The 144,179-nt window shown below is 43.7% G+C and overlaps 1 protein-coding gene across 2 annotated transcripts; it reads right to left on the reverse strand.

Annotated features, from left to right (window-relative positions):
* Positions 1–12,735: 12,735 nt before the first annotated feature.
* LOC147430774 (long chain acyl-CoA synthetase 9, chloroplastic-like) lies at positions 12,736–87,530 on the reverse strand. Of its 2 annotated transcripts, XM_086493336.1 has the most exons (13): positions 87,335–87,530; positions 86,891–87,158; positions 57,073–57,629; positions 56,910–56,990; positions 56,549–56,818; positions 56,348–56,479; positions 56,097–56,270; positions 55,765–55,988; positions 55,569–55,686; positions 14,628–14,759; positions 14,398–14,532; positions 13,976–14,182; positions 12,736–13,139 (listed from the first exon to the last, which is right to left on the reverse strand). In XM_086493336.1, exons 3-13 carry the CDS (start codon positions 57,475–57,477, stop codon positions 12,975–12,977), a joined length of 2,043 nt encoding a protein of 680 aa, XP_086349462.1. In that variant the 5' UTR covers positions 57,478–57,629; positions 86,891–87,158; positions 87,335–87,530; the 3' UTR covers positions 12,736–12,974. The 2 variants fall into 2 exon arrangements, with proteins under 2 accessions (XP_086349462.1, XP_086349461.1); XM_086493335.1 differs by lacking the exon at positions 86,891–87,158.
* Between the last annotated feature and the right edge of the window lie 56,649 nt (positions 87,531–144,179).

The raw sequence follows: 144,179 nt of genomic DNA on the forward strand, positions 1-144,179 counted from the left end.
CAGCCCCAACTCTTTCATCTTGAAAGTAGCGTTCAAATCAGCCTTAAATTCAGCAATATGTCTCTCATTTGGTCCAGTGATCAGCAAATCATCAACATAAAGAACCACAATGAGAAGTACATCACCTTCACGCTTTACATACAATGTGCTTTCTGTTGGACTGTTACGAAAGCCTCGTTTAACCAAATGAGTGTCAGCCTTCTCATACCAAGCACGAGGAGATTGCTTCAACCCATACAAAGCCTTCTTACATCTGCACACTTTGTCCTCTTGTCCTTCTATGACAAAACCGCGAGGCTGCGTTACATAAACTTTCTTAAATATGTCACCAAACAAGGAAGCAGTAACAGTGTCTGATTGATGTACATCCCAACCAAAATGAGCTGCCAATGCACATAGAAAACACACAGTAGTCATACGACAAGTGGGAGAAAAAGTCTCTTCATAATCTATGCCTTTTTGCTGTGCATAACCCTTTGCAACAAGTCGAGCCTTATGGCGATCAATCTCACCATCCGGCTTGCATTTCAACTTGTAAACCCACTTCGTACCAATGGCCTTTTTGCCAGGAGGCAAATCACATAAAGTCCATGTGTCATTTTCTATGAGTGCATTATATTCTGATTGCATGGCAGCCATCCAATTTTCTGAATTGTGTGCTTCATCAAAAGACAGAGGCTCCTCAGCATCATGTAAGCTAGACATAGCCAAAGCATAACAATCTGATGCATAAGATGCATGGTGAGAGCCTGAATGAGTACGCCTAGACAAAGGTGCATCCAATTTACTGTCACGCAAAGTGTGCGCCAGCCATTTTGGCATACCTCTAGCCTGCTCATTTTCAGCCCTTTCCTCATCAAGTACATCATGTACATCTGCATCAGTAATAGGCTGATCTAAAACATTTTCAAAAACCCCCATAGGCTGTACATTTTCCTCATTGGAACTTACATTCATATTTTCACCACTGAAAAGAGGCAACAAAGTGTCATAAATGTCCTGTGAGCTTACATTACTGTCTCTAGTACATGACAACAAGGGCTGAACAAAATCTTCCACAAACACTACATCCCGTGAAACCAGAATACATTTTGTCTGCGGATGATACAACCTGTAACCTTTGCTTTCAGCACTATAACCAACAAAAAATAATTTGACAGGCTTATCATCCAATTTTCTGTGCTGCACTTGTGGCACCAAAGCATATGCCAAACAGCCAAAAACATGCATGTGCTCAATAGAAGGCTTTCTATCATGCCATGCTTCATATGGAGTAATAGACTGCAAAGCTTTCATAGGACACCTGTTTAGTACATAAGTGGCACACATGATGGCCTCAAGCCAAAAAGAATGCGGTAAAGCTTGACTTTTGACCATGCATCGTGCCATTTCCGTCAGTGACCTATTTTTCCTCTCAGTGACACCATTTTGGTGAGGTGTATAAGGCACTGTACATTGGTGTTTTATCCCACGACTAGCCAGAAATGCATTAAATTCATGAGACATATACTCCCCCCTCCGATCGGAACGGAGGGTGCCCATAGTACATTTCGAGACATTTTCAGCCATAGCCAGAAATTGTTTGAAGCACATAAAAACTTCGAACTTCGCTTTAAGCGGAAATACCCATGCATGCCTAGAGTAATCATCAATGAAAGTCACAAAGTACAAGTAATTGCCCAAGGACGGAGTTTGCATGGGCCCACAAACATCACTATGCACAACCTGCAACCTGCATGTGTCCCTAACTGAACCATCCTTTGGAAACTTAGAACGCTGCATTTTACCCAGAATACAGCCTTCACAAACATGTTTGACAGGTGCTTCAAGAGGCGGCAAAGAAGCAACCATATCAGATTTCTGCAAACGCAGCCTGCAAACGCAGCAAACTGACAAAATTCAGATGACCAAAATGTGCATGCCAAAGTTTTGCATCTGAAATAGCCCTTGAATCTGCAATAGCATTTGCAAAATTTTGTCCACACTTGTCATACAAAGTGAGCTTATACAAACCACGTCACAAAAGCCCAGATGCAATAATTTCATCACCAAAACTGAGATCATGAATTGTACATCTGCCATCCACAAATTTGACTACAAGTCCAAGTCTAGCAAGTGCGGGTACAGACAAGAGATTCTTCTTGATCCCAGGTACATAAAGTGCATCAACAAGTGTGAAAGAACTACCATTAGCAGCAGTAAGCACAATCTTTCCAACTCCCTGAACTGGATAAGAGGCTTTGTTGGCACAAGTGACTGAATTCACATGAGGGACAGACTCGAGAGAGGTAAACAATTCACGATGTGAGGTAATGTGCTTTGTAGCACAACTGTCGAAATACCACACACGTGAATCTGCAGCAACTAACAAGCATGCATCATGGACAGCAGGATTGTAAGTGCACTTTGCACTAAAAGCCCATTCTGCATCAACATCAGCAGGAAGACTCAACAATGGCTGCATTTGTAGTGGAACCATCATTTGCAGTGGAACCACCCTCTTTCTTCTTAGCCTCTTTGGCCTTCAACTTAGGAAACGACTTGATCAAGTGATCATTAGCTTTACAATAGTGGAAACGCATCTTGTTTTTGCCCTTATCACCAGAATTGCCAGACGAAGTGCTGCCAGCAGAAGCATTAGGAACAGAAGTTTTGCCACTCGCAACAGAACCATAAGAAGTGGCTGCATTGCTGTTACCACCCTTTCTTTGAGAAGCAATAAAAGCCTGTTCAACTGCACATTGTCTAGTCCTGTTTTTTCTGGAAAGTGACTCTTGCAAGAGCAATGTGCATAATGAATCAAACTTGACAACTTCTGGATTTCCTTGGGTCATAAGTCTCCAAGTACTAGCAAAAGTCTAGTAAGAATCTGGTAAGGCATCAAGAACAATTTGCACAAGTGAACTGTCTGAAATGAATTCACCTGCAGAAATAAGCTGCTCATTGATATCCTTGACACTAGCAAGGAAAGTGTCCATATCATCTTCCTCATGTATAATCTTCGACTCCAGCTCTTTACGCAGCAAAGCAATTTTGGCCTCAATGCGACTTGCATAAAGACCAGCCAAAATATCCCAAGCCTGTTTTGCTGATTTTGCTGAACGAATGTGAGGAACGATGGTGCGCTTCACAGACAACGCAATTAATGCATGAGCCTGCGCATCCTTAACATCCCAACGAGTTTTTTCTGCTGTAGGCAAAACAACTCTAACAGCAGCAATCCTTGCAGCAAGACCTGCAACATCCTCAACATCGCCTACATCTTCAGAACTAGGACGTACATCAATGCCCTGCACAATGTTCCAGACGCCCTTTGACACAAGAACATGTTGCATCATATAAGCCCACATAGGGTAGTTGTCCCCATCCAACCTGTCCTCAGCAACAAACATCTTGAACACATCTGTGTTGTTGTTGTCAGCCATGGTAAATGCTGCACCTGATGTGAAAACTGCCCAAAAATAGGAGAAATGGAGCGGGAACAACACGTGCTATATAGCACAAACCGTAGAAGACTATAAGGCACATATTATGCAGAAAATGGAACTGATAGAAATTCTGCACAAAATGACAAAATTGCCTATGCAGACCTGCATGTAGTGGAAATGGAGGCCGAAATGAGCCCAAAGTATTTGTCGACTTGCGAACGCTTGCCAAAGCTCACTGAAATCGGAGAAAGTGAGCAGGCGTGTGCTGGAGCAACTGGCGACTAAGCCCGGGAGGACGCAACCTGCTTTGATACCAATTGTTGGAATTAGGGTTGCAGAGAAACACACACAGATTGGAGAAGACAAAGGAAGCTCAAGGCACACAATAGAGAGTGTATTACTTAGTGTGCAATGGAAAGATAGATAGCCCTAGAGTGATGGCTGTATATACAATACTCGGGGGAAAAAACCTCCTAAAGAGGGAAAAAATGCCCCGGCGGTCCTAGTGTGTTCACACACATCACTACCACATGTATATGGTAAAAAATGTGAGTTTCTAATAGGGGATGTCATTAGAATCATCATTGTCACTATTATCCTGAGCAGGATGAATTCTGGCACTTTTCCTTGGTGATTTGGCTGATTGTGGAAAGTTGCTATATGTTTGCTCTTGGATTACTGTTTCTGGAATGACTTTTCTAAACAATTTATTACCGCATTGTTAGCTCGTTGACATGGATCTATTCTTCTTGGTTGAGTCTTTTCTTCCTTTATAGGAGCCACGTATGAGGATGCTTGTTGCAGGTGCGTCAACATCGTGATATTGGAATCCACTTCTGATACACTTTATTCTTGTAGAGATGATTCCTGGGTCTTTGATCTCGTCTAGAAATTCTGGTGATAAGGGCAAAAAGAAGATGTGTTGCCATTATTGTAAAGCTAATGATCACTTGATCAAACAGTGTCCTAAGTTGAAGGCCAAAGAGACAAAGAAGAAAGAGGGTGGTTCCATTGCAAATGTTGGTTCCACGACAAATGCAACTATTGTTGAGTCTTCTGTGAAAGGATACTGTGATGCTGATGTTGATGCATAATGGGCTTTTAGTGCAGAGTGTACCTATAATCCTACTGTCCATGATGCATGCATGTTAATTGCTGCAGATTCACATCTGTGGTACTTTGACAGTGGTGCTACAAAGCGCATTACCTCACATCGTGATTTGTTCACCTCTCTCGATGTCCCTCATGGGAATTCAGTCACTTGCGCAAACAATGCCTCTTATCCGGTTCAGGGAGTTGGAAAGATTGTGCTTACTGCTCCAAATGGCAGTTCACACTTGTTGATGCACTTTATGTACCTGGGATCAAGAAGAATATTTTGTCTATATCTGCACTTGCTAGACTTGGACTTGTAGTCAAATTTGTGGATGACAGATGTACAGTTTATGATCTCAGTTTTGGTGATGAAATTGTTGCATCTGGCCTTTTGTGTCGTGGGATGTATAAGCTGACTTTGTATGAAAAGTGTGGATAGAATTTTGCAAATGCAGTTGCTGATTCAAGGGTTGTTTCGGATTCAAAACTGTGGCATGCACGTTTTGAGCATCTGAATTTTTCCACGTTGCTGTGTTTGCAAAAATCTAACATGGCTTCTTCTTTGGCGTCTCTTCAAGCACCTGTCAAACATGTTTGTGAAGGCTCTATTTTGGGTAAAATGCAGCGTGCTAAGTTTTCAAAGGATGGGTCAGTTCGTGCTACATACAAATTGCAACTTGTGCATAGTGATGTTTGTGGGCCTATGCAAACTCCGTCCTTGGGAAATTACTTGTACTTCGTGACTTTCATTTATGACTACTCCAGACATGCATGGGTATATCCTGTGAAAGCTAAGTCCGAAGTGTTCATGTGCTGCAAGAAATTTCTTGCTATGGCTGAAATTGTCTCAAAATGTACTATGAACACCCTCCGTTCCGATCGAGGGGGAGAGTATATGTCTCATGAATTTAATGCATTTCTGGCTGGTCGTGGGATAAAACACCAATGTATAGTGCCGTATACGCCTCAACAAAATGGTGTTGCTGAGAGGAAAAATAGGTCTCTTACAAAAATGGCAAGATGTATGGTCAAGAGTCAAGCTTTACCACATTCGTTTTGGCTCGAGGCTGTCATGTGTTCCACTTATGTACTCAACAGGTTTCCTATGAATGCGCTGCAGTCTATGACTCCATATGAAGCATGGCATGATAGAAAGCCATCTATTGAGCACATGCGTGTTTTTGGTTGTTTGGCCTATGGTTTTTCCACAAGCGCAACACAAAAAATTGGATGATAAAGCTGCCAAATGTATTTTTGTTGGTTATACTGCTGAAAGCAAAGGTTACATGTTGTACCATCCGCAAACAAAGCGTATTTTGGTCTCACGTAATGTGTTTGTGGAAGATTTTGTTCAGCCTTTGCTGTCATATACTAGAGAAAGTAATGTAAGCTCACATGACATTTAGGACACTTTGTTGCCTTTTTTCAGTGGTGGAAGTATGAATGTAAATTCCAATGAGGCAAACGTACAGCCTATGGGGTTTTTTGAAAATGTTACAGATTAATTACTGATGTAGTTGCATACTTGATGAGGAAAGGGCTGAAAATGAGCAGGCTAGAGGTATGCCAAAATGGTTGGTGCACACTTTGCGTGACAGTAAATTCGATGCACCTTTGTCTAGTCGTACTCATTCAGGTTCTCGCCATGCCTCTTATGCATCAGATTGTTATGCTTTGGTTGTGTCTAGCTTACATGATGTTGAGGAACCTTTGTCTTTCGATGAAGCACATAATTCAAAAAATTGGATGGCTGCCATGCAATCAGAATATGATGCAATTATAGAAAATGACACATGGACTTTATGTGATTTGCCTCCTGGCAAAAAGGCCATTGGTACAAAGTGGGTTTACAAGTTGAAACGCAAGCCAGATGGTGAGGTTGATCTCCATAAGGCTCGACTTGTTGCAAAAGGCTATACGTAGCAAAAAGGCATAGATTATGAAGAAACTTTTGCTCTCACTTGTCGTATGACTACTGTTCATTTTCTATGTGCATTGGCAGCTCATTTTGGTTGGGATGTACATCAATCAGACATTGTTACTGCTTTCTTGAATGGTGACATATTTGAAGAAGTTTATGTAACGCAGCCTCGCGATTTGGTCAAGAAAGGACAAGAGAACAAAGTGTGCAGATGTAAGAAGACTTTGTATGGGTTGAAGCAATCTCCTTGTGCTTGGTATGAGAAAGCTGACATTCAATTGGTCAAACGAGGCTTTCGTAACAATCCAACAAAAAGCACATTGTATGTCAAGCGTGAGGGTAATGTACTTCTGGTTGTTGTTCTTTATGTGGATGATTTGCTGATCACTGGTCCCAATGAGACACATATTGTTGAATTTTTAAGTCTGATTTTGAATGCTACTTTCAAGATGAAAGATTTGGGTCTGTTGCATCATTACTTGGGCATACAGTTTAAGCAGTGTGATGGTGATATTGCCTTGTGCTAGAAAAGTTACATAGAGACATTGCTATGTAAGTTTGGACTTGAGGATTGCAAACCTATTGTCACTCCCATGGAAACAGGTTTGAAATTTAGTCTACATGATGCTAGTGATCCTGTTGATGTCACTCTTTACCAATCTGTTATTGGTTACCTCATTTATGTATGCAACACGAGGCCGTATATTCAGTTTGTAGTCTCATAGGTCAGCAGATTTATGCATAGCCCGGGGCCTAAGCATTGACAGGCTGTCAAGAGGATTTTTCGCGACTTGAGTGGCACTTTACATCTTGGCTTGTTTTATCCCAAGGGGAGATCATTGCCGCTAGACTTATATGCTTTTTCAAACTCAGATTGGATGGTTGTTTTGACACGCGAGTGTCTACAAGTGGTTTTTGTTTCATGCTTCGCAGCTCATGTATATCATGGTTGAGCAAGAAGTAGCCTATTGTGACTACTTTGAGTTGTGAAGCTGAGTACACGGCAATCTTCACAGCTACGGTTGAGTGTGTATGTCTCAGACGCCTTATGGTTGATTTGGGTGTTGGACAGGACACTGCCAACACTATCTACATTGACAATTAGAGCGCATTGGCAGTTGCGAGGAACCCAATTTTTCATGCTCGCACAAAGCACATTGAGGTGCATTACTACTATGTCAATGAGAGGCGCTCAGCAGGAGAGATCAACTTGGGTTATGTGCCAACACAGGACAACCTTACATATCTTTTCACAAAGGCATTATCTCATGAGAAGTTCGAAGCTTTCCACAAAGCTTTCGGCTTACTCCCCTTCGTGGATTAATCATGTTCTTAGGGTATGGTACCTCCCTTTACTCATGTGCCAACTTTCGTTCACCACATCACTCCAAGGGGGATTTGTTACTATATACATGTGGTAGTGATGTGTGTGAACACACTTAGGACCTCCGAGGCATTTTTCCCTCTTTAGGAGGTTTTTTTCCACGTGTATCGTATATACGCCCATCACTCTAGGGCTATCTATCTTTCCATTGCACACTAAGTAATACACTCTCTATTGTGTACCTTGAGCTTCCTTCGTCTTCTGCTGTGTGTGTTTTCCTACAACCCTTATTCCAACAGCTCTTACTGACCAAGACATCAATGCATACATTACTTTCAAGTCGTGAAGTTTGTGCCATCAAACTTCTTGATATAATACTCTTCTTTCTCAGTAGGACCAACCATAATTGACAGGAGCAAATACAAGAGAGTGAGATCATAATTTTAAGGAAAAATTTCTGCCAAAATTTTGACACTCCTCTATTTAAAGATCAAAATCTCAACCAAAACTCAACATAAAATCAATATATAAATTAAAAAAGAGTGCTGACAGGACATCAAATGGTATATACTGCTCAAAAACACTGTAAAAAATTGCCAACTCGACGTCAAAGCACCTATATTCTTCAGTACATATCCTATGTTAAAGCCACGAGTAGGGATCACAAGCAACCTAATCTAGCTTGCACTCTGTAATCTAGTCCTCAATGTTCGGCTTCACAAAATATCATGCAATAACCCTCACAAAAGACTATGCACACACGACTAGCTCTTCTAGATCGAGTCTCAAAAACGGCTGAAATTGCCAAAACAAATCAAAATTAGCTCCATAATGGTACACAATGGTAGTATCCACAACAGTATACAATGACTCCCCAACGATGTACGATGACAGTTTCCACAACACAACATATATGGGTTGTAACAAACACTGCTACATGTAGGGTACAAGCTCAAACATGCACCAATAAATGTGCAAACAAAAAATCACAGACTCAGCTCCCTACAAGAAGTAAACGCTCTCAACAAAGCTCACAACACAAAATTCGTGCCAACATATGCATAATCCATACGCTTAAACTCCTGTTGGAACCAAAATACCTAAAATTCCTAAAGATTTTGCATGTCAAAAGAACCTGTAATTGTCCTTTTGCATGTAAATATGTATTTGAGAGTTGTCTCTAAGAACGGCTATGCATTGGCAATACCATAGAGAATATATATCACGGCCAAACACGCATATGGCAATCCAAATATGCTCTCAAAAACGCATAAAATTGTTAGTGGCAATCTGTAACCTGCCTTCCACTATCAAAAAATTGTTCTCTTGTCTCACTCTCTACAATGCCAAAGAGAATCTGAACTCGATATCGCCAAAGTCGATGTAGATGCCGATGCTGGATGTCACTCCTTCATGAAAGAGATACCTCACCCTAACACATCGATGCCGTAAGAGAAGCCTCTCGAAGTCGATGTCAACTTCCACCAATGAGCGAAAGTGCCTCGCCGATGCAAGAAGATGCCTGAGTCGCCGAAGCTGAAAATTGGAGAGTGTGTGTATCCGATGTCAAGGAGAGACCTCGTCGACGTTGAAGGAAATCGCTGCCGTGTGTATGTATATCGAAAACACACCTCTTGGATGGCTGAAAACACTGCCTTGCCGTCTCTCTCGCGGAGTGTGTGTGTGTGTGCGCGCGCACAACCCTTGCCAAGCTCTTGTCTTCTCCTGTTGCGCTGCAGAGCTCCAAATATGACTACGCCACCCTTTAAGCATGACATGGGCTTATCCCCAAATAAGCCTAGATATCAAGCGGTCAGCAAATTCCAGACAAAAGAAAAAGTTTTGCCAGAGCACATGCATTGGGACTGAAAGACTGGACCACTTGTGCTCTAATATCACTTGTGAGACGGTGTGCCTCGTTCTAGTGCACGTGCGGAGAAGGGAAAGAAGCAGGATGACATTGAGATGAGGTGGGAAATCTCCCTCACCCCCATTGTTTGGGGCCGGGATAGGTGAGGGGAAGGCCGGGCCTGTTCCGTGTCTCGGAACAGTGGGGGTGAGGGAGATTCCCATCCGTCATGCCCAATCGTAAGGCTACACGTGTCCATGATGGTTTATTTGTCCTTTGTATTTGATACAATGGGTTATTGTCATGCCATATTTACAGTGGGCTAATTTGTGCTTAGTATTTATAGTGGGTTATTTGATACAATGTGTGGTTGCTTAGAACCATGTAGGTGTTGTAATATTTTCCTAATCTTGCATTTGATTGGCTAGAATGTTGTTTGTGTGATATGATTGGTTGGAATTTTTTCTATGTGAATTCCATTGGTGCAATTATGTTGACTGCATTGTTCTCGTCTTGTTCACTGTAAGAATGTTAATGTAATGGATGGTTGAGATTGCTTGGTGTGTCGGAATACATAGGCCCAAGGCATGACGGCTGGAGCTCAGTGAGGATAAGAATGCCTCACTGCTTCTTACTCAGTCGTGTATCAATGAATAATGTTAGATGGGTTAGTAATGGATATGGATGTCTGGCCAATTGGTCTAAACTCAACACACATTAAAAACATCATAACATAATACATAACAATTTGATATGCTATATATTTCAAGGGAGTTGGAGGAAATTCATTTGTACGATCATACTTCAATGAATGAGAAAGGGACGGATCACTGAAAATTGTTTCTATGCATGTATTGAAAATTGTTAATCTTTACAGAGTGTAATCAATGTTATGATTTGTTGAAAACACAATGGCGATAATGTGATTGACTATACGCTCCCCTCTGAAGCCATCTTGTATCGCTTACAGAGTTGTGTGTTTGGCCCATGCAGCTTGGAATCAAGCCATTGCGCCTTATGTATTGAGCTTACATGTGAAGAAACAACTAAGCATTAAAATGTCAACGAAAGTGAAGAAAAGTTCTCTTTGTAAGGATTTTAAGCGATCACCGATGTATATTGAAATGGTTGAACAAAAGTTATGGATGAAAAAGCTTGGAACGTGATGTAACATTGGCGACTAGATGGAAAGTTCTCGAGAAATTTATTTGATCATCTTCCGAACAATAGTTTTCTATAAAGTATGTCAAAGATGTCAACAAAGGTAAATCATGCAACACATGGTTTGATAAAGAGTGTCAAGATGTTCAAAAGTCCTTGATAAAGCTAGATGCAACTAAGAACAAAGATAATTATCTAGCGTCATTTGTATGTATTCAAGGGTCAAGGCACTAATGGGAAGTTGATTGGCAATTTTTTCTGGTTCAAAAGAAGGCACGTGCATGTGAAAGATTTTACGAATCTAAAGAGCAAGTGGATTGAAAGTTTTCGTAACTTCAATTTTATAGATACGTACACGTATTGTAGGATATATGAGCAAACCAAATGCCAAAAAGATGCCATGTTATAGTTCACTTGCATGTATCTCATCTTTTCTTAAAAATATTGGATAAAGTTGATCACTTACAAAGCGGAAGATCTTCTAAGTATCAATCGCATATGATAAATGGATGGAAAAGACCACATCATTGTATGTGTGATATATTTAAACTTGCACTTCAACATGTTATGCCTTGCATGATTGAATTACATAAAAGATGGGATGTAAAGAATCTAAATAACAATTGAACTTGTCCAAGTTAAGATTTAAACACCATATATGCTCATAGTACTTGAATCTGGATTTCTTTCAATTGAGGTTACGATACAGAAAGGATTTTTGAGTACATGATAAAGATGCAAACCCCTCACATCGACTTTCTACAATTGCATGATGAAAAGCAAGCAAAAAAGTCATTGTATATACTCATAGTACTTGAATCTGGATTTCTTTCAATTGAGGTTACGATACAAAAAGGATTGTCGAGTTCATGATAAAGATGCAAACCCCTCACATCGACTTTCTACAATTGCATGATGAAAAGCAAGCAAAAAAGTGCAAAAGATACATAAAAGCAAGACCATGGTTATGGAAGGATGCAAGACACAAAGAAGAGATTTGGAAGATGGAATGCATTAACTTCTTCTAGAGAGTATCCATCAGGTGTATATTTTCAAAAGCCACCACAAACAAGTATCTGATGATTTTTTCTCATCAACTTACACTCCTTCAAAGTTAAGACTCCATCTCTTGGCAACTACAATAGGAGAAATAGATGGAAGAGAAACTACAAGAACAATAAGTATCTCCTCTCTTACCTTTTGTAGGAGGAGGTAGGAGTACCAACTTCCTTGAGGAAGTAATAGGAAGGACAAGCAAGGAATTTGAATTGCTTTCCAAGATGAACAGCACGAGGTTGATTGTATATTCTTTTCTTACTCAATATAAGATCTCCACTCACGATTGTGAATTTAAAAAAAAAGGGTTACCATAGATTACCATGGTTATCTTCACATTTTTGCCTGCATCAATGGTGGGCTACATAAGTAACCAAAGAAAATCCACCTAGACCGTGGCTAGCATGTAGGATGTCCGTCATGAATCGATTCTTGTCGACAGAAGAAAGAGCCGATTGGGAGAAGTAAAGTCATCTAAAGCGGTGAAAAGAAAAGATCCATTGATGACTTGAACAAAAGAAGAATTCTATTGCTCGTATGAAAAAGTATATCCAATCAATATTAAAAATGATAAAATTTCAAATATATGTTTGAACTCTCTTCTTTTCTAAAGCTTCTTTTAGAATATCAAAAAGCACTATCTCTTCTCTCCATCATGCAAAACTATTCAAGCCCACCAAGACGTTAAAGTTTTTATAACACACCGTTCAAAAATCCTATTTGCAATCCGAAGCAAAATTGCAAGATTGTTTGAAACAAGGTGAAGATTCGCGTTAGCATTCTAAAACCCTAACAAGAAAAGTAGGTCAAATCGCGTAAAGCTATGAAATGAAATAAAGGGATCCATTGAAAGAGACAAAATAAAAGAAGATTTCAATGTCTCACATGCAAAAGCGCGTCATTTATGTTGTGTTTTAATATAAAATTGTATTTTCTATTACACACATAACCACAAATGCCTTAAATGTTTCAAAGGGCCTCACTTAAACAACAAGGTGAAAGGCACACAATGGTATTTTAAAATGAAATAAGATTATGGATATGTAATGGTTCTTATAGTATAGAACTAATACTTCTTAGGGGCCAGTTCAGCTAGCAATTGCTTCACAAAATGTACATGGATATAAATGCCAGTTTTTCTTAAGAATACAGCTTTTTAAGGTCATCTGCAAAAGCTTTCCGCAAATTCTCTCGTTTCAGCTTCATTGCAGCGGTCATAAAGCCTTTTTCTGGTGTCCATGGCTCTGATAGAAGCTTGACTTTTGCAGGAATTTCAAATCTCTCCAACTTGGCAGATTTCCCAACCTACGGCAAGTGGTCCAAGAAGAGGTGATCCATTAAAAAGAACAAAAGTGAAAAGCACAACATTATTGTGACAACAGGTTTGTTACTCATTCCAGACAGAAGAATAGTGGTGAAGGATTGAAGAGGGGGAAGAAAGAAAGGTTTATTAAGGTCACTTAAGGTCTCTTAGTGCCGAGCCTCGGGAGGTCACCTATAACATATGCACTATCATGTGGGTTCAACAGGATTCAAAATTCATTAAAAAAAAAACAGATTAAATCAGAAAAAGGTGTCTTATAATCATGGGAAATTCACAGATAAGGGATTTTAGTATTACCTCTTCTACACAAACACCCCGCACCCAAGACACTCACATACACATATATACCTAGATGGATAAATCGCAGATTTACATTGGAATGGGAGTGCAAGTTATGACTCGTGTTAGTCAGGATCAACAGATACTTCTACACAAACACCCCACACACAAGACACTCACATACGCATATATATCTAGATGGATCAGGGAAGATCACAGATTCACCTTGGAAGGGGAGTGCAAGTTATGACTCATGTTAGTCCGGCAGACAACAGTACAACCATCAGTGCCATGAATACTAAACCTACTAGGCGTATGAACTAACATCGATGTCAGGAGTGAATGTACGACTAGGTATCAATATACAACATGCCAGACACATTGAAACATGTACGACTAGGTATCAATATAAGCTCTCACAACATGCCAGACACATTGAAACATGTACTAAATTTCTCTAATGGCTCTGGAGATGCAGGGCAGACTCACACATACTTTCATACTAAAAGCGAGTAATATTTAACAAACTTCAACCAACCTTTTGGAGTGATTTGATAATCTCCTTTGCAGTCTGCTCCTTCTCACACAAACTTGGAAAGTCCTCAAACTCAATGCCCTCTTTTCTAGCCCAATTTTCTACCGCTGCCTGTGATGCAACTATCAAAGCAACACAATGGCTTTGGGCTGGATCCACATGGAGCATGATACTATCTACGTAAGGACTTGCAATTAAAGCAGCTTCAACCTGCAAGTATGCCAAGGGCACATATCAACCTTCATAACTAAAAAGAGGTCTGAAATTATGAACTATAAGAAGGGCAGAAACACTAGAGAGACACATTCCTATAATCAAAAGAAGATGTGAGATTGAATAAAGTAAAAGTCCAATCTGACTTTTATATATCTTAAGAGTTGGCCTGAATAAAAACCACATTCAGAGAAAAGGACTTAGGGTCTTGCCTTCCCAAGGGAGACATACTCCCCATGCTGAAGCTTCACAATATCTTTCTTCCTGTCAATTATTTCGAGACATCCATCTGGATGGAATTGGCCGATATCTCCAGTGTAAAACCATCGCATTCCTGTCTCATCAACCTTTGGAAAGACATAAAACTCTCAAAATGAAGCCGTCGTGTGTTTTTCAAAACATCAGAAATGTTCAAACTCTAATGAAAAAACGCAACACTTGCCTTGTAAACTTCATCAGTTTTTGCCTGGTTCTTGAAATAACCAGGTGTCACAGATGGCCCGCCAATAACAATTTCACCCCTGGGCATGGGTTCATCAGTTATTCTGTACCCTCCCTCATTCCAATCAATTAACTGCCAGTGACAGAAATATCAACATAAGCATTTTTGGCTACAATCTCGATCAGAAACAAAAATTGTTACATTGTGCTAACATTTCACATCATAGTGTCACAGATACCTAGTAAGGGGGACAACCTTGATTTTCTGAATGACTGTTAGAAGAAAATCAAAAGGCCCAGATATAAGAACCACTCAACTACAATGGCTCATTTAAGCTCAAGAACAAAGCATAAACACAGTGATTAACAAAAATGGCATGCCATCTATTGTGTTGCTTCCTCTTGTGGCCGTGTTACTGTACCCTCTGCTGTCCGTGCCGCATTGCCACTGCAGCCCTTGCCCTCACCCACGTACTCACATCCCCTTCTCTCCCCCCCCCCCCTTCCCACTTTCCCGTGTATATACAGCCCCTGCTTGAGGTTGCTACATAAATATCCACCCTGGGCTGCTGCTGATTGCATAGAGGGTGTTCTATTCTTTGCTGTGAGAGTTTCAAGCATAGGAAGGCTACTAATTGTATTCTCACTGCATAGGAAGCCTTTGGCCATTTGGTACCTCACCACCACACATGATGATGTTATCACGTTGTTCCGCAGTAAACCGTTGGTCCCATAATGATATTGTCTAAGGAAAGATGGTTACATCACACATGCTCTCTCAATCTATGGCCTCTAAGAGGCCGTGAGTCTAGGTGCCCAAGGGGCTGCTGCATACATCATACCAGGAGTGAGTGAAGTGATCTACGGAGGTAATACATATTGCTGACAAGTTCACACCCTTTTCTAGACAATTTGCTTCATCCAGCGATTACACTTACCAGAAGATAGTGTCACAAAGTGATGACGTGGCACTAAAAAGGACCTGTTTTAAAGCACCCAAAGTGGCCAGACATTGAGGACATCACTAAACCCTAAAATTATGCTGATGTGGCAGCTGTACGGACGCCTTGGATTCTGTGTCACAAATTGCGGAAGTTTCTTTTGGGGGACTGGGACTTTAAATATGTTGGGGGCCCTTTCTGGCATTTTAGTGTGCAGAAGCAAAGGCGGAGCTCCCTGGCTGTTGTACCTTTGTTTGAGCAATATAAAAGAAATACCGAACGGGCTGCCAGGGTTTGGGGCCACGGTTTGGGCCCAGTTCTCCTGGGGGTGGAACTTCGCCACTCTATGTCTACCATCCAAGAGCTCATGGACCATGCTGCAGTTGGCTACAAATTAATGAAAGGCAGACTCAAATTTACAGCTGAGGCAACTACACAGAAACCTCAATCACAATGCACAAATTCTTAAGATTTTCATGACACTTCGACTCCACCTGCACAACCTCGCTTGACAACCCGCCAACAAGATACTCTTCAACAAGAAGGCACGTGCTTTGAATGCTTCAAGACAAGACACAATTCTTATGTCTGTCCCACAATGGTGATAAACCTCCAAAGAAACCTCCCTCCAAGAATGCGAGAACCACACTGGGACTTTGTTCCAGATATTTATGCAATTTCTCTACCTCCCAAGGAATTATGCAAAGCCTATGGAAAGATTCGAGGCCACAAAGCAATTAACTTCTTTGATCTATGAGCCATCAAAAAATTCATTCACCTAGGGTTCCTCAAGGATATGGACTTTGCTTATGACCAGTTTGTTGGAGGCATTGAGGCAGAGCTGGCTATAGGAGAAACAAGCGTAGTTGTCCCACTTATTGGTGCCCTACTGTAGCTGGGCTACAGTGTCACTTTGCATGGAAAGACAGTTACAGTGGTTGTGGGTTCACAGTGGGTGGACTTGACACATGGCAGGAGTGGCAGTCTAGAGGACACCGTGGCCAGTTCTTCCCCGCCATGTTTGGAGATAGGCGCAGCTGGACTGTCAGGGATATTTGAGTTATCCGTTGGCTGCCCTTTTTGTACATATGCTCATATTTGCTTTCATCTTGGTATGCTGTTCTAGATTGTTTTATGAGTCTTGAGTCCAACGTCGTGTGTTCGTTCTAGCACCACACATCTACACTCTCCTTGTACCCGTGAGTCCTGGACTTGGAACTGAGTGTGCTGCCAGCCAGAGTCTATGTTGATCAAATGAGTTCGAGTCCATGTTGTTCAGAGTCTACTGTTGAGTCACTTGAGTTTGCTCTGTTGTTCCATTGTTTACAGTGTTTTCATTCTGTTGGACCTCACGCACATAGCATTGAGGAGCACCCACAATAGAGAGCACGACACACTATTCCTACTACAAGTGCTCTCATTTTTGGCACCCCTGATGGGACCTCAACTAAAAGCTTGCAACCTTAAGATACTTGGTACATGGTCCTGGTCGAGGGTCTAACTGGTTAATTAGTTGGCCTCTTCATGATTTGTACACCCTCGCCCTCGTCCAACTTGGTCTCGCTGGTCCTCCCCACCTGGTTTTGGTCTAGTCTCTAGCCTTTGGTTTGTACACCCTCGCCCTCGTCCAGCTTGTTCTAGCTGGTCCTTGCCTTTGTCTAGCTGGTCTAACTGTTTCAGCTGGTCTACTCGCCCTGGTCTAGTCAGCAAGTCTAACTGATCGAGTACAGCCGGCCTTCATCTTCCCTAGACTCGCCTGGTCTAGTGTGTGTCGAGTTCAGCTGGTCAGGTCGAGTCTTGCCCAATGGAATGAGTTCATGGGTCTTCCTGCCTAAGAGGTTGGGCAGGTTTGTTGCTACTGCATGACACATACAAGGCAGTCTAAAGATAAAAAAAGCCCACTACCGAGCCCTTTGAAGTACTACCACAAAAAGCGCCAACCTTTCGTGCCAAGTAGAAGTCCACCAGCCTCGCTACCCCTATACCCTCCCAAGCATCTACCTCCACTCCCTCAACCAATTCTCACCTCCCAGTCACTTTCCCCAATACACTTTCCACCAACTATGTTACAATAGGCTCTAGAGCAACAGGCTCCTGAGAAGGCAGCCATGGAGGAGCTGATAAGTGTTCTAAGGTGAGCATCATTTTCGACATTCAAAAGACTCTCCACCAAAAATGCAAACGACCACGCTAGGTGTAACTAAGTCAGACTTTGTAAATAATTAATTTATTTACGAGAAAAGAATTATCTAATTAGTTGTGTGCACACCAGAATAGACCTAGCAGTTCTATAGCCTCAGGTGAGCCTAAATGCGGGCCACAACACCTCAAAGGGACCTTAGCAGAAATTACCCTGAAGCCCTAGTGATTGGGAAATCGGGTCTTCAAAAAGGGGTAAGCAGTAGCCTCAGATTTTAGGCTCAGGAAAAATACGTGCGTCAGTACAAGCACATGAATGAGATGGGATCCTTAGAACAGTGACCCTAAGGCTAATAAAGCTAATAAAGCCTTAGGGTAAGTTTCGTTAAATTAAATTTAACGGTCCGTGCTCGGGCGGGCGGCCGGACAAGTGTGAACAGGTAAAGGCGGTGCAGTGCCCGTGCGGCATTGCGCCAGCAAACCTTTGGTGTTCTCATAAAAGAATCATTGGTAGCAGTTGTTAGTTAGTTGCACATTTTTTTAATTAATGAGCTAGAAGTTTTTAAAGTCAAAAGTTGAATGGTTTTTAAGTTTTTAAAGTGTGCCAAGTGGCACACTTACCAATGCAAACTAACTCTCTCTCACTCTCACTCTCACCCTCTCTCTCTTCCTAGCGCCCCCTCTCCCTGATGGCTATTTAGGAGCCCCCCCTCCCCCATTTTCAGGGCTGGCAGTGCACCTACCCCCCCTAATGTGAGCGTGCTCTACGTAGTGGAGCCCTCCATTGAAGCTTGAGAGCAGCCCCTTGCGACATATGTGGTAGCCTTGTGCTCCCATTGTCAAGAACAAGGGATTTCACAGTCATAGACACCTTCTGGTGAACTTTCATCGCGAGAAGCTGCCGTAGACGCTCTCTTAGCAGAGTGCGGCTGCTGTAATTCTCTGTTTTCAGCCCCTAATCACCTCGATTAGGGCTGTTTTCAGCAGATCAGCCATAGAAATTCTCTTCTCTCTCCTTATCCTAAGTCTACATCAAGTTTGGCGCGATTCCATCGCGAAGAAGACCTCTGTTTCGGCATAGGGGTGTGCACAGGTAAGAATTTCAGGTTATGTGCAGAAAATTATAGCAAGCATATGCGTGTGCATTTTGCTTGTTTCTCTTTTGTGTTCGATGCATGAATGAATGAGCATGAAGGCAACACATAACGGAAGATGGACTCTCCTCTGTGAGAGCTTCCGATGAGCTGTTTCGGAAGATACTCTCTCTTTTCGAGAGCTTCCAACCAGTCTCGCAGAAGAGGGGAAATTCCCTAAGCAGTAAGAAAGTGGAAACACTTTCTCAGTCAGTAGTCAGAACAGAACAGAACAGAAGAAAGAATAGAGGACGGGCGTATGCCTCGTTCCTGTGCTTGTAAAGATTCTCCCTTAGTAATAAAGATATTCTCTTTATGGGGGGGGGACCAGCCCATCTTTTGGTCCCCAATGAAGTGTCAAGTTTTCTCGCTCCCTCTAATTCTCTTGAGTATTTGAAGTGCAATTAAACGTCAGTTTACGCTTCCGTATTTTTGTGACAGTGGTATCAGAGCAAGGTCCTCTCTCTCTTCCTGAAGGGATTGACGACTCTTGGCAGACTGCAGAAATGGGAGGACGCGAGATAGAGTTCTCTCTCCTTCAACAGCAGGTGGAAGAGTTGCAGAAAGCTCTCTCCCATCCAGAAGTCCAAAAGATTCTCCATACTCTTGAAAAAGGGAAGGAGAAAATGCCGATGGGGTCGGGAGAAATCCCGCAGAACCCAAAGGCGCCACAACCAAGAAAAGATCCTTTGATTGGAACTTCCCGCATGCACGAGAGGCAGAAGAAATCTCCAGAACGTCATGTGCGGTTTAATCCAAAAGTTCAAGAGCAGGATCCCCCTGATTCCCCTCAGTTCTCTTTCATGAAGGATCTGGAAGACATAGTTTCTCTGGAAGACATGTTTCTCGACGATCCGTCGCAGCAAGAAGTACATTCAAGGGAAAGGACTCCTGTCCACAAGGAGTCTAAGCATAGAAAGGAGCACCATAAGAAGAAACACCATAGGCAGAAAACATTCAAGTCGAAGAGACTGAGGAAATTCTTCAACCTGAACAGATAATACACCACTCGGAGAGACAACTCAAGTCGGGGAGTCTACATCAAAAGTATTTAGTCAAGTTCAAGAATTACACTCCTTTAGATGCAAAGTGGATGACTGAGTCCGATCTTAAGGACTACCCTGACATCTTGCACAGTTATGTTGACGCTCTACAATTGAGGTCAACTGTTTAGAACCAAGAGGGATGTAACTAAGTCAGACTTTGTAAATAATTAATTTATTTACGAGAAAAGAATTATCTAATTAGTTGTGTGCACACCAGAATAGACCTAGCAGTTCTAAGGCCTCAGGTGAGCCTAAGTGCAGGCCACAACACCTCAGAGAGACCTTAGCAGAAATTACCCTGAAGCCCTAGTGATTGGGAAATCGGGTCTTCAGAAAGGGGTAAGCAGTAGTCTCAGATTTTAGGCTCAGGAAAAATACGCGCGTCAGTACAAGCACATGAATGAGATGGGGTCTTTAGAACAGTGACTCTAAGGCTAATAAAGCTAATAAAGCCTTAGGGTAAGTTTCGTTAAATTAAATTTAACGTGAACAGGTAAAGGCGGTGCAGTGCCCGTGCGGCATTGCGCCGGCAGACCTTTGGTGTTCTCATAAAAGAATCATTGGTAGCAGTTGTTAGTTAGTTGCACATTTTTTTAATTAATGAGCTAGAAGTTTTTAAAGTCAAAAGTTGAATGGTTTTTAAGTTTTTAAAGTAAGTGTGCCAAGTGGCACACTTACCAATGCAAACTAACTCTCTCTCACTCTCACTCTCACCCTCTCTCTCTTCCTAGCGCCCCCTCTCCCTGATGGCTATTTAGGAGCCCCCCCTCCCCCATTTTCAGGGCTGGCAGTGCACCTACCCCCCCTAATGTGAGCGTGCTCTACGCAGTGGAGCCCTCCATTGAAGCTTGAGAGCAGCCCCTTGCGACATATGTGGTAGCCTTGTGCTCCCATTGTCAAGAACAAGGGATCTCACAGTCATAGACACCTTCTGGTGAAGTTTCATCGCGAGAAGCTGCCGTAGACGCTCTCTTAGCAGAGTGCGGTTGCTGTAATTCTCTGTTTTCAGCCCCTAATCACCTCGATTAGGGCTGTTTTCAGCAGATCAGCCATAGAAATTCTCTTCTCTCTCCTTATCCTAAGTCTACATCAAGTTTGGCGCGATTCCATCGCGAAGAAGACCTCTGTTTCGGCATAGGGGTGTGCACAGGTAAGAATTTCAGGTTATGTGCAGAAAATTACAGCAAGCATATGCGTGTGCATTTTGCTTGTTTCTCTTTTGTGTTCGATGCATGAATGAATGAGCATGAAGGCAACACATAACGGAAGATGGACTCTCCTCTGTGAGAGGTTCCGATGAGCTGTTTAGGAAGATAGACTCTCTTTTCGAGAGCTTCCAACCAGTCTCGCAGAAGAGGGAAAATTCCCTAAGCAGTAAGAAAGTGGAAACACTTTCTCAGTCAGTAGTCAGAACAGAACAGAAGAAAGAATAGAGGACAGACGTATACCCCGTTCCTGTGCTTGTAAAGATTCTCCCTTAGTAATAAAGATATTCTCTTTATGGGGGGGGGACCAGCCCATCTTCTGGTCCCCAATGAAGTGTCAAGTTTTCTCGCTCCCTCTAATTCTCTTGAGTATTTGAAGTGCAATTAAACGTCAGTTTACGCTTCCGTATTTTTGTGACACTAGGAGGTTTGCATCCCTCTGTAGAGGTCCATGCCTAAACAGAGAAGATGCCTACTTAGTGCTATTTCCATCCACCTTGGATGGCTTAGCAAACAACTAATACAGTCAGTTTGTAGAGAACCATTTTACGACTTGGGCAGCACTGAGGCGACAGTTCTATGAAGCTTTCAAACCAGGTGCCTTTCAAGAGAAAGTCTTGAAAGGCAAATTTTGGTGCTCCAACTTGATGAGACATTTGCAGAACTCATGACAACAACAAAGTCTCTGGTGGCCAAGCTTCCCCAAAAACCTGTAGACTTCATGATCAAGAAGTGGGTGGAGAAGGCTCTCCCAAAGACGTCTCAACAAAAGCTGTGGGAGACTCTCCGACCTGAAGCAACTATGGCGGAGTTTGTCGCTGCCGCTACCAAAGTTGAGGGGACAAGGCGTTTATTCAAGGATTCCCCCAGGTAGAGTCTGCCTCAATCCTCATGGAAAGTGCATTCGACCCTTTGATTTCTTTACGTAGAGAACTCGAAACGCTGAAATTCAATGAGATCTTCAGGAGGAGAGGTCCTTCAACAGGAGAAGTCCCCACATCAAGAGGATTTAGAACAAATGCTCCTCTGTGCAGCTAATAATGAAATGTTTACAAATGTTTATGCAAAAATCGAAAGCAAGTGCATAGAGAGACCATGCTTGCATTGCCTTGTGAGCGAGGATTGTGAAGAGGAACAATCCTCACCTTGTTCGCCGTAGCATCCACAAAGAAATGATTAGGACCTCTATGCTCTGCCAAGGAAGCTGGAGTGAATCCCTGAGCCTGCTACAAAGAGAATACATGAAGCCCATCCACATCCAAGTCTCTCAACGCAAGCTTGGAATCCCCCTCCAGGGACTCCAATACCATCTGGGAAAAGCACCTGTGGATAGAGGGAAAAATGTAGTAGGGTTCGCAAATTCAAGACCATCCGCATCAATCTGGCTCACGTAATCCTTCCAAAGGAATCCAAACATAACCTTCTATACCACATGTGGTATCAAGAACCTATAGTCTTTTTATTTCACCATATCCTAAAGAGGAGAAAACCTACTCCTATATCCAGACATGCTATTTGTGCAAGATGTACAAACCCCCTCTGGCTATCAAGCACGGATCATGAGATAGTTGCAACACCTCCCAGCTAGTATCATCAATCCAGCTGGTCCACTTCAGCATAGATAACAAGAGATTCCTCTCTTCTAAACAAAACTCCACCCAGGGGGTATGTAGAACACCTGGACTAAATGAAAAGCTCCTGCTGAACCAACAGTACAGCACCTCTTGTTGAAAGATAAACCACCTGATACCAAGAGGCCATACAAGGCTTGATAGGGAAGAGCTCATCACCTTTCAAAGAGAAGAAAGACAAGGGTCTCAACCACATCCAACCATCTCTAGCAACCTTGCAATTCCAATGCAAGTTGTAGCCACCTTGTCCCCATAGGTGTGCCGAAACATAAACTCTCCAGTGTCCTCCAACATATCTAGACGATGCGGAGTCACAAGAGGGTATCCACCATAGACAGGTGTAAACCGGGTTCAAGGCTGCAAGCAACAGTAAGGGCCCCGCACAATGTACAATGCTTATTTAACGTTTACAATGTTGAAAACTTGAAAACATGGCTCTTGCAACACACATTGCTTATTTAATGTTTACAAGGTAAAAAATGGACGACATGCGACCCTAACTTCAATGCTTGTGAAGAACAGATCATCACCAATATAATGCATAGCTTAAACAACAGGGACAAAATCCCTACTCAAACATATCCCGTCCTTGGATACAATCCCTGTTCGTAGGTGCTGATAGAGTCCACTACGCTTAGTGCTTTTCAGCTATTATCACTCACATCTTTCCTTGTTTGAGAGACGTTGTAAAACCCTCCTCCGAAGGCCCCACTCTCGTCGGCGAGAGTGGTCTACTATTGATTGCACAAACTGGTACAAACTAAATGTATGTGACTGATGCAAGTCTAGGCTAGATCGATGACAACGACGGGGATGGTGAAACCGATCTAAGGGCTAAAATCTGCTACTCTTTATCTGCTGTCCGAAAATGCTCAAGGCTGAAATCTGCTGCAAATCAAAAACGCTGAATTGGGGCTGATTTCTGCTGCTGAAAAATGCTGATTTCGGGCCTGAAACTGCAGGTCTTTAGGGCTGAAAACTGATGGTCTTCATCTGCTGAAAATTGCAGGTCTTAGGGCTGAAAATCGCCATGCACAAGGGAGGGCGATCTGGCTCCAAAAATGCTAGGGCTGCAATTCTGGAAAACGCTATATGCTGGGAACTTCTTGGCGATGTTGCTAGCTTGAGAAAACGCTAGTTCCTGAAGTGTGTGGCGATGGGTTGCTAATGCAAAAACGCCAAGAGCAGGGGGAATCTTGTCGATGAGGATGGAAAACACTAGGGAGTCTGCTTGAGGGGTTCTTGCTTGAGAAGTTGCCTGTTGAGCGGTGGAGCTCCTGCCGCCTCTTCTGCCAATTAGTGCTAGTCTAGGGTTGACTTACTCAATTTTCCCTACCTACTTCCCAACAAAAGTCACTTAAAAATAATAAGTGAAAAATGTCAAAAATAGGTAAAATAGGCTAAATGCACTGGAAAATTTCCTTGAAGGATTCTGATGGGAATGCTTATGATCATGCTATGTGCAACTAGAGGATATGCATCTACACTAAGTGACTGGGCATGCACGGTCTACGAATAGACTCACAAAAGTACCAGATCACTTCTAATCTAAACTGACTGGACTGACTGAACCCTTGTCGTGCTGTAGCTTGTCCACGAACACATAGGGTTGTATGTGTCACGTGACATTCCCTCCTTTTCAAAGTGAGGTACTGGTACCGAACTGTATGGCGTCGAGGGAGATCGCCAATAGCATCCCGAATCTTAGAAGGGACTCTTTGCCGGCCCACTCTGATGTGTGGGTCGTACGGTACTTGAACTTCATAAAGGTCTGCAATGCTTGCTGCTTTGGGCCGCGCCGAAAGCGACACAAAGTCTTCTGTGGCTCCTTCGATGCTTCAACTTCGTCTAGAGTCATGCTTCTTTCTTCTTCAAGAATCTCCATGGTTGAAAATTCTTGAAACCATTTCCAACACAAAACCATGAACATACCTATTCCATGTGAAGTGAGTGGAAAAAATATTGTCTTCCTTAAAGACTGTGCATGCAATGTAGATGATCAAACAGACAGAGTGCTAAACCTTTCACCACACACATGTAAACAATGAGATCGAATCTTTCTCTTTTGATCTAATTCAATCAACTGTGGCAATTCACAATGGAAATGCCCATGCTGGTGTTCATACTTTCATGTGCTCTTTCTACGAATGTGTCATGCGAAGGAAGAGATAACATGGAATGTGACTTCCTTGAATGCATACTTTTTAGCTTTTCATGAAATTTCCGCATACATACGTGCTCATTCATGAGTGAAACGTGCTCAACGTACAATATGTCATGCCTAGGAAAAGGGATCACATATAGAGGCCGACTAAAATACAGAAAACGATCACGAATGAAATACTCGTACAATGCGTGCATATTAATCCTGCGAACACATAATACTTCCTGTGAGGGTTCTTTGGACCTAGGCTCGAGAGCCAAGATCGATCCTTCGTGATTGATCGAATCTGCAACGAGGTTAGCTTCGCTAGAAAAAGCATCCACTAACACATTATCCTTCTGAACAATCACATCATCTTCATGAAAATCCTCATGCTGGTGATAAATCACATCTTGATCATCATGGAAATCATCATGCTTGTCATTATCAACCAAATCATCATGCTTATGATTATCATTCAATTCATCATGCTTCTCATAATCATGCAAATCCTGTGTGTCATGCTTTGGAGAAGAAGAGACTGAGAGAGTCTCTTTCTCCTGAATCCGTTCAATCTTGTCCTGCACATTAGCAATGAGAGAGGGAGAATGAACAACTTCCTCTCCACGAATGACAATGGGAGAGTCACTTTTGGCATTGAGAGTGAAAGTGTTAGCCTCCCAATCAATGAGAGGGTTAAGCTCACGAAACCATCGAATACCCAAAATCATATCACATTCTGAGAGAGGAGAGATAAAAAATTTTCTACGGAAAGCAATTTGTTAAATTGTAAACAACACACCAAGACACTCTTGCGTAACGAGAGAGTCCATACCGGGAACAAAGCCAGAGACCTCGAGAGGAGATTTCTGACTAACCTCTAGGCGGGCTCTCTCAACAAGAGAGGGACTGATCACATCATGCATACTACCTGGGTCAAACAATATGATTTTTGTTTTGTTTTCGGAGTCGGGCGGGGCAAGCCCGGCCGCTCCCCTTATCCACCATAAAAGTGGACAAGAAGAACGACCAGGACTATGCCCCGAGAAACCGAAGGCAGATGCTTTTGTCACTAGTTTCCTCTGGACTCGGGAGGCCAGAATTATCTACACTCTTAGGGCGATGACTTTTCCCTTGAGAGACCCATTTCGGTGGGCGTGACATCAAACAATATGACAAAATGCTGCCCCGTCATATGACCATAACATTTAATGAGAGAATCATCAATGGGAGGGTCAAGAGAAACTTGGGGCACACTCGTGTTATCATTAATCATTAATTGCATTGACAGAGGAAGTGGGTTCTGTGGATTCTTTAGATTCATTCGATTCAAGCTTAGGACATGTTCTTTTTATGTGACCTTTAATGTGACAATGAAAACAACGACCTTCCTTAGAATAAGTGCTTTGCTCTTCCGACGTGATGTATCCTTTTAAAATTCCTTGTGCTACCTTTTCATCTGGAGTGAGCTTAGATTTAGCAATTGTGTTAGCATTACCCTTAGGTTCATTGGAAGAATTCTTTTCTGAAAGACTGTTGGAAGATTGGTTAGAAGAGTTACTGTTCTTACCATTCTTGCCGTTCTTACCGTTCTGAGGGTTCTGAGAAGTCTGAGAGGTACTTGTGGTAGTCTTGTTCTCCTTAGGCTTTCCCTTGTTGTGCTTCATCTCCTGTGCGAGAGCAATCGCTACCGCCTTGTTGAGATCGATTGGATCGAGCACCTCGACATCGTACTTGATATACTCGTCCAATCCATAAAGGAATGCCTCTTTGCGTTCATCATCCGACTTGCGTAATTGGGTACCTAGCTGAAAAACACGATCAGAAAAAGACATAACCGGCATACCATTTTGCTTGAGAGCGCGCCAATCATCCTTCAATCGTGCGAGATACTGAGGTGGCATAAACCGCGCCTTGAGCTTGTCTTGGAAATCAGCCCAATTGAAGGAAAGGGGCGTGAGTTCGTTGGCTTCCTCTAGGTGCGCGGCTAACTGTGTCTCTTGCCATGCGTGGTACCAATTGATGCATCACCGGCAAGGTACATGGCTGTCGTCAAAACTTTGCTATTTCCTGTCTTCTTAGTTGTCGCAAAATAAGCATTAAATGGATGCAACCAAGAATGAATAACCGTAGCATCCATCTTACCATCATACTTACTGAAAGTCAACTTCTCTGTGACTGGGTTGTCGGAATCCGCATCGTGGCTTGCACCACTTGAGGAACTCCCGCGATCTTTGGCTGGTTCGGACTTCGAGGCAAGTACTTGTCGAACCAATTCTTGAGTGCGGAGGTCTCTTTGAGCCTCATGCTCGGCCTCCAAGGCCGCTCTTTGAGCCTCCCGTTCCTCCTTTCTTTGTGCTTTTCGTTCGTTTCGTTCACCGCGCTCGCGTTCTAAAGCAATGCGAGTCGCTTCTTGTTTTATTGCATTTCTTTCATTTCGTTCTTCGCGCTCGCGTTCCAAAGCAATGCGAGTCGCTTTTTGTTGTGCCAGCGCAATTCGATTTGCTTCTTGTTGTGCCAGCGTAAGGCGAGTCGCTTCGCAATTTGCTTCTTGTTGTTGGACCATCATGTCCAACATCGACTTGACCATCGCCTCTATGGAAGTTGGTACAAATCGTGGCGTAGATGGAGAAGGGGGAGGGTCAGAAAAATCTCTTGGTGGGGAGAACTCTTCGTCGCCTCTCTCATGCTCATCACCTGTATACGAAGTATCCATTCCGCTTCGGGTGATGACCATGCACTATGATCTTTGGTTCTTAAGTTCACAAAGAACTTGGGTTCTTGAGGGTTTTCTTTCGCTAGCAATCTGTGTTTGAGAAGGATCTTCTCTTCACCCGAGTTCTGTTCTTTTCCACGGGCGCACCCCTTGGCGGCCTTGCGCTCACACCAAGGTTGCTTTTTCCCACCTCACGTCGATTGGCCGGCTGCTAAGTGCACGGTCCGCTCTCAATGAGTGAAAAGAGACACAAGGGGAGGTTGGACAAGCCCTTCTTTCTTGGGATTCCTATCACTCTTCAAAAACACGATTAGGAATCGACACGCCCAAGCGAACTTGGGTTCGTGCGAACGCAACAAACAAAAAAAATTCTTGTGATTCTTGTGGTTCTTTCCTTGAGTGATACAGAACACTGCCAAAGCTCTGATACCAATGTCAGGTGCAGTGGAATGAATGAACTTTGCTCAAGATGAGTGCTCCGAATTGTGCTCAAGGTTCCTTTTGTTCTTATTGAAGGGAGAGCCTTCCGTTCTTAATGAGAGAGTGCTATGATCACAAACAAAGTGAATGGACTTTGTGTGTGCACATGTATGAAACTGAGAGATAGAGAAAGAAGAGAAATACGACACCAAAGACGTTGTAAAACCCTCCTCCGAAGGCCCCACTCTCGTCAGCGAGAGTGGTCTACTATTGATTGCACAAATTGGTACAAACTGAATGCATGTGACTAATGCAAGTGTAGGCTAGATCGATGACGACGACGGGGATGGCGAGACCGATCTAAGGGCTAAAATCTGCTACTCTTTATTTGCTGTCCAAAAACGCTCAAGGCTGAAATCTGCTGCAAATCAAAAACGCTGAATTGGGGCTGATTTCTGCTGCTGAAAAACGCTGATTTGGGGGCTGAAACTGCAGGTCTTTAGGGCTGAAAACTGTTGGTCTTCATCTGCTGAAAATTGCAAGTCTTAGGGCTGAAAATCGCCATGCACAAGGGAGGGCGATCTGGCTCCAAAAACGCTAGGGCTGCAATTTTGGAAAACGCTATATGCTGGGAACTTCTTGGCGATGTTGCTGGCTTGAGAAAACGCTAGGTCCTGAAGTGTGTGGAGATGGGTTGCTGATGCAAAAACGACAGAGCAGGGGGAGTCTTGGCGATGCGGATGGAAAATGCTAGGGAGTCTGCTTGAGGGGTTCTTGCTTGAGAAGTTGCCTGTTGAGCGGTGGAGCTCCTGCTGTCGCTTCTGTCAATTAGTGCTAGTTTAGGTTTGCTTATATACAAACTTACTCAATTTTCCCTACCTACTTTCCAACAAAAGTCACTTAAAAATAATAAGTGAAAAATGTCAAAAATAGGTAAAACAAGCTAAATGCATTGGAAAATTCCCCTGAAGGATCATTTGCAGATTCTCCCCGCCGCCCGTTCTTTTGCCACAGCAATAGACACAGAGAGGCTCCAGCTCCGCCACAGAGGGACTCGTCCGAAGCCCCCTCGCCCCACACCGCTAAGCCCACCATTCGACTTGCTCTTTCGCCGATAGAGCAAGCGAGCCTAGTCGTAGAGGTAGAGCGCTTGCAGGCGACTTCTGTCATCTGTAAGATTCTCGGCACCCGACCTAGCAGAGGAGAGCTGCGTGACCTTCTCCAGGCCCGCCTTCTCGCAGAGGTGGGCAAGATCTTGGACGTACAGATACTCGGATGAGGTTACTATCAGATCGAGTTTGAGACCTCCGAGATGGCGTCCAAGGTCATCGCCATGAGTCCACTGACCATCCGAGCAGCACGTGCCCACTTTCGACAGTGGAGACATGGTTTCGACCCTACTTCGGATATTCTAGTAGAGGAGACAGACATCCCCATCTCTGTCTGCTTTTTGCGTTTGTGGAGGAAGTACTTACCACTTTTGTCCACGATCGGCTCAGCCATTGGGACTGTCCTGGAGACACCTCGCACGGCAGCCTCAATAGCTGCCAAGGCGGCTGGCATTCCCTCAGTTTGCTTTTTGGTCGGACACACTCACATGCTCCCGAAGGTTATTCTTCTGCCTTGGGTGAGTGGGGGTTGGTTTAGACAGAGTGTGGAGTATTCGGGCCTCCCGAACCAGTGCTTCATTTGTCGACAGATGGGCCATCTAGCGAAGGCCTGTCCATGGAGGAGGCCTCGACCTACACCACAGCCTAAGCCCCAGCCTGCAAGGGCTGGCCAGCAGACACAGACAGAGACACAGCGCACACATACAGAGCCACCCTCTGAGTCTGGGCTCCAGCGGAGGAGGGATGGCAGCAGGCCAGTGGTAGACGACGACAGGGGCCACAGCGTCAGCCTGTCACTCAGAGTGGTCCTCAGGCACCTACTCAACAGTAGTGGGTTCCCACGAGGAACCGTTTTGGCTTGAGCAGGATGAGGTCCCTGCTCCAGCCCCCACCCCAGCTTCACCCTCGACAGCCATTCCCCCCCCCCCCCCGAGTTCCCCCCCTTTTCCTCATCCTCCCCCCACCTCCCCTGCTCCCGCCGCCTCTTCCCCTTGCCCCTCTTCTTCTGTCGCTCCCTCCCGCTTCTCTTCTCCACCAGCTCCTTCTCCCCCCCCTCCTACTTCAGTTCCACAGTCGACCAAGGGGACAGGGCCTTCTCCGGCGGCTAGGAGATCTCTTGGCAGCGCCTTTGCCACGAGTCGCTTAGCGAGAGAGGGACAGCCTTTCTTGCGGCCCCCTCTGCAGATACAGACATCTTCCCTTGCAGCTATTCCTCGTGGTCTGACGAGCATTGATATCCGACGCCGATGGGACTTCTTCGACTACGGCTTCACTCGTTTTCTCGGCGACCCCTCAGCAGACCATGAGGCAGCCTGCTTCAGGGTCCATGTTTTGTTCCTTACCGCTAGGGGGAGAGAGGCATTGGATTCAGCAGTTGGCTTCTCCTTCCCCCTTTGCGGCAGGGACCAGACAGAGTGGACTCTCGACTAAGTGTTGGGATGGTTGCACACACAGGTCCTAGAGTTCTCTCACCACATGGGAGAACTAGAAGTTACAGACATGCTCCAGACTTTGTGGCCATTGGCTAAGTTTGCGGTCACACCTCCAGACTCAGTAGGATGTAGACACATTGAGGTTTACTTCTTTACCGATACACAATGCTTGCCATGCTATGTATACATTCATGAGGACTCCTGGACAAACGAGGTTGCTTTACGTATGGCTCGCTCTGCTTGGGCTTGGGCCAGGCACTCGTTGCAGTCAAGCCTATCTAGAGGACGCTGTCACCTGCATCTGACTACTATCTATCCTTTTTGTTGATTTCTTTCTTATTATTTATTCATTTTCACTTTTTGGAAACACCCCTTTGGAAATCTAACTGCCCTGCATTGCATAGCTAGTATGGAACTGTTCAGAGGGAGTCCAGGCCTAAGGGCAAGAGAGCACTAAGGTTGGACAAGGACTATGGTTAGCCAAAGTGGGGTCATTGACTAGCCAAAGTGGAATCCTTTGCTACAGAGGCTACATTTCAGTTCTTGGTGTGGCTGCAGTGTACAAAGAGGGTTAGATGACCTAGAAAGATACAATGGCAGCATCTCCTAAAATTTAGGGGACTGCTATTTTGGACATGAAAATGTGCTCGCGTCATTACCTCCGGAATGACAAGGGGAACATTTTATTACTCTGCCATGAAGTCAACTGGGCAAGCGGTCGGGAGATTTTTAGGCAACAACCCCGAAACGGGAAATGGCCTGTAAATGTGCCAAGTGGCACATTTCTGTGCACTTTCCTCATGCATGAAGAAGTGGTGCTGATTTTAGAGAAGAGAGGGCTCATTTTCAGGTCTGTCACAGGTTGAGAGCTACGGAGTGCTTCCTTTCCCTCTTATGTACAGTGCGGTGCCAGGAGTGATGCCCTGCACGCTACGCACTACTCTCTCTCTCCCCTATGGCAGTATGTTATGCCCCTCTAATGGGCTTTTCATTTGACGAATGTACAGTTATGTGGGTTCATGCGCGATTGCCGAGGCAAGAGTCTCTTGTACAGGTACTGGATTAGCTAGCGGCTAATCCCCCGTAGATACATGTGAATTCGGAGAGGTTTCACGTGCGAAATTCCGTCCGATTCAAAGGGCAAGTAGCCCTACAAGTGCGGGAGCTCGAGGTCTTGCTACGGATGCGATTGGCACGCGAAACGGAGCCTGAAACAGTGAATTACAGCCAGCTGTGTATTTTTGCAGGTTTAGGGTTTCAGCCCTAAACGAACCCTAATACCCACAGGAGGTTCGGGGACGCGAGGGGACCGCTGTACAGGTGATCTGGCGCATTTTCCGGGCAGAAAACAGAGAATTCAGCGTGCTGCAGACTCTCGCCAGGTTTTGCAAAGTGTCCGTATGTGTCAGGAAAGTCATCCAATGCGTGGGGATACTGACTGTGAAGGGTCCTAGTACAGTTATGCTGCCGAAATCGGGCCAGAACAGTTGAAATTCAGCCAAGATTGTGTGGGGCAGCTTGTAGGGAACCACAACTTTTATTCCCTCTTTTAAAGAATAAAGAAATACCGAAAGGGGCGCCTATTTAGGGGCCAATCTGGTGTCCGTCTTCTCATACAGGTGCAATCTAGCAACTTGCATCCCTTTCCCCTTTTATTGTGTCTTGAAAGTACAGGTAAAGTGGGCGACAAATTAAATGGGTGAAAGCAAATAAAGTTTAAGTCTAAGGTCTACCGCCCTTTTTGGATTTACCAAGCTGGTTTCATGGTTCCATCGCCGTGATTAAATCACTTTTTCCCATAGAAGTGAGCCTTGGTCAGTTTGGGCTTGAAGACACAGGGGATCATAGACCAGACACAGGGAATTGCAATTATGGCTGACAGACCAGATGATGTGACTGAAGAGGTTTCCTCCTCACAGGGTCAACAGACACATGAAGTGGGTGAGTCTTCAAGACCACCACAGACGGATGATGATATATTCAAGACCCAGTTGGCTACTGCTGTGGCTATGTTCACTAAGGTAATGCAGAACCCGAGGTTTTTAGCCTTTCTGCAACCTCCTATTCCGTCTCAGCAAGTTGGGTCACTGGATCATATTCAAAAGTCTATTAAGGCTCAAGCACAGGTGTTTCATACTGCAGAATCAATGGAAACACCTGTACACTTGACGGAGACCATGCAGTCTCCAAAATCTATGCCTAAGGTGCAAGAACAGGTGGCTGAAACGCCAGTCTTTCAAGCTGTACCAGTTCAGCCAGCCCCCTTTCAGCAGCCTATACCTGGTTCTGATGGGCAAGGAAGCAACCTACAGGCTATGCAACAAGTCTTCCCACCACCTTCAGTACACCCTGGCTATTTTGGAGGTGGATCAGTATTCCAGAGCATGGCTGATCATGCACCTGAAAATCAGTTTTACATGCCAAGAACAGTGTTCGGGGGTGCTCAAACGATGATGCCTAACCCCATGTATGGTGTCATGGGCATGCAACTAGGGTTTCAAAGCACTCAGGGCCAATTTGGGATGCCACTGGCAAATTTTGGTATGCCTGGAATTACAAACCAGCAGCCAAATATGGCATATCCAGGTCAACTTAATAGCGGCCAAGGAACACAGATGAACCCTAATAGTGTTCCCATGTTTCAGTCACTTCCATATGACAACTTAACGCCGCTGGAGAAGCCAACTCCGTACAAAGAAGGTGGCAAAGGTGTGACATTCACGACCTTTTCAGGGTTTGATGACAGGAAGAAGTCTCTCTCATTCCTCTAGCAGTTTGACAAGGCCTATACAAGGGGAAACTTTACAGAGGCTTCAAAGGTCCGCAAGGTAGCCACTTTCTTGACAGGGAATGCGGGACAATGGTGGACCACTTTATTGCTTCAAGGGCAAGCTCCGTCGACATGGATTTACTTCAAGCAGATTTTTGCAGCAGCATGGTTATCTGATGACTTTGAAGCAGATGTCATGACAGAATGGCACCAACTTAATGCTGCTACTTGCAAGAATCTGGATGACTTCAATTGGAAGTTTTGGGAAGCTTTACTTCCAGTAACTTCCTATAGGTTTGTGCCATTGACAGAACAAATTGAAAAATACTGTTGTGGCCTACTCAAAGGATTGAGAAAGTACTCCACGAAGACCACTACTTTGACGCAGCTCATCGAGATAGTAAACACTGGCAATGGTTTGCTCAAGGGAGAAGATTGTGAATTCAATACTGGCGTCAAGGAAGGGTCAGCCATGAAAAATTCAGCAAAGAAGTATGTTCTCAATGAGGTTCCTAAAGCGACTCAGGAGCCAGCCAAAGCATGGAAAGGCAAAGCCACAGCTGAACCAGCAAAGGGACCAGCAAAGAAATGGAAAAGACCTTTTCCACGCAAGTCGGAAGGTCCTGAGGTCAGAGAACAAATGCTTTATCTGTGAGCAGCCTGGCCACAGTGCTCAGAATTGTCCTCAAAAGAATAGGCCAGCAGATTCTGAAGACAAGGAGGACAGGAAAAGAAAGAGGCCCATGGCTGGTCTAGTGCCAGATATGGTGGGCGACAAGCCAAATGCAGATGCAAGTGAGCTTTGCAGAGCATGGGGAAAGATCAGGGATCAAACAGTGCTTATCTTCTTTGATCCAGGTGCCAAAGCCAACTTCATTTCCCCAGAATTGGCTTCAAAGTTGGGAATCAGACCTGAAGAGATGGGGTATACAGCAGAGGCAGGTTTGGCATGTCCTGGCCATACAGAGGCTGTGACACCCATCATCGAAAAGTTGCGCCTACATATCTCGTCCTATGTAGATGATGAAGGATTTTACATCATGCCACTGGACGGATGTGATGTGTTGCTAGGCATTCCTTGGTTGTTTCGTGTACAGGGAATCATGGATGCCTACAACAAAAAGATCACTGTACAGAGCAGGGGAAAGACTCACATTCTGGATGTAAAGCTTAAAGGGGAGTCTATTCCCACTGTATCAGCTTCTGCTATTACTTCTGTAACGAAAAAGCATCTTTCTACGTACTTGGTTTTTGCACGTGAAGTGTCAGATTGTGATGAATCAAATTTATCTGTGTTAGATAAAGAAAGGTCAATGTTTTTACAACAGTATAGTGACTGCTTTTCCGATTCATTACCGTCTCAATTACCGCCAAAGAGACCCGAGGACCATGCGATAGATTTGGTGCCAGGCAGTAGCCCACCAAATAGGCCTCCGTACAGGGTTAGTGCGGCTCAGCAGAAAGAGATAATGAGCCAAGTACAGGAGCTGTTAGAAAAGAGGCTGATTCAGACCAGTTCATCTCCATTCTATTCTCCAATGTTGTTGGTGCAGAAAAAGGATGGCTCATGGAATATGTGCATCGACTACCGTGCACTGAACAAGAATACCATCAAGAATAGGTTCCCTATACCTAGAATTGATGATAGTCTGGACAAATTAGGAGCAGCAGCTATGTTTAGCAGGATAGATCTAAAGAGTGGGTACCATCAGATCCGCATTAGATCAGAGGATGTGCACAAGACTGCTTTTAGAACGACGTTTGGCCTTTACGAATTTTTAGTGATGCCCTTTGGTCTCACAAATGCTCCTGCTACGTTCAATAGGATGATGGACAGAATTTTCCGTCCACACCAGCAGTTTGTTGGTACATTCTTTGACGACATGATAGTCTACTCAAAGAATGAAGAGGAGCATAGGCATCACTTGGCCATTGTGTTCAAAGAGCTACGCAGCCATAGGTTGCTCATCAATGCAAAGAAAAGTGAATTTTTTCTGGAAGAAATCACTTTCTCGAACACATTGTCTCAAAGGATGGTGTTAGAATGGATCCTGCTCAGTTGAAGCGATCAAGTCATGGCCAGATTTGAAGACGGTGAACGATGTCCGAAGCTTCTTGGGACTATGCTCCTATTACAGAAGGTTTATCCGAAATTTCGTTGAGATTGCTTCACCTTTACATGCTCTTCAAAAGAAGACAGTCACCTTCAGATGGACACAAAAAGAGATTTCAGCTTTTAATCTCTTAAAGGAAAAGATGACTTCAGATCCAGTCATTGTCTTGCCAGATCTTAGGAAGTCATTTGTGGTCCAGTGTGACGCCTGTGGTAGTAGCATTGGTGCAGTGCTAATGCAAGATGGCAGGGTAGTAGCCTATGAGAGTAGAATCTTGCAAGGGCCAGAAAAGACTATACAAGTCTATGAAAAAGCACTGTAGGCCGTGGTTCATGCGCTCTTAAGTTGGAAACACTACCTGCTAGGTACAGATTTCGTTGTCCAAACGGATCATTAGACCTTGCGATACTTCTTAACACAGGCAAAGTTATCTGAGAAGCATATGCGATGGGCAAATATCTCGTCCATGTTCCATTTTCAGATTGTGCATGTGGAAGGCAAGAAGAACGTTATGACTGATGTCTTGTCAAGGAAGCCACAAATTTCAGCTGTGTCAATTCCTTATCATCATGAGCTTGATGATATGTGGGAACAATATGAAAATGATGAAGATTTTGCAAGGGTCTTCGAGCAGCTAATGGATGGACAACGTCATGAACACTATCTTCTCAAAGATGGCTTTATGATGATGCATGGCAGATTGTGTGTCACAAAGCCATTGCGGCGCAAAGTTATGGAAGAAAGTCATGTCCGACCGTATGCAGGGCATCGTGGTATCGATGCTACAGTTAAAGAAGTTGAGACATTCTTCTACTGGCCTACACTGAGAAGAGATGTGGATGCCTTTGTGCGAGAATGCCTAATATGCCAGAAGGTCAAGTTTGACAGGCAAAAGGCACCAGGGTTATTGCAACCACCGCCTATTCCAGATAAACCATGGGAAAGTATTGCTATGGATTTTATCTTTGATCTTCCGAGAACGCAGATAGGAAATGATGGTATTTAACCATCATATGCAAATTCAGCAAGCATGCTCATTTTGTTCCTGTCAGGAAGAAGATAAAGCCAGATCAGATGGCACGCTTATTTATGAGCAATATTTTCAAGTATCATGGCATGCCACAGTCGATTGTTAGTGATCGTGATCCACGCATGACAAGTTTGTTCTGGAGAGGCTTGTTTGAGAATATGGGCACAACGCTCAAATTCTCTTCGTCATTTCATCCTCAAACAGATGGGCAGTCAGAAGAGGCAAATTCTACTGTCCTAGATCTACTGAAGTGCTATGTGTCAGAGCATAAAGGGAAGTGGGAGCAATATTTGCCATTGGTGGAGTATGCATACAATAATACAGTGCATTCATCAACTGGCAAGGCACCTTTTGAGATAGTTGAAGGTGGCAGGAAAGTTCCTCCCATACTGCATACAAAGGACAAGATATTTGAAGTAGATAAGTATGTTCAAGACATGGATGAAATGTACAGAAGGTCAAAGTGGCCTTGGAAAAGACTCAGGCAAAGCAAAAGAAAGCACCTGATCGTCACAGTTGTGAAGTGGTATTTTCACTCGGTGATTGGGTGCTTCTACGCTTTGAAAAGGCAAGGTTAAAGAAGATAAAGGGCAAGGAAAGACTGTTTCCAAAGCTCAGCATGCATTACTATGGGCCTTTTCAAGTATGCGACATAATTAGTGATGTTGCATATAGGCTGAAATTGCCCAAGAGTTGGAAGATTCACAATGCGTTTCATGTGAGTCTTCTCAGACCCTATGTGGGTGACGTGCCAGAAGATATGCCAGCTGAAGATCAGCCTGAACTTGACGAGATCTTGGTCCCGGAACAGATTTTGGCACATAAAGAAAGAAAAGTGAAAGGCAAGGTTGCTAGGCGTTACTTGGTGAAGTTCAGAAACTATCCACCAATGGATGCTAAGTGGATGGAAGAAGGTGAACTTGCAGAGTCACCAACCGTGTTATCACTTTACCTTGAAGCCTTCGATTTGCAACCTACCTTGACCCCTTGAGTTTCAGAGCTACATGGATTGTCAGTGTGACAATGGCTTCTGAAAGAAATGATGTACATGTTATTTAAAGTGAGCTCAAATGAACTACATGTTACATGAATGTTAGATTGTCAGTTTGGCAATTGCTCTTATGGAAAGTCCAAAAGTTTGGTTAGTGCTATAGAAGTGAGTATTAATTGTCAATTTGTCAAGGATACAGTAATTGCTTCTATTAAAGAGTACATGTGTAACTGCATTCTTAAACTGTCGGTTTGGGTATGCTCGAAAGTGTTACTGGATCCAACGTGTACTAAAAGACAGTGGCAAAATGCGTAGCTATCATTTTGTCATTGGAAAGTTATTGACTCAAAGCAATGGCAGAGTGCGAAGCTACTACTATGTCATTGGGACAGGGTTCACACATAGGCAATACATGTGTCAACGAGGTATTGAATACATCAGGGTTGACAATGAGCATGTATGTGTCGACAGGTGTATACACTCGGGTGTTGACTGTGAGCATGTACGACATAGATGCAAACGAGGACGTTTGAGATTTCAAGAGGGTGATATGTCACCAGCATGTGACTACTATCTATCCTTTTTGTTGATTTCTTTCTTATTAATTATTAATTTTCACTTTTTGGAAACACCCCTTTGGAAATCTAACTGCCCTGCATTGCATAGCTAGTGTGGAACTGTTCAGAGGGAGTCCAAGCCTGAGGGCAAGAGAGCACTCAGGTTGGACAAGGACTATGGTTAGCCAAAGTGGGGTCATTGACTAGCCAAAGTGGAATCCTTTGCTACAGAGGCTACATTTCAGTTCTTGGTGTGGCTGCAGTGTACAAAGAGGGTCAGATGACCTAGAAAGATACAATGGCAGCATCTCCTAAAATTTAGGGGACTGCTATTTTGGACATGAAAATGTGCTCGCGTCATTACCTCTGGAATGACAAGGGGAACATTTATTACTCTGCCATGAAGTCAACTAGGCAACCGATCGGGAGATTTTTAAGCGGCAACCCCGAAACGGGAAATGGCCTGTAAATGTGCCAAGTGGCACATTTCTGTGCACTTCCCTCATGCATGAAGAAGTGGCGCTGATTTTAGAGAAGAGAGGGCTCATTTTCAGGTCTGTCACAGGTTGAGAGCTATGGAGTGCTTCCTTTCCCTCTTATGTACAGTGCGGTGCTAGGAGTGATGCCCTGCACGCTACGCACTGCTCTCTCTCTCCCCTATGACAGTATGTTATGCCCCTCTAGTGGGCTTTTCATTTGACCAATGTACAATTATGTGGGTTCATGCGCGATTGCCGAGGCAAGAGCCTCTTGCACAGGTACTGGATTAGCTAGCGGCTAATCCCCCGCAGGTACAAGTGAATTCGGAGAGGTTTCACGTGCGAAATTCCGTCCGATTCAAAGGGCAAGTAGCCCTATAGGTGCGGGAGCTCGAGGTCTTGCTACGGATGCGACCGGCACGCAAAACGGAGCCCGAAACAGTGAATTACAGCCTGCTGTGTATTTTTGCAGGTTTAGGGTTTCGGCCCTAAACGGACCCTAATACCCCCAAGAGGTTCGGGGACGCGAGGGGACCGTTGTACAGGTGATCTGGCACATTTTCAGGGCAGAAAACAGAGAATTCAGCGTGCTGCAGATTCTCGCCAGGTTTTGCAAAGTGTCCGTATACGTCGGGAAAGTCATCCAATGCATGGGGATACTCACTGTGAAGGGTCCTAGTACAGTTATGCTGCCGAAATCGGGCCAGAACAGTTGAAATTCAGCCAAGATTGTGTGGGGCAGCTTGTAGGGAACCAGCTTTTATTCCTTCTTTTAAAGAATAAAGAAATACCGAAAGGGGCGCCTATTTAGGGGCCAATCTGGTGTCGGTCTTCTCATACAGGTGCAATCTAGCAACCTGTATCCCTTTCCCCTTTTGTTGTGTCTTGAAAGTACAGGTAAAGTGGGCGACAAATTAAATGGGTGAAAGCAAATAAAGTTTAAGTGTAAGGTCTACCGCCCTTTTTGGATTAACCAGGCCGGTTTCAAATACTCGGATGCGGATTACTCCCCATCCAAGCCAGCCTCGAAGATAGCCTGTCTAGCTACTGCGGCAGCATCTGTTCTCTCTCGCTCCCCATGAGGATCGTCTCATGGAACGTGCAGGGACTAGGTGGGCCCCAGTTTCAGCGTCAGTGGGGCTGACTGCGTCAGGAGCTTCAGCGTTGCCTTGTGGGAGGAGAAATTGATCTCCTTATGCTTCAGGAGCACCATCTGTGTGAGAGCCGTATTAGACGTTGTGGTGAGCTCTTGCATGGACGATATGATACTTTTTGGTTAGCTGCTTATGGACCTGGAGGCATCCAAGGTGGGGTATGTATGACTATTGCGGACTCTTTGCAGCACACCATTGTGGGCAGAGGGATTATTGTGCCAGGCAGGGCTCAGTGGATTACTATGCAGGTTCAGAGTGGCCTAGTGAGTTTCCTAAACATCTATGCGCCCAATGTGGCTAGTGCTCGTGCAGAGTTTTGGTCACAGATAGTTGAGTCTCTGCCGCCGCAGACAGAACACTAGTGCATAGGAGGGGACTTCAACATGTTGAAGGACCCTTCTGACAGGATTGGTGGTAGCCATGCTACTGTGCATGGAGTTGAGCTTGCAGCTTGGGAGAGGTTTTGTATGACTCTGAGGGTTTCGGATGTTTGGCAGCACTCTGGGTTTGTGAGGCCCCCAGACAACCTTGCATTCTCTCGATCGGACCACAGAGTGGGAGAAGTGAATCTATCGCCGATAGATCGCTTCTACACTAGTGACCACTTCAGTGACTTGGGAGTGACAGTGGGCATCCTGGCAGGGACCTCCTTCTCGGACCATGCACCAGTGATCCTCACAATGGCAGACAGACAGAGGAGTGGGAGCACGATGCTTCGCATCCCAGAGAGAGTCTTGTTGGACTCAGCACTCAGAGAGCGGGTAGAGGCTCTCTGGACAGAGGGCTTGGACAGGCAGGATTCTCCTGCTGACAGAGTGGCCTCAGGCCTAGCTCAGATTAGCCGTTTTTTTCTCCAGGAGTCTCTGGCTCGCCGAGCTGCAACGAGAGAGGAGGAGCAACGTCTCAGACGGGGCATTGCTTCGTTACAGAGGATGCAGGAGTAGCATCCAGACAGTCCTTGGTTGGAGGAGCAGTTAAAACAGGCTCGACAGGAGCTTGCTAGAACAGAGGAGAGGCGACATGAGTTTGCTTTCCACCCACAGGCATCTCAGTGGACCCAGGTGGGCGACAGAGTGGCTGGTGCTTTCTTTGAGGCAGTGGGACCTCGGCACTCGCATGCCAAGGTCAGTCAGTTGAGGAGGTCCGACGGGTCAGTTGCTTCTGAGCCCGAGGATATGCGTGCAGTTGCTACTGACTTTTACCGTGAGTTACCGTCTGCAGAGTCCCAGTCAGAGCGTCAGGATGCATGCAGGGAGCAAGTTTGGGCACAGATGCCTTGTCTTGTGACTGAGGAGATGCGTTAGAGGCTTGAGCTGCCACTTCAGCTTGAGGAGCTGCAAACGGCTCTTAGGGCCCTCCCCCGTGGTAGCTGTCCAGGTGAGGATGGGTTGACTCCCAGTTTTTTCTTGGAGTACTGGGACCTGCTTGGCCCAGATCTCTGTAGTGCTTTTCAGTACATTTTGCACACAGGAGTGATGCCTGACAGCATGAGTGAGGGCCTGATCTACCTCATTCCCAAGGAGGGTGGCTCCTTGGATGAGATTCGACAATGGCGCCCCATCACCATCCTCAACTCAGCCTACAAAATTCTTGCCAAGGCTCTGAGTTTGAGGATTCAACCACTTCTAGAGAGCCTTATACATGGGACTCAGATAGGTTTTGTCAAGGAACGCAATATCCTTGACAACATCTTTACTTTTTGGGAGGCTTCTGCCCTTGCATGGCTCCGTGGTGAGGACCTCGTGATTCTTCTTCTTGATTTTGAGAAGGCATACGACAGAGTTGACTGGAACTTTCTAGAGGGCACTCTTCGCAGGATGGGCTTCTCAGATGCTTGGATCAGAGGGGTGTCAACTTTGTACAGACAGGCTCATAGTCAGGTACTCTTGGCAGGAGGTAGAGGTGATCGCTTCATGCTTACACGCTCGGTCAGTCAGGGTTGTCCTCTTGCCCCCTTCCTCTTTCTGTTCTATGCAGAGGCGATGAGCAGGTTTTTGGTGTCGCAGCAGGTTGGTCTACCGGGCTTAGCACTCCCTATTCGGGGAGATGAGCTACTGGACGCTGAGTTTGCCGACGACTCAGCCTTGTACTTAGATGGCCAGGAGGCCAACCTTCACAGGTGTGAGCAGGCTCTGGAGACCTTCTGTTGTGCATCGGGCGCATTGATCAACTGGAGAAAGACAGTGGCTTTCTCGGTTGGTAGTGCTCTTGTGCTCGATTGGATGCCAGGAGAGGGTTTTAGGTGGATTCCCCCACGGACTGCAGTTCGGTACTTGGGCTGTCAGGTTGGTTTGAACTTGTCTCTCGAGCAGCAGATTGCTCCCCTTCTCCTGTCTATCAGGAGAAAGTTGTTACATTGGAGCTCAGCACGACTTTCTTTGCCTGGCAGAGTAGTAGTTGCCAACCAGGTGTTGTTGGCGACTATGTGGTACATCACTTCTTGCTGGATCTTCTCGAGTTCTTGTATCAGCCAGGTAGAGAGGCTGATCAGGAACTTCCTTTGGTCAAGACGTGACACTCAGATAGCCCGAGCCAAAGTGGCTTGGCAGGTCATCACTCTTCCTTGTTCACACGGAGGGCTTGGGATCATTGATCCAGCACAACAGAGCAGAGCCCTTCTTGGGAAGTTCATCGTCAAAGGACTTCTTCCAGGTGAGGAGCCCTAGAAGGAGTTCTTGCTACAGCGGCTTCGTGCTAGGGTGCCTCAGGCAGGAGGCCCTTGGCAACCTTTGACCAGATGGATCTTTACAGAGATGCGCAGAGTTGGTTTGAGCAGGAGACTGGAGGACCGCTTCGCTGTGAGTTTGCTTCGATCTTGGGAGCTCTTGCGGCATGGCCTGGAGCACAGACAACCTATGTGTACGGAGGAGCGCCTACGGCAGCCCCTCGTCTGGAACCCCATGGTTAGCACTTGGAGAGGCCACTTGCTTGGTAGTCAGCCTCATGTTTCCTGGGGTCTCATGACAGCGGGTCCAACGCGCTCTTTAGGTGACTGGCTAGAGTTCACAGGTTTGTCAGAGGAGGTGCAGGGTTTCCAGCTACAAGGCATGAGAGGGGTGCAGAGCATGTGTCAAGACATCTCAGAGTCAGTTCTAGCTGAGTGGCTCACGCCTCTCGAGCCAGTAGCACCCCGGTGGATGGGAGCTTTCACACCTATAGCGCGGATAATGTGTCGTGCTCTCTACAGTGTGGGTGCCCCTCAGTGCAATGTGCGTGACAATCTCACTCAAACAAATGGAAACTCTCTCAAACAGAATGAAACACAGATACAACGGATAGAAACACAGAAACAATGGATAACAACAGAGACACAACAGTGGACCAGAACATGTGGACTCGACTAGCTCAAAGAACCATGTACAGACTCTGGCGTGGCAGCACACTCAGCTCCAGCCCAGCCCAGGACTCACAGGTACAAATGGGGTGTCGAGGCTCAGATGTGTAGGGATGGTGAAGCAGTGCTCCGTGTAAGACTTCCTCTAGACGACTACGTGCAAGATAAGATAGAACTGCCCCCAACACGACTACTCATATGTACAACCATAAGAGCCACCAACGGCCCATAAATGTCCAGCCAGCTAAGTCTATCTCCAAACTGAGTGGTGGTGGTGACCTGGCCACGATGTCCACTAGACCACCGTAGGTACCCTACCACGTGTCACTCCCAGCCCAAAGGGTCCGTCCAGTGTGAACCAGACCAAATGTAGCTAACTGTCCAACTGCCTGTCCTATGAAGTGACACTGTAGCCCTGCTACAGGTTGCCCGCCACAAGACCGCTCACCGTCTCGGTGAGAGGAAGATTGAAACTTTGAAAGAAAACTACTAGTATGTACAATGGTGAGTTCCTGGATCTGTCATCCAAGAGATAGAGTGGTGGCCACTGCTGCATCCGAAGGATCAGCCTCTGGAGGTGGGGCCATCAAATCGATTGTGGGGCCTTGCTGTATGCGAGCTCTCCTGTCAGTAAGTGTGTTTCCTGAGAAATGACCAGCCACCTGCTGCTGAGCCGATGGTAGCACCTGTCCTGTAGTGTACTGAGGACGTCGAGTAACACAGCCATGCCGATGTGCTCCAGCAACTCCATCACAACAAGTCATATTTTGCATCTGAGGCAATGGTGAAGACTGAAACCCCTGAGGAGGAGGATACTGTTGTTGTTGGTTGTAGTACTGAACGGGAACTGGAGTTTGTGAGTAAAGTCCCATAAACTGTTGAGAAGGACCCGTTGCTGCATGCTGCACTGGTGTACCTGCTCCAGTCCACCCATATCCCATACCCATCATCGTAGGCTGCGTTGCCCTATTTTCCTGTAACAGCAATTCTCTAAATCCTTGTAGTTGATTCTGAAGGTCACTAATCACTTGAGACTTTAACTTCAGGGCCTGCTGGAGTGCGAAAATAGTGGCATCCCTATCCGCGATGGCGCTCTCAGCAACCTTCAGAGCTCCCTTCATAGCTGCGTAAGTAGCTGCGTGACGCTGGTGTGTGGCTGCTAAACGCTCTACTCCCAGCTCAATGGTGGCAATGGCTTGCCTAGACTCCTGCAATATATCCTCCGATAGCCGAAAAAATGATGTAGAGTCCGATCCTGTAGAAGGTCCTGTAATAGTGTCAGGGTGAAGAGAGCTGGAGAGTGGTACAGCTGGTGGGACTGCTGGTGGGACTGGTGTGACAAGTGGCACTGCTCGCGGTGGACTAGGAGCATGCCTCTCTGGACTAGGCGCATCCCTCTCTGTCGAAGTAGAGATGGTAGGAGTGGTTGCCGCAGGACTAGGCATAGGAGAAGAAGCAATTGCCACTGGGACATGGGAGCTAGTCACTGTGGTAGGTGTAAAAATAGCAGCAGTAGAGAGAGGAACACACACTGTAGAAGTCACAGCTGTGACATGCATAGTGTGATCTGGACCACCTGAACTTACCATCGAATCAGTAGTGACCGTATGCGAGGAACGTCGAACTGGTTGCTTCACTCGAAGCTGTTGGCTTTCGGAGACTGACAGGGATACTAAAGATGCTACTGTGTCCTTCACTACCTTTTCCCTCTTTTTCTTTGGCTTTTCAGATAGATCCTTTGTTTGTTCAATATCTTTCCCTTTTCCCTTAGAGCTTTTACGCTGCATCGCCGCATCCACATCCATAGGACTAACAGGTATATTAATCACCCAGGCCAACATCGGAGCTGCGAAGCATTGAAAGCTAGATTGCACCTGAGCTCTGAATCTTTTAGCCCGAGACTGTAAAGAGGTAAATAAAATTTGATGAAAGCCACATGGGATGGTGTGGATGAGGCAGTATAGGCCTTCGCAGTGCGAGAATATAGTAGGCACGTCACATCTGGCCTTGCCCTTGCCGACTTTAGGATCTCTGACCAAAAAGTAATACTTGAAAATGGACCAGAGCTGTTTATTCCTTGCATAGTCAGCATGATTCGTACTGAGTAGTTCTTTGCATGCCTCGATTGTCGCATCTTTCGAAAGTTGGGAATAGGTGCACGTAGCGGGTTTCACTGCAGGAAAAGTTGTCATCCCCAAGGCGTTACCTATTCGTGTAGCAGTCAGTGGGTGTCCTCTGACTTTGGGAAAAAACTTGAGGAGTGCATGCACCATATCCATGGGAATATCCAAAGGCAGATCGATGTCTGCTAATGCTGAAAATCCTAGCTTGTGTAGCTGGTCTTTTGATAGGACTTCTCGAAGCGACGAATGAGGCTGCTGCAGATGGAAGTTCAATGTGAACTTGGTTTGGGTTTTGGAAGAAGGAGACCGAGGAATTGGATGACCTAGTACCTGCATGATGGTTTTTCTCTTCTTTTGGTTCTTTACGGCTTCTTCTTCTTCATCCTCTTCTTCCTCTTCCTCGTTGCTCGAAGACTCTGAGTCGGAAGCAGAGCTTGATTCGGACTCCTTGTAATTTTCATCACTGTGATCAGTAGAGGACACATCAGTGAGGCCATGGCTGGATGTATCCACATCCTCTTCCTCTGCAGAACTTTGGGATGTCTCAGTTGGCCTCTCTGGAGAGAGAGCTTTTTTTTTCCTTGTTTGCTTGTACCAGCCATTTTAAAGAGAACTTCCTGGTTGTGTCAATCTGCAGTGTGCACTGCGAACTCTGAAAAAGCTTGAATACGCAAGAAACGAATAGCTTGTCCTTTCAAAGCGATGGAGGCAGCGGATGATGAGTTAAAAAAGCTATGGCTGTTTTAAAGCACGCGATGGTTTGAAAAAATGATGGGTTCTGATTGCTAATCGATGGATGCAGGCGGAATTGGGCGAGGGGTTTAGGTAGGTTAAGGTCGAGGGGATGCGTAGAGGATAGGGGCGAGGGAGTAAGGGAGGTAGGGTCGAGGGATATTTAGAGGATAAGGGCGAGGGGAGAGGGTGGGTAGGGGCGAGGGGGAAATAGTGGATAGGGGCGAGGGGGGAGAGAGTGGGTATGGGCGAGGGGGTTGAGGGTGGGTAGGGGCGAGGGGGGAGAGAGTGTGTATGGGCGAGGGTGATGAGGGTGGGTAGGGGCGAGGGGGAATAAGTGGATAGGGGCGAGGGGGTTGAGGGTAGGTAAGGGCGAGGGGGAATAAGTAGATAGGGGCAAGGGGGGACATAGTGGGTAGGGGCTAGGGGGTTGAGGGCAGGTAAGGGCGAGGGGAGTAAGGGAGGGTAGGGGCGAGGGGTTGGTATAGAGTAGGGGTGAGTGTGTTTGTGGAGAGGTTAGGGGCGAGGGGGTGTGGATGTGTAGGTAGTGACGATGGGGTTGGGGTTGGGATAGGTAGGGCGCAGCGATCACACTCGGTACAAAGTGATAAAAGTGATAGCAGAAGCAAAGAGAAGGTACAAAGTGCTAATTTTTGAGCAGCTACAAATTTCGAGCAGATAAAAGGGAGGGTAATTTTGACTCATTAGGAGATTAAGGTTCCTACAGCAAAGCTGAAAGCTTAATGGCACCAAAGGTTTTTGCTGCTATTGGAATCAAAGTTCTTTGACATAAACTCTGCCATATTCTTCCCATAGACAGTATGGCATTGGGAGTCTCATCAAGTCAAGTCCTTGATTACACCTTGTTCATTATCCCAGGACATCTAAGCAGAGTCCCCAAGAGTCCCGAGGTAGATTCCACTTGTCAAACTGAACAAAACCACTCCGACGAGAAGCTTGACTGAAAGCTTAACTCGAAGGACCTTAATACTTAACCGCAAATAACACTGAGAATAGAAACAATTAGAGGAGTGACTGGTTAGAGGAGTGACTGGACTGTAGAAGTTCACGATAATACCCAATTACCAGGACTTAGTGGAGAAAGATATCTTAGAGGAAAGGCGGAAACTTACAGACATAGCAAAAATTGAGACAGTAACAGAGCATCCATTCTGGTGGAAAGCTAATCGTGAGGAGAGCATAACTGAGACAGTAACAGAACACCCGTTCTGATGGAAAGATATTGGGGAGGAGAGAGATGGGACATAGAACCTACAGATGGCGGGATAGTTGCAGACCCTTTACTCAGAGGAGTAATAGCACTTGATTCTGGAGCCATTTACCAGTGGCAAAGGAACGCCTTCCAAAGTGACTAACTGGACAGCCCCCTGTGGCAAAACCTCCTGTACTCTAAAGGGCCCTTGCCAAGCTGGAACCAGCTTCTTTGCTTTTTTCAAATATTTTGCCTGATAGAGTAGCACCAATGTGCCTTGCGTTATTTTTGGCTTTCTGAGGTGGCGATCATGCCACGCTTTGCGACGAAGTTGTTCCGCTTGCAGAGCACGAGAAGCTAAAAGGCGGCTTTCATCCAATAAGGTGAGATGGGAGATAGAGGTAGATTCCATGCCCCAACTTGCACGCAAACTGCCCACCCTAGGGGAACCGGAGTTGAACTCAAATGGAGCTATGGCTTCCAAACCGAAAGCGAGTTGAAAAGGCGTTTGATTCGTTGTTGCTTTGAAAGATGTGCGGTATGCCCAAAGAGTGCCGTGCACAGCCTGAGCCCACGATGCTGGATGGAGATGACATGCTTTCCTCAGTAGGGCGATCAGAACCTTGTTGGTGCTCTCGGCCTGTCCATTGGCTCTAGGTTAATAAGAGCACGACTTGCGATGAAAAATCTTGTAAATGGCCAGCAAATTTGAGATCATGTCATTGACAAAATGACTGCCTCTATCACTGGTGATCTCTAAGGGACATCCAAATCTGCATAAAATGTTTTCATATAAAAATTTGGCCACAGTATTGCCAATGCAATCTACTGTCACTAGTACCTCTGCCCACTTTGTTGCATAGTCTGTAGCCACTAGCAGATATTTGCGATTACCTGGTTGAGCCCGGGGATATATTGGTCCCACAAAGTCCAAACCCCATCGCTCAAAAGGTAGCCACGCCATCGAGACCTGCAAAGGACGGTTGGATTGCTTACTCGGCTTTGGCCCACATCTCTGGCACACATCACAAACCTTAGAATATGCTATTGCATCCTTAAAAATGTAGGGCCACCACAGACCACTCTGTAGAATCTTCTGAGCAATGATGTGACCAGGGTAATGGCCACTAGTGGGACCATTGTGGGCATCCTCCAGAATATGCTCCACCTCATGAGGCGAGACACAACGCTTCAGAACACCATCTGGTCCCGCTTTGTAGAGCTGGCTCAGAGTGAAAGGCCTGGACTTCAACAACAATCTCCTCTTTTGCAGTGGGGATGCCCTCTCTGGGTACAGCCCAATAGATAGAAAATGTAGGACCTCGCCGTACCATTCCGGTGTTGTATCTATTTTAAAAAGATTGCTATCTGGAAAGTCATCCGCAATCCCGGTAGCTTCTTCGCCTGTGTAAATGCGAGAGAGGTGGTCAGCCATTACATGATGCTTACCAGGACGGAGTACCACTTCAAAATCAAACTCCTGGAATAGGAGGAGCCATCGCCATACTCGACCTGCAACCTGTGGCTTATTAAGCAGATAGCGCAAGGCATGGTGATCACTGATAACTGTGAAGTGGACCCCTAGCAAATAGTGACGAAATTTGTGTAGAGCATACACTATAGCCAATCCTTTCCTCTCTGTGGTGCTATAGTTTCGCTCTGCTTTGGTGAGCAGGCAACTTGCATAATGTACAGGGCGATCCAAGTTGAACTCTTTGCTAGGTTGAGTCAGCACAACACCCACAACCAGCAGACTGGCATCTGTATGCACATGAAAAGGTAGGGCCCAATCCAGGGCAACTAGAATAGGCGCTTCAGTGAGACGTTTTTTGAGGTATGCAAATGCTTCGTCCTCAGGTGTTGACCACCGGAAGGGAACAGCAGCACTGGTGAGCCGGGTCAATGGTTGAGCCACATGTGCATACATACGTATAAACCTGCGATGATAGCCGGTGTGGCCCACAAAGCTCTGAACATCTTTGGAATTTATGGGAGGAGGTAACTTCAAGATGGCCACTATCTTCTCTGGGTCAGGTGCCAAACCTTGAGCAGACACCACATGGCCCAACAGTGTGCCCTTTGTGACCAAAAAATGACATTTGTTCGGATTGAGCTTCAAACGTGCCTTTCTGCACCCGAGGAAGACTGCAGAGAGCTGAGCAAGATGCTCCTTTAGATTTTCTACTGGGGTCGAACATTGAGCACCCGAGAAGGTGGAAAAGTCATCCATGAATATGCGAAGGTGATCAGTAAACAGAGGACAAAAGATGAGATATACTATGCGATTGAAAGAAGGCGGTGCATTTTTAAGCCCAAAAGACATTCTAGTGTAGATGAAAATACCCCAGGGAGTCACAAAAGCTGTTTTGATTTGGTCGTCAGGATGTATTCCTAACTGATTGTAGCCGCTGAACCCGTCCATAAAACTATACAATACATGGCCAGCGACATCTTCGAGGACTCTCTCAATGAAAGGTGTCGGAAATCCATCCGGGATTGTGATCTTATTCAGAGCCTGATAGTCGACACAAACTCGAATTTTGTTGGACTGCTTCTTTGGGGCAATAACCATAGGAGACAACCATTCTGAGTGCTCTACTGGTACAATAATACCTGCTTCTTGCATTTTTTCCAACTCGATTTTGACTGCTTCTGCATACTTGGGATTCAGTTTGTAAGCCCGTCCTCTGACCGGCTTAGCCCCCTCAACCAGAGGAATTGTGTGGACTCCTAGCTCTGCTGGGATTCCTTCTAAATCGTGCTAAGACAAGGCAAACACATCTTTGAAAGAGCGCACGAAGGAGATTACCAGATCGAGTAGAGCGGGGTGATCCCATAACCAAGTGGCTAATAAGATGGGCTGATGGTTGTCAAGGCCGCCTAGGTTGACCTCTCTGATTGGGTCAGGCGGTGCAGTGGTCGAGGCTGCGTCAGGGGGAGAAGACTGTGCCGCCTCTGTTAGCCTTTGGACATTATGAGCTGGCGTCTGATCAATGTTGAAATCAGCATACTCTTCCTGCAACCAACCTGATGGAAGCTCTGCAAATGGTAAATCCTCAGATACCTCAAAGTGCTCCGGCATGGGTGGAGAGTCAGATGGAGTAGAGGCTAAGGAGGGAGCTGGGGTGTTGGCCAACTCTTGCAAGGGAGACTTTTTTCCCCTTCTATGGTGGGTTATAGGCTCACCCAGGCCGACGGTTTCCATCAAGGGACCCTCTGAAGGATGGGCACCAGAGACTGGTCCACTTGGTTCTGACTCACTTGAGACTGGTCCACTTGGTTCTGGCTCACCTGGCTGACTGGGATTCCTGGTCTCAGGTGTAGCTTCAGATGTAGGATCAGGGGGAGAGGGTGAATCTGTTGGCAAAGGTTGAAGAGAGACTACGTAGCATGGCATCGAAGAGGTGGCTTCTAACCACTGTAGTAAGTCTTCATCGGACCCATCGGGAGGGACCGGCTACACCAAGTCAGGGTTGGACTCTACTGACAAAGAGCTATGCTGAACGACCGGATCCATACCTCCTTCGAGACGAATTTGTTGCATTGGAGAGCCAGGAGTATGTATCCACATGGCGTCGGTTCCCCAGTCGTGAAGTGCTTTCGTATGTCGCAGCCATGGCCTACCAATCAGCAAGGGATAACCTCCCTCTACCTGGGGAAGATTAACTACCACAAAATCCAAGTTAAAAGTGAAATCTTGTACCTTCAGAGGCACCTTGTCGACTATGCCCACTAGGTAGACTGTTCTCTGATCAGCCAATGTAACAGTGAAAGGAGCAGGTCGGGTAGGCTTTAGACCTAAGGCCATCATAGTGAATTCGGGCATCAAATTGATTCCAGATCCTCCATCAACGATGACGCCGGATAGCTGGTGCCCAAGAATAGATACAGTGAGGCGAGGACTTTTATAATCGGTGAGGGGAGCAAATGGATAGGAAATCAAATAGGACTCTGAGGGCTGTACAGGGAGGTGCCCACCACTAGGCCCAGCCCCCGGGTACAGAGACTGAATGACTGACAGGGTGTCACTTCTAAGTGTTGCATCGAGCCTTAGCATGTCGTATAGTGACACCTGCTGAAAAGTATTTTTCAAGATGGCTTCTGCTGTGGGCTTGGCGCCTTCGAACTGGGCTCCTTTTGTGACCTTAATCTGTTCCAAGTCAGCCACTGCTTCTAAGAAGGCTCCATCAATGTCAAATAACAAGGAAGTTGGTTTGCTCTGAGCAATTGGGAAGGACTTGTCCTTTGGGTCAGGTAGACCAGAGTGAGGAAGTGGAGACTGGCGAAGGGGACCTGTGGGTAGACTGAGACCAAGAGCTGCTCTTTGTGCCCGAGTAAGGACACCAGCAAGCTCCTCCACTTGCAGAGGCTTAACCACATGAGTAGCAGGTGAAGGTTGAGGCACGGTGTTCACAATAATCAAATTTATCTTCGGAAAGGTGAATTCGGGCTGGTTCTGAGTCGAGCCTGAAGACGTGGATGCCCTTTGCTTGGGACAATCTTTACTATAGTGATCCTTCGAATCAGGGCAATGACGACAAGGAGGGGACCCCTCGGGTAAAGGACACTTGCTCTGATAATGCCCATATTCTCCGCATCTGTAGCAGAGTATGGGCCGATTGGAAGGACGAAACGGGGGACGAGGTGGTTGCTGCATGGAATTTGAGGCTGAGGTGTAGAAACTTGGGGAAATGAGGGAGTACTGGCATGATAAAAACTGTGGGGTGCAAAGTTGTTGTGCATACCTTGCTGCATAGGGGGTGTTGTCAGCAAAGGAGGCAACTGGTTTTGATGGCCGTAGGGTGAGACCATGTTGGATGCAGGTGCTAGCCCTTGTTGGAGAGAAGGACCAAGATTTTGTTGTATTTGACACAATCCCTTGAGGTAGTAACAATCCTTATCCTCATGTCCAGATTTTTCACAGAAGTGGCAGTAAACCCGAAGGGGGCATTCCTGTGGTGGGTGCCCTGGAGAGCGGCATGAGCTACACCAAACCATAGCCTTAGTCTCTTGATGACACTTGAGCTCTTCTAACTCGCGCTTAATCTGTTCCAATGCCTCATTATGTGTAGGCTTCTCTTGTCTAAGAGAGAAGGACCTCTCCTCTTGAAGAGCTCGTTGTAGCTTTAGGGCTTCCAGTTCCCTACGTAAAGAAGTTAAAGGATCAGTAGGACTACCTTCCGAGAACACAGAGGGAGTATCTATTTGAGGTGAGTTGTTGAAGAGCTTCTTAGCTCCCTCTATTCTAGTAGCAGCTGCGATGAACTCGTCGAGAGTGGCGTCGGATCGGAGACTCTCTCGGAGTTTTTGCTGAGAAGTTTTGGGAAGCGCCTTCTCCACCCACTTTTTAACCATGAATTCACCGGGTTGTTGGGGAAGCTTGGCCACAAGCGACTTAGTTTTCGTCATAAGCTCCGCAAAAGTCTCCTCAGGCTTGAGCACCATGTTGGCCAACTCATCCAACACCATGTGCGTGACAATCTCACTCAAACAAATGAAAACTCTCTCAAACAGAATGAAACACAGAAACAACGGATAACAACACAGAAACAATGGATAACAACAGAGACACAACAGTGGACCAGAACATGTGGACTCGACTAGCTCAAAGAACCATGTACAGACTCTGGCGTGGCAGCACACTCAGCTCCAGCCCAGGACTCACAGGTACAAATGGGGTGTCGAGGCTCAGATGTGCAGGGATGGTGAAGCAGTGCTCCGTGTAAGACTTCCTCTAGACGACTACGTGCAAGATAAGATAGAACTGCCCCCAACACGACTACTCATATGTACAACCATGAGAGCCACCAACGGCCCATAAATGTCCAGCCAGCTAAGTCTATCTCCAAACTGAGTGGTGGTGGTGACCTGGCCACGATGTCCACTAGACCACCGTAGGTACCCTACCACGTGTCACTCCCAGCCCAAAGGGTCCGTCCAGTGTGAACCAGACCAACTGTAGCTAACTGTCCAACTGCCTGTCCTGTGAAGTGACACTGTAGCCCTGCTACAACACGACTGGAGGTTCTCATCTCAATCAGGGCCTGCTCAGAGACGGTTCCAACCCTTTTCTTTGAGCTTCAGGGTGGGGGACATCTTCAGCAAGTTGCAGTAGAGGCCCCGCAGGTGGCAGTGCTGTTTTTAGAGGATCCGAGTAGTGGGCATCCATGGGAGGACTTGTGTCATAGATCCTGACCCAACAGCTCTTGAGTGAATACTAGAGGCTGTGGGCTTGGGAGTGTTGTCCACTGGCACGAGTACAGTGGGATCCTGGTGAGTGGCTATGGAGGGATCCCTTCTCTTCTGCAGACCACCCAGGAGTCCCGTTCTTTCAGTACACTGTTCGACTGGGACGTCATATACTAGCGGCAGAGAGAGAGGCCCGCCCCGCTGCAACACCTCATTGGCAGGAGGAGGGTCTCACAGCTGAGTTCTTGGCAGGATTTTGGGAGAGGTTGTGGGACTCCAGACAGCCGAGGCGAGTCACCTTGTTTCAGTGGCTGGTCGCACACAGAGCTACAGCAGTTGGGAGCTGGCTAGTGCATAGTGGTCTCTCGGCCGCATGTGCAGCTTGTGACCATCTTGTGGAGAGTGAGCGTCACTGTCTTTGGGACTGTCCCTCGGCCCAGCAGGTGTGGCTACGAGTTCTTCGGCTGATGCCTGCTCTCTCCACGGCTCGACAGTAACTTGGGGAGCAGCGGCTTGGTCCACCCTCACGGGCCCGGCACTTCAGTTTGAGCTATCTTTCACCAGCAGGATGATAGTGATGCAGGAGGGGCGACCTACACTTCAGCCTGCTACAGAGCTTACTCCACAGGAGTGGTGCAAGGAGAGAGAGGAGTGTTGGGAGCTCATCAGTGGCCTGACACTCTGGTTCATCTGGCGGGCCCGTTGCTTCCGCATCTTTGAGGCTCGCCCTGTGCCACCAGCAGAGACTGTTCACGATTTTTGGCTAGAGCTGATTCACACTCTCAAAGGACAGCTCGAGGGATTACAGGGCAGCTCCGACCGCATGCAAGAGCGCAGAGAGGCTTTCCTTCGACTCTGGCGTCCTGGGCCTTTCTACACCATGGTCAAGGGTGTACTCCGATGGCACTACCGACCACCTGTGTGGCTTTTCCCTCCCCCCATTTCTTGATTTAGCCCCATTGTACATATGCTGGTTTTTTCATTGGGAGAGTCTCCCATCATGGTTGTTGTAGCCTCTCTTGAAGAGGTGGTTGTAGCCCTATGGGCAGTTTCAGTAACTAATAGAAGGATCTTTTTCTCGGAAAAAAAAAGATCTGCGGCTGGCAAGCCATCACCAATTGTATTGTCTGCCAGCATGCAAACCAGTAGTTCAGAAGTAGGGAGTTTTTCACATATTGACAAATCCACACACCTCCCATATGAGGAACAAGAGCCTCCTTCATAAAAAGGCAGAGGTTTTAAACAAAGACCCTTACTGCCTTTGCAATCACCAAGCTCACAGTCTAGAGGCTCTCCAAGAGGGTCTTGGAACATATCTAAAACTGGGGAGGTGGATTGGAGAATGTAAGGAGGTACTACCCACGCACAGCAGAAAGCTGACCAAGAAAGGAATGTCTGAGCCTCCTCATCAAGGGCTTGTGATGCCAGATATCAAATTCAGGGCACAAACATCCTAAGTGTGCCAAATAACACGGAGGCAAGCGGAGTCAGGTGAAACAAGTATTTTAACCATGCCAAAAAGCGCTTGAGCCTGTAGTAGCCTCATCTCAAGCTCTACAGGTTGACAATCTTGCCCACCTCTGCATGAACAAATTTGTCCCCTCAATAGGCCCTTTGACCAACTATGGGACCATCTTCAAGCTCGCTTTGTCTTCTTTCAAAAGAGAGATTTGGAGCATCGCCTTTGCAAAGACGATCAAGGGGGGTTTCATAGAGTCCCTATGAGGCAGTGTACAGGTTGCAGTCATGTCTGCTGCTGAAGGAGCTGAGCTATGAGTGAGAGATGCTTTACCACATAGGAGGAAACTTGGGGGGTGGGGGAGGAAATAGCATGCAAGGGCGAGTAATACCAAGCTTTGGATGATTCTATCACAAAATAATGAATATATCGTGGCAGGTTGGCAGCATTTCTTACATAAGAGTGATTTTCGGTTTCAGACAAGTAAACAAGATTTGTGGGCTGTCCCCTAATCCCTCTCCAGGTGCTTTTGAAGGGCCCTACAAATGTCAAAGGATTGCCCCATACACACCTTACCATTTTAAATGCAGTGGATGATCTAAAATTCCCTCTAACATAGACAGTCCTTCAGCCAGCATACCGTGCACATTCAAAAAGGCCCTCTACACTTGGTATTGCAGGCATTCTTCTGTTGGACCTATTACAAAGGGTTCCCCTCTTTGTCTTCAGTTGGATACTTACTCGACTGTTGAGTACCTTTCTATGGGACCACCCTTTCAAAAGATACTTCCTAATTTAGAGGACCCTCCAAGACAGAGGTCCTATGGGGGAGCCCTCTTACTCCAAACAGTGTAGGAAAGGCAAAGGTTGCATGGGCCAACCTTAATGTAGCAATGCGGAATGGGTGGCCCAACACGACCTACAGATAGGTCATCCCACTCTGAAAATGTTGCTCCAGCACAAGTTTCAGTAAGACCATAAGCTTGTCCGATTGGTGCTCTGCAAAACAACGTCACAAGACTGAAAAAAAGATAGAGAACCTCAAAAAGTGTGTGTGAAACAAACACAAGCTTATACCCAAAACAGATATTAATAAACCGTTGTGTGTCAGCAGAAAGAGGAGCTCCTCCAGAGAGCATGCCGCGCACAGAGCCTCCCAAAATGGCTCGAACTTTTTTGAAAACCAAAGTGCTCCAAAATCGTTTTTCCAAGGTCCCAGCTCCTGTTCCTTGGAATCCATTCAAGCATCGCTTATATGCTAAATCAAACAATGTTTTTGTTGAACCACCTTTTTTTTCTACCTGATACAGTGTCAGCATATTACTGCACTTTGTTAGCAGAAATGATCCTGTTTTAGAAGAATAAAAAGACTACCAAGCACATAAGCCAAAATCAGAATAACCACCCACCATCTTTCTAACTCCATCTCGCACACGGTCAAGTATGGCTGGAACAGCGGTCAATAAGGTTGGCTTTAACTCTGCTGCATCTCCCTTTGTCCCCTTCTTTACCTTATTTGATGTATCGGTCAAGGTTAATGGTGAACCATAACCTATCGCAGCTCCTGCAGCAGAAAGAGTGCACTGCAACCAGAACTCATTAAGCCTACCAACAAAACATTATCTAACATCCAGAAAAGAAAAGGCTAAAGCTGAAGTACCTCTGCTGCAAGCTCAAGAACATGAGCTAGTGGCAAGTAAGCTAAATATCTGTCACTGCTACTCAGTTCTGGTATTAGGCACATAACTCCAGCGACAGTAGCTACCATATTTCCATGCGTGATTATGACACCCTACATCAGCAATAAAATTTCCTCACAACCCACCCACCAACTTATTCATTTGTTCACTTTAGCTCCTACCTTTGGCAGACCTGTGCTACCACTTGTATACATAATCACAGCAACATCTGCAGGTGCAGGCATTCTTGCATCTACTGGGTTACTTTTCCCCAGGTCCTTTACTTCCGTAAACGATGCAGCCCTCCAGGTTATTGTTTCAGGAATTACAAGCTGAGACTTATCTTCATGGTCCTCAAGGAGTATTACTCTCCTGACTGTGTTGAGTTGTGAGCTTATGTCAATCAGCTTTCTCATTTGCTTGTGGTCACAAATAACTGTAGTCACTTCAGTCTGGAACATGCAGGAAATTCAGCCAGCTACAGAATGCGCATACATCACAAAGCCTTTTTGTAACAAAACTGATCGCATTCTAGATTCTCACCTCGTTCAAGGAATGAACTAGAGCTTCCTCTCCCAATGACGCATACACAGTGACCACAGTGAGGCTCTGACGGAAGCATCCCTGCTCATATTTTAAATAATTATTGGGGTAACATGCATGCTAACGACCAGCTGAAATGCCAAAACAATTAGACATATGTCACCTGCAGCGCAATGAACCAGTCAGCCCTTGTTTCAGCAAAGATGGCACAATGTTCTCCTCCTCCATGCCCAATGGCCATTAGGCCAGATGCAAAATTGCTTGCCTGCTCTAGTCCTTCGTGGAAAGTAATCCATTCATACTCACCAAGGGTCAGCTTGTCAAATGTCCTTCCATCTTCACTGACCTCTGCCTCCTTTTTCAAGAGCATCCTTGTCCCAAATGCAGGCAGAGTGCTGTTCTTTTGGCAAGACTGCTCATAAAGGGCAGCAAGAGTCACAGCTCCCTCCCATGGAGTCTCAACAAGCTTCAGGAAACGATGACTCCTCTTGGTCAGTCCAGGTTCACCTCCAACCTCAACAGTCACCCCTCTTACTTTCAAATCTTTCTGGCCCTTTACTTTACTCATTAACAACAGAAAGAGGGGAAGCAGCACAATAGCTACAACAGTAGTTATCCAACTCGTGCCATATATAACAAGAGTTGGGTTGAAAAGAGTAGCATTGACAAACTCAGACACACTCTCCAGTTTGGCGTTCTAGCTGTCTCCAAACACTGAACCTGCCATGTAAAACTCTCTCTCTCTCTCTCTCTCTCTCTCTCTCTCTCTCTCTCTCTCTCTCTCTCTCTCTCGTACCGTCATCTCTCTCTCTTGTACTCACGCCATCTCTCTCTCTCTCTTTACCATGCTTTCGTTTAGGGTTTGCTGCTGTATTTTAGGGTTCGCGACCTTTTTTTTTTTTTTTTTTTTTTTGGGGTTGTTGGACAGATCTGCGTTTTAGGGTTTGCTGCATTTTCTGCACTTTAGAAACATCAATCCTCTCTTCTCTCTCTCTCTCTCTCTCTCTCTCTCTCTCTCATGTCATCCCCAACCTCACCTATGGCAACAAGCAAACTCAAATATATGCTTCACTCCAAACGAATTTCCATCATTGAATTGGAAATGAAAGCATGGAGAAAAGAGATGGAAGATTGGAGGAACGCGAAGACCGTTTTCCTCCGAGAAAATGAAGAAAAGGAGAAGAGGTGGAAGGACGAGAAGGATCATCTTCTCAACAAGATCGCCACGTTGGAGAATAGCATTTTGGACCTCCACAAAGAAGTGTTGGAAACACGGTCAAAAAATGGGCTTGAAGAGGGGGAATTTCAGCCCTCTTTGAGGGAAGAAATTGACAACATCAATGAGGAGAAGAAGTCATGGGCCGCGGTCATATCCGAAACGCAAAAGAAAGTAGAGGAGGCCGAAAAATGGATTGAGGTTGCCAAGAAAGGGAAAGGTAAGGAAGCTCCTTGTACACCCACTCTTATCAACATGACTCTCGAAGAGGAACAAAGAAGGAGGGTGCGGGCTCTACATGTGAGGGTAACCGGCCTCAAGGACATAAACAATGTGGAAAAAGAGGTCACAAGCTTCACATCAATGATGGGGGTGGAGAAGCCTTCACACACAAAGGCATGGAGAGTGGGCAAGAAGAGTGAGGGCCCCGGAGAATCTTCAAAGGAAAGAGCTCTCATACTACGCTTCCCTTCATTGGAAGAGAAGAAGGAATTCTTGAGGAAGAGACCTACTCTCAAGAAGACAGGTATTTTCTTAGGCGATGACCTCACTCTCTCACAACTTGCGCATATGAGAGAAGTAATGCCCGAGATTCAAGCGGCAAGGGAGAAGGGGAAGATGGCCTTTTACAGAGATGGTCGGGTGGTGATTGTAGAGCGGCGCTCTACATGACGGTGCGAGACCTATGGGACCACATTGAGGATGGCGACTTGGAATTGTAATGGGTCTATGAGGTTGGATGTTGGTGCCTTTGAGGACAGTTTCAGAGACAAGGACATTGTTTTCTTTTCAGAGACTCACCAGGCCCCTGGCCAACTGTTGCCACATGTGGTGGGATACAAATGGGAGACAGCCCACAGAACAGCCACGAGATCTGAGCATGGGAGTAGAGGTTCAGGAGGAGTAGCGGTGTTGTTTAGGGAGGAGCTACAGCCACTACTACATATTGTACGGAGAGATGATCAAGCTAGATACATGTGGGTGAGGCTGAGAGCTGACACAGGTCGATTTCTATATATTGCTATATGTTACTTCCCCCCCAGTACGTCAGTATATGCTGTATCCAGAGGGCAGTCGCCTTTCTCAATTCTAGATGATGATATATGGGAGTTTTCTAGGGATGGTGATATCATCCTCCTAGGAGACTTCAATGCTCGAACGGGCAACTGTCAGACAGTCTTCTACGACACTTCAGATGAGATGCTTAGAGAGTTGGATGTGGGTGAGCTGGGGTTTGACAGATGCTCACATGACAGAGAGCAGACTGAGTATGGGAGATACCTCACGGAGATGACGACTACACATGGGCTAGCCATACTTAATGGCTTACAGCAGTTTCCTGGAGCAGCAGGCTTCACATGCTTTCCACACCAGAGACTGACTCGGTTTATACAGAGGCGATCTGGGATCGTTTATGCACAGTTGCTCCAGGCCTCTCAGTAGAGGAGTGCACTACTTTACTGACTGAGACACTACATGATGCAGCATCAGAGGCATACCCACACACTCAACCGGATCGGAGGCGACATTCTGGGAGCATGCCCAAGAATAGTTGGTATGATGAGGAGTGCAGAGAGATGAGAGCCCAGCTTCAGAGGGATCTTCATTTAGGAGTTATCACCTACAGACAGTCGCGGATTGCTTTCCGGCGCCTTGTGCGAAAGAAGAAACGAGCTTACCTGGCCCAGGTGGAGCGAGACTTGTATCAGTTGTTCTTGAGTAGAGACTCAGGCGAGGCATGGCAACTCTTCCATGAGCACTCCCCTCCCCCAGTGATTACTTCTCCTGATGTGTGGGGCCAGTATGCGACATCGTTATATACGGTTCCTGGGCAGGATCCCCTTCCAGATCCTACAGAGCCATGTCCACCTACGAGCACCTTCTTTACCACTGAGATGGTAAAGAGAGCCATTGATAGGATGAGGACCAGGAGGGCTTACGATCATGACGGTCTAGTAGCGGAGCACTTTATACATGCTAGGGATATGCTGATGGAGGTTCTTGCAGTGTTGTTCAATCGTGCCATGTGTGAGGGATTACCTGAGACTTGGAGGTTGTCTACTATTGTACCTATATTCAAGGCAGGTGATCCTACAGAGCCTGGAAATTACCGCACTATTATGGTTGGACACACACTGGCACGATTGTATGCATCCATTATTGAGCAGCAGTTGAGTAACTGGGCAGAGGGTGAGGGTGTACGGGCAAAGGGACAGGCAGGTTTCAGGAGGGGTTTCTCCACTCTTGACCATATTCTGACACTCAGAGCTATCATTGAGGAGGGCAGGTCACATGGGAGACGGATTTATTGTAGCTTTGTGGATTTCCGCAAAGCATTTGACATGGTACCGAGAGCTCGACTGATGCGCAGACTGCAGGAGATGGGGGTGCCCACAGTGTTGATTTGGGGGATTATGGCTTTATACAGATCAGTGATGGGACATGTACGCACCCCAGAGGGGATATCTGACTTAGTTCACTCCACTATCGGGGTGAAACAGGGTTGCCCATTGTCTCCTACTCTATTTGGTATGTATGTTGATGAGGTGTCTGATTACATTGACAGAGAGGGTGATAGAGGTGCCCAGCTGGCAGGGACGTGGATCCCATTGTTGTTATATGCTGATGATATTGTCTTGATCTCTGACTCACCAGAGGGTATGCAGCGACAGTTGGATGCATTACACAGTTTTGCAGAGGATAGTGGATTGTCTGTAAACCTTGGTAAAACCAAGGTCATGGTGTTTAACACCACACCGCAGTGGATCAGGAGATCGGCACCGACCTTCACGTATGGTCAAGAGATTGTGGAGTATACAGATGCATACACTTACCTTGGGATAGTCTTCACTGGGCCGAGGTTTTCTTTGGGGAGAGCAGCAGAGACTAGACTGACCAGAGCTTATGCGGCCTTGGGAGGCTTGGAGAGGATGTGTTCGCAGGTTCAGTTCCAGGAACCTCGGACAAAGTTATGGCTCTTTGATACTTTAGTAGCCTCAGCTATGATGTATGGGGTACAGGTATGGGGACCTTCTGTAGGCCAGGATGGTTGGAGACGTATGGAGAGGCCCTTGGTATCTATGATCTCCCGATTGATTAGAGCCAAGGCCTCCATACCTCACGCGATCATTCGAGCAGAGCTAACTGCCCCCCCCATGGAGATTGAGGCGCTTACCAGATCAATGTCCTTTGTGCACAGCCTATGGGATACTACTAGAGACAGATATGCTAGACTGGCCCTTGAGTCTTCCAGACAGTTAGCTCTACAGGGGGACACTTCATGCTGGTATGCACAGATGACTTCATGGTTTCAGACGCATGGCTTCACCATGGACAGGTTGCCCCCTTTCCAGTATTCTCTTCAGGCACCCTCGCTGTCTCTTACACGGGTGGAGATCACTAGACTCATTCGTCAGGACCTGATCCAGCTCGACACCAGGAGGACATGGATAGAGCCGCCTCAGGAGTTGAGCACGAAGATGGCTTTCTATAGAGAGCATCTTCTCCACCTCACAGGAGATGGGTTTGTGATTAGACCCAACTACATGGACACACATATGTCTCATGGTTTGCGTTGTGCCATTGGTCAGATACGCACATCCTCACATCAGCTCGAGATTGAGACTGGTAGATTCAGAGGGATACCAGCAGACAGCAGGATATGCCGATTATGCCAGAGAGAGCCAGAGACAGAGTTGCACTACATATGTCATTGCACAGTGTTCTATGAGATACGGGGGCGTTTCCACTGCTTATTCAGAGAGGGTTTTGGTCCTCTATCTAGGGTCATGAGTTATGAGGATCAGAGATGTCTTGGACTATATCTACTTGAGTTACACAGGTATAGAGACACTTTACTGGGGAGAGCTAGAGAGAGGCAGTCCCAGAGACACATTACAGATTTCTTTTCACTAGATATGGGACAGCCAGAGGAGCAGCCACCACTGCAGAGCTCGTCCCACACTAATTCGACCACTACTGGCACTCTCATCGACCGAGCATTGGAGCTACAGAGATACAGACGACCGCGACTGAGGAGAGGAGCTACACAACATCGACGGAGACTACAACAGAAGATTCGAGCCATACTCTCTCGACATCCAGAGTGCAGATGAGGATGGATCCTCACCATTTCTTCCATCTTTGTTTCACACACTGTTACATCCAGTTTACCGGGTACCTATTGTATCAGCTGCTACACCCATGTAGTTTTAGATTGTAGTAGTAGTAGTAGTATTTTGTTCCACTTCTAGTTCTTTTGTACCCAGACATGGTATTAGATTCACTATTTTGTAACTGATTGGTCTCATAGGTCATTTTGGCCTTTTGAAGACGTTAATATAACATTTCATTTCATTTCTCTCTCTCTCGCACCGGCGGAGATTGCGGCAGAGGATCCACAGGATTCTAGCACGCCACCCAGAATGTCGATCGGGATAGGCTTCATGCTATTGCTATATTGTATCATGGTGACACTTATCCCCACTTTGTACCTTTATGGCATGATACCATTGCTCAGCCTACCAGCCACCCATAGGAGTCGGTAGCACTCCTATCAGATCTTTGTTTGTAGTTTTCTTGTTTGTACCCAGACTTGGTACTAGACTCATCATTGTAATCAATTGGTCTCATAGGTCATTTTGGCCTCTTGTAGACGTTAATATATCATTTCATTTCATTTCATTTCTCTCTCGCACGACACCCAGAGTGTCATTGAGGGCCTATTCTACATTTTCACATTTCACATTTCACACTTCATTTTCAGTTTTCAGTTTTTACATTCAATACTTTTTGTACTTGTACTTCAGACATTGCATTAGATTCACCACTTTGTATCTGATGGTCTAGTAGGTCATTTTGGCCTTTTGAAGACGTTAATATATCATTTCATTTCATTTCTCTCTCTCTCTCTGACCCAAGAAAGTGGTTTGTCCGTCAACCTTGGTAAAACCGAGGTCATGGTATTTAATACCACCCCACAGTGGATCAGGAGGTCAGTGCCCGCCTTCACATACGGCCAGGAGAAGGTGGAGTATACAGATGCTTACACTTACCTTGGAGTGGTTTTTAGTGGGCCAGCATTTTCATTGAGGAGGGCAGCAGAGACTAGATTGACCAAATCCCATGCAGCATTGGGTAGATTGGAAAGGATGTGTTCACAGGTTCAGTTTCAAGAGCCTCGAACGAAGCTCTGGCTCTTTGACACTTTGGTGGCTTCTGCATTGCTTTATGGAGCTGACATTTGGGGACCTTCACTGGATCATCATGGGAGGACAGGCCGCACTGATGGATAGGGGGACATGGAGAAGCCTCTGGTCTCTATGATCTCGCGGCTCATTAGAGCCAAGGCTTCAGTACCACATGCTATTGTACGAGCAGAGCTAGCTGCCCCCCCACTGGTGGTTGAAGCGCTCACCAGATCTCTCCTTCATACACCGCATGTGGGAACTTCCCAGAGACAGATATGCACGCCTTGCACTTGAGTCCTCTTGACAGTTACCATGCAGGGAGATACAACATGCTGGCATGGAGAGATGACAGTTTCAGGCGCATGGGTTCAGCATAGACAGATTGCCTCCCTTCCAGTATTCACTGGATGCGCCCTCTCATTGGATGCGCCCTCTCTGACTCTTACACAGTCCGAGATCACCAGGCTCATTCGCCAGGACTTGACTCAGCTAGACACAAAGAGGACATGGATACAGGCAGCACAGGAGCTGGGCACGAAGATGGCTTTCTACATAGAGCATCTCCTCCAGCTTACGGAGGATGGTTTTGTGACGAGGCCCAGATACATGGACACCCACTTGTCTCATGGGATACGATGTGCTATTGGCCAGATACGCACATCTTCACACTAGCTGCGGATCGAGAGTGGGAGATACAACGGAGTACCAGTAGAGGCCAGGACATGCCCCCTGTGTGACATTGAGCCTGAGACAGAGTTGCACTACACATGCCATTGCCCCGTCTACTACGAGATACGAGGCCGCTTCCATTGCTTGTTCAGAGAGGGCTTTGGACCATTCTCTAGAGTCATGCGGTATGAGGATCAGAGATGCCTGGGTTTGTTCTTGCTCGAGCTGCGCAGACACAGAGAGAGCCTGATGAGAGGAGAGGCTAGCCAGTCTCAGAGACAGATCACAGACTTCTTTAGAGCTGACACTGGACACCCGGAGGAGTTACTACCACAGCAAAGCTCGTCGCTTTCCAGTCTCAGAGACAGATCACAGACTTCTTTAGAGCTGCCACTGGACACCTGGAGGAGTTACTACCACAGCAAAGCTCGTCGCTTTACACCGGAGGCATACTGATCGACCAAGCGACTGAGCTGGGGAGATCCAGACGCCCACGACTGCGGAGGACACCACATTGTAACTTTCTGGTCTCATAGGTCACTTTGGCCTTTTGAAGACGTTAATATAACATTTCATTTTCATTTCATTTCTCTCTCTTCTTCTTCTTCTCTCTGTGACTCTAGAAGAAGAGCAGCGAAGGAAAACTAGAGCTTTGCATATAAGAGTAACCGGTCTAAAGGACCGAGATGATGTGGAAGGGGAAGTCGCAGAACTTCTCCGCATGATGGGTAGTGAGGCTACTCATACAAAGGCATGGAGGGTAGGGAAGAAGACACAAGGAAATGGGGAGACTTAAAAAGAGAGAGCTTTAATCATCCGTTTCCCATCCATGGAGGCAAAGGAGGGCTTCTTGAAGAGGCGTCCATAGTAAAGAAAACGGGCATATTCCTTGGAGATGACCTCACTCTCACACAGCTTGCGCATATGAGAGAGGTAATGCTAGAGATTCAAGCGGCAAGGGAGAAGGGAAAGACGGCCTTCTACTGAGATGGTCGGGTGGTGATTGTAGAGGGGCGCTACACATGACGGTGCGAGACCTATGGGACCACACTCAAAGTTTCCACCTGGAATTGTAATGGATCTATGCGCCTTGATGTGGGTGCTTTTGAGGATAGTTTTACGGTAAAACTATCAAGAGACATCGTCTTCTACTCTGAGACACATCAGGCACCTAGGCAGTCTATGCCTCACATTAGTGGATATAGATGGGAGACAGCCTGTAGACAGGAGACACGATCAGAGCATAGAGGGCAGGGCTCAGGAGGAGTGGCAGTGTTATTCAGGGAGGAGTTGCAGCCACTGATACATATAGCCCGCAGGGATGAGCAAGCTAGGTACATGTGGGTGAGACTGAGAGCAGAGACAGGCAGATATCTTTCCATTGCTATTTGCTACTTTCCGCGGAGTACGTCAGTTTATGCACCACCCAGAGGACACTCCCCCTTTTCTATCTTTAATGATGACATATGGGAGTTCTCTGGAGATGGTGACATCATCATTCTAGGGGATTTCAATGCTAGGATTGCCCATCATCAGAGAGTATTTTATGATACTTCACAAGAGATGCTGAGAGAGCTGGATGTTGCAAAGACGGGCCTATCCAGACTATCACAGGATGGGGAACACACTGAGTATGGACGACACTTGATAGACATGGGGACTGCACATGGATTGGCCATCTTGAATGGCCTACAGAAATTTCCCGCTGCGGGGGGTTTACATGCTTTCCACAGACATGGAGCCAGCACAGTGGATTATGTCATGGCACAGCCGAGCCTCATCTCTAGTATCCAGGATCTCACGGTTGGACCCAGACCTGTTGGTGTGGCAGTGGATCATGCTCGTGTCGTTGACCATCTCTTTTCAGTTTAGTGTAGCACACAGGCCACGGGCAGCAGCCCCTACTCGCTACACCTTCACACGGGAGACGAACTCTATATACATAGATGGGATCTACAGACGCCTGTGCACAGAGGAGCCAGGGCACCTCTGGAGGAGCTTACTACACTGACACAAACACTACATGATGCAGCAATAGAGGCATACCCACATACCCAGCCTTAGCAGAGACGCCGTTCGGGGAGCATGCCCTAGAACAGTTGGTATGATGAGGAATGCCGGTACACTAGAGCTAGACTTTAGAGGGAGGTGCTTTTGGGGGACATCACTCACAAACAGTTACAGATTGACTTCCGACGCCTGGTGCGGCGGAAGAAGAGGGCATTTTTGGCTCGCCTAGAGCAAGATCTATACCAGCTATTCTTGAGTCGGGACTCATGTGAGGCATGGCGGCTCTTTCATGAGCACCCCCCCCCCCCCCCCCCCTTGCCATCACTTCTATAGAGACCTGGGGCCAGTACACATCATCTCTGTACGCAGTTCCTGAGCAACCCCCCTTCCTGACCCCCCCGATCCATGTCCACACACATGTGCTTTTTTCACCGCTGAGATGGTGAGGAAGGCCATTGACAGGATGAGGACTGGGAGAGCATATGATCATGATGGCTTAGTGGCTGAGCATTTCACGCATGCCAAAGATCTACTAGCAGAGCTTCTAGCAGTTATGTTTAACCATGCCATGTGTGAGGGCTTGCCTGATACTTGGAGCCTATCTACTATTGTACCTATCTTCAAGTCGGGAGACCCTATGGAGCATGGGAATTGTCGCACTATCATGATTGGTCACACATTGGCACGGTTGTACGCATCTATTCTTGAGCAGCAACAGCTGAGTAGATGGGCAGAGAGGGAGGGGATACGTGCAGCCAGGCAGGCAGGGTTCAAGAGGGGTTTTTCTACTTTTGACCATATCTTGACACTCAGAGCCATCATTGAGGAGGGCAGGTCGCATGGGAGACGGATCTATTGTAGCTTTGTGGATTTCTGCAAAGCATTTGACATAGTACCCAGAGCTAGATTGATGCACAAATTACAGCAGATGGGAGTACCCACACAGCTCATTTGGGGGATCATGGCATTATACAAGTCAGTAGTGGGGCATGTACGCACCTCAGAGGATCTATCCACACCGGTTCACTCAACTATTGGGGTGAAGAAGGGTTGCACGCTCTCTCCTACTCTATTTGGTATGTATGTGGATGAGGTTTCTGACTACATTCAGAGGGATGGTGATGGAGATGCACAACTGGCAAGGACATGGATTCCACTATTGTTATATGCTGATGATATTGTGTTGATCTCCGACTCTCCGGAGGGGATGCAACGTCACTTGGATGCTTTGCATAGGTTTGCCCGGGAAAGTGGTTTGTCCGTCAACCTTGGTAAAACCAAGGTCATGGTATTTAATGTAACAAACTGCTGACATGTCAAAGCCTAAAGAATGGAGCCAACTTATAGATGCCGACCGAGGGGCCTAAACCCTAAGAAGAACAAGTAACAGAAGAAGTCCTCCCAACTTATGGGGACCCCGTCCGATGGGGCCCCAAGTGACATAAAGGATTAAAATAAAGCAGGACCCGCACACACGCAAAACCTAATGACGTGGCAAATTTTCAAAAATTGCGCTGGTATGATGATGTGGCAGGCTGTACGGATTTCCGCGTTTTGCGTTGGCTGATGACGTGGCAGCTGTACGGAATTCCGTGATTTACGCTGGCAGCTTTTTGGCTTTGCTTTTGGACCATATGCTTTTGAGTTTGAAGGCTTTTCACTGTAAACTGCTTTTGGGGCCTAGGGCCTTTAAATATGAGGCTAGGTCTCATTCTCTAGCATGCTTCTTGGAGAAGATGCAGAGTCTGGAGTACCGGCTTGTACTGTGTTGATGCAATATAAAGAAATACCGAAAGGGGCGCCAAGGTTTGGGGCCAATACTCTCTGGGGTGGAATTCCGCCACTCCATGTCGCGTGTCGCCTCTCTCTTTCAGTTCAGTTGTTATTGAAGTGTTAAAAGTCTGTTCAGTGTGTTCTTTTCTATTGGCATGTGGTGCCCGTCTTGTGAGAGTGGTATCAGAGCATCAGGCGTGTGCTTTTCTGAAAGCATACCGGTCCCACAAAAGAGAAGACTTCTGGAATTTCTTGGAGGTATCTTCGCCCTCCAGCCCCGACCTATTAGCCACTCCCACCCTTACTTCATCGCGCATCGGGTGCGCTCCAGTCTTCATCGCTGTGTCTTACAGGGGATAAGCCGTAAAGAACCCAAGACTTGGAATTCATGGATTCAGTAGAATATTTGCAGTTTTTGCTCAACGAACTCCACAACATTCTTTCGCGACATCCTCAGCAGAATCTTCCGATGCTGCAAAGTTTTCAACAATTTTTGAACTACATGTTACCCCCTCTGATGCCCCAGGTGGTACCTCCTCCTCAGGCAACAGAAAGTACGAGAGCTTCCAACTGGCAACTTCTCAGCCGTCTTTTCTGATTGGGGGAGTCTTCAGGAATATGGCGCAACCATCTGACCTTGATCCAGTGTAACCACCTTTGCCACCTCCATTGCCTCCACCTCCACCACCACCGCCGCCACTAGGCTACAATAGTTGGAGCCCATATGGATACCCTTATTATCCATACCAGGGATATGAGAAAACCAACCCAAAGATTTCAAAGATGCGGCACGACAGTCAAATTTTTCACTTTTTCTGGGGTGAAAGATCTCAAGAAAGCATTGCAGTTCCTACAGCAATTCGACAACATCTATGCTTTAGGGAACTATACAGAAGAATCCAAGATTTCTAGAGCAGCTGGATTTCTTAAAGATAATGCTATGCAATAGTGGAGTTCAATCGCGACACAACTGCATGCTCCAAGGACCTAGCAAGCTTTCAAGACAGTTTTTGCACGTAGTTACATGAATTCTATGTTTGAAGTCTGGATTTTGGCAGAGTGGGGCAACTTGAAAATGCTTGCCACCGAAACCAAGGACGAATATAACCAAAGGTTTCTCGACGTGTACCTTCCGGTGTCCTTCTTTAGATCTGTACCCTTGGAGGCCCAATCCGAGCGATACACCATTGGACTACCATCACCATTGCAGGAATATTGTCTATCCAAGCAAGTCTCTACCATGCAAGAACTTATGGACCATGCCGCGGTCGGCTACAAATTGATAAAGGGAAAGCTAGAGTTTACCACAGAAGAATCTCCGGCCACGAACCACAACTCTCGCCAACAAAGAACAAATTCTCGAGAGTCTTGTGAAAGTCAACCACAAAGGCCTCGTTTGACGCCTCAACAACGAGACACCTTACACAGTCACCGTCACTATCTTTGAGACTGTCCCTCGGCCCAGCAAGTGTGGCTACGAGTTCTTCGGCTGATGCCTGCTCTCTCCACGGCTAGACAGTACACTTGGGAAGCAGCGGCTTGGTCCACCCTCACGGGCCCAACACTTCAGTTTGAGCTATCTTCCACCAGCAGGATGGTAGTGATGCAAGAGGGGCGACCTACACTTCAGCCTGCTACAGAGCTTACTCCACAGGAGTGGTGCAGTGAGAGAGAGGAGTGTTGGGAGCTCATCAGTGGCTTGACACGCTGGTTCATCTGGCGGGCCAGTTGCTTCCGCATCTTTGAGGCTCGCCCAGTGCCACCAGTAGAGACTGTTCGCGATTTTTGGCTAGAGTTGATTCACACTCTCAGAGGACAACTCGAGGGATTACAGGGCAGCTCCGACCGCATGCGGGAGCGCAGAGAGGCTTTCCTTCGACTCTGTCGTCCTGGGCTTTTCTACACCATGGTCCAGGATGTACTCAGATGGCACTACCGACCACCTGTGTGGCTTTTCCCTCCCCCCATTTCTTTATTTAGCCCCATTGTACATATGCTGGTTTTTTCATTGGGAGAGTCTCCCACCATGGTTGTTGTAGCCCTCTCTTGAAGAGGTGTTTGTAGCCCTATGGGCAGTTTCAGTAACTAATAGAAGGATCTTTTTCTCAAAAAAAAAAAGTGGCACAAGGGGGCTTACTTCTCAAAGTATCTGGACGCAGAGTCTGAGAGCAAGCACCCGCGGGAGTTGGTACTTTGCTTAAAGATTAATATAAAAGAAATATTGAAAGAGACGCCAGTCTTTGGGGCCAATCTCTCTTGGCATGAAACTACGCCGAGTCGTGTCGCCTCTTGAATTGTGAATTGTTTTGGAAGTGAATCTTTGTTGTGTCACGACAGAATCTAGACTTGGGGTGTCCAAGTTTGTTACAATGGTATCAGAGCACAGCAGATTGCTCTGCTACCGGGAAATCTGATCCCTTTTCTCGCGACACCTATGGATTCAGAAAAGAATCAATCAACCTCTTCTGCAACCAGTGAGGCGGGAGGAGGCAATACGGAAAATTCAAGCGACTTAGCAAAAGATGAGTATGGGCCACCTCGGCCCACACATTATGAACTGTTGGAGATGCAACGTCGACAACAGGTTGACGAGTGCACAAAGCAGATGCTTCAGTTTGCTAAGGATACCTAATTTGCAAAATTTTTGACCCAGCACTCGATGGCTGAAGTGCATACTCAGTGGCAGAAAGCCACCGAACCACCAAACCACCAAACCGGTAAATTTTTTATAGTTCTACGGAGGAGTCATCCTCTGACAGTTTGGACTCCGACGATCACATGTTTTATGCGAAGAAGAGCACTTTTTTTAGAGCCAACCAGTACGATTTCCTCGAACATAAGGGCAAGAAGACAAAGGAATTTAAAGAGGGTGGACGATCAATAAAATTTGAATCCTTTTCTGGATTCCGAGATGCTCCAAGGACTTTGGCTTTCATTCAGCAATTTGACATAGCCTTCTCCGGAGGGCATTACTCAGAGCACTCCAAGGTCAGGAGGGCCGCATCGTTTTTAAAGGGAAGTGCTCGAACATGGTGGTCCACTCTTCTTCTGAGGAAAGAAGCCCCGCTTAGAGTGGTTGAAATTCAAACGGATCTTTATTTCTTCTTGGTTGACCCTGGAGTACGAACGAGATGTGAGAACCATCTTCAAATGACCAAGGGTGATACTTTTCCTCATATTGCGAGAGGTTTTGGGATTCTTTTCTACCGACCTCTTCGTTTAAGAAGGTCACCTTTAAAGAACAGACTGAGCAGTTTTCTCCCTATAGAGATCCGAGATTACTGCCTTGAACAAAAGTTTGAGTCTATTTAACAACTAACGGGACATGCGAAATGGGGATTCTCGATACAGTTGAGGAATTTGACCTACCCCACTGACGAAATTTTGACTCACAGGACCACCTCGACCAATGAAAATAGAAAGAAAAAGAATCCCCAGCAAAAGAAAGATGCATGATCCCGGTTGACTACTTAAGAGAGAGATAACTATCTCAAAGAGGAGAAGTGTTTTGGTTGCGGGGAACAAGGGCACATCTCCGCAAGGTGCCCCAAAAAGGCACAACAAGGACAGATTGAAGACGGGCCAGAGAGTTCTAGAGTAGCGGAGGAACGTGGCAGAACAGGCAAGATGAAAGCAAGACTGGTACCGGATTGCATGGGAACCGACCCAAGCCAAATGGATGAAAGTACAGAACTGTGTCGCGCATGGGGCAAAGTGAAAGATCAGGAAGCCCTTATCTTTTTTGATGGAGGAGCCAAGGCCAACTTCATTTCACCTGAATTGGCAGCACGGCTCGAGATTACGCCCGACAGGATGGGACCACCGATGGAGGCAGTTCTAGCGACGCCCGGACGGGATGTAGCTATTACACTTGTCATTGGCAAACTTCGTTTGCATTGTCAAGGGTATTTAGGGCACAAGGACTTTTACATCATGCCTTTGGAAGGGTGTGACGTCCTCCTAAAAATCCCTTGGTACCACAAGAACAAGATTGTGATCAACTATCGGGCTAAGAAAGCAACCTTGAAAAATGAGAAGGGCAGGAAAATTGTACTTGACGTGAAATTGAAGAGCGAGTCCGTCCCTATTGTATTGGCTTCAGCCATTTCAAAATTAATGAAATCCAGTCTCTTTGTTTACTCGATCTATTTGAAAGAATTAAACGATGAACAACAAACGAACATGTCTGAATTAGATAAAGAACGACAAGAATTTCTACACACATATGCTGATTGTTTCTCAAAAGGCCTGCCAGACAAGTTACCCCCATCTCATCTCAAGGACGATACTATTGATCTGATTCTTGGAACCACACCACCGAACTGGCCGCCTTACCGTGTTAGCCGAGCCCAGAATGAAGAAATCATGAACCAAGTGAAAGGCCTTCTTGAAAAGGGTCTCATCTAGACTAGTACTTCACCCCATTGTTCTCCGGTTCTATTGGTACTAAAGAAAGACGGATCTTGGAGGATGTGCATTGATTATAGAGCTCTCAATAAAATCACTATTATCACGATCGTGACGTATTTTTTGTCTCTATATTACCTTATTCACTTGATTCTTTGCAGATACGAAGATGCACCAGATCCGAGACCCCCGATTCTCCAAAAGATGCATCTTTTCACCCAAGAGTCGCACTTGTTTAACAAATAGCCATGCCTCTTCAACGAATGGCTGCACCTTTACACCGAAGGGTCACGACTCTACAGCAGAAGGACACGACTATTGGCATAGAGTCATGTCTTTTGACCTATGGTCGTGTCTTTTCATCATGTCTCTTCAGTTTCTATATAAGAATATCCTTAAAACACATTTCAGTCATTCAAGCAATCAAACACAAAGTCTTCTAAGTCTCTTCTCTGAGTCAAGTTCAAGTCTTAATCAAAAGTTTAAGTACTTAATTAAGGATTAGTTCCTAGAATCCTTACAACTATCAAGAACAGATTCCCGATTCCCAAGATTGATGATATTCTTGACCGACTTCAGGGATCCTCTTGTTTTAGCAGGATTGATTTGAAAAGCGGATATTATCATATCAAAATCGCTCCAGGAGATGTCTACAAGAGAGCCTTTTGGACAAGCTTTGGTTTATACGAATTTTTGGTGATGTCTTTTGGACTTACCAATGCTCCAGCAACTTTGAACCAAATAATGGATAGGATTTTCCGAGAGCGTCGATATTTTGTGGGCACTTTCTTTGATGATATTATAGTTTTCTCCAAGGATGAAGCAGAGCATCGACATTGTTTGCTACAGGTCTTTCAGGCATTGCGTGATCACAGATTGGTCGTCATCAATGCCAAAAAGAGCGATTTTTTCTTGCCGGAGATGCACTTCCTGAGACACATCGTCTCAGCAAAACAGGAGCACAAATGGACCCGGCCAAAATTGAGACTATCCGCGATTGGCCAGACTTTAAGAATGTTCATGAAGTTAGAAGCCTTTTGGGCTTGTGTTCTTACTACTCACGATTCATTCGCAAGTTTGCAGAGGTAGCTTCACCTTTGCACTTATTGACTCAGAAAGAAGTCCCTTTCTCGTGGGGACCGACAGAGGTGACTACCTTTCAGACACTTAAGGAAAAATTGACTAATGGACCAGTGTTGGCTTTGTCACACTTGCAAAAGCCATTCAAAGTTTATTGTGATGCTTGTAGTTGTAGTCTGGGAGCGGTCTTGATGCAAGAAGGCTATGTGATTGCTTATGAAAGCCGAATGTTTTTAAGGCGAGAATTGGTAGCACAGATTTATGAGAGAGCTATTGGTAGAGATCCATGCTCTTACTCAGTGGCGACATTATCTACTCGGAGCCGATTTCACGGTCTTTATTGATCATCAAAGTTTACGCTACTTCTCGTCACACAAGCAACTTTCAGAAAAGCAGATGCGGTGGGCTAACATCTTGTCACAGTTTCACTTCCAAATTGTCCATGTTCAGAGACAGAAAAACTTAGTGGCAGATGCATTGTCTCGGAAGCCACTTGTCTTGGCTATTTCCGCGATCCATCATAGAAGCTTCGCGGATATGGTTGACCAATACGCCACCAATCCAGATTTTACCGATGTTTTTACTCGGATACAGAGTGGGGAGAGTGTGCCAAGATATTCCATACGGGATGGCTACTTGATGAAGAAAACAATGTTGTGTGTTACACAACCGTTGAGGGAAAAGGTTTTGACTGAGTGCCATTGTCCACCTTTTACGGGTCACCGCGGCATTGATACCACCTTGAAAGGTGTGGAGCATTATTTCTTTTGGCCGAGACTCAAGAAGGATGTGGACGACTTTGTTCGCAGCTGTTTAGTATGCCATAAGGTCAAGTTTGACAAGCATAAGGCATAAGGATTACTACAGCCTTTACCCATTCCCACCCACCTCTGGGAGAGTATTGCAATGGATTTCATCTTTGATCTCCCGAAGACACAGAGTGGGCACGATGGAATTTGGATTGTCATTGACAAATTTAGCAAGCAAGCTCACTTCATTCCAGTGAAGAAAACAGTCAAGCCAGACCAATTAGCAAGATTGTTCATGGCATGCCTGAGACAATAGTTTCCGACAGAGATCCCCGATTCACGAGTTTGTTTTGGAGGGCTATTTGGGAGAACATTGGCACACGGTTGCAGTTCTCGTCATCATTCCACGTAGACAGATGGGCAATCTCAGATTGCAAATTCAGTTGTTCTGAATTTATTGAAGTCTTACATCTCTGATCAAAAGACTCAATGGAATTTTTTTTTGCGTTTGGTGGAATTTGCCTACAATAACAAGGTTCACTCTTCGACGAGGAAGGCGCCATTTGAGATAATTGAAGGTGCTCAGAAGGTTCCACCCTTTCTTAGCACTAAAGACAAGATTTTTGAAGCGAACCAGTACACGAGGGACTTGGACACTGCTTTTTCCAAGGTCTGTGAGGCTTTAGAGAAGTCTCAAGAACAACATTAGAAGGCAGCAGATCGACATCGACAAGATTTGAAACTAAAGAAAGACGATTGGGTGCTTTTACGTTTTGAGAGGGCACGCCTAAGGAAACGAAAGGGAAAGGAGTTGCTTTTTTCAAAGCTTAGCATGAGGTATTATGGCCCTTTCCAGATTAAAGAAAAGATAAATGATGTCTCCTTTTGACTCAAGCTGTCCGATACTTGGAAGATTCACAATGCATTCCATGTGAGTCGCTTGAAACATTTTAAAGGTGAGGTACCACTTAATGGGGAGCCTGATGAGCAACCCGAAGTGGAAAGAGCGAGGAGATACTCGTTCCTGAACAGATTTTGGGACACAAGGAAAGAAAGATGAAAGGTAAAGTGATTTGGCGGTTCTTGGTTAAATTCAAGAACTATCCGGCATTAGATGCGAAGTGGTTGGAGCAGGAGGACCTAGCAGATACTCGTCACATTTTGGAACTTTACCTTGAAGCATTCAGTTTAGCTTCGTCTACTCTGATAGAACCGGCGGATCAGCAAGGTTGAATCTGGTGCAAAGGGATTGCACAAGGGGAGTCACTCTACTCCTTTGTCACAGATAACCACGATTGAATAGAGTCACTGATGTCCCCTTTGGGTTTCAGGGATACTGCTGGACTGACATATTCGGCTGTATGACTACGAAATAAAATTCCCGAAATTGAACATACTTGATTTGTACTCGCTCATCTGACTTGTTTGAGTGCAAGAACTGAAAGACAAAATGACTGCATGTCATGTGACACATCCAACCCTATGTGTCCGTGGACAAGCTACACCATAGCAGGGTTCCCGTCAGTCCAGTCAGTCTAGATTAGAAGTGATCTGGCACTTTTGTGAGTCTATTCGTAGACCGTGCATGCCCAGTCACTTAGTATAGATGCATATCCTCTGGTTGCACACCGCATAAGCATAAGCATTTCCATCATATTCCATCAGAGTCAGTTTGGGGATTTTTCCAGTGACTTTATCCTATTTTCCCTATTTTTGACATTTTTCACTTATTAATTTAAGTGACTTCCCAACAAAAGTAGGTAGGGCAAATTGGGTAAGAAAATATATAAGCAAACCCAAGTTAGCACTCTTGGGCAGATGAGCAAGGAGCACAACAGGTCCCCCAAGAAACAGGTACTCCCCCTCTCTCAACAAGATCCTCTCCAAGACTTCCTTGGTGAGTCCACCCCCATCAGCCCCTAGCGTTTTGCTATCGCTACCACTTCCTGCAATTGGCGTTCTTCACAGCAACTCATCGCCCTCAGCCACAAGCCTAGCGTTTTGGGGATCGCCCTCAGCCTCAGCCTCAAACCTAGCGTTTTTGGGATCGCCTTCAAGAACCTGCAGCAAGCTTTTGTTTGCAGCCATAGAGGACCAGAAGGACAGCGTTTTCAGCCCCTTTGTCGCAGCAGATATCAGCATTTTCAGCCTTCAAGTGCAGCCCTAAAAACGCAGCCTTCATCTGCTATTCTTCAGCGTTTTTATCAGCCATAAGCCTTGCGACAAACCAGGGATTTTCAGCCACAAAAACAGCAGTAAACAGTCATTTTCAGCACCTCAAAGTGGTCCCAGATTTTCAGCCATAGTCTCCTTGTGGACAGCAGATAGAAGAGCACCGAATTCAGCCATAAAGTCATCATCGTCGTCACTGACATAGTCACGAATTGCATCAGTCCATGCATCATCATTATACACCTTTGTGCAATCAAAAGTAGACCACTCTCGCCGACGAGAGTGGGGCCTTCGGAGGAGGGTTTTACAACGTCTCTGGTGTCGTATCTCTCTTCTCTCTTTCTCTCAGTCTCATACACTTGCATGCACAATATCCACTCACTTTGTTCATGATCATAGCACTCTCCATAAAGAATGGAAGGGTCTCCCTTCCATAAGAACTAAAAGGAACCTTGAGCAAAATATGGATCACTCATCTTGAGAAAATACAACATTCATTCCGCTGCACCTTACACTGCAACATTTCGATCTCATAAATCTCTATAGACATGACCGCAATAAGAATTAGTTAATCCAACATCAGTGAGGTCCGGGATGGATCTAGATGCGGTTACTAAATAAGTTGTTGGCAGTCATGGTCTGAGATTTGGAATGAATTTTTCTGTGATTAATTCGTCATGTGATGTCTATGTGACTGTCGTCTTTGTACAAGTACTAGATGTGTCATGTCTAGTGCGTCAGTACTTAAAGAGTTAGTGTCTACTGAAATGATTTATGGCCTATGTCTTTTTTGCAGGCGTAATCAAGGGCAATAACAATTCTTTCAAGAGGGGGGTATGTCACAAACTGCTTATGTGGCATGACCCTACAATAAAGTCGTCCCAACTTATGGTCAAGGGATGAGGGGCCCCATTAAACAAAACTTGCGTAGAAACCTGCTGGCGTGACAGTTGTACGGACGCCACGATTTACATTGCTGTCAGGGACGTACGGAACTTCCACAAATTGCGACACAAAAAGCGCTGACAGTGTTGTACGGATTTGCGCCAGAAGCGCTGGCTGCTTTTGAGCCTGTTGCTTTTGAGATTACATGCTTTTGGGGCTCTGCTTTTAGCACCCCTTGTAATGTTTATAAGTGACCCAAGGGGGCTCACTTCTCAGAGCATCTGGACGTAGAGTCTGAGAGCGAGCACCCGCGGGAGTTGTACTTTGCTCAAAGATTAATATAAAAGAAATACCGAAAGGGGCGCCAGTCTTTGGGGCCAATGTCTCTTGGCACGGAACTACTCCGAGCTGTGTTGACTCTTGAATTGTGAATTGTTTTTGAAGTGAATCTCTGTCGTGTCGCGAAAGAACCTAGACTTGGGGTGTCCAAATTTGTTACACTCTGACCCTTTGAATTCTTTACGTAGGGAGCTCGAAGCCCTGAAGTTACAACGAGCTCCTCAAGAGGAGAGATCATTTTCTCTTCGCCAGGAGAAGCTGCCACATCAAGAAGCTTTGAACCAGATTAAGCGCTGGAGGAGCTCAAGGCTCATCAAGAACCTAAGGCTATGATCTTGTGTAGCTCCTGATGTTCTCCCGGGCATCCTTCACAGGAATGCCCGCTTTGAGCTTACTATCACTTCTGTGAGAAGTCCGGCCATGATGACAAGGACTGCTACTATCTGAAGGGACTACGGAAATTATAGCAGTGCCTCGCCCCTAGGCTTTAACACGGCTTGGCTTCTGCATCCAATATGGTTTCTCCCTATGGCCATCCAAACCACATGCCCCCTCTGTTGACAACCCCTCCTCATATGCAAGGTATGCAACGCGCCTTTCCATCTCAAAGTTTTTATCATGCTAGTGCCCATTCAGGTCCTCAAAGCTTCTACACCTCAGCTTCTACCCCCATGCAGCAAGAGCAGAGACCACCTCGCCCCCTGTCTCGTCCGTCCAATCGCCCCATTTTGTGCTACAATTGCGGGGACTATGGGCATTACCAAAGCAAGCGTCCCTTGCCTGAAGGGTCTCCGCCTTACCGCCATTGCCATGAGGCTAAGGATCACTACAGTAAAGATTGTCCCAAGCAACGGGCATCCACCTCTTCCAACCTCAGTTAGAACCAACAAGAGTTCACATTTCCGAAGATCAACCTGAATGTAGTAAGCACCATTCCTCAACCGTCACCTGCTAGGTTGCTACACATGTGGTTACCCCTAAGGATAGGGTGCAGCAAGTGGAGGAGCCCATTGTTGTCCTCACTAGGTCACAACGAGCAATCCTCGGCCTCAGTCTTCCTGCAGGTCTAGCTCTTCCATTTCCTCCTCAAAAACCTAGTCCGTTTGCAACATCTGACAAGCCACCCCCTGGTGCCAGCAGCCGACCGACTTCTATGCTATCTGATATTGATGGGGCCTTCTTGGAAGTAGTAGCTGACTTACAGCAGATCAAAGTCCGAGAGCAAGTCTTGACCAAAAGCGAGAATCCTACGACGGAAACTATCCTGAGGAACAGCAAGTCCCCCTTTACAACATGCTAAAGCTCGATGCAAATCTAAGGAGTGCCACCCTTACAGTCATTCAGTCTCCGTACCTGGGTGTAGGGCCTAGTGGCGGGCACCTCCCTGTACAACCCTTGTAGTCCTAAATAATTTTCTATCCCGCCGCTCCCTTCACCGATTATGGGAGTCCTCGTCTCATTGTGTCTATTCTTAGGGGCCAATTCTCCGGTTTCATAGTCAATGGTGGATCTGGTATCAATCTGATGCCAAGTTCACTATGTTGGCTTTAGATCTTCAACCTACCCGCCCTGCTCCGTTCACAGTTACATTGGCCAACCAAAGGGCAGTCTACCCAGTGGGCATAGTGGACAAGGTGCCTATGCAGGTACAAAACTTCACATTTAACTTGGATTTTGTTGTGGCTCGTCTTCCCCAGGTTGAGGGAGAATTTCCCTTGCTCATCAGTAGACCATGGCTGCAGCACATTAAAGCACTTCACGATTGGGAAACGACGCCATGTTGAATTTTCCTGGCTCCCCAATGCAACCAATTCGACTCGAAGGAGATATGGATCCAGTGGTTCATCATAGTTCTTTATCAGTGGAGTCCAACCCCGACCTGAAACAGCCTACCTATAAGAAACGTGGACACCCCAAGTCAAGATTCTACCGCGACACAACACAGATTCACTTCAAAACAGTTCACAAAGATGACATGGTCCGGCGTAGTTCCGTGCACAGAGGTATTGGCCCCAAAGACTGGTGCTCCTTTTGGTATTTCTTTTTATAATAATCTGTGTTCAAAGTACAAGAGAGTTGGCGGGTGCTCACTCTCAGACTCTACGTCCAGATGCTCTATGAAGTGAGGCCCAACCAACTTATCTATTGGTACAAGGGATATCCCAAAAGCAGAGCCCCAAGATCATTAGCTTGAAAAGCTTTTAACTCAAAAGCAATGGGCCCAAAAGATGCCATAAAAATCAGCCAGTGTAATTTCCGCTAATTTGTACGGAATGCCACGTCAGTACTTTCAACGTTTTCTACGCCGCAATTTCCGGAGGTTCCGTACAGTCTACCATGTGTCAGCCTGTCGGCGCATAATGCGGGATGCTGCCACGTCATCTGTTGCATGTGTGTCCGAGGGCCAGCCACGTCATCAATTTGTGACATACCCCCTCTTGAAAGAATTGTAATTGCCCTCGATTACGTCTACAAAACAAACGAAAGCCATAAATTGTCTTAGTAGACACTGACTGTTAGTACCAATAGACAGTCACATCACCGGACATCACTCGACATCACAGGATATCACATGACAAATCATATTCAAATTCATTCCAAATCTCAGACCATGATTAATTGGCAACGTATTTAGTAATCGCATCTAGATCCAGTCGTAACCTCATAGATGGTCGATTAGTTAATCCATATGGCAATCATGTCTATAGAGATTTATGAGACCGAAATGCTGCAGTCATTTCATCTCTTAGTTCCTGCGCTCAAACAAGTCAAGTACAAATCAATCAGTATCATTTTCATTTTCGGAAATTCCAATTCATAAAGTCACACAGCAGAATACTGTCAGGCCAGCAGTATCCCTGAACCCAAAGGGATATCAATGACTCTATATCAAAAATCAGGGTAATTTGTTGACAAAGTCTCGGAGTGACTCCCCTCTTGTGCAAGCCTGCTGCACTAGATTCACCCATGCTGAAATCGGGGTTCTATTGGAGTAGACTATACTAAACTGAATGCTTCACGGTAAAGTTCCAAAATCCGACGAGTATCTGCTAGGTCCTCCTCCTCCATCCACTTCACATCCAGTGCAAGATAGTTCTTGAATTTAACCAAAAACCACCTAATCACTTCACCTTTAATCTTTCTATCTTTATGTGCCAATACTTGTTTTGAAACGAGGATCTCCTCGCTTTCCTCCACTTCGAGTTGCTCATCTAGCTCCCCATCATCAGGCACTTCGCCTTTAAAAGGCTTCAAGAGACTCACATGAAAAGCATTGTGAATTCTCCAAGTATCGGGCAGCTTCAGTCTAAGGGAGATATCATTTATCTTTTCTTTTATCTGGAAAGGTCCATAGTATCTCATCCTAGGCTTTGGAAAAAGCCACTCCTTTCCCTTTTTCTTTCGTAGGCGTGCCTTCTCAAAACATAAGAGCACCCAATCGTCTTCCTTTAATTTCAAATCGCGACGGTGCCGATTTGTTGCATTCTTGTGTCTTTCCTGAGATTTCACTAAAACCTCCCGGACCTTGGTAAAAGCAGTGTCCAAGTCCCTCGTGTACTGGTCGGCTTCAAAAATCTTATCTTCCGTGCTAAGGAAGGTAGCACCTTCAATAATTTCAAATGGTGCCTTCCCCATCGAAGAGTGGATCGTGTTATTGTAGGCAAATTCCACCAAGGGCAAAAAAATTCCATTGAGTCTTCTAATCAGAAATGTAAGACTTCAATAAATCCAGTACGACTGAATTTGCAATCTCAGATTGCCCATTTGTCTGCGGGTGGAAAGATGACGAGAAATCTAACCGCGTGCCAATGTTCTCCCCAATAGCCTTCCAAAACAAACTCGTGAATTGAGGATCTCTGTCAGAGACTATTGTCTCAGGCATGTCATGTAATTTGAATATCTAGGCAATGAACAATCTCGCTAAATGATCCGGGTTGACTGTTTTTTTCACTGGAATGAAATAAGCTTGCTTGCTAAATCTGTCAATAACAGTCTAGATACCATCGTGCCCACTCTGTGTCTTCGGGAGATAAAAAATGAAATCCATAGCAATACATTCCTAGGGGCGGTTGGGAATGGGTAAAGGCTGTAACAATCCCTGTGCTTTATGCCTGTCAAACTTGACCTTCTAGCATACCAAGCAACTGCGTACAAAATCGCCCACATCCTTCTTGAGTCTCAGCCAAAAGAAGTAACGCTCCACACCTTTCAAGGTGGTATCAATGTCGCGGTGACCCGTAAATGGTGGACAGAGGCATTCAATTAGAACCATTTCCCTCAACGGCTGTGTAATGCACAACATCGTTTTCTTCATCAAGTAGCCATCCCGTATGAAATATCCCACTACTGTCTCCCCATTCTGTATTCGACTAAATTCATCATAAAATTTGGATTTGTGGCGTACTAATCGACCATGTCCTCGAAGCTTCTATGGTGAATCGAGGAAATAGCCAAGACTAATGGCTTCCGGGACAAAGCATCTGCCACCAAGTTCTTTTGTCCCTGTATATGGACAATCTGGAAGTGAAATTGTGACAAGATGTTAGCCCATTGCATCCGCTTTTCCGAAAGCTGCTTCTGTGACAAGAAGTAGCGTAAACTCTGATGATCAGTGAAGACCGTAAAATCGGCTCCGAGTAGGTAATGTCGCCACTGAGTAAGAGCATAGATAACCGCCAGAAGCTCTTTCTCATAAATATGTGCTATCAATTCCGGCCTTGAAAACAATCAGCTCTCATAGGCAATGACATGGCCTTCTTGCATTAAGACCGCACCCAGACTACGAACACAAGCATCACAATATACTTCCGATGACTTATGCAAATCCGGCAAAGTCAAAATTGGTCCCGTAGTCAATTTCTCTTTCAAAGTTTGAAAGGCAGTCACCTCTATGGGTCCCCACGAGAAAGAGATTCCTTTCTGTGTCAAAATATGCAAGGGGAAGCGACCTCTGCAAACTTTCTAAGGAACCGCCGGTGTAAGAACATAAGCCCAAGAAGCTTCTAACTTCATGAACATTCTTCAAATCGGGCCAATCTTGGCCGGGTCCATCTGTACTCCTTCTGCTGAGACGATAGTGTCAATCTTGGCCGGGTCCATCTGTACTCCTGCTGCTGAGACGATATGTCCCAAAAAGTGTATCTCTGGCAAGAAAAAATTCACTCTTCTTAGCATTGATAACTTGTTTGTGATCTCGCAATGCCTGAAAGACCTGTAGTAGATGGTGTCTATGTTCTGCCTCACCCTTGGAGAAGACTATAATGTCATCAAAGAAAGTGCCAACAAAAGATCTGTACTCTCTGAAAATCCTATGCATCATTCGGTTGAAAGTCGTTGGAGCATTGGTAAGGCCAAAAGGCATCACCAAAAATTCATATAAACCGAAGCTCGTCCGAAAAGCCATCTTGTAGACATCTCCCGGCACGATTCGGAATTGATGATATTCGCTTTTCAAATCAATCCTGCTGAAACAAGAGGTTCCCTAAAGTCGGCCAAGAATATCATCAATCCTCGGAATCGAAAATTTGTTCCTGAAGGCGATTTTATTGAGAGCTCTATAATCAATGCACATTCTCCAAGATCCTTTCTTTAAAACCAACAACACCGCAGAGCAGTAGGGTGAAGTACTCGGCTGGATAAGACCCTTTCCATAAGGTCTTTCACTTGGTTCATAATCTCTTCATTCTGGGCTAGGAGCAAACACGTAAGGTGGCTGGTTCGGTGGTGTGCTTCCAAGTATCAGATCAATAATGTGATCCTCACGACGAGATGGTGGCAACTCACTTGGCAGGCCCTCAGAAAAGCAATCGGCATGAGTGTGGAGAAAATCTTGGCGTTCTTTATCAAGGTCAAAACATATTTGACCTTCAAACATCATTCAGTTCTCACTAGAAAATCGAGTAAAGAAATTGAATTTCATCAAGTACAATCTCTTTGCCCTTCATTTGTCAAAGTTGCTTTCTCAGCCCGATAGTCAACCACGGCGTTGTTCTTGTGGTACCAAGGGATTTCGAGGAGGACGTCACAACCTTCCTAAGGGCATTACATAGAAGTCCTCGTGCCCTAAATACCCCTGACATTGCAAACGAAGTTTGCCAATGATCAATGTAATGGCAACATCCCATTCGGGTGCCACTAGAACTGCCTTTGCCTATGGCCTCAGCCTGTCAGGCGTAATTCCAGGTCCAACCGCCAATTCAAGTGAAAAGAAGTTAGCCTTGGCTCCTCCATCAAAGAAAATGAGGGCTTCCTGATCTCTCACTTTGCCCTAAGTGCAGCAAAGTTTTGTACTTTTGTTCATCTAATTCGGTTCGGGCCCCACGCAATGTGGTACCGAATCTGTTTTCATCTACCACGTTCCTCTGCTGCTCTAGAACTCTCTGGCCTATCTTCAGTCTGTTCTTGCTGTGCCTTTTTGGGGCACTTTGCAGAGAGGGGTCCAAATTCCCCGCAACCAAAACACTTCCCCTCTTTGAGATAGATAGCCCTTTCTCTAAGAGTCGGTCGGGGACGTGTATCTGTTTTCTTTTCGTTGTCATGGGAACTCTTTCTCTTTCTACTTCCATTGTGAGAGGACTGTTGGTTCTCTGAGTCAAGATCTCATCACTAGGGTCCGTCAAATTTCTCGAATGTTATCGCAAAACCCCATTTCGCATGACCCATCAATTCTTGCATAGAATTCGCTTTTTGTTCCAAGCAGTAGTCGCGGATCCCTGTAGAGAGTTCGCAGCAAAAGCGCTCAATCTGTTTGTTAAAAGAGACCTTAAATGAAGAGGCTGGTAGAAAAGAGTTCCAAAAATCTTTCACAATAAGCGTCCAAAGAATCTCCCTTGGTCATCCAAACATGATTCCCAAGCAGTTCGTATATTTGATTCGTACTCCCGAGTCGGCCAAGAAGAAATAAAGAGCCTTTTGAATTTCAACCATTTAACTGGAGCTTCCTTCTTCAAGAGAAGAGTGGACCACCATGTTTGAGCATTTTCTTTGAAGAAAGATGCAACCCTTCTAATCTTGGAGAGCTCTGAGTAGTACCCTCCAGAAAAGGATTCATATTTAATCGACTGTCCACCTTCTTTAAATTCTTTAATTTTCTTGCTCGTCTTCGAGGAAGTCATATTGATTGGCTCTGTAGAAGTACTTCTTTTCAAGAGTGCTTGTCCATGTCTTTTTGCGAGTACAGATTCCGCTTTTCTGTACTCAACTGTCTTTTCGACTTTCCTCCCTACATGAGAGAAGAAGCAATGGCCACACGCCATCTCGAGTAAATCTTATCAATCGGGTAGTTCTTCAAGTGTTTCACCAATCTTGGGTCCCTAGAGTACTTAATCAATCTGTTCACACATATGCCAATCTGCACTTGATGTTTGTACTCCTTCTTGGCAAACTTGTCAAAAAAAAAAAGCCCAAATCTTCATTCTTTTCTTCAGTTCCTGCGCCGGATTTTCAACTTTTCTTTGCCTTACCACTGAGAGGTCTCATCTCTGTCAGATTCTTTACGAGAACCCATGTGTAATCTGGGATTCTTTATGGCTTTATGCCCTGTAAGACAGAGCAATGAAGACGGGAGCGCACCCGATGCACGATGTATGAAGGATGGGAGTGGCTGATAAGTCTGGGGTCAAGACACAAAGATTCTTTCCCAAAGGTTGTGTGCGCTGCAAAAAGGATCGGATCCTCCGTAGAAGAAGAATCTTTTTGTGCTCTGATACCACTGTAACAAACTTGGACACTCCAAGTCAAGATTCTACCGCAATACAACAGAGATTCACTTCAAAACAATTTACAAAGATGACACGACCCGTCGGCGTAGTTCCGTGCCCAAAGGTATTGGCCCCAAAGACTAGCGCTCCTTTTGGTATTTTTTATATTAATCTGTGTTCAAAGTACAAGAGAGTTAACGGGTGCTCACTCTCAGACTCTGCGTCCAAATGCTCTGAGAAGTGAGACCCAACCAACTTATTTATTGGTACAAGGGATACCCCAAAAGCAGAGCTCCAAAATCATTAACTTAAAAAGCTTTAACTTAAAAGCAATGGGCCCAAAAGTTGCCATAAAAATCAGCCAGTGAAATTTCTATTGATCCGTACGGAATGCCACGTCAGCACTGTCAACGTTTTCTGCACCGCAATTTCCGGAGGTTCCGTACAATCTGCCATGTGTCAGCCTGTCGACACATAATGCGGGTTGCTACCACGTCATCTGTTGCAGTTGTGTCCGGGGGCTAGCCATGTCATCAGTTTGTGACACTACCCCACTTGACGGGTCGGACGGAGATCTACTGCAGTAGTTGGAGATTAGAGAAATTTATGGAAGATTACATATGTTGTCTTTCCAATTGACGTACTACATAATTGGACATGTATCCTTGTGTTTACGAAACAATGATTGGATAGAAATACTTCTATCCCTAAGTGGGGAAGTATGAATGGCCATTGACATGCTTGAAAAGAATGAAGAACTATATCCTCTTACCTTATTGGAAGAAAGATATAGATGAACCTTAGGAACACACAATAAAACAAGCATAATGACTTCATTAAGTATTGTTTTAATAATGCTTGAGCATTATGTATTCTACTCAAAAAGAGCTTTCATTTGATTCCCATATTGATGTTTTTGTTATCAGCTTGCCTCTGATTCTAGAATGTTCTAGAAGCTTTTAGTCATGGGCTAGAAGAAGAAAAAGGAGAAAGACATTGTTAAAACACTTGTTACGTGCGTGAAGACACTTGTCAAAGACTTGTCAAAGACAAAAGACAGTTCACTTTTCTTTTTCGACGTGCAAGAGAAGACTATTAGTTGTATGAGTTCCTCCAACTCTCGTATGTGCTTGTAAGGGCAACACATGCAAACGAGGGCAAACCAGCAAGATTGTTACCTTACTTGTTCGGCTGTGATTCCATGCTGAATTTTCAGCCTACACACTTGAAATTTTGGAAGAATAAACATATTCCTATGAAGGGGCCCCGCATTCTGGGCCAGCGTTGTCATTCTCAATCTTCTCTCCCTATCTCTCTAATTTGTCTCTCTCAGTCTTTCAAGTTATCCATATCTCTACGTATCTATTATGCTATATCTCTACACATATATGTCCCTCAGTCAAGCTCTAACTGTAGATTAGTATTTATCTTTTATACAAAGTGATTAAATGGAAGTAATAAGGATGTGGTGTGTCAAGGACAAGTTACACCCTCCTCCTTTCTTAGAATCTCATAGCACTTTAGGCCTTGGCACTTGCAAGTCAAGCTTGAGACTAGAGTAGGTTTCTTTCGAATTTCAAGCCTCTAGAGGCTCGAGTGCATTTCACATTTGGAGATTTAACGTTGAAAACTGATTTTACATTTTAAGTGTTTTTGTGTCCCCTTTCCTGCTCCACGTTCCCGTTTGCATTCCTGTTCCCATTCCGTATTCCGAATCCCTCTGATTCACACGATTAAGACAAGCTAGGGGGCTATCGGAAAAGCCTGCTGGGTGCCATCGGCAAGGACCTGCCTTTTTGCTTGCAACAATGACACGTACAGTGCTGCCTCCTCCAGTGCGGCAGCCGTGTCTATGCCACCTCCACACGGCACCAGTCCTTACAACTCCCACAGCTTCTCATGGATCCTGGCCACTGCTGGCGCACTGCCACGCTCTGCGGCTCTGTGGAGATGGACACACAACTTGCTCAGCTGCACCCATCGAGACCTCCCCTCCAAGGCATATAAGCACCCCAAACCATGCCTCGCAAAGGCGGAGACTGCATGACAGATGGAAGTGGCTGCAATGAGCACAACAAAAATTAGCTGGACTGCGACGGTCTTATGATCGTCCTCCAAACTGTTGGGCGAGCAAGAAAAAAAATGCGCTACACTCAGTTTAAATGCCACGAGGCCCTTTCAACTCCGCGCTGGTGACACAGAAGGCAACCAAGTAATCTGTCAGTGAAGGACATACCTGTGGAGAAAATGCCGCAAAATCCTCGGGCAGACGATGGAGAGGTTGATTGGAGATGAAGAAAATGTGATGACGCGGGGGAATAGCAGCACAGGAGCCAAACACCGAAATTTATGTGAGAGCTTGTTGGCACTGCAGCAAAGACGCACACGTGGCCGCGCACAAATGAGTCTGTTTCGCAAGCACCGGCCGTGCCACTTGGGTCCTCTCCGCGTTTCCCACAAAAGTAGCGTTTTGTTTCAGCTCAGAGTGCCTTCCCATACTGCAAAAGCCTTCTTACTAACTAATTGACACCTCCTTTTGGAAGGTGCTCACAAACGTCCGTTGATCGTGATCGTTCAATTGTTTAGGGAATGCAAAAGATTCCCACATCTTTGTATCCGGGGTTCGAACTCATGCCCTCACTCCCCCTTGAGGTTAATAATCGCTAAGCTATCGCGTACGCGTTGAAAGGGGTGTGTGTGTTAAGTTTATAGAGCAGGTCGTCACGGATAAGTTCACACCTACTTCATACTTAGTTCACATCGAGTTAACACCAAATTTGGTGTGGTGCACGTACCCTCCCAAGTTTACACCAAGTTCACACTTAGTTAACATTGAGTTTACACCGAATTTGGTGTGGTGAACATACCTCCCGCGTTCACACTCAGTTCACATCTAGTTTAAAAAGTGATCGGACGGCCCATATTGCTCCTGCCTCGTGACACCTAATGTGGGCCATTGATCCCACATCCCTAGGGAGGTGTCAATTAGTGATGAGGGGCTCTCATTGTAAGCGATTGTTGTCTGTCGTGTGCAACCCCACAAGGTTGCACTCAACATGTTCAAAATCAAAGGTATGGATGCGCTTCTCAACTTCAGAGGCAAAACCTTCCCCTTTTTTACTTTCCAGCGATGTAGTTGGGAGTATGGGCTGGTTGACACATTTTAAATGGCCCTTCAAAACCAATGTTATTGGGTCTATGGGCAAGCGCTCTTAGAGCGCCGTCTTCGCAGGGGTTAGCCACCTAGTGACCTCAATAAAACTTTGCCAATGAATTGCAACTTGTCGAATTTGCCAAATTTATAAAATGTTCTCTCTACCCTTGCCTCACACTCACTCAAAATAGCAGTGAGGCTACCATAGGCTGAAGGATAATTCTTGAGTCAACTCAACTCCATTGTCCACCAACATGCGAAACCCTTCTTATTGGAGTTTACTTCTTTCTCTCTCTCTCTCTCTCTCTCTCTCTCTCTCTCTCTCACACACACACACACACACACACACACACACACACACACACACAAAATGAACCTAGAATACAAAAATAGAAACTAAAAATAAATAAATCAAATTTTGTAAATTGAAACTTAACCTGGAGAAAGGAATCCTCTAAAATTTCTATTGGAAAACTCCAACCCATGATGTGGGTGCTTTATCTCTATTGACGGTGCGCATTGTCAACAGTGCTCATTTTTAAAGATTTGCTCATACTTTCTCTAGAAGGTCTACATGCCTTCCTTGTGAAGGCACTTAGGTAATCTTAACGTCAATTAAATGAAATTTCATCCATGGTGGCATGCTAATTTTTAAAATAAGAGAACCTTAACCGTGTGAATATCCATCAATTAAATTCTAAGTAATTTTGTTAAAGCCTCTCAAAGGTTAGAAATATATTGAGGTGAAAGAATATGCTCTTTTCTTTTGGAAAAATGAAATAAAAAACTCCAAAAAAGACTTGTCTTTCAAACTATCGTCCTGAATTTAAGTGGATATAACTTCATTCAAAGGTTCACAATTATTTCCTCTTTGGGTTCTAAATATAAGGTATGATATCTAGCCTATAACTTCAAACCATCATTATCCTATTTTCAAATCTAAACAAGCATCAGCAATGTTTGAAAATTTAAGAAAGCTTGCCTAGAAAGCAAGAAAGTCATATGTGTGTGTGTGTGAGAGTGAGAGAGAGAGAGAGAGAGAGAGAGAGAGGAAGAAGAAGAAGAGAGTTTTTAACATCGTAGGAAACTATCCCGCGAGGGAGAGAGAGAGAGAGAGAGAGAGAGAGATGATTGGAAAATCAATTTCAAGATTTAGCATTAAAGCACAAACAATGATTTGAAGGTATCCACTTAAAACCAAAATTACTTTATCTTCAAAGCAAAGAAAACTAACCAAACACTAAAGCCTTTGCCAATTGCAAGCCAAAAACCCTAACCAAACATTAAGGCATTTGTCAAAATGCCTTAATTACTTAAAACCAAAATTACTTTATCTTCAAAGCAAAGAAAACTAACCAAACACTAAAACCTTTGCCAATTGCAAGCCAAATACCCTAACCAAACATTAAGGAAAATCAATTTCAAGATTTAGCATTAAAGCACAAACAATGATTTGAAGGTATCCACTTAAAACCAAAATTACTTTATCTTCAAAGCAAAGAAAACTAACCAAACACTAAAGCCTTTGCCAATTGCAAGCCAAAAACCCTAACCAAACATTAAGGCATTTGTCACTAGCATGACAAGCCAAAAAATGCCCTTCATACAATGCCCTAGTTCAACACAATTTTAGCATAATTTAATTGAAAGTACTCATAAACAATGATAATGTGCAGCTTAACGACTATTTTATTTATAAAAATAAGTGTAAATAAGTAAAACATCATTTTATTTTAGTTTAAGTAAGTAAATCATCCTTATACTTTCAAATTTTTCATCATTTTTTTCGTTCAATGGAATTTGGCATTAACCTTTCTATCACCTAATTGGTTATTCAAGTTCCCTGTCAGTAATAGGCCTTGAGTTCAAGACTCCCTTGATATATATTTGAGGTCTCTTGAGATATGGCATCTCCTCCTCCTCCTCCTCCTCTTCTTCTTCTTCTTCTTCTTCTTCTTCTCTCTCTCTCTCTCTCTCTCTCTCTCTCTCACACACACACACACACACACACACACACACACACACACACACACACACACACAGACATATATCAATTGATCAACCACCACACTATAAGAGCATATACAAATTGTGCATGTCATTTTTTGTTGGCCATTGTGTGACATCCACCAATCTTCCTTTCAACTAATACATTCCAAGTTGGTACCGCTAAGTGAGCCTTTGCACAACAGCCCCATGAAATTGACCATTTGATGTACTAGTGCTCGCATGCAACCTTTGCCAAACTACTGACTAGAGCATGCCTTTGTACAAAGGATACCCTTTCTAATTTGTAATGTGTAATCATACTGATTGTAAAAAAACAAATGTGCATGGTCAAAATGACTCTACTAGAAGACCAACATTGGACATCCAAATGAAAAGCCCTTAACTCGTGCTAGAGAATTAGGTGACGATTTCCCCCAAGCTAGATCAAAGGACGAGGGAATAGATTCAAGGCTCCACGTGGGAGCAAGTCCGTGGCTAGTGATCTCCCCAAAATTATTCTAATAAGAGAATTTCCTTTAGTAGCTCTCAATAGGTGGAGAGAACTCTTTCCCCTAGTCTTCTTAGACATCTAAACAAGAGAGGACATGTCCAATGCCAATTTCTTTCAAAGGAGCAATGAAGACAGACTCAACCATCCACTAGCACATGCGTCCCCTCCTCTTCAAATCACACTTAGATCTCACACCATTTGACAAATTTTCACTCTAAAAATATCAATTCTAACTTGACTTCTTCTCCACAAGAACTTATGGACCCTTGCCCTAGTCCTAAGAGTGATTGTATGTAATAGATAGTGTAATGAATGCAAAGAGGCCACAATGGACGTATTTTGCCTCATTATGATATGCATGTCCAACGAGAAAATTGTTGCCTTCAAGAGTAGATGTCTAGACCTCTCACTTTTGTGTAAACACCTACTATTAGGAGACTTAATGTCACCATGACATGGTTTTGGGATTGGGTGGAAGGTGTGATGAGATATTTGCATTGTACAAAAGAGTTGTGAATTTGCTTTAGAGGCAAAGATTCATGTGTAGTTTGTAGACATATAAGAGTGATAGTGTGTATACCCGCTACATTAGGGGCACTTGGTTTTTTCTCCATGGACATCTAGTTTGAAAGGACACCTTCTTTTAGGGTTTCTTTTAAGTTGTGTAGCCCTATGTTTCAAATGTCCTATCAATCTAATACAAAGGGGATAGACTATAGAATTCTAATGCTTGAATGTCTTATCCTTCTCCATCGTCTCCCTAATATGTGTTGTTGTTTTCCTTATGTTTCTTGTCTCATCATCCCCAAAACATGTTATCTGAGCACAGAGCCTCTCCTTGCGTTTTTGCATCCACGAGCGCAATTGTAGTTATGCACAGTTTTTGGAAACCTACCAAGAAATTGATGTCAAAGTAGGTTTTCAATAACCAAATAAGAGAACCATCCATCTTTTGATACTTCATAGCATCAGCTACATCTAAGGGGGCATACAAGGATAACTTTCGGGCTAGGATCCATTGGAATAAAGATAGGCTTGCAATCGATAATACCAAAGGCCTCCAACAATTCTTGGGCATGGCAGTACTAAGGAAAAAGATGTCCCCCTACTACCTTACATATCTCCAATCCAAGAAAAAAATGTAGTAAGCCAAGATCTATCATCTCAAACTCCTTGGCCAGGGTCTCCATCATACCATAAATATGCTGGTTGAAAATCCTCTACCTTTGGGAATATATGTAGCTACACCGGATGTGAGAGTGGAAGAGAAAAATGATTTACAAAGTGATTATGTTTTTGTTGGTATGCATGATTTCAATACACTTTTACAACAAATTCAATAGATAGAACTTAATCTGGCCATGCTTAATACAAATTTGATTTCACTCACAAAGCTGGTTAATAATTTTAGGTTGAAAGTCAGGCCAAATCAGTTGAAGATTCCATTCGTGGCAAGTGGACATCTAGATGGAGTTTGGTCATCATCAATATCTTCTCCTAGCCACCTTGGTACGGGGAACACTAATCAAAAGACTTCATCATGGATGAAAGATTTGGAGCCATCAGTAGTCTATAGAGGTGAAGATCAAGAATTCAAGGATGTGGTTAATACTTTTCAGCTTAAGAGGGCAGATGTTTCTCATATATGTGCTACTCCACATGATTTCCATCCTAAGAAAAGTAGGATATCACTTGAAGGCAAGGCCTACAAAGTGGCGGATGTCACTTAAACTTGAACAAGATCTTACAATTTGGACATAGATTCAAGCTATGTTCTGAAAAGAAATTCTTCCAAGCAATGAAGATGAGGGGAAGATGACAAGAATTGGCAAGCATGGCATAAATGTTTTATGCACACTTCTTCTCTCACTGCTTTTATCTTTGCCTATAGAGAATTGATTGTCAAGTTAGACGGTCTCAATGAGTTTCACAAGGTGCAAGGGTTCCTATGAGGACTACATCTTGATGTCAAGGTGTTGTTGATGAGAAAGGATTTTGTGATAAATGCCCTACAATTTGTGTTTTCCTTGATGTGTATGAGATGAGCATACCAAGCAAGAATACCCTATTAATCAAAACGTAGATTAGGACAATACCAAGGGTACTGATAAAGAGCCAGTAATGCAATGACAAGGCTTTACACATTGTCCACTTATTGCAATTAAACAAATCCACCGATTTCTCTTAGGTGGAAGTGTCTCATTTCAGAGAGGCAAATGAATGCTAACTTAACTCATAGCTTCCATATGGCAAAATCCAATGGGTCCTCATGATTTAGTTTATTTTCATGGATACATTAATGGACACAAGGTGTGCATCTTTATTAGCAATTAAAAACTATTTGGATTTAGGTTTGGCTAAGAGATCAAAGCTTATATAAATTAAGAGTACACAAGTTATATCTTATCTCTTATGCAAGCGCAAGGCTATGATATTTGAGTTATGTGGTTGATGATGTTCTATTGGAGGTTCACGACAATCAAATGACATAATGAACATGTCAAGAGCTCATGTGGTTCTTGGACATGAGTGGTTGTATGGCCTTGGAGCTACTTTGAACTTTAGCTGTAATGGAATTGATAATCATCTATTTATTGCAGCTGACATGTGGAAAAAGAGTTAGCGGCTAGTGGATTATGCAAAAGGATATTACATTTTATGTATATTTGATTATTCAAGTGCTCTTTATGACCTATGACTATTTATGTCCGGCCGATCAATTTGTTCAAAAAATCTGTAAGTAAATATGTGCAAGAGGAAAATGCTCACTCTTGCACGGGGGGAGATTGCACCCAGTGCATGTGTCTATTCTTCTCCTCTCTTCTTTTCTCTCTTGTTGTGCCGGTGTAGCATCCCGTTCTAGGAAGTGCATCTGTACGTGCTCTTCTACTCTCTCTCTCTCTCTCTCTCTCTCTCTCTCTCTCTCTCTATGTGTGTGTGTGTTCGCTTTGTGCAAGTAGTCAGGTATGTAGATTTGTTCATTTATGGCTTCCAATGTGCTATTTTGGATATTTTGCAGGGCTCTATGCGCTCTTGTTTGTAGCATTGGTATCAAAGACACATTATGCTCTTGGGCTTACAACAATAATGGCTATGGAGATTTTCACTATTAGAGATGAGTTGTGCTTTCCTTGAACTTGATTTTGTTATTTATGATTGCAAGTAGACAATTAATACTAATTTCATGAGGATCGTAAGAGTAATTGTATTGTCTAAGACTTGTGAAAACATTATTTAGAGAATAAAATTGATCACATGATTAGTTTAATTAAAAACCTAATTGCAATGATTAGTTGGGTCGATACATAAAATGTACCTTATACATGGCTAGTAATATATGTATATGTGAGACATATGTGTATATGTGTGTAGAAAGAAGCACTAGATGAACCATAATAGAGGAAGAAATTGAGGCGGGTTGTAGTAGGAATAACCCTAAGGGACCTTTGAACTGTGTTCAAAATCAAGGAAGTATGTCCAAGATTGTATGCCAAATACAACATAGACGTAGTAGGCACATGTAGGTATAAGATGAAGGAGAAGAGGAAGAAACATGAAAAAAAATAAAATTAGTTGTCACAAAATACCCCCAAAAGACGACGCCCAAAGCACACCATAGTGTGGGAATCAACCTAATGGGCCATTATATTATTATTATTATTATTTTAATTTGGATCAAGGGGATTGGAGGTACCGCAACCTCTTTTGTAGGTCCACATTTCTGCTTTTTAGGCGGGCGGCTTGTTGTCTTGCATTACATGTTACAAAAGCAACGATTTGCACAGTTTGGGGGTCATGGGCTAACGGTGGCACAACAACAACATTATCTCGATCCGATGAGGGCCAATATAGGTGGGTGACCTACCACCCGACATCTCAACCACATGCAACAAGCACAACTGGTTGATGTTGCACCGTTTTCTTTTCAATAAAGTAATGATGCCCATGGGTTATAGCTCAACAGTCACTCCTCAACAGACTAAATTCACCATAAGTTTTATGCCGCATACTTTTTTCCATGGTTCGTTCCTACTCTATACCTACTACAAGTCCCCCAGCCACCCACACACATAGCCTGTTTCTCTCTTGACCAGTTCTTACTTTCTATAGTGTGCATGTATTCTCTCTCTCTCTCTCTCTCTCTCTCTCTCTCTCTCTCTCTCTCTCTCTCTCTCTCTCTCTCTCTCTCTCACACACACACACACACACACACACACACACACACACACACACACACACACACACACACACACACACACATCAATTGACGGTTGCGAGCAATTGGTTGTGCACCACCCAACTGCCATGCAACACTCAACACATTGCAGCTATGGTCGCATGACCACTCGTAGTCTCACTCAATGACACTCTCTCTTTCTCACACACATGCACGTGAGCCATCATTGGCCAGTTCCCACTATAGCTTGACTCTCTTTTCCTCTCACACTTGCACACACACACACACACACACACACACACACACACACACCCCTTCATAAGCAGATTTCTCTCTCCCTCTCACCTCCATGCAGCCATCAACAATCATCTGCGAGCGTCTCTCTCTCTACCCCTTGTTGACACCACACAACCAATCCCTCATAGTCTTCTTCTCTCTCCCCCAATACCACTACCTACAAAGGTGAAAAATGTCAAAACTCTTCAGTGCGTGATAACGATCCCCCCCCCCGCCTCCCTCTCTCTCTCTCTCTCTCTCTCTCTCTCTCTCTCTCTCTCTCTCTCTCTCTCTCTCTCTCTCTCTCTCTCTCTCTCTCTCTCTCTCTCTCTCTCTCTCTCTCTCTCTCCCAGTATGACTACGTACAGAAGTGGACATTGACGAAGCTCTGCAGTGACCGTTGCAATATTTCTCGCACAACACCAGGCATCCACGGGCCTTGACAATGCTAATGGTGATTTTTCTAGTCTTTTACTTTACTTCATTTCATTTTTGTACCTCGACATTCAATTAGATCCACAAGGATTGTAATTTTGGCCTTTTTAAGACAGCCAATATAACATTTCATTTCACATTTCTCTCTCTTTCCCCCCTCTCCCCCTTTCCTTTTGGTCGATGGTCGATGGCATGGAAGCCTGCTGGTGGCTGCTAGCCAACTGTCTGATGCCCCATGAGTACCACATCTTAAGAAACCTCTAAAGTAGAAAACCACAGGGCTTGATCCAAACTCTACAGTGAGCATGTCGATGCCATTTGTATGCACCCATTGTCGACACATTCGCATTCATAGCAATCTGATGTTGGCCGTCGTTATCACTCACTTCTTGCACTATGATGGCCTTATACCGAGACTTTGAAAATGGACAAATTTATTTGAAAGGGCTTGAGAAGAAGAGAGGAGGCCCTTGTAGCTTCAACCAAGCGAGATACCTCACGCAAATTGCCCAAAACTACAACATTTTTATTATTTGATTTCGACCAAGAGAAATAGTGAGTGATGTTGGTGTTGTAATTTTGATATTCTTTTTAAGCTTATTCTTAGCACATGCTATGGTTAACACTAGGTAGAACCCTACCATTCGGAGCGAGTGCAACTTGTTAATGAATCTCTACCTTGCATCTCAATTTTGATCATCTACTTATCCTACCTCAATTTCACAGATGGGCCATGTTTTCTTTCAGTTATCACACGTATGATGGCACTTTATCAACAATTTTAAGTTACAATTTTGTTATCCATTGGGATATATTCATCTAACTGTTGTATTCAGTGTTTTGCAAAGATTTGTTGCTGCCAAATATCTAAAATGTTGAATTTTTTTAAAGTAGATAGTTGCAGGGATGATTCAAAAGTTCCTAGAAAGTTGCAGGGATGATGTTTGTACATAATCTGTTCATGAGGCAATACATTTCACTCATCCATTCATTCTTAATACTTCTGAAGATAAATTGGGCTGTTGACCTTCTGATTTCAAGTGTGTACTGAGAAACAATTGATGCTAGCAAATGGTGTTTGCAAGAACAAAATTTCAAGTAGTATGAGAGATACATTGCTAAACACATGAGTTGAAGTACTACAAGAGCCTCACATTATGGATTTTGTTAACTTTTCTTCTAAAAAAATTTATTTTGTTCCTCATTAAATTTTTATAATTCTCACTACTACACAATCATAGACACACCATGTGCATATATCAACCATGTACACATCCAACAAGCCCATACATGCCTACGCATACGAAAAAGAAACCATTGAGAAGAGAGAAAGAGATTATGATTATGGACTTGCATCGTGATGCCCTCGTGTAATTACTGTCTCGACATATTTATGGTGTCATTTTTTATGAAAATAATTCTCGTAAAAATCTCGTTTAATTTTGTTTCTTCACCGTATGGTCGTTTTTATACCCAACGATGACTAAAAATAATATTGTTAGGTAAAAGCTACAAATAGCGTAAAAAGCTAAATTTTAAAAATTGAACCACGGGCCCCCCTTGTCCACCAGAACAAGAAAACGGATCTGCTTTTCATCAAAAAGCACCGTTAACAAGCATTTTGGACCAAAAATTTAAGAAGTGGAGATTGAAACCTACTTTTCTCATTTTTAAAAGAGACTTGAAAATCGAGGATCTTACATCCTCCCACACTTGAAAAATTTGAGGTGTTCTCAACTCAACATGAATATCAAATAAGTAGGTTCAAAACACTCTACAAAAATAAGCTAAATTGATTATTCCATAAGATATTCAATTATGATCTTGTTTTGTAGAGATTTCGGTTGTGACAGTGTGCAATAATGTTGGAGCATTAGCAAGTCCAAAGGGTACCAAAGGTTCTTCATTTCTCCATGATTTGCAGTGGTTGCATGGACATGAACATTTGATGGATTTCCTCCACCTCGAGCATTCTGAGTTTTGTTGATTTGAGTTCCTCCTTGAGGTTGTTGATTTCCTCCTTGAATGAGGTGGTCTATTGTTGTTGGGTGGTCCATTTTTCGTAAAGAGTGGATTTCTAAGTCTAAAATTCCCTTGATTTTGTGGTGGTCTTCGGTCCTTATACATGTTTTGTTGTGTTGTATTAGGTCTAGATCGTGAATTTCTAGAGTTCCTATTAGTGTCTGTACTTCTAGCATCATTTTGTTTTACAAGTTCATAATTTTTTGGATCTCCTGAGACACATGGTCATGCTCAAAACAATTGAAGCAAAGGTGATCTCTTATTGCCCTCCTACGTAAAATGGCTTCTCAATTTTGAGAATGTGAAGACCTAGACTCATCCTGTAATCAACATCTTGTACTACCATTTGATATTTCAAGCTCAATGGGCTGACTTGCATCAAGAACATCTGCAAAATTTGTCAGTCGCAAGGTCTGGAGTCTAGTCTTCAAAAGATTACATAAACTTGACAAAAATCGTGCCACTTTGACTTCTTGAATCATCCTAGCTAGTGTGTACTTGATAATATGATTCAAATCTCTGGTTCCCTGAATACAATCAAGACACTCATTCATACAGTCTGAATGATATACCTTATTTTGATAATTCTTCTTTAATAGAGCCTTAAGGTAATCCCAAGTTGCTGTGTTTGGGCTAACATGATTTTCATCACAATGATCCTTCCATGCTTGTCCGTCTTTTCAAGTTTGAACTTGGCAATAATAGCCTGGTCTTTGACAGACGAATGGGCTAAATCAAAGTAATCATCCATACGCTCAATCCAATTCTCAAGAACCTTGCCTACATCTTTGCCTTCTCCGCTAAAGCTCCCAGGTTGTGACTTTCAAAGCATAACATCGATGTCACGACCAATTATAGTCGGTTGAGGTAAGATTGGACATTGGCAGTAGCAGCCACTCCATTTCTTCTAAGAGGCATGATTGTTATTGCATCATGTCAAATTCAAAACCCTACGTTTAGTAAGTAAATGACTGACAATATATTACATTAATCTTCTTGCAATATATGTCAGCGGGAGGAAAAAAAATTTAAACCATGATTTCCTAAGGGATGGATAGTTATTTATACCTAGTCAAAAGACAATATCTAGTTACGAGGCATCAAAAGTCAGTTATACCATCGTCAAAACCTCCTACCCTTTTGGTAAAGTAATCAAAAGTTACCTTACGAGCCATTGATAACTACAAAATAGACATTAAAAAATCCTTAATACACTTGCCTAACACCCCAATCAATTCATTGTAACCCAATAACACACATGGAGATTTAAGCATGTATCACCAACCAACATTTCTCGTAAATGATCATGAATACAATAATCTTTCTCAAACAACATGCATGAATGCATGCATGATGCATGAGACTAACCCAACTAGTATCAGGCTTTAGGCTATCCCTATAACCTTAGGCTTTGATACTTGGTGAGAGATACCCAGGGTCTATGTGAAAATTATACAATTTACACTTTTATACAAACTCAATATACATCAAACTTACGGAAGTATTTACATAGGGTTTGACCCATGAGCTGGACTGCATCCAGAGGTACCTAGAGACTAGTGGTATCCTTAAATGTGTGATATGAATGAAAGTGTACTCAATAAAATCACCAAGTGGAGAGTGAATATATGTGTACACTACATTGCAAGAAGAGAGAGAGAGAGAGAGAGAGAGAGAGAGAGAGAGAGAGAGAGAGAGAGAGAGAGAGGAAGGTGAAATAGAGTGCAGAGACATAGGAGAATGACAAAAGAGAATCTTTAAAAGCCCCATCTAAATGAAACAAGCAACCATGAATTAATGCAAGTACAAAATGTGGGTATACCATAACTTCAAGATATAAATGACTAGTAGAAGTATTGGACCTTGTGTAGGGATCAACCGGTCCACCCATCCACTTTTGCTCCCACTATGGACAAAGAGAATTTCACTTTGCAGAGAGCGAGCCAGAGCACCTCTAACTTAGTTGAGACAGACATAAGCTGAAGCCGCTCTACCTCCCTCCATGAACTTGAGCTCTAAAATGATTGCAAATACTAGCAGGTGGTAGGAAATCAACACCAACCATACAAGTTTAGGTGCCACGTCTCTTTGATGCTAAGCATCGGGTGTTTAGGCAAAGCTAAGGTAATATTCTTGATGTGTTAGCCATATAGATCATTCAATCCCTGGCGCACTAATTGTGTAGATGAGCCTAACAAAAAAGAAGAAGATGTAGGCAAAAACCCGATCAAGCAAAGCCCAACTTCATCGATCCTTTCATCTAAAGCTAAGCAATGTAGGTGATCTTAATCTTGTAGCAGAACTATCGTGAGAAACATAACACATGAGTCCAATCAAAATAGCATCTTGCATATGCAAAAATAATTCATTTTCAAGCAGTCAAAATGTACAGGGTATCTACCCTTACACATCTACCATAATCGAACAAAACCACTTCATAGTTCAATCCCAAACCATAAAGCATAATCCAATCCCCTCGCATGGATGTAAGGGTCTCTACCCTTACACATCTACCATAATCGAACAAAACCAATTCATAGTTCAATCCCAAACCATAAAGCATAATCCAGTCCCATCACATGGGTGAACACTCTACCCTACTCAGGATGATGCACACCCAACTTGCAAAACCACTTTAGCACATAACAAGGCTGCAAAAATTTCAGCAGCACAACCATATTAAAGACATAGATCCAAGAGCAAGTTATTGTATCAAGGCTTGTAATAGCATTAGTAGGAAGCAATGCTAAAAATAAAAAGTGTGGGTTTTGAAAGGCATTCCTCATTAGAGTTTATACCAGTACTCTACAAAGACAAGATTTGATCTAATTATTATATTTGTTGCATCTCAAAGTTACATTTGACTGTACTTTGAGGGTTTTACACTTAACTACTTCACATGTTTTAGCTTATCTCACATTTTAAGATTTAAAGGTAAACTTCAACAATTGAAAGTTGAGATCACTCTGAAACTAGGGTTTTTTGGATACTACTATCTATGTTTTGGTTTAGATCCTTTGCCACCACGTCAAGAATGGACTAGTGAAGATAGATTAGAATCCATATGGAAGGCAAGATTTGGCTGGCCTACCCAAGCAATGCAAAGGGCTACAAATATTCAAATCATCAAAATTCACTAGGAAAAAGATGGACTTTGCATGGGCCTTGTAAGGAAGCTTAATTTTTAGGGATTAAGGCTAATGTTGTGTAGGGTTAAGGGGACAAGGACATTCAAGAAACTAGTTTTTAATAGGGGTTTTTGAGGCCCATGTTTCTATTTCTAGCTTTTTGAAAGTGAAGGAAAGGAAGTGTGGCCACATCATCACAAACGTGCATAACTAAGGGTCAAAAATTGATTTTTTTTCAAAAAATCTTTTTCACTTATTTTTGGCCTAAAACTCTCCCCTAATATATATGCATATCAAAAAAACCATTTTCTAACCTTTTTTTTAATACTTTCACTCACTAAAAGTCCACTTTTTCAAAATTCTTTCCCCGCTTCCAAAAAAAAACTTTGTTCTCTCCTTCTCCTCTCTCTCCTCTCCCTCCCTCCCTTCCCCCTTCTCTCCTCCTCCTCCCTTCCCTCTCCCTCCCTCCCTCTTTTCATCCTTTGCTTCCTCACATATCAGCTGCCATGGTGCTCAATGACATCACAAACTGTGTTCCTCCACCTCCACATACTTTGCACTCCATAATCGTACTAATTCACTTGCCCATAGAGTTTGCATCCAAGGCCGCACATGTGGGTGAGCAAAGATCATCACAAAAACATTGCACCGCTGGTGAGACTAATATCAACCTTTGGGTTGATGTCCATTTGTACCTGTACAATCGTGTAAGCTGCTTCTAACCAACATTTAATAGTCTTTTGATGTTTCTTCAATATCTTGGGAGGGGAGAGAGTTATTGCAAGCGGTTGTCTATGGGTGCAAGTGCTTCTTTGCATTGGTGAATGCACCAATCTCAAGCACTTCAACTCAACACATTGGCATAACAAGAAAGAATTACCTCTTCGGAGAGGGAGGTTGCAACTCTCCAACAACAAATGCAGGAGAAGGATGCCAATATTCAAAGCTTGGCAACACTGTTGCACACTTGAAAGAAACACTCCTTGTTGCAAGAGAATGCAAGCGTCCATTTTAATCCATTGAAACACTTGCACATATGGGTGGAGCACGCAAACGAAAAGCGATAGCCACAAGGTGATTTTTTCTTCCCTTGTAGGAGACGTTTCTTCTTCATATTAATCACTAATATTTATCTTATTGGTTGTGAGAAATTTTATTCAAAAGGCATGCGGTGGAATAAGCCAAGATGATTGAATCAACCTTCTCACTAATTGTCTCAATATCCATGATGTGATTTCTATCTTACATTCACGTGGGGGGAAGCGCATTAGTGATGCAGTCACTAAGGAGCTTATGCATAAATTGGAAAATGTGGTTAGTGAAGGTGACGTGTAACAAGTTTGTGATGAGACTGGGATCAACACTAAAGCCTACAATGCTATTTTTCAACACCTAAGGATACCCTGTGGGAGCATGCCAATATGGAAAACCTGTATCGTGTTCCACACAAGGTCAACCTTGCAAAGAAGGCCACAAACAAAGATGTGTTCTCTCGCATTGGAGCATACTTACACATTGTGGACACAATGCTTGCTTCACTTTATGCTTCATGCACGCTAAAGACAAGGGAAAAATCTAGGCAAAGCTCCATAAGATCTTCGGAGGAGGGCTTCTCTTACATAATGTGAAACAATATATTTGTGGACCTCAAAAGGCTTCAGCAAGCTATGCTTAGATTCTACAAGTTACCTCAAAGAAGGTGATACAATATACTTCTTACTTTTGGTTGTATTTTTGTTAGCATAGACTGTGATGTCTAAGGTCTTGCCTCTACTTGTTTTGCAATGCTTGGCACAAAGAATGCTTTTGTGTTGATACTCAATGAGTGTCAAATAGTGAAAGGTTGAAGGCTAGAGAGGTTAAGTGTCACTCTAATAAATGAAGCATGTTGCAAACAAAGCAAAGATATTCAATTGAGCAATCTCCCACCTCGTCTTTCAGTTTGAAATCAAATAAAGACATTTGGTGGCCGGGTGCTATTGCGGTGACCAAAGAGACCAATGGAGTACTTTCATAGATTTTTGAGAGAATTCCATGGATTACAGAAGTAATACATATCCAGAAAGCCCATGCATGCCTAAGTATATGAAAAAGCAACCATCGAGAGAGTAGTTACTCAAAAAAGAAGTAGAGAGAGAAAGAGATGATGGCTACTGAGTTTAGAGCTTCTTATTGTGATTGAGAAGTGATTACCGATTTTCAAAAGGCTTCTTGGTTTTCCGCAAGAGAGCGGTGATGAGAGCTACGTAGAGGTTTTTATCACGAAGTCGATGAAGAGCATGTACACCGTGAAAAGAGAAGAGAATATAGTAAACAAGTAGAGAGAGAGTATTCTTCTTCTTCTTCTTCCCGAAAACGAGAGAGAAGCTCTTATGGAGATGGTGATGGAGAGCTTGCACTACTGTGTATAATACATACATATAGCCTTGTGGTAGTAGATGCAACTATCGGCTCTAAAACGTTTATATGCTTATTCTGCCGGTCTGTAGTGTGCCCCAAGTAGCTACTAGCGCCCCCTCTTTGGCCAGATATAGCTCTTGCCTTTGGAAAAATCTAAAAATAAGGATTTTTATTTTTGGAGTCAACTATGGCCTTACCCTTCAATTTCTACTGCCTACAATAAAAACAATATCACATCAACTCCTTAGACCGTAGCTGAACTAGGCTGCACCGTGATGCCCTGGTATAATTATGACTTTCTCATACTATCTCGGCATATTTACGGTGCTCCTTTTTGTAAAAATAATTGTCATAAAAATCTCATTTAATTCTGTTTCTTCACCGTATAGTTGTTTTTGTATGCAACGACGACTAAAAATAATATTCTTAGGTTTAGATCATTCTGAAAAGCACATTGCTTTTTAAAAACATCAAAAATCACTAAAAGCTAAAAATAGCATAAAAAGCAAAATTTTCCAAAATTAAACCACAACCCTTGTCCACCCGAACTGGAAAACGAACTCACTTTTCACTAAAAACAACCGAAAATAATGGAAAACTGAAAATAGCATGAAAAGCGCTCAAAAAGCAAATTTTTATAAAATTAAACTATAACATCTCTGGGACTTGTAGACACCCTTCTTTTCACAAAAAAGCATTCAAAAGCACAAAAAGCAAGAAAAAGCTATAAATTTTTTGAAACTGAACCAAACGTCCGTGTGACCTCTGTAATATTTTTTGGGCCAAAAACTTAAGAAGTGGACATTGGAATCTATTTTTCTTATTTTTAGAAGAGACCCAAAAATTGGGGATCTTACAAAGTTAGCCTCTATGGCAACACACAACTAAGCTACTTTCACAATGCATGAATGTTTGACCACTGCGCTAGGAACATATTCAACGAATCCTTGTTCCGCTCTCTTTTCTCACCTCCAAATCTAGAAAAAGTAAAAATCTTTGAGTAGGGAGAAGGCTATCTCTACGGACAACCCCGTAGGCACATTGATGTCAACTCCCGTGACTACAGGTGAGGCTACACTCACGCGTGTCATGGGAGCTCTCCTACTACAAGGAAGAGGAGAGCCTACCAAAGCAGCTATCAATGCATCTAGGCATGTGGAGATGCTCTGTAACCTCGTGACTATGTTAGCTTGACCTTCTCTAACGTGGTGAACTTTGTGTTAAAATATTTAAATAGCCTGCTAGAGAGCTCCATCTCTGATAGGACATTGACAAGGTCGACTAGGTCATAATCATCATCCTCATCATCCAAGAGGTCTTGATCATCCCCCTCAATGACATTAGTGTCCATATGGTTTGGCTCATTGGGCAAGAGGAGGGTCATTAGGGTTGGCAGCCTCTATGGGCATGCCAACTCCAAAGACAGGGTCTACGTGTTGGAAATAGGGTTGCAGGGAAACACACACAGCTTGGAGAAGACGAAGAAAGCTCAAGGCACACAACAGAGAGTGGTATTACTTAGTGTGCAATGGAAATATAAGATAGCCCTAGAGTGATGGGCATATATACAATGCACGGGGGAAGAAAACCTCCTAGTGAGGGAAAACATGCCCTGACAGTCCTAAGTGTGTTCACACACATCACTACCGCATATGTACGGTAACGGATCCCCCTTATAGGAGTCATGTGGTGAATGAGTGTTGGCACATAGAGTATAGGGAAGAGCCATGACCTGAGGACATGATCTTTCCTTATGGGCAAAGGTTATTAGGATTAAAATTGATGGAGTGCATGAGACAACACCACCATTACCAGAGAAAGGTGCGAGTGCTACACAAATAAAGACGTTTAAAGATTGCAAGCAGAGAGCTCGAAAGGTCATGTATTGGATTTTTGTGAGTGTGCATGACACTATCATTGGGCATATACAAGACGCTCATGCCCCTAAGGAGGCTTGGGATACTCTACTGTCATTGGATATAACCAACATAAAGGCAAGGAAGCTACAATTGAAGACTGAGCTGAATAATGTGCAGAAGAAAAACTTGTCCATCAATGACTATTTGTTGAAGTCAAAGAACCCATGTGAGTCACTTGCATCAATTGGTGTTATAGTCCATGATGTTGACAAAGTAGAAGTCTGTTTGTGAGGTTTGGGTCCAAAATACAAACAATTCAAAACAGGTGTCCATCTTTGAGAGAACATTCCCTCATTCACAGATTTGGTGTACTCCATATTGATTGTGGAAGATAATGAACTTGAAGAAGACTCCTCTACGCAAAGTAAAAACAATTTTGAACAAGTCCTTTTCAACAACGTGGTACAAGTCGTGGACAAGCCCAAGGAAGAGGCAATCACCAAGCACAACAACAAAATAACAATCAAGGTTATAACACAGGTGGTCAAGGAAACTTTTAAGGTAGGGGGAGTCCAAGAGGTTGTGGAAATGTGAAACTCAATAATGCATGTTAACTGAGCCAACGTCAGTTAACATAAGCTGCTAAAGGCCCAAGCCTGATGAATACACATCAAAGATGAATACGGAGAGGCGGTAAAGATTGGAGTTACACATTTTTCACCTTTTCCCAAAATGGCCATGTATTATAATTTTCCAATTTATTTCAAGCCATTGTAATATTTGTAATGTGTTAGTTCCAAGCTATAAAGAATAGGTCACTCACTGTGCCTAGGTTGCAGATTCAGTAAGTTGTGGAACCTCAAAGGTCTTGGGAATTGGACATTGCACATTTTAAACCCTATGGTGGCTAAGGTATAAAATCCAATCTTTGTAAGGGTTTTTAAAGTTTTGGATAATGAAAGTGAGCATACACTACATTACTGTTTTGTGAGCTCCCTCATGTTTCATCTCTTCATGTCTTCCTTGTGTGAAGCGGCATTGCTGTTTCAAGCATACCAACGTGCTTGTAGGTAAAAGCTCTTCCTTTCTATGTAAGTCTCTCGAGATGAAGTTCTATTTTTAGTCGTGTCTGTCTATGAGTTGTTGTCATTCCTTATGCACCATACATGCATCCAAACTAGTTTTCGACCATATGAATAGATAGAGCACATCCCAAGGAAGCTACAAAGTGCTTCGGAGACAAAAACCAACCTGCCCAAAATAGGTTATTTATCTTTGGCACGATTTTGTTAAAGTGTTAGAAATGACTTTTGAACACACGAGGATGGTGAGGATACTCTACACATTCTAGCCTAGCAAGTTTCATCTCATTTGGAGCACTGTAGCTGTACAAAATCATCGTATTAGGCTTATGGTAAACATGATGTTTATCTTCGATGTGATTTTGTCAAGTGTCAAAAATGACTTTTGAGCACATGTGGCTGATGAGGATACTCTGACATTCTAGGTAGCAAGTTTCATTGCATTTGGAGCACTATAGCTATACAAATTCGTCATAGTAGGCTTGTGATAAGGAGGTTAGCTTTTGGTGTCGAACACACACCTAAGACCGATCTAGGTGAGAGGACACTAGACTTGGGTTTTTTGAGAGATTAGCTATCGCTTGTGGCCTCCATGCACTAGTCGGCTCAGCTACATCCCATGGATTGACATTTTATGTTTGTGGTTCTTGCTTTGCTAGCATCGATATGGTGATGCTTGGTAGTTGGCCGACAATGCAGGTCAACACAAAAATGTAGTATGCGTGGTTGTGGACACTTTGAATGTGAATGTCTAGACAATATGTAGAAAAACAATTATGCAGCCACTAGCAAGAATGGAGATGAGCCTGAGAGGCTATTTGTGGTGCAAGCACATGTTAAATACTATATCTGCAAATGTGGCAAAATCCAGTGATAATATCTGGTATGTGGATTTTGGTGCATCAAATCACATGACCAATCATGGTGAATGATTCAAGGAAATGCAAACTTTACAAATTCTTAGCTATGTAGAAACCGAGGATGATACTGCACATCCCATTATGAATACATGAAATGGGTTATTGTCTATGACAGATGGTAAAGTGAAGTACCTGCTGATGTACTGCATGTACCCAACATTATAATTAACCTGGTTTCTGTTCAGCAATGGTTGAGCAGGATTTGCTGGCAAGTAACTCTGATGGTCTCTTTGTCAAAGAGCATAAGAATAATGGAAGGCTGGTTGCAAAAGGAAAGAAAGTGGACAAAATGTTTACTTTGGATGTAAATGTGCCCAAAATGAATGTTGTCATGTTTGCACGGGGTGCACGTGTTGTTCCAAACATTGAGATTTGGCACAAACGTATTGGCTGTGTAAATTTGCAGAGGATGAAAATGATGCAAACTAAAGAGATGGTTATAGGATTACCTGCATTTAGAGTTGCTAAAATGTAGAAAGTTTGTGAAGCTTGTTAATTTGGAAAGCAAGCAAAAGCATCCTTTCCTCATGATAAGAATGTAAGAAGGAATGCATTGGATTTAGTGTATAGATGTATGGGGTCCGACGAAGACTGCATCTATGGGTGGATGTATACACCATGTGAGCTGCATTGATTATCATACGAGGAACTTTATGGGTCTATTTCATGAAGCAAAAGTGAGGTGTTTATGCACTTTCAAAATTTCAAAGTTATGATTGAAAACATGCTGGAAAACATGTAAGGTTCCTGAGGTCAGATGGAGGGGGAGAATACTTCTCCAATGAATTCAATGGTTTTTTGAAAAAGCACAAAATTCAGAGGTAGTTTTCATGCAGGTGTACTCCGTAGCAAAATGGTGTTGCTGAGTGGAAGAACATGCACATTTCAAAAGTTGCTAGAGCATTGATGAATGAGAATAACATGCCTCATTGTTATTGGGATGAGGCTATTGCTACATGTGTTTACATTATGAACATGACCCCCACTACTGCAATACATGATATGACACCTGAAGAGAAGTTTAGTGGTGAAAACCCGGATGTGTCAGATTTTAAAGTGTTTGGATGTATTACTTATGTGCCCGTTTCGGATGAGCTAAAAAGTAAGCTTGATCCAAAAGCAAAAAAATACGTGTTCATTAGCTATTCTCTTTAGCAGAAAGGGTAAAAGTGTTATAATCCTATCATGGGTAAAGTGAGGGTGAGCAACGATGTCGTTTTTTATGAAATGGCAAGTTGGTATGTTGATGTAAAAGATGATTTGGGACTGATGTAAGAGAAAATGTGGCTATAGAAAATACAAGTTTGTAGTCACAAGTTTTGTGTGGGTCGCAAGGGTCATCTAGTGCAAGTTATGGTGAGAATACATGGAGTGGCAGGTTATGTTAAAGAGTGAGTCCTGCTCTTCAAATGTATCAAGAAAAGGGAAGGAAAAAGTTGATGATGCCCCTAAGTTACCAAATTTGAGTGCTGATTATGACATTGATGGCGATAGCAGTGGTTCTAAGGAGAGTTTGGATAGGAGTTTAGTATACCCTCGGTGAAAACTCTGGGTGCAAGAAGGATGCAATCAGTGAACAAGGAACTTGGAAGTGACCTTGGACCACGCAGGCGAGAAAGAGTAAGAAATCATGTGCATAGATTGACTTATGATAGTTATGTGGCTCGTCATTGTGCATATATAGTGAAGATTACAGAGGAGGTAGAACTCATATGTTTTGAGGATGTTGTCAAAGATGAAAAATGGCAACAAGCTATGGATGAAGAGATGGCTACACTTAATGCAAATGGAACATGGAAATTGGTGTTGTTACCAAAAGATAAAAAGGAAATTGGATGTAAGTGGGTTTACAAAATAAAGCATAATGTTGACAATAGTGTGAGTAGGTACAAGGCAAGACTTGTAGCCAAAGGTTATGCACAGACTTATGGTATTGATTATGAGGAGATATTCAACCCTATAGTCAAGATAGCTACCATTTGTGTGTTTATTGCAGTGGTTTCCGCATTAAAATGGGTGTTGAAGCAAATGGATGTAAAGAATGCATTTTTGAATGGAGACTTGGAGCAAGTTTTGTATATGGAGCAGCCACAAGGCTATGCAAATATGAGGCTATGTGACCTTGTATGCAGGTCAAAGAAACTGTTGTATGGGATGGAGTAATTACCTAGAGCTTGGTATGAGAGGATTGTGGAATTCCTCATTTCATTGGGCTTTGAGATGTCTAATGCATACCATTCATAGTGTGTGTAGAAGAATGAGGCAAGAATTGTGGTAGTATGCAATATGTGGATGATTTGATCATTGGAGGTGATAATGTGACTGAAGTAGAGGGTGTATAGGCTCTACCTATGCAGGAGTTTGAGATGAAAGACTTGGGAGACTTGCGGTATTTCTTGGGCATTGAAATTATTTGCATAGAAGAGGGTGTATGGCTGTCACAAAGACATTACGCTTTGAATATGTTGAAAAGTATGGTATGGCTGGTTGTAAGCCAATTGCAATGCCCTTAGATCAAAATTTGAAGTTGGGAAATGATGCAAGTCAATTACTTGAGAATGCTACGATGGACAAGAAGATTGTGGGTAGCTTGATCTACTTGACTATCTCACATCCATACTTCAGCTACACAGTTGGATTGGTGAGTCGGTTTATGCAGTTTCCAAGGAAACCACACTTGGATGTGATGAGGTGCACTTTGCGCTATGTGAGTGCTACTTTGGATTATTCACTCTTTTATAGGGCTAATGTGGAGTTGTTGCTCTATGGATACACAAATGCTGATTGGGCTGGTAGTACATACGATCGCAGGTCTACCAACGGATTCATGTTCTCACTTGGGAGTGCTGCTATCACATGGGGTACCAAGAAGCACCTACTACGGTTGCTCATTTGAGTACAAAGGTAGAGTATAGGGTGTTGCAATGGATTTCTAATTTTGGAGTACATGTACAGAGGCTGATTGTCATCTATTGTGACAACCTCAAAAACATACAACTGGGTTTCGTGCCAGGAAAAAGCACATTGAGGTGTAGTACCACTTCATCAAAGAGAGGGCAGGCGACATTGACCTTGAGTACATGGCAAAAGATGAGCAAGTTTGAGATATCTTCATGAGGACCCTTGGAGCAGAGAAGCTACATAAATTTTGAGTGATGCTTGGCATATGAGAAATGGCAATGAGCTTGAGGGAGAGTGTTGAGATGTCAAGATCAACATGTACGACTCTTGGATGACTACCACCGACAGTCATCATTACTGGTGCACCTTGGTGGATACGCATATCTTCGCTAGTGATACTACAACTATCTTGAGGGGTCACTTTGTATAAATTTTGTATATCAAGTGCGTTCAAGAACCATTTAGAAAAGTCCTTATCTTTGAATTATTGACAAATAAAATACACCCTTTTCCTATTCAATCTGTGATTTTTTTTTACAATACTCTTCTGTATGTAAAACTGTGATAAAAAATGAAATTTAATAACCCCTTTTGTTGCACTCATGTGATAGTCACATAATTATTAAGTGACCCCTCCGAGACAACTATACTACACCAAGTTGGTCTACCTACCGAAGTGATGGTACACTTACCTACTCACCTCGCTCACTAGCGGTTTACAATAGACCATTGTATTAGTCTCCTTTTATGTTGTATTTTTTCCTTATATTTTGTGACCTCTGTTCTTGAGTTAGTGAAGAAGAAAAAGTACATTATTTTGCCTCCATCTTTGTGTGTGTCTGTGCTTGCAAGAGCTCAAGCGCTCTCTCTCTCTCTCTCTCTCTCTCTCTCTCTCTATCTTGATAGGTCATATTTACCTGAGTGATCCTCTAACCAATGCATCACCACCATTTTGCAATGTCACTGAGCTACTGAATTTTGTAGGTGATGGAAAAGAAGGACTATTTGGCTATTGCAAAAGATTGTATTCTATGCTCTTCAATGAAATGGAAGCATGGAATGAAACTCTTTACTGCATATTTTTCTCTGCAAGAGAAATATATCAAGGACATTCAAAAAAGTTCAAGAGGAAGTCAATGAGAAATGAAAACATCACAATGAAGAAATAATGAAGCTCACACAAAAATTTAAGCTAGCAGAAGTAGGAGCAAGAGTAGCGGTGGACAACTACCATCAACTCCAGCACACTACACATAATATGTGACATCAAATCAATCATCTCACACACATTCCCCTTGGCTTCTACATCTGCAAATGCAATAGGCAAGTGATGCCAGTGTTGTCTACAGGTGGCGAAGCTCAACAGAAATGTATCCAAAATACTAGGGTTAGGTAATAGTGCATGTTTCTTACATGTGTACTATAAATTTTTCACGCTATTGATTTTATTTCACCTTGTCATCATTTGGCACGCATGATGATGGGAATCAAATTTGATGCTCAATCAATAGGATGTACACTACTATAACACATTGTCAAGCTGAAGGTGCTTGTGGAGCTATTGGATGACCCATCCAATGCTAGCATTGCCAAAGTTTTGCGCCACAATTATGTTTGTGAACTGAAGAACATTGTGTTGTCTCAAGAAATGATGGAGGTATGTGACAATATGAGGATAATTTCAAAGCATACAAATCCTTGTACAAAGCCGTCTTACTAGGACACAAGATAAAGAGATTATTTAGATTGCTACCAACCCGCCTAATAAGTTGACAAAATTATTATTGACACGTTTTTTTGCACGACTCACACTATAAGATGTAGAGATAAATGCCAATGAGAAGGGAAACACGTGTTTTGGTTCAATCAAAGAAGAATATTTGGTGGTAGGCAACTTTTTAGCTCTTGCATGAGACACATAAGTCCCTTAGGTGGTATTTCAATCACATTCTAATTGTCAATGTTATTTGACAACAACACGAACAACAAAGATTGCAGATTTCATGTTTGGGTACTTTTTAAGCCGAATGGCACTTGGCAAGAGACTTGAAAACTCTGAAGTGTATATTAAGGTGCTATTACCCTCTTTCAATGCATTTATTGCTGCTACAATAAAGTCTTGGAAACCATTGAAGGCAAGGGTGCAAAGGCCAACAAATCAAAGGGTGGAAAGAGAAAGGGTGTCAAAGGTGGAGCCAACTTTGCAAAATGTGTGCCTGCTATGCAAACATTGAGTAAAGTAGTACAACAATGGTAATAAGGTATCCTTAGTTGTGACCAAAGTGTACGTCCTAATCGGGACATGGAAGACCCAAAATTGGGATCTTATTATACCTATTCCACAAGAAAATGTGCATGTGTGCACCCTTGATGCATGTTTAAGAATTCTTGACAAGTTTCTAATGATCCACATTAATTATAGGTTTGGAATATGGAGCGTGCAAAAAGAAGAGAAGAGTGTGTAAGAGAATTTAATGCCATTCTATCAAGTAATGGTCTCCATGGCAATGCGGCTGAACTAGAAAAGGACAAGAAAGCACAAAAATCTTCCCAATAAAAGATGTATGGGTGTTAGTAAGGCAAGGCATCTGCTTTCAAAATATTCTATCTCCCAAAGTCCCAATGAGTTTCAGTTATGGAAAAAGGTATGTGACATAACTACCTACTAAGGTAACAAAGTAGCCCTTTGACTTAAGCATGCTCACCTGTGGTAGTCTGTTGAGGAGTTATATTAGTCAACTTGAAAAGGCAAAACTAACCAAACTTTTTACAACCCAAATGGTTGATGCCTAGGGGAAACCCACATAACACATTAGATGGTGGATAATACAATTAGTTTTTATGGTCAAAATGCTTGTGGGTTTGAACTAAACTCGTTTATATTTGTTTGCTGCACATAATTTTTTCACACGGTGCCTTTTTTCCTTGACACATATGGTTCATTTGTCATTTGGAATAGCTAAGGAATGAAGCACTTACATTGACAAGAAAAAGCATTTTACTTCAAAAATACATGTCATGGAGGTGGGAGGAAAAGGAGCAATGCTCTGCACGAAATGTTCAATCGATTCTATAGAGTTTTATTAGGAAGAGAGAGGAAGATTATTTGAGTCAAAATTACTCTTAGAGGTAGGATCACAAAAGTGATTAACATGAAACGATCAAAATTGTATCATGCTTCGAGTTCAAACAATTGTTTCTGATGGTGGTTAGAAACAAGGGGACAAAATGGTAGGCGTTGGGTGAAAAGCTGGCATTTTGTTGTCGAATTCACCTTTATTGTGGTAAAAACATGCATAGTAATGTCAAATGGTTGGTATTTTTGTGCGTGAAATTTCATATTTTTTGAGTTTTTTTATTTTTATCAATTTTGTCAAGTTTTTTATTTTTCTAAAATACTATTAAGGACTATATAAGTCAAAACTCATAACTCGAATTTCATTTCTCATTCTCATGCTCTACGAGATTCTCTTGAGCACGCACTCATCTCTTGAATGCCATAGATGACACACAATATGAAAGCAGTGTGCACACCATTGACACCTCCACCACTCATACCATCATAAATCTGCAACCCTCAATTCATGTGGAATCCATTGCATCAAATCCACAACTTCCTCCACCCATCCGCGTTGTGGCGATCCCATAATGTCCCCCAATGGTGATCCAACCTTCACAACATAATCCCAAAGTCCCATGGCCTCCACGACCATCAAATAGGGATGATCAAATGTAAGACAAGGGAAGCTAGAGCCTGAGAGTCCACCACCCAACCACCCACTATATAGGCAAGCCCCTGGCCCTTTGCCCTAGTTGGACTCCCTGTTCCACACCGCCTAGCCCGGCCTTGCCCTTGTCTAGTCCGGCCTTGCCGGTGTCCTGACATTACTCCCCCCTTAAGAAGAGTTTTCGTCCTCGAAAACAAAAGTGGGAAACTTCTTCTTAAGAACACTAATGTTTTCCCAAGTGGCACCTTCTTCAGGTCGGTCTTTCCACTTGATTAAGGCTTGTTGATGTACGTGATGATGTGTACGCAACTCATGATAATCAGGAACACGTCCAGGTTCATACGGTAGGGTAGGAGGTTCAATGAAAGCAACCAAAACCTGTTGGTCAATGACATTGTCGTCCCCATGTAACCGCTTACGTAAACTGCTTACATGAAACACCGGATAAATGCAAGAATGTGAAGGTAGTAATAATTTGTAGGAACGATCACCTACTTGTTTGAGTATTTTGAAAGGCCCACAATATCAGGGAGATAATTTAGGTGTCGAATCAGTTTTCAGACTTTCTGAATGTTCTGGCACACGTAAAAATACTTTCTCCCCTTCTTCGAAGGTATCTTGCCGATGTTTCTCCTCAGCGTACTTCTTATACCGATCCTGTGCTTGTCGGACATTTTGACGAGCAAGTTTCAGCATATCCATGTGGTCTTGGAGAAAATCCTTAACCTTTTGGAGTTTTTCGGTTGCCAACCCCACCGTAACTGGTGACCTAGGTTAAAACCCGTACATGAGCATGAAAGGACTAAAACCTGTTGTGACATGTTTAGCACTGTTGTAGGCAAACTTAAGAATAGGTAAGTATTCTTCCCAGTCTGACAGTTTTTTGCTGACGTTGGAGAGGGGGAATGGGGGAACATGCCCAACACAAACAAACGGGCCTCTCTATAGCTCAGGGTATTCACAACACCCCTATCCTCTCAGAAAACACCTTCAAAGAAACACTTAACACTAGCAGACCACCGCCTGCTCAATTGCCACTACTCACACACTCTACAAACCACCACACAAGATACACCTACTACCACTGCCTGTCTCCGCCCTTACACACGCTCACAGCCACTCAATCTCACTCTCTCACTCAAAACACCATCCGTCCGGGGGGGCACACACTTCCACACAGCCGGCACCGAGTAGAACCATGAAAGTAGGAGAAAGAGAAGGGGGGAAGGGGAAACAACGACACAGGAGGCAATTGTGTCTTGATTGCACTTCAGAAAACACATACACCGGCTTGAAATACCATCACCATGGCCATTTTCAAGCAAAAGTTACAAAGGGGCTAGCTTGCTAGAGAACTCCACTTTGCAGGCTTCAAACGACACCTCAAAAGGCCAAGAAAAAAGCCTCAAATTTGATTCATTTTTGACTTTTATAGGGGGGGACTTTAATTTGGGAATTTACAATTTAATAGGTCCACCTGGCACCTTGAATTGGTATCTTTTGGGAAGGAGGGCACCGCTTTGCTCTGTCTCTCTATTCTTCACTCTTTGCACTTGGGAGGGGGGGCATTAGCGACGTCGCTATTGCCCCCTAGGCTTATTATTTTTTTATTTTTATCTCTTCATTTTTACCCCTATTGGCCTCAACCTTACACTGCTCCATTTTTGACTTTGACTCTCCCTTTCCTCTATTCGACTCCTCTTTTGCCCTTTTTTGACCTTGCATTGGGCTTGGCTTTGCACCCTTTGAACTGCTCGGCTTCTTTGGTCTTCCCCTTTGCCCGACCATTTGGCCTTGCCCGCTTTGGAGACCTCCGAGTTTCTCGCCCTCCCTCTCTGCTGCGGGACTCATCTCTTACTTGAGGAGGGGAGGCAAAAGTGATGTCGCTATTGCTCTCCCTCTCTACTTCAAAATATTGGGGGCCCAGCAGCCGCGGGAGCTGCCCCTGCCATGTCATATGCCGACACCACGCCGACCCGAACGGGCCGCTCCCCACGCCGCCTCACCGGTCAAAACTGCCGCGGGTACGCCCTGCAGCGCCGCCGCGCGCCACCTGCTGCCTGCGCTGCGCCATAGGCGCTTTCCGCCATAGCCCACACCGCACGGAGCTCCAAGCTCCCTCTCAACCTTGTGATACAAATACAATGAGCACGCCCCAGCCCATATAGGGCGCCAAGTCCGAACCTTTTTTCGCATATGGGTTTACTGCAATGCCACGTGGCAGCATGTAGTGGCTCCCCCTTGTGATAGCCTCCAAGGCCCTCTATATCTATATATATATATATATTTTTAAAAAACTCCCTTGGTAAAATCAACTTTCCTCCCCTTCTTGTCTTGTCTGCCGATTGGCACCAGGTGATCCAATTACCGAGTCGTAAATTGGTGCCGAGTCCCCCCTTTGTCGGTCCCTGGCCGTGCCAACACCTCTCCATTCCGATTCCCCGGAGTTTGCTATCCAAGGCGGCCAAAAACTTGAAAGATTACCTGCACACCTTCTACTGTCACCGTCTAAGACCATATTAGGTAAAGTGGGAAAATCCCAATTCCCAGGTTGGACAACTTTCAATATATCATGTGTAAAATATAGAGATTTTGTCAAAAATTTGAGTTTTCTTAAGGTCTCATTCCACTTTATGCACATACAATACACAATGAAAACAACTAAAATATCATGGTTTCAATCAATTGGATTATTAGGAGAGGAGTATATTGCATCCATTATCGTTGTCTATGTTCTACTGTCCTACCTACAACTTATCTCAACATGGAGAGCTTGGTTTCTAGGTCCACCACTTGTCCAAGTTAATGTAAAAGTGACTCAAGGTTCACAACTTGTGAAAGCAAGGATCCATTGAGGAATACAATCCACTTGGCTATTTTTCCTTAATTTATTGCATGTGACATTTAAGCAAGGTCCACTTCTAATCTATAACTTCTTAATTTGAGGCATGGGGCATACATAAAATATGTAGCATATGCTCTATTGCCTCATAGGAAGGTTGGTTTCAAGGTGCACTTATCCATGCTAGCCTATCTTGGAGAAATGATGGAGCTTGCTTCTCTCCTTGTTTCAATGGAGACTAGCTTGGACAAGTGGTGGACCTTTGCTTCTCTCTATGTTTCAATAGAGTTAGCTTGGACAAGTGGTGATCTTGGAACAAAACCCCCATGTAAAACATATCATGGGTATTCCAAGTGATTAGAAAGATTACCATTTAAGATATAACCTTATAGGTTGGACAACTAGATCTTGGCTTGGAGAAATGGTGGACCTTTGATTCTCTCCATGTTTCAATGGAGTCTATCTTGGAGAAATGGTGGAGCTTGCTTCTGTCCATGTTTCAATGGAGCCTAGCTTGAATAGTTGGTGGACCTTTGCTTCTCTCTCTGTTTCAATAGAGTTAGCTTAGACACGTGGTGAATCTTCAAAATAAACCAACTACTATCAATGTTGCCTAGCTTGGACAAGTGGTGGAGTGTTTCTCTACTCCATGTTTCAATGGATCTTAGCTTGGACAAGTGTTGGACCTTAAAACAAAAACCCCATGTACAACATAGAATGGATTTTCTAGATTTCAATGGAGTCTAGATTTAACAAATGGTGGAGCTTGTCTTCATCCATGTTTCAATGAAACTAGCTTGGACAAGTGGTGGACCTTGTAACAAACCCTCCCATGTACAACATATCATTGGTTTTCTAAGTGATGGGAAGGAATACCATTCAAGATATAAACTTATAGCTTGGATAAGTAGTTGACTTTAAAACCAAATTCATCATAATACAATGAAATACAGGTCAGCCAATTCCTAAATCTTGAGACCAAACCTCCCATGCTATTAGAGATAATATATTGGATAAGTGGTGGACCTTCTATTATTTTCCCATGCCTAGTTTAGACAACCGGTACACTTCGTAGCTATAAAGGTTGGACGAGTTGTGGAGCCTTGTTTCTATCCATGTTTTAATGGATCCTAGCTTGGACAAGTGGTGGACCTTGGAAAAAAGCTTCCATGTACAACATATATGAGGTTTTCCATGATTTAATGGAACCTATCTTGGACAAATGGTGAAGCTTTCTTCTTTCCATGTTGATTTTGGAACTACCTTAGACAAGTGGTGGAGCTTTTCTTTTCTACTCTTCATAATACAATGAAGTATATGTTGGTTACATGGTGAATCTTAAGTCCAAACCTCCCATTTTACTAGAGATGATAGGTTGGACAAGTGGATCAACCTTCTATCATTTCTCCATGACTATATTGGACAATTAGTAGACATAACATCTCTCTATGTTGTCTAGAGATGAGCTTGGACAAGTGATGGACCCTGCTTCTCTCTTCCCTTGGTTTACTAGTTTGAAGACTCAGTATATATACTTTCTTAGATCTAGCTTGAACAAGTGGTGGACCTTGCATCCACAATCTTAATTCAGTACAAAAAAGTATATGAAAAAATAACATAGGAATCTTGGTTTGAAGGTCAAGCAATTAGGTTCCAAATGCACATAATAATATATTTTCCACCCATATTAAAAGAAAGTTAAATATGTTATTACCAAATTGACAAAGGTAACGTCCAAGAATTATATCTTTCCATCTTGTCAGATCTAAATCTTTATCAAGGCGACATGCATGTATACATCAACTTTCAAGCCATTCAAGAATACATGCACTTAGATTCCACAGTTTTGTTTTCAAAGTCTTTTAGGTTCTAAAACTCTTTCACATAAAGTATGTAATGACAAAATTCTTGAAGCAAACATTTGTGCCCAAGAAAAAGATCCCTCTCACATATTTAAAGTCCATGAATTCTCTGATCCACACTTACAAGTTTTATTTTGACATCAAACATCAATTCTTTCATAGTTCCAAATAAATGCAACCTCGATATGAATTGACAAAAAATGAATTTCTTTTACTATATGACCCAACATAGGCCCCAATCAAATAAAAAATGAGTCCCCAAAAATTTGGGTGCACTCTAGCAATACATCAGAGTCCCCTTACAATAGGATGCACTCCAATAGTACATTGAAGTCCCCTTAGAGTAGGGTGCACTCCATTCAAGTGTTCATAAAATTGACACACCTTTAAAATATAAAAAAAAGACTATATCAAATTATACAAATGTTGAAAGATACACACTAGAATAAAAAAACATCTTATAGCCATATTTATTCAATGCTTTCGTGTTGACAAGTACACACCAAGGACATAATTTGTCTCAGAATCACTATACTGATTTACAATTGTGTTGTATGTATAGACTCTCTTATCTCTTGCATACAACCATCCTACCAACCATGGAATTATGGTTCTCTGCAAGAAGTTTTGAAGTTGCTCGGAAGTTTGCCTCCACATCTTTGGAAATATAAGATATGTCCCTGGCATGTTCCACATCACCCTATATGGAGTGTCATCAAAAATTAAGGTATTGTTTGCATCCAAATCCTCAAATATCTTCCAAATATCACTCAGATTTTTGTGATAAACCCTTGTAAATCCTAACATGATATTTGGATTTTGGCAATTTTTGTTACTCATAAACACCTTGAACTTGGTATACTGCTCAGGAAAACACTTTTGTGTGATGTGTTGCACCCTTGTTAAGTTATAGCAACTCCATATCCATAGCTCAAAGTATTCAGCACAAAAATCCAAAAAACTTTGTGCGTCTGGTCGCACCACATGATAAACTTCATCTTTGTCCTCCACAAGTCGCATGTGTTGAGCCCAAGATGGCATAGAATCTCCATGTTTCATTTCAACTGTCTTGAGAAGTAACCCCTCTAGATCCAAGATAAGTACTCTTTTGATGTCCTTGAAAGCAAGTGGTAGGTGATAAGGAGGTGATTCATTCCTTGGACAAGGTCTTGGAGGAGGTTGGATGGGTAATTCAATAGTTTTCTTCAATTTATGCCAGCATATAGCCAATCCATTTTTCTGTAATGGTTCTGAAATTAAAGAACAAGAACACTTAATGCAAACACAACAATAGACATGAGTTTTACATTGTCTACCCTAAGGTTTTATTAGATACCAAAATCCATCTATGATCTACTCATTAATAGAAAGAAAGTCAAATTAAAATCCTGACTCTTTTTTATGCTACACTCTCTCTTAGTCTCAATACCATGGAGTTCAACTAGACTTAAGTCAACTAATAACTACTACTTGTTGTTAAAGGTATTCTTGAAGTGTATAAGGCTTAACCAATGCTCTAGTGTAGAATGGGTATTTAGTTCTCAAGGTCTACCACTTATCCAAGCAAAGATCCATTTAGATATGGAAACCCAATTTTTCTTAATATAATGATATAGAGTGGACAAGTGGTGAATCCTGAGACCAAGCCACTCATGCTACTAGGGATAATAGGTTGGACAAGTGGTGGACCTTGAATGTAAACCCCCCATGTACAAAGTATCAGGGGTTTTGGGTATTTCAATGGACTCTAGCATCTTGGAAACATGGTGGAGCTTACTTCTCTCCATGTTTCAATGGAGTCTATCTTGGATAAATGGTGGAGCATCATTCTCTCCATGTTTCAATGGAGCCTACCTTGGACAAGTGGTGCACGTTTGTTTCTCTCTATGTTTGAACAGATTTAGCTTGGACAAGTGGTGGACCTTGGAACAAAATCCCCATGTAAAACATATCATGGACATTACAAGTGGTGAGAAAAAATACCATTCAATATATAATCTTATAGGTTGGAAAAGTGGTGGACCTTAACACCCAATTATTATTAATATAATGACATAGAGTGGACAAGTGGTGAATCTTGCGACCAAACCTACTAGGAAAAGTACGTTGGACAAGTGGTGGACCTTGAATGCAAACCCCCCATGTACAAAATATTACTCATGCTACTAGGAATAATTTGGTATTAAGGTCCATGTTTCAATGGAGCCTAGCTTGGAAAAGTGGTGGACCTTTGTTTCTCTCTATGTTTCAATAGAATTTGCTTGGACAAGTGGTGAACCTTGGAACAAAACCCCCATGTAAAGCATGTCATGGGCATTACAAGTGGTGAGAAAAAATACCATTCAAGGTATAACCTTATAGGCTGGACAAGTGGTGGACCTTAGCACCCAATTTCTCTTATTATAATGACATATAGTGGAAAAGTGGTGAATTGTGAGACCAAACCTACTAGGGATAATAGGTTGGAGAAATGGTTGACCTTGAATGTAAATCACCCATGTACAAAATATCATGGGTTTTGCGTATTTCAATGGAGCCTAGCATCTTGGAGACATGGTGGAACTTACCTCTCTCCATGTTTTAATGGAGCCTATCTAGGAGAAATGGTGGAGGTTCCTTCTCTCCATGTTTCAATGGAGCCTAGCTTGGACAAGTCGTGGACCTTTGTTTCTCTCTATGTTTGAATATGGTTAGCTTGGACAAGTGGTGGATCTTGGAATGAAACTCCCATGTAAAACATATCATGGGCATTTCAAGTGGCGAGAAAGGGTACCATTTAAGATATAACCTTATAGGTTGGACAAGTGGTGGACCTTAACACAATATAATGACATAGAGTGTACAAGTGGTGAATCTTGAAACCAAACCACTCATGCTACTAGGGATAATAGGTTAAACAAGTGGTGGGCCTTGAAATAAAACCCCCTAGAGTGTTTCAATGGAGCCTAGCTTGGAAACATGGTAAAGCTTGCTTTTCTCCATGTTTCAATGCAGCCTATCTTGGATAAATGGTGCAACATCATTCTCTCCATGTTTCAATGGAGCCTAGCTTGGACAAGTGGTGGACCTTTGTTTCTCTCTATGTTTGAATAGAGTTATCTCGGAAAAGTGGTGGACCTTGGAACAAAAACCCCATGTAAAACATATCATGGGCATTACAAGTGGTGAGAAAAAATACCATTCAATATATAACCTTATAGGTTGGACAAGTGGTGGACCTTAACACCCAATTATTCTTAATATAATGACATAGAGTGGATAAGTGGTGAAATTGGGACCAAACCTACTAGGGAAATAGGTTGGACAAGTGGTGGACCTTGAATGTAAACGCCCCATGTACAAAATATCACTCATGCTACTAGAAATAATTTGGTATTAAGGTCCATGTTTCAATGCAGCTTAGCTTGGAAAAGTGGTGGACCTTTGTTTCTCTCTATGTTTCAATAGATTTATCTTGGACAAGTGGTGTACCTTGGAACAAAACCCCCATGTAAATCATGTCATGGGCATTACAAGTGGTGAGAAAAAATACCATTCATGCTATAACATTATAGGTTGGACAAGTGGTGGACCTTAACACCTAATTCCTCTTAATATAATGACATAGAGTGGACAAGTGGTGAATCATGAGACCAAACCTACTAGGGATAATAGGTTGGACAAGTGGTGAACCTTGAATGTAAACCCCCCATGTACAAAAAATTATGGGTATTGGGTATTTCAATGGAGCCTAGCAACTTGGAGGCATGGTGGAGCTTATTTCTCTCCATGTTTCAATGGAGCCTATCTAGGAGAAACAGTGGAGGTTCCTTCTCTCCATGTTTCAATGAGCCTAGCTTGGACAAGTGGTGGACCTTTCTTTCTCTATATGTTTTAATAGAGCTAGCTTGGACAAGTGGTGGACCTTGGAATGAAACCTCCATGTAAAACATATCATGGGCATTTCAAGTGGTGAGAAAGGATACTATTTAAAATATAACCTTATAGGCTGGACAAGTGGTGGACTTTAACACATATTTCTTCTTAATATAATGACATAGAGTGTACAAGTGGTGAATCTTGAGACCAAACCACTCTTGCTACTAGGGATAATAGGTTGGACAAGTGGTGGACCTTGAATGTAAACCCCTCATGTACAAAATTATGGGTTTAGGGTATTTCAATGGAGCCTAGCTTGGAGACATGGTGGAGATTACTTCTCTCAATGTTTCAATGGAACCTATCTTGGAGAAATGGTGGATCATCCTTCTCTCCATGTTTCAATGGAGCCTATCTTGGACAAGTGGTGGACCTTTGCTTCTCTCTATGTTTTAATGGAGTTAGCTTGGACAAGTGGTGGGTCTTGGAACAAAACCCCTTTGTAAAACATAGCATGGACATTACAAGTGATGAGGAAAAATATCATTCAAGATATAACCTTATAGGTTGGAAAAGTGGTGATGGACCTTGACAAGTGGTGAAGGATACCATTTAAGATATACCCTTATAGGTTGGACAAGTGGTGGACCTTAACACCCAGTTATTCTTAATATAATGACATAGAGTGGATAAGTGGTGAATCTTAAGACCAAATCACTCATGCTACTAGGTATAATACGTTAGAGAAGTGGTAGACCTTGAATGTGTTTCAATGGAGCCTAGAATCTCGGAGACATGGTAGATCTTGATTCTTTCCATGTTTGAATGGCACCTATCTTGGAAAAATGATGGAGGTTACTTCTCTCCATACTTCAATGGAGCCTAGCTTTGACAAGTGGTGAACCTTTGCTTCTCTCTATGTTTGAATAGAGTTAGCTTGGACAAGTGGTGGACCTTTGCTTCTCTCTATGTTTGAATAGAGTTAGCTTGGACAAGTGGTGGACCTTGGAATGAAACCCCCGTGTAAAACATATCATGGGCATTTCAAGTGGTGAGAAAGGATACCATTTAAGATATAACCTTATAGGTTGGACAAGTGGTGGACCTTAATACATAGTTCTTCTTAATATAATGACATAGAGCGTACAAGTGGTGTATCTTGAGACCAAACCACTCGTGCTACTAGGGATCCTAGCTTGGACAAGTGGTGGACCTTGGAAAAAAGTCCCCCTATACAACATAGATGAGTTTTTTCATGTTTTAATGGAAGAGAGATTCGACAAATGGTGGAGCTTGCTTATCTCCATGTGGATTTTAGAACTAGCTTGGACAAGTGGTGGAGCTTTGCTTTTTTACTCTTCATAATACAATGATGTATAGGTTGGTTACATGGTGAATCTTAAGGCCAAACCTCCCATCTTACTAGAGATGATAGGTTGGACAAGTGGTCAACCTTCTATCATTTCTCCATGCCTATAATTAGACAATTAGTAGAACTAGCATCTTTCTATGTTGTCTAGAGCTGAGCTTGGATAAGTAGTGGACCTTGCTACTCTCTTCCCTTGGATTATTAGTTTGAAGACTCATTATATATACTTGCTTAGATCTATATAATTACTCATTAGTTAGGTTACAAGTGGGTATGTAATTTGTTAGCCTAAAGGGACTTTGAATATTGAATGGTAAGAAAGTCAAGTGCTGGTTTGAAGATCTTTTGCTTATCTAAACTAAACTCTAACTCAATAATAAGTTTCATAGGTTCCACGAATTGTCCTATCTAGGCTCCAAAAGAGTCTTAATTGGTTTGTGCTAGATTCTAACTTCCTTGATGGGGTAGAATCCTAGAAAAATGAGGCACTATAAGTTTTACCTTAGCTCAAATGGATTTTTCACTTAAACTCGACTGCAATTTGGCTATCTAGTCTTTGTCTCGATGGAGTTTAACACTAGATACATAGTAGTGATATTTAAGCTTCATGTCTCTTCACTTGATCGAGATATGAGACCATACTTTCAAGGTCACCACTTGTCCAAGCTAGGGTCCATTGAAACATGGAGAGAAGGATGCTCCACCATTTGTCCAAGATAGGCTCCATTGAAACATGACGAGAAGCAAGCTGCACCATGTCTCCAAGATGCTAGGCTCCATCGAAATACATTAAACCCACGATATTTTGTAGATGAGGGGTTTACATTCAAGGTCCACCACTTGTCCAAGCTATTATTGCTAGTAGCCTGAGTGGTTTGGTCTCAAGATTCACCACTTTTATTAAGAATATGTGGGTGTTAAGGTCCACCACTTGTCCAACCCATAAGGCTACATCTTAAAGGTTATTCTTTCTTACTACTTGGAGTGACCATGATAGGTTTTACATGGGGGTTTGGTTCCAAGGTCCACCACTTGTCCAAGCTAACTCTATTGAAACATAGAGAGAAGCAAAGGTCCACCCCTTGTCTAAGCTAGGTTCCATTGAAACATGGAGAGAAGGATGCTCCACCATTTGTCCAAGGTAGGCTCCATTGAAACATGAGGAGGAGAAGCAAGGTGCACCATGTCTCCAAAATGCTAGGCTCCATCGAAAAACATTAAACCCACGATATGTCGTAGATGAGGGGTTTACATTCAAGGTCCACACTTGTCCAAGCTATTATTGGTAGTAGCCTGAGTGGTTTGGTCTCAAGATTCACCACTTTTCCACTCTATGTCATTATATTAAGAATATGCGCGTGTTAAGGTCCACCACTTGTCCAACCTATAAGGCTACATCTTAAAGGTTATTTTTTATTACCACTTGGAGTGACCATGATAGGTTTTACATGGGGGTTTCATTCCAAGGTCCACCACTTGTCCAAGCTAGAGTCCATTGAAACATGGAGAGAAGGATGCTCCACCCTTTGTCCAAGATAGGCTCCATTGAAACATGACGAGAAGCAAGCTGCACCATGTCTCCAAGATGCTAGGCTCCATCGAAATACATTAAACCCACGATATTTCGTAGATGAGGGGTTTACATTCAAGGTCCACCACCTGTCCAAGCTATTATTGCTAGTAGCCTGAGTGGTTTGGTCTCAAGATTCACCACTTTTATTAAGAATATGTGGGTGTTAAGGTCCACCACTTGTCCAACCTATAAGGCTACATCTTAAAGGTTATTCTTTCTTACTACTTGGAGTGACCATGATAGGTTTTACATGGGGGTTTGGTTCCAAGGTCCACCACTTGTCCAAGCTAACTCTATTGAAACATAGAGAGAAGCAAAGGTCCACCCCTTGTCTAAGCTAGGGTCCATTGAAACATGGAGAGAAGGATGCTCCACCATTTGTCCAAGGTAGGCTCCATTGAAACATGAGGAGAAGCAAGGTGCACCATGTCTCCAAGATGTTAGGCTCCATCGAAAAACATTAAACCCACGATATGTCGTAGATGAGGGGTGTAGATTCAAGGTCCACCACTTGTCCAAGCTATTATTGCTAGTAGCCTGAGTGGTTTGGTCTCAAGATTCACCACTTTTACACTCTATGTCATTATATTAAGAATATGCGAGTGTTAAGGTCCACCACTTGTCCAACCTATAAGGCTACATCTTAAAGGTTATTCTTTATTACCACTTGGAGTGACCATGATAGGTTTTACATGGGGGTTTGCTTCCAAGGTCCACCACTTGTCCAAGCTAACTCTATTGAAACATAGAGAGAAACAAAGGTACACCACTTGTCCAAGCTAGGGTCCATTGAAACATGGAGAGAAGGATGCTCCACCCTTTGTCCAAGATAGGCTCCATTGAAACATGACGAGAAGCAAGCTGCACCATGTCTCCAAGATGCTAGGCTCCATCGAAATACATTAAACCCACGATATTTCGTAGATGAGGGGTTTACATTCAAGGTCCACCACTTGTCCAAGCTATTATTGCTAGTAGCCTGAGTGGTTTGGCCTCAAGATTCACCACTTTTATTAAGAATATGTGGGTGTTAAGGTCCACCACTTGTCCAACCTATAAGGCTACATCTTAAAGGTTATTCTTTCTTACTACTTGGAGTGACCATGATAGGTTTTACATGGGGGTTTGGTTCCAAGGTCCACCACTTGTCCAAGCTAACTCTATTGAAACATAGAGAGAAACAAAGGTCCACCACTTGTCCAAGCTAGGGTCCATTGAAACATGGAGAGAAGGATGCTCCACCATTTGTCCAAGATAGGCTCCATTGAAACATGAGGAGAAGCAAGGTGCACCATGTCTCCAAAATGCTAGGCTCCATCGAAAAACATTAAACCCACGATATGTCGTAGATGAGGGGTTTACATTCAAGGTCCACACTTGTCCAAGCTATTATTGCTAGTAGCCTGAGTGGTTTGGTCTCAAGATTCACCACTTTTCCACTCTATGTCATTATATTAAGAATATGTGCGTGTTAAGGTCCACCACTTGTCCAACCTATAAGGCTACATCTTAAAGGTTATTCTTTATTACCACTTGGAGTGACCATGATAGGTTTTACATGGGGGTTTTCTCCCAAGGTCCACCACTTGTCCAAGCTAACTCTATTGAAACATAGAGAGAAACAAAGGTCCACCACTTGTCCAAGCTAGGGTCCATTGAAACATGGAGAGAAGGATGCTCCACCATTTGTCCAAGATAGGCTCCATTGAAACATGACGAGAAGCTAGCTGCACCATGTCTCCAAGATGCTAGGCTCCATCGAAATACATTAAACCCACAATATTTCCTATATGAGGGGTTTACATTCAAGGTCCACCACTTGTCCAAGCTATTATTGCTAGTAGCCTGAGTGGTTTGGTCTCAAGATTCACCACTTTTATTAAGAATATGTGGGTGTTAAGGTCCACCACTTGTCCAACCTATAAGGCTACATCTTAAAGGTTATTCTTTCTTACTACTTGGAGTGACCATGATAGGTTTTACATGGGGGTTTGGTTCCAAGGTCCACCACTTGTCCAAGCTAACTCTATTGAAACATAGAGAGAAGCAAAGGTCCACCCCTTGTCTAAGCTAGGGTCCATTGAAACATGGAGAGAAGGATGCTCCACCATTTGTCCAAGGTAGGCTCCATTGAAACATGAGGAGAAGCAAGGTGCACCATGTCTCCAAGATGCTAGGCTCCATCGAAAAACATTAAACCCACGATATGTTGTAGATGAGGGGTTTACATTCAAGGTCCACACTTGTCCAAGCTATTATTGCTAGTAGCTTGAGTGGTTTGGTCTCAAGATTCATCACTTTTCCACTCTATGTCATTATATTAAGAATATGCGCGTGTTAAGGTCCACCACTTGTCCAACCTATAAGGCTACATCTTAAAGGTTATTCTTTATTACCACTTGGAGTGACCATGATAGGTTTTACATGGGGGTTTGGTTCCAAGGTCCACCACTTGTCCAAGCTAGGGTCCATTGAAACATGGAGAGAAGGATGCTCCACCATTTGTCCAAGATAGGCTCCATTGAAACATGACGAGAAGCAAGCTGCACCATGTCTCCAAGATGCTAGGCTCCATCAAAATACGTTAAACCCACGATATTTCGTAGATGAGGGGTTTACATTCAAGGTCCACCACCTGTCCATGCTATTATTGCTAGTAGCCTGAGTGGTTTGGTCTCAAGATTCACCACTTTTATTAAGAATATGTGGGTGTTAAGGTCCACCACTTGTCCAACCTATAAGGCTACATCTTAAAGGTTATTCTTTCTTACTACTTGGAGTGACCATGATAGGTTTTACATGGGGGTTTGGTTCCAAGGTCCACCACTTGTCCAAGCTAACTCTATTCAAACATAGAGAGAAGCAAAGGTCCACCCCTTGTCTAAGCTAGGGTCCATTGAAACATGGAGAGGAGGATGCTCCACCATTTGTCCAAGGTAGGATCCATTGAAACATGAGGAGAAGCAAGGTGCACCATGTCTCCAAGATGCTAGGCTCCATCGAAAAACATTAAACCCACGATATGTCGTAGATGAGGGGTTTACATTCAAGGTCCACCACTTGTCCAAGCTATTATTGCTAGTAGCCTGAGTGGTTTGGTCTCAAGATTCACCACTTTTCCACTCTATGTCATTATATTAAGAATATGCGCGTGTTAAGGTCCACCACTTGTCCAACCTATAAGGCTACATCTTAAAGGTTATTCTTTATTACCACTTGGAGTGACCATGATAGGTTTTACATGGGGGTTTGCTTCCAAGGTCCACCACTTGTCCAAGCTAACTCTATTGAAACATAGAGAGAAACAAAGGTCCACCACTTGTCCAAGCTAGGGTCCATTGAAACATGGAGACAAGGATGCTCCACCATTTGTCCAAGATAGGCTCCATTGAAACATGACGAGAAGCAAGCTGCACCATGTTTCCAAGATGCTAGGCTCCATCGAAATACATTAAACCCACGATATTTCGTAGATGAGGGGTTTACATTCAAGGTCCACCACTTGTCCAAGCTATTATTGCTAGTAGCCTGAGTGGTTTGGCCTCAAGATTCACCACTTTTATTAAGAATATGTGGGTGTTAAGGTCCACCACTTGTCCAACCTATAAGGCTACATCTTAAAGGTTATTCTTTCTTACTACTTGGAGTGACCATGATAGGTTTTACATGGGGGTTTGGTTCCAAGGTCCACCACTTGTCCAAGCTAACTCTATTGAAACATAGAGAGAAGCAAAGGTCCACCCCTTGTCTAAGCTAGGGTCCATTGAAACATGGAGAGAAGGATGCTCCACCATTTGTCCAAGGTAGGCTCCATTGAAACATGAGGAGAAGCAAGAGGAACCATGTCTCCAAGATGCTAGGCTCCATCGAAAAACATTAAACCCACGATATGTCGTAGATGAGGGGTGTACATTCAAGGTCCACCACTTGTCCAAGCTATTATTGCTAGTAGCATGAGTGGTTTGGTCTCAAGATTCACCACTTTTCCACTCTATGTCATTATATTAAGAATATGCGCGTGTTAAGGTCCACCACTTGTCCAACCTATAAGGCTACATCTTAAAGGTTATTCTTTATTACCACTTGGAGTGACCATGATAGGTTTTACATGGGGGTTTGCTTCCAAGGTCCACCACTTGTCCAAGGTAACTCTATTGAAACATAGAGAGAAACAAAGGTCCACCACTTGTCCAAGCTAGGGTCCATTGAAACGTGGAGAGAAGGATGCTCCACCATTTGTCCAAGATAGGCTCCATTGAAACATGACAAGAAGCAAGCTGCACCATGTCTCCAAGATGCTAGGCACCATCGAAATACATTAAACCCACGATATTTCGTATATGAGGGGTTTACATTCAAGGTCCACCACTTGTCCAAGCTATTATTGCTAGTAGCCTGAGTGGTTTGGTCTCAAGATTCACCACTTTTATTAAGAATATGTGGGTGTTAAGGTCCGCCACTTGTCCAACCTATAAGGCTACATCTTAAAGGTTATTCTTTCTTACTACTTGGAGTGACCATGATAGGTTTTACATGGGGGTTTGGTTCCAAGGTCCACCACTTGTCCAAGCTAACTCTATTGAAACATAGAGCGAAGCAAAGGTCCACCCCTTGTCTAAGCTAGGGTCCATTGAAACATGGAGAGAAGGATGCTCCACCATTTGTCCAAGGTAGGCTCCATTGAAACATGAGGAGAAGCAAGGTGCACCATGTCTCCAAGATGCTAGGCTCCATCGAAAAACATTAATCCCACGATATGTCGTAGATGAGGGGTTTACATTCAAGGTCCACCACTTGTCCAAGCTATTATTGCTAGTAGCCTGAGTGGTTTGGTCTCAAGATTCACCACTTTTCCACTCTATGTCATTATATTAAGAATATGCGCGTGTTAAGGTCCACCACTTGTCCAACCTATAAGGTTACATCTTAAAGGTTATTCTTTATTACCACTTGGAGTGACCATGATAGGTTTTACATGGGGGTTTCATTCCAAGGTCCACCACTTGTCCAAGCTAACTCTATTGAAACATAGAGAGAAACAAAGGTCCACCACTTGTCCAAGCTAGGGTCCATTGAAACATGGAGAGAAGGATGCTCCACCATTTGTCCAAGATAGGATCCATTGAAACATGACGAGAAGCAAGCTGCACCATGTCTCCAGGATGATAGGCTCCATCGAAATACATTAAACCCACGATATTTCGTAGATGAGGGGTTTACATTCAAGGTCCACCACTTGTCCAAGTTATTATTGCTAGTATCCTGAGTGGTTTGGTCTCAAGATTCACCACTTTGATTAAGAATATGTGGGTGTTAAGGTCCACCACTTGTCCAACCTATAAGGCTACATCTTAAAGGTTATTCTTTCTTACTACTTGGAGTGACCATGATAGGTTTTACATGGGGGTTTGGTTCCAAGGTCCACCACTTGTCCAAGCTAACTCTAATGAAACATAGAGAGAAGCAAAGGTCCACCCCTTGTCTAAGCTAGGGTCCATTGAAACATGGAGAGAAGGATGCTCCACCATTTGTCCAAGGTAGGCTCCATTGAAACATGAGGAGAAGCAAGGTGCACCATGTCTCCAAGATGCTAGGCTCCATTGAAAAACATTAAACCCACGATATGTCGTAAATGAGGGGTTTACATTCAAGGTCCACCACTTGTCCAAGCTATTATTGCTAGTAGCCTGAGTGGTTTGGTTTCAAGATTCACCACTTTTATTAAGAATATGTGGGTGTTAAGGTCCACCACTTGTCCAACCTATAAGGCTACATCTTAAAGGTTATTCTTTCTTACTACTTGGAGTGACCATGATAGGTTTTACATGGGGGTTTGGTTCCAAGGTCCACCACCTGTCCAAGCTAACTCTATTGAAACATAGAGAGAAGCAAAGGTCCACCCCTTGTCTAAGCTAGGGTCCATTGAAACATGGAGAGAAGGATGCTCCACCATTTGTCCAAGGTAGGCTCCATTGAAACATGAGGAGAAGCAAGGTGCACCATGTCTCCAAGATGCTAGGCTCCATCGAAAAACATTAAACCCACGATATGTCGTAGATGAGGGGTTTACATTCAAGGTCCACCACTTGTCCAAGCTATTATTGCTAGTAGCCTGAGTGGTTTGGTCTCAAGATTCACCACTTTTCCACTCTATGTCATTATATTAAGAATATGCGCGTGTTAAGGTCCACCACTTGTCCAACCTATAAGGCTACATCTTAAAGGTTATTCTTTATTACCACTTGGAGTGACCATGATAGGTTTTACATGGGGGTTTGGTTCCAAGGTCCACCACTTGTCCAAGCTAACTCTATTGAAACATAGAGAGAAACAAAGGTCCACCACTTGTCCAAGCTAGGGTCCATTGAAACATGGAGAGAAGGATGCTCCACCATTTGTCCAAGATAGGATCCATTGAAACATGACGAGAAGCAAGCTGCACCATGTCTCCAAGATGCTAGGCTCCATCGAAATACATTAAACCCACGATATTTCGTAGATGAGGGGTTTACATTCAAGGTCCACCACTTGTCCAAGTTATTATTGCTAGTAGCCTGAGTGGTTTGGTCTCAAGATTCACCACTTTTATTAAGAATATGTGGGTGTTAAGGTCCACCACTTGTCCAACCTATAAGGCTACATCTTAAAGGTTATTCTTTCTTACTACTTGGAGTGACCATGATAGGTTTTACATGGGGGTTTGGTTCCAAGGTCCACCACTTGTCCAAGCTAACTCTATTGAAACATAGAGCGAAGCAAAGGTCCACCCCTTGTCTAAGCTAGGGTCCATTGAAACATGGAGAGAAGGATGCTCCACCATTTGTCCAAGGTAGGCTCCATTGAAACATGAGGAGAAGCAAGGTGCACCATGTCTCCAAGATGCTAGGCTCCATTGAAAAACATTAAACCCACGATATGTCGTAAATGAGGGGTTTACATTCAAGGTCCACCACTTGTCCAAGCGATTATTGCTAGTAGCCTGAGTGGTTGGGTCTCAAGATTCACAATTTTTCCACTCTATGTCATTATATTAAGAATATGCGCGTGTTAAGGTCCACCACTTGTCCAACCTATAAGGCTACATCTTAAAGGTTATTCTTTATTACCACTTGGAGTGACCATGATAGGTTTTACATGGGGCTTTCGTTCCAAGGTCCACCACTTGTTCAAGCTTACTCTATTGAATCATAGAGAGAAGCAAAGGTCCACCACTTGTCTAAGCTAGGCTCCATTGAAACATGGAGAGAAGGATGCTCCACCATTTTTCGAAGCTAACTCTATTGAAACATGGGCGGTTTATGTTCAAGGTCCACCACTTGTCCAAGCTATTAGTGCTAGTAGCATGAGTGGTTTTGTCTCAAGATTCACCACTTTTTCACTCTATGTCATTATATTAAGAATATGCGAGTGTTAAGGTCCACCACTTGTCCAACCTATAAGGCTATATCTTAAAGGTTATTCTTTCTCACCACTTGGAGTGACCATGATAGGTTTTAAATGGGGGTTTGGTTCCAAGGTCCACCACTTGTCCAAGCTAACTCTATTGAATAATAGAGAGAAGCAAAGGTCCACCACTTGTCCAAGTTAGGGTCCATTGAAACATGGAGAGAAGGATGCTCCACCATTTGTCCAAGATAGGCTCCATTGAAACATGAAGAGAAGCAAGATGCACGATGTCTCCAAGATGCTAGGCTCCATCGAAATACCTTAAACCCACGATATTTCGTAGATGGGGGGTTTACTTTCAAGGTCCACCACTTGTCCAAGCTATTATCGCTAGTAGCATGGTTTGGTCTCAAGATCCACCAGTTTTCCACTCTATGTCATTATATGAAGAATATCTGGGTGTTAAGGTCCACCACTTGTCCAACCTATAAGGCTATACTCTAAATGATATTTTTTTTGACCACTTGGAATGTGCATGATATGTTTTACGTGGGTTTTTGTTCCAAGGTCCACCACTTGTCCAAGCTAGATCTATTACATATATATTATACATACAATATTCAACTAGATTCCCTACCTATCATGTCCAGTAGCATGGATGCTCTAGCTTGAAGGTCCACCACTTGTCCAACCTATACTCTCTTATGTAAGGGAGATCTCGCTATAAATTCAAAACCTTCCCGCATAAATTTAAAATATCCCTCCCAAATCTTAAATATCCCGCCTAAATTTTAAACTATCCCGCCCAAATTTTAAAATTCAAACTTTTTTATAAAAATTTAAATTTTACTACTTAAATTTAAAATATTCCACGCGAAATTGATTTTAAATTCAAGTTTACCACAAAAAGATATCATTATACCACCTAAATTCAAATATGCAAACCTCAAATCATTATATTGTACATAAATTCAAACAAATTCAAATTAACAAGCCTAAACTGATATTAGTTTGCATAGATATGAATTTATCACACCTAAATTATGTCACCATGTTAGAGAGAGTGGTTAGAGAATTTGAACAAGGTCCACTACTTGTCCAACCTAGATACCAAGAAGGATTGAGTGTACAAGGTATTGTTTGGAGGTCCTTATAGTCCATTGGTCTCAAGGTCCACCACTTGTGGTAAGGGTCACCAAAAAGTGTATATATTCATCGAAAGAAATACACGTATTTTTGGTCTACATGTCCTAGTTTAAACCATTTATGTCCATTAGGTGTATCACTAAACAACACTACTATTTTTGAGAAACAGAAGTTACAATCATATCTACAAATGGATTAGAGGAAAATCAGCTCAGCATACATCCAGAACTCGCTACAAGAATCGACTTTAACAGATCACGCAAGTAAGTCTTCCATTCAATTTTACTAGTATTACAATGTGTTAGTTATTTGTGATATTTATGTATGTATATATACTATGTGTGCATATCGTAATTAAGTGTAATTGTGTATCTGCATTATGTATGAGTATTACAATGAAATAACACAAATATACATACATACACATAGATAACACAGACGCACACATACATGAGCATGTATTTTCAAGAGAGAGATAGCAAGATACAGAGATAGATAGATAGATAGATAGATAGAGAGAGAGAGAGAGAGAGAGAGAGAGATAAATACCTGTTTTTTAGAGAGAGGAGAGAGAAAGATAACAGATTTCACTATGTTTATGTATGTGGAAGAGAGGAAGACGATGTATGGGAATATGTGCACGTATTTTCAAGAGAGAGACAACAAGATAACAGATTTCATTGTGGTTATGTATGTGGAACTGAGGAAGACGATGTGTGGGAATATGTGCATGTATTTTCAAGAGAGAGACAGCAAGATAACAGATTTCACTGTGGTTATGTATGTGGAAGAGAGGAAGACGATGTGTGGGAATATGTGTATGTGTGCGGGGATACTTTTAAACTATGTATCTCTGTCTTTTGACGAGAGAGTGTGTGTGCAAGAAGAGTTACAGAGAACCATCTTCTCTATATGGAGAAAGACAGAGAGTGTGAGAGAGAGAAATACCTGTTTTTTCTCTATTCGTGAGGTGTGCAATGTCTCCTGAGAAGACTGCCCGATCCTGCCCTTCTGGAAAGCGTTGTGTACGCTGCTGTTTCTTTATCTTGTGCGCGAACTTTCAATCCTGTGCACTCCACCTGTGTGTTGTGTACGATGCCGAGCTTGCTCCTCTACGCGTGCGTATACTCCAACTGTGTGCGATCCGTGTGTGCTTTCTGTGTGTTTGCTGCTCGCCTGCTTTCTCTGTGTGCGTTTCTCGTGCGCTCTCTGTGTGCCTAATCTTGATAGGGTTTATTAGAATGCCACGTATGCTACAAGTCCATGTTTTATCATAGGATTAAAAAAAACAAAAGCAATATAAAAAATTAACCAATTCACACGGCCAAAATTAAAGAAATCATGGTTGAAAATATGAAAAACATGCGTAACGCGGGCCGCCCCTTGACCCCGCCTGGGGCGTTGCCCCAGGACCCCGCCCAGAACAATATCCCAAAATCAACCTCCCAAGCCCCGCCATCGAGAGCGCTATATTCCACATCCCCATCAAGAGCGCTACCCCCAAACCTCACGTGGAAGCGCTGCCTTGTCACCCCATTGTGGCATTGCCCTAAGACCCCGCATCTGGAGTGCTAAATGGGAACATTCTTCATTAGTGAAATTTTGAACATAAATTATATTAGCATATACTTAAATATAATACAAATATTAACATATTAGCTATACTACTAATTTACTATAGCAGTTCTAGATTATGTCCCATACTATATTTAAGGTGCCAAAGGTTTGGCCTTATGGTCCTAGATTTAGCCAAGTGGTCAACACATATAGGACCAAGTGCACACTGTGCCACAAAACTTGGCCACCACTTCACTTGCCAAAGTTTACACACTTCAAACCACAATAAATTGTCATTACTCTTCGGCAACCCTTTTGTTCAAGTCTTTGAAAAAACATTGTTTAAGGCCACCCTAAACCATTTTCATTTAGGGGTGTCTAAAACTAGCTTTTAGGGAATTCGAGAAGAAAATGGTCAAAGTTTTATACTTAGTTTTAACCACTTGACCAATTCAAATATTGGAAAGCAAGGTCTTGTAATACTTTTCTTTGGACATCACACATTAAAACTAGGTCCCTCACTTGTCCAAGCTATGCTCTAATACAATAAAGGGCTTTTGGTTTCAAGATGCACCACTTTCCCAACCTTGATTCCATTAAAGAAGCTAGCTCTACTTAGACATTTAATAGCAAGGTCTTGCAGCAGTTCAGATTGAACATTTTCCATGGCAGCTAGGTCCACCACTTATCTAAGCTATGCTCTAATAGAGTAAGGGGGTTTTGGTTTCAAGATCCACCACTTGTCCAAACTTGATTTGGGAAGCAAGGTCCTATAATAGTTTGCTTTGGGCATTCACCATTACAACTAAGTCCACCACTTCTCCAAGCTATGTTCTAATACACTAAGGAGGTTTTGGTTTCAAGGAGAACCACTTGTACGACTCTGTTTTTGGAAGTAAGGTCTTTACATAGTTCACCTTGGACCTTGGACATTGGATACTACAACTAAGCCCACCACTTGTCCAAGATATCCTCTATATATAGCCAAAGGGTTTGGGTTTCAAGATTCACCACTTTTCCAACCTTTCTTCCATTAAAGAAAGGAGGGGCTTTATAACTAGGTCCACCACTTGTCCAAGCTATGCTCTGATATAGAAAGGGGATTTTGGTTTCAAGGTCCACCACGTGTTCAACCTTGCAAGACTCAAGGGATACTTGGACATTGGAAAGCATAGTCCTATAGTAGTTGATAGGTGGCAGTGGGTATTACAACTAGGTCCAACCTATGCTCTCATATAGCAAAGAGGCTTTGCTTTCAAGGTCCACCACTTGTCCAACCTTGCTTCCATTAAAGAAATGAGGGGCTACGTAAACATTGGCAAGCAAGGTAGCAAGGTCCTAAGGTGTTTCACCTTGGATATTGGGCATTATAACTAGGTCCACCACTTGTCCAAGATATGCTCTGATAAAGAAAGGGGATTTTCGTTTCAAGGTCCACCATGTGTTCAACCTTTCTAATGTAGATTGGGGATTTTCGTTTCAAGGTCCACCACGTGTTCAACCTTGAAAGACTCAAGGGATACTTGGACATTGGAAAGCATAGTCCTATAGTAGTTGATAGGTGGCAGTGGGTATTAAAACTAGGTCCAACCTATGCTCTTATATAGCAAAGAGGATTTGGTTTCAAGGTCCACCACTTGTCCAACCTTACTTCCATTAAAGAAATGAGGGGCTACGTAAACATTGTCAAGCAAGGTAGCAAAGTCCTAAGGTATTTCACCTTGGATATTGGGCATTATAACTAGGTCCACCACTTGTCCAAGCTATGCTCTGATATAGAAAGGGGATTTTTGTTTCAAGGTCCACCACGTGTTCAACCTTGAAAGACTCAAGGGATACTTGGACATTGGAAAGCATAGTCCTATAGTAGTTGATAGGTGGCAGTGGGTATTACAACTAGGTCCACCACTTGTCCAACCTATGCTCTCATATAGCAAAGAGGCTTTGGTTTCAAGGTCCACCACTTGTCCAACCTTGCTTCCATTAATATAGCAAGGAGGATTTGGTCTCAAGGTTCACCACTTGTCCAACCTATGCAAACCTTTTTCATGTTGTAGCATGATTTTTTGTTTGAAGAGTATTTTTCTATAACTATGGATTTAACAATGTAATCTTTTTACTTACAGGATGGACTTCGAATCTGGGGAGAAAGTACATATGATACTTGACAATGAAATCGTTGGTATTGGTTGTGTGTGTAGAACAGATCCAGATTCCACTTGTGGTGGTACAAAGATAGGGCTGGGAAATGTCTCCATACTAGTGGAGGAATGCTTGAAGGATGTGGTCCTACCTTTTCCTACAATGGATACTTCATCTCTCCAAGGCTCATTATGGAGTGCTGTTCGATGGTCAAAGCTTCTTTTGCAATCTTTTGTATTAAATGGAAACTTAATTGATCCACACGAAAGCTATAATGGTGATGAAGAACATGATCATTCTGATCCTCTAGTTACAGATGCAATACCTATGACAAGCCCAGAATTTGAAGCAATGATTCGAGAGTCTTGGAGAAATCAGAGGGTCCTTTTAAAAGATGACACAATGATGCAAACCATGAATGAAGGGACCATCTTATATGTATTTCCACATGATTATGTCAACTTTCAGGAACTTGGTCCTGATTGTGTGGGTGTGGGTATTGAAAGAGAAAATGCAAGCATTGATGATGTGGTTGAAGTGGGTAGCATCACTTTGCTAAAGTGGCCCATCAAGCAGACAACAATGTTGAATGGGAGCCAATTACAACGCTTTGTTCCTGTTGATGGCATGCATGCTACATATGAGGATATATCCAACGATGGCAATGTTGGAAAAATACTTGATGGGAGTAATGTTGTCCAGTTGTCAAGGAAGAGACGATACACTTTCATGAACAGGACTCAAAAATCAAAAGCAGCACCAGCTTCGACTTTTTACCTTTCAAACAAATCAATTCAAAGGGTATCATGCATTGATTGTTGTGCACAAAAATGCTGCCAATTTGCAGATCGTGATATGGTGACAAGGTTACGACAACAATTTTGGGGAGAGTCTCAAAAATCACGCACTAATTATGTTTATGATGTTCTTTCTATATGTTATCAGAAAGATGAGAAGTCACGATACCAATTCAGGCTAAATGGCTCTATTGTTTGTTGTAGAGCATGGTATGAGCTACATGGAATACCAAAGACATCATTTTATCGATACAAGGAGAACTTTGAAAATGGTGTGCGCCAATATGTACATGGGAACACATGTACATTGAGAAGGTGACTTCAACATACTAGTTTAGCAAGAGCACTACTAAATGAGTTTGTGGAAAACAACTCTGAGAAGATGCCACATAGAAGTAGAGCACTGCTAGATGGCTCAAGAGAGACTCAATTGGTGATTCCATCAACATACAAACAAGTGGATATTTTATGTGAAATCAACACGACACTTGACCAAATGGGCTATGAGAAGAAGCTATCCCAATCTTCTTTTGGTAGAATTTGGAACAAAGAGTACCCACATGTCACTTTAACAAAGACGAGTGAGTTCTCTAAGTGCAATATTTGTAGCTCAATCAAGGCAAGGTTAGAAGCTAAACCTTCTCTTGAAGAGAGAGCTCTTCTCTTGAGGGAGAGAGAAGTTCACATGGCACAACAAAAGAGTTGCAGAAGCCTATATTATGCATGGCGCACGTATTCAGAAACTCAACCACAAAAATATGTATGCATAATCCATGATAAGATGGATCAAAAGAAGACTGCCATTCCTAGATTACGCATTGTTCCCAAGGGTGTGGATTCAGGATATAATCTGCAGGTGGCATTGATTGGCATGATCACTCATGGACATGGAGAAGGTCATTACGGACACTTTGTCTTGAATGGTTTGTGGCCAGCTGATCCAAATCTTACAATTGGCTCAATTGCTAATTGTTTACATAACCTCGAGAGGATAGATAAGCATCCTCTTGGTGATCTAGTAACAAATGGACTTCCAAGGAGCAATATTTCACTACTACATGCTTTGAACTCAAGGGATGCTTTGGACTACCATAACTTGAGTGATGGAAAAGAGCCCATTGTGCAGTCGTCAGAAATTGCAGAAGAGGAATTGGGGTCAACATTTCGCAGATTGCCAGAGAACTTGTTGCTACAATTGGATAATTGTGCAGGGGAAAACAAAAATCGATACTTATTTGCCTATTTGTCAATGCTTGTTGCAAGGGGTGTTTTCAAAACCATCCAGCTGGGATTTTTAATGGTTGGGCATACACATGAGGACATAGATGCCATGTTTAGTAGGTTTTTAGAGAAGTTGAGAGTTACACAAACCTATACTTTGCCACATTTGATGGATACATTACGAAACAACTCATCTTCATCTCCAGCTCCATTTTTTCTCACAAAGATCCCCGATTTCAAGCAATATTGTGATGGCTATCTTTGTGATGGACAAGACATACTTGTTGGACATTCCAAACCGCTTCAGTTCAGGTTCTTTATGCAGGATGAGACACCAATGATGCAATATAAGGCACATGTAGGTGTATCAAGTTGGAGTGGAAGTATTCGCCTTTGGAAAACAGACACAGAGGGCAAGCCAATGTTACCACATGGAGATCCACCTCTAGTACAAATGGCGGAGTATGTCAAGGCCCACGAAGAAGTCATTTTGGGGCTAAAGAACTATATAAAATTTTGGAAAAATTTAGGGAATGGTTCAAGTATTCCGCGATATTATAGACCCGTGATAGATTATTGGAGTAAGGTAATTGAAGAGATTGGAAAAGCAATCATATCAGAGGGAGTCTTGTATGAAATGTTTTGGCCAAAAACTCAAGAATATTCTCACCTACAAAGCACTACAATGAATTTGCAACAAGGAGCAGAAAGATTCCTAGGCCTTGAAGAGTTGAACGATCATTTTTGTGGGCCTCAACGAGATAGGCCAAGGGAAGAGTTTGACCCTATGTCTGATGTGCACCAAGGTGACTTTCTTATGCTTGTTCCGAGTGACACAGAAATCTATCCAGTGTGGCTTGCAATGGCTTTATCTGACATTGATAATGAGCCTACATCACCAAACTACAGAAAACTCTTGATTCAATATTGGGCACCTTGCGCGAGAAAAAGTGGGATGACAGATACTCAAGCTTACAGTAATTGTTGGAAGGGTTATTGGGCTGTCAACTATAAGGACCCACAAGTGTGGGAAACTATAGATGCAATTGTTTGGTCCTGGAGACCCAACAAAGAAGGACCATTTTCTAGAATAAAGATTCCAGAAAGACATGCTCTAAAAGCCAAAGAAGGCCTCACTCGTGCACATCAGCCACACTTGGATCAAAGTTCAGATATGGTATCAAATGTGGAGTAGAATTATGTGGAGCTTCTATTGTGACTATACTAGTCAATTTGTAAACAAAATCTTTTTTGTATCTTCCTTTGTTTTATGTAATTTATAGTTATTATTCAAATCCATGTGTTGTACATCCTCTTGACTTTTGGTGTTTATCAACACCACAATCCTATGAGATTTTCACTTTATTTACTAGCCACACACCTCAATTTTTCCCACTTTAAGTGGAAAATTCCCAAATTACATGAATTCGGTCGATTTGGAGATTCCCATAATGTGAGATTTTTACCAAAATACCTAATATGGTCTTGTCTCCCAACTTCATCTCCCTGCACCTGGCCAACCGAGCATCTGATTGACGCGCCATCAATTTGTGCTAGTTCCGCATGACTCATACTTCCACTGAGAGCCTTGACGAGGCTCAAAAAATGCCAGATGGCACATCTTCCAATGCATGCAAGTAGGCTCAGACCCGGCCCCTGGAAAATCTTCAACTGACCATAACTTGGTAAACTGAGTTCTGATTCGCAATCCGAGAAGACATGCATGCTCCACAACTCGAGCACTACACACATATACATTGACATCAACCCGGGCCACCTGTCCCCAGCTACCCTGTCCGTCGGGGATCTGCTACGCACTCTTTCTTTAAACTGCAATATCTTGAGCACCGGGGCTCCATTTGAGGAGCTGTCTGGACCGGCTTCTAGAGCACGATGAACTCTACATTCCAGAGCTTTGACTTGGCATTTTGGACATTTTCACCTGCCATCCCATCTGGACTACCATGCTGCCTTTTTGGCCTAGAAAACCGCTTTAAGCATACATTCCTGCTATCCTTTGGCTGCTAAGGGCCTTGGCACATGCCCTAGCCTTCTGCACTGCACTCGACTACTGCCTTGGCCTAGCATTGACCACCTGCTAGCTTCGACCAACTTTAGCTGCACCATCATTGCCCAGCCCTCTCGTCGAACATTTATGTTCGACCAAAAGCATATGTACAAAACTTTAAAACTGGCACACCAAACTGACGATAAAAAGAACTCGCAAAACCATAACTGTATGTACAGTCTATGTACAAAAGTTTCATGTTTTTTCTTTCACACACTGCATGCTTTAGGTGGGTTACCCACCCCCCTTGACTATAATCTGCTGCACTTCAGGCACTAGACTCCTCTCGAAATACAGTTTGAGCCGCACACCATTTACTATGTTCCTGAGAAGCTTGCCATTTGCCCTTACCAGCTGATATGTCCCATTTGGAAAGGCCTTCTTCACTTTATATGGACCTGTCCACTTCTTCTTGAACTTCTTCTGGAATGTGAAATCCAGGTAGCTTTCATACTTCATGATAAGGTCTCCTTCCTCTATCTTCTTGTCCGGTAGGTTTTGATTGAATTTGGCAACCCGCTTCTCTTTTTGCTTCACATAGTAGTCTGCTGCTGCCTCTCTGTCCATCTGCAAAGCCTCCAAACTGTCTATCCGATCCTGTAGAACTCCTTGTTGAGTGGCATTGACACGCCACATACCCTTTAAAGCACCTAGTTGTGCATGCACTGGCAACACTCCCTCCTTACCATAGACAAGCTCGAATGGAGTGAAGTTTGTAGCCACTTTATAAGATGTTCTATACGCCCACAGACACACCCACTGCTCCGCCTCGGTGTAGGTAGCCTCTCCTGGGCTAATCACCCTGCTCTCGAAGTATATCGTCTTGTAGCTTCTCCCTACCTTTTGCAATAGAAGTGCTCCAATAGCAACTGTGCCCACTGTCATAGACACATAGAAGTCATCCTCTCGATTGGGAGGACACACCGCTGGCAACTGGCACAAAATCTCTTTAACCCTATCAAAAGCCTCCTGAGCTTCCTCATCGCACTCATAGCCATGTACTTGCTGAGCCCTCTTTTGAAGAGGATACACATATTGCGACAGCATCCAAAAGAAACGTGACAAGTACTTCAACTTATGAACAAATGAAGCCAAACCTTGAGCATCTGATGGCGGTTCCATCAACACCAACGCCTTCACCTTCTCAGGATCCGCCTCTATACCATTTTGTGACACCACATGACCCAACAACTGTGCTCGAGACTGTGCTAGCTTGCACTTCTTGGTGTTCAACTGACCTCCTTCTTCATCAAGCCTTTGAAAGCATAAATGGAGCTTCGATAGGTGCTCCAACCTTGAACTGTAACAGCCGATATCATCCATGAAGACCCTAATAAAACGGCCCAAGTATGGACCAAATACCCTGTTCATCCAACCTTGGAATGTGGCATATGCATTCACCAATCCAAATGGCATCCGGCGGTAAGCGAAGCAACCCCATGGCGATATGAATGTGGTCTTCAACTAGTCTTCAAGTGCAATCCCTATTTGAAAGTACCCCGAGAAGCCATCCATAATCGAGTATCTCTCATGCCCAGCCACCTGGTTTAGGATTTCATCTTGAAACGGCAAGGGGTAGTGATTCCTCTTAGTCGCTGCATTCAATGGCTTGTAGTCGACACACACTCTCCATTTCCCATTCTTCTTAGGGGTTATGACCACTGGCGAGACCCACTCTGACTCCTTCACAGGATATATGATGCCTGCATCCAATAGCTTATTGATCTCCTGCCAAAGGGCTTCCTTTTGAATTTCTCCTAGTCTTCTTAGCTTCTGTGCTTTAGGCTTATGTCCCTCCTTAAGAACAATTTTGTGCTGCACCCCTTTTGCAGCTCGCAAATGCTTGTACTCTATAGCAAATAGATTTGGATAGGATTCACACAGTTGAACATAGCTCTCCTTTTCTCCTTTGGTTAAGTCTTCACTTATCATGCTTGAAACCTCCTTTATGCTTAAACCATGAGCTTGAGGCTGCATACCTTCTTCTTTAGGTGGAGAGTCGTCTATGGTGACCCTGAACAAGTCTGCATCTATCTTTAACATGTCATCCTCGCTCTCCTCTTCCTCTGTGCTAGTATAGCCTTCATCATAGCATGTCTCGGTCTCGTACTCATAGCTCGTCGTGTCGCCCTCATATTTAACTGCCTTGGCTTTGCACCCTTTGATCTGTTCGGCTTCTTTGGTCTTCCCCTTTGACCGGCCATTTGGCGTTGCCCGCTTTGGAGACCTCCGAGTTTCTCGCCCTGCCTCTCTGCTGCAGGACTCATCTCTTACCTAAGGAGGGGAGGCAATAGCGATGTCGCTATTGCCCTCCCTCTCTACTTCAAAATATTGGGGGCCCAACGGCCGCGGGAACTGCCCCTGCCACGTCATATGCCGACACCACACTGACCCGAACAGGCCGCTCCCCAAGCCGCCTCACTGGTCAAAATTGCCGCGGGTACGCCCTGCAGCTCCGTCGCGCGCCACCCGCCGCCTGCGCAGTGCCACACGTGCTTTCCGCCATAGCCCACACCGCATGGAGCTCCAAGCTCCCTCTCAACCTTGTGATACAAATACAATGAGCAAGCCCCAGCCCATATAGGGCACCAAGTCCGGACCTTTTTCCGCATTTGGGTTCACTGCAATGCCACGTGGCAGTACGTAGTGGCTCCCCCTTGTGATAGCCTCCAAGGCCC

The sequence above is a fragment of the Adiantum capillus-veneris genome, chromosome 21 (genome assembly GCF_014529385.1).
Source record: "Adiantum capillus-veneris isolate H3 chromosome 21, ASM1452938v2, whole genome shotgun sequence".
NCBI lineage: Eukaryota > Viridiplantae > Streptophyta > Polypodiopsida > Polypodiales > Pteridaceae > Adiantum > Adiantum capillus-veneris.

Bases quoted from the DNA above. Each gene is read 5' to 3' on its own strand.
- LOC147430774 (XM_086493335.1), bottom strand. From the start codon at position 57,477: ATGAGTAAAGTAAAGGGCCAGAAAGATTTGAAAGTAAGAGGGGTGACT. The intron at 56,819-56,909 runs GTGAGAATCTAG...TGCATGTTCCAG, and splicing joins TAGTTCATTCCTTGAACGAG to ACTGAAGTGACTACAGTTAT. The intron at 56,271-56,347 runs GTACTTCAGCTT...TTCTGGTTGCAG, and splicing joins TTCTTGAGCTTGCAGCAGAG to TGCACTCTTTCTGCTGCAGG.